Source organism: Pinus tabuliformis, chromosome 4_1, assembly GCF_031772625.1.
Source record: "Pinus tabuliformis cultivar Carrire ecotype Pingquan chromosome 4_1, CPIR1, whole genome shotgun sequence".
Classification (NCBI taxonomy): Eukaryota; Viridiplantae; Streptophyta; class Pinopsida; order Pinales; family Pinaceae; genus Pinus; species Pinus tabuliformis.
The window spans coordinates 886,506,359-886,650,537 of record NC_142303.1 but is presented as its reverse complement, the minus strand read 5'-3'; the positions used below and the strand labels follow the sequence as shown (position 1 = coordinate 886,650,537).

Sequence of the window (144,179 nt, the reverse complement as noted above, 5' to 3'; positions counted from 1 at the left end):
TTCCAAAACTTTAGATGCATTTCCTTCTTTCAAGTGATTAGCAATTAGGAAGCATTTTTATCCTGAGAAACGTTCTTTTCATTATAAAGAGCCTGAAGAACCTCAGGCAACGGTGGAGCTGACATCATTGCCTTGATATCTTCAATCTTATCTGAAATATCTGACATAGACCTTTAAGCACATCAACCTCATCCACAGCAGTTGTAGCCAGTATACAATAGGCATGCTATAATTTCGGCGTCCACTGAAAACTCGAACAAATCCCCAATTCCGTAGCACGCTACGAAACCACTTAAACAGGTAGCGTTGCGAAACTGCTAAAAACGAATTCAGGCGCTGCGAAAACACCCAGTCTTTAAGCTAGGCTAAAAAAAAATTTGACAACAGCATTTTAGTGATAACAGTGGCTCCACTTGGGATAGTGTGCCCTTGTGGTGCACTAAGAACCTACAGCTCCAGTGCCTTATAACATTTATTTGACAAACAGAAATTTTCCTGACCAGCATGACTGTAGAAAAAAGAAAACTACATCTACTGAAAAATAAATGCTCAGCCAACCTTGAGCTTATTTGCATTTACCTACCTACCTACCCTAACAATTTCAGTTTCCTTCTGCTCAATCAATATGAAATTTCCAATGCAGCCAATCATTTGTTTTATTTGACATTTGACTTCTTTGACCGCATTGGAGTTCAGAGCCAATCTGACAGTGTGATGACCGCTGCCACTGAAACTGCCTCTGATCTTCTTCGAAAAACTGAAATACTGGAGAGTAAAACTCTTCCATGTAATCAGCTACAGGATCCCAGAATACATGATCAGCTTGGTTTTCGTTGTAACTTTCTAGCTGTGCAAACTGATCTTCAACCACAGTGTTCAGTTCCTCCATCGTGAAAGAGAAAGGAACCAGCATAGTCTCCTTGTGTTTTGTCATAGAAAGCTGCTGAAAATAATGATCATGATAACACTCTTCATTTTCAGGCCACTGATTCTCAACCACACAAGACCCCTCTAATGTGCTATCCACTTTTCTATTTGACAAGCTATCCAGCTGCTTTTCTGAATCATCCCAACAAACAATGGAATTTTCCTCACTATTATGATTATTATTTGGAGTAAGCTGCTGCAAGGAATTACAAAATTGAGCAAGCTTTTCCTCTGCCTGAGGGTCATAGAAAATTTCCTCCAATATTTCTTCTTGCTGAATGCAATCAATTTCATCTCCATCATGATCTGAAACCTGACAAATCTGCTGCATCTCTACATCAATATCTAAGGATAAAACATGGTTTTCACAAGTAAACTCTTGCTGCTCTTCATGCTGTGCTTCATGGAATGTTATACCTTCTCCTTGGTGTTGAAAAACATTGTTATGAAGAGCCTCTAAAATTTCTTCATCTGTAAATTCATCATCACCATAACAATCCTCCAAGTACTGAATAAGATTTAAAGAATGCCTACAGCAATCTTTGAGCAGCAACAAAGAAGGATAATATTCTTTATACATTTCACAGAACACATCATGGAAATCAGCAAGAGAAGATAATGAACCATTTTCCAAACTTTTATACCAAGACCATGCTTCTCCTTCTAAAGTAGCCATAAACATCCTCATGAGACAATCCTCAGGGAAATGAACCTTAAGACTGCGTACATGTATGTGAAACTTAACCAAATGGAGAGCAGCATCATCCTTCTTTTCATCTTTGAATATTGGAAGATCATCTAACCAATCAACCTTTGGCATAGGATTTGGAAAACCAGGGATATGAGACCGATTCATAGGAGCATACCTGGCATTCATTCTTGCAGTGGAACACATCTTGTAACTTCATCAAGCTACTGGTCTTCTAGCAGTGGAGTCACCTTCTAATTTATTCTTTGATGTGTGGAGTCGCCAAGGTAGTTTTGCAGCCTCAAAGATGTCTGAGCTCCTGCTACCTTCAGAAGTTCAACCATTGATTTCGGGAATGAATAGACTTTAGGCTCCCGGCAGACGCACCAAAATGTTATCACAAAATCACTACTGAGGGCTGCAACCAAGCAAGATTTCATGTAACTCTTTCAACCTAACTTTAGATCAAAGCTTAGCCTCTTTGATCAGAGAGGGCTCTCTCACAAACTCTTGATAAAAATCATTCACTACAACAGATGGCTAACTCTTTACTCGGTCATGAAAGCAAAAGCTGGTTGGAAACATATCAAACTGGTTCTCATTGGGCTATGGAGTCTCATATACTAAGTAAACAAGAAAAACATAGTCATTTCATGGAAGTCAAGGCTCTTTGCATTACATGTCAAACATACTCCATCAAAACCACAGCTTGCCAAACACACAGGAAGTCAGAGCATAAGATTATGAATTCTGAGTGATTGTGTTACAACAAGGCTGTAAAAGAACATAAAATATAAAACACCATCATTATATTTGAACACAATAATCCATCGAGAATCTTGAGAAGAGATCAACACTGTTTTACTATTACTGTCGAAAGTCTTACAATGGCCCAAAACAACTCTGTTTTTGTATAAAATGTCCAACCCTTTCTACATCCTCATCTAATCCCTTTATAGGCAAGCAAACTTAACACCTCGAGCTTCCTCCTCCAGCATGAGGGGAGCCTCGAAGGTGGCTATTGACTATCCCTATCTAGTGCATAACTAACTTATTAATTACATAATGGCTAAACTGAAATTACAAATGGTTTTCATTTAATCAAAATCCACAATCTTTGCTCCTCGTAGCATGATGCTTTTCTGGCTCCTGACACATGTCCTTTTGCTGATTGAATTGAGAAGGCTGAGCTACAGATACAATGAATACTGACTTTGGATGCTTGAAAGCACCGATGGCTCATTAATTGACCAAAAGATGTGCTCCTATTTTAACGGTCTCTGTCTCCCAACATTCTCCGAAAGTTCAGCAACATGTCTCAGCTCTTTTAATAACCCCAGGTATGGAATGCTGACATGTTTCTGATGTGCTGGCCACCCCTTTCCATATACCTGTGTGATAACCGAACTTTCAAAAAGATTTGCAGTCACATGTACATAATTAGCTGGCTTAACTGAAGCATGCAGCTACAGCAGTTTCGTAGCGCGCTACGAAACTGCTGTGTAATCATAAAAACACAGTCTTCTAATAACCACCTGATTAGATAAACCTATCTCTGTTGTCTTCAAGATATTTTCTCTGCTTTCTTTCTGTTGGTTATGACATTCTTTGAGGTGAGGAATACCAGAACAGCTGGAGCCATCCTTTAAAACTTCATCTAGAAACCTTAATCATACAGAAAGTTCACAGACTTCATTTTCGCTCCTCTTCACTTTCAGCAATAATCTCCCGGATACTAAACTTAACAGCATCAGTCTTTAGCAATCCCCTATTTGAATGCTTAAATCTTTTTGCTTGAGAAGGTTAATGATTGTTTTTCTTTAGCAGCCATAACTAGTTCCAGGCCTTTGGAGCATATCTTCAACGGCTTCCTCTATTGCACATAATTGTAACCAGTCTTCATTTCCGGAATGTAGTGATAAGCATTTGTAAATGACTCATTTAGCAACCGGAATGATATTTGTTCAATCTCCTTGGGCTTTGGATTCCCCTTCCTGAATGTTCTTTTAAAGGTCTATAAGATGCATTCATCTCTGCAATTATATGTCCAATATGATGGTAACAGCCTCTTGATAATAATACATCTGCATAACAATGCTGTGAGTATCAACAAAATCCTTTGAATACCTACCATCCACAATGCAACTTAGAAAACTGGACTTCCCCTGCTTCTGGTCTTTGGCACACTTTCAATGGGCGAATATAACGCTGGGTAGTATTACAGAAGACAAAATTTACCAAGAAATCATTTTGCATCTCTGTAAAAATCTGCAAGGCAAGGCGACCAGAAAAAGAGACAAGGGAGATGTTCTCTGACATCTCATTTAGCATAACATTGTATGGGTCCATTGATAAACGTTCTGCTAAGAGCTGATAAGTGAGTCTCAAAACGTCTAACAGTTGTTGCAACTCCACAACGGCACAGAGATCATGAGATTCAAAGCGTTCAAACAAGAAGTCAATATTTTCTCTGAACATTTTATTCATCCTCTGGCCAATCAAAAATCCCAGGTCAATTGTTCTACCCAGGAGCTTTACACGTCGTGTTTTAAACAGCGCATCATACCTTCTAGGTGAGACGACATACCTGTCTGCATTATCAGATGCAAACAGGAATGCCGGATCAAGTAACTTGCTGGCAGCACGACTTTTATAGTATGCAAAGATATTCTCACTAAGCTTGAAAACTAATTGGACACGCAATGGCTGCATCCACATCTCCACGGTTCTTATACATCACACCCATAAGAGTCAAAACTAACCCATTGTACTTCTTAGGTAAACGTTGAAGCTTAATATTGCCAAGCTCTGCAAGTGAATCGTGGAGAGCGCCGAGCAGAGATATAAATTCACCACCAACATTTTCCAGATTGCAATAGTGGCGTCAAAACTTGCTGGTGTCGTTTTCTGGGTATGGTTCCAACGAATGTGGCCCCTGCCTTATTTTTTATTATTTTTGCAATGAAATGCTGCACATTTTTGCCAATCCCGTTTTCCCCATGCATATCTTCTGTCAACAATATCAATCTCCTCTGATTCTGAAATGAATTTAGCAATTTCTCATATTGCCATGCACTGTGTTATGCAAGCCAGGGTGATCGATCAGAAGTCGGCAAAATTAGCCACACGAATGACATCTTGTCTCATAACAATATACAGCAGCTTCATTAATTGTATGAACATGGGGTCTTGGTTCACATCATACTCGAAAGATCCTCTGCACCCTTGGAATTTCCTTGTTTGGCGAACTAACTCCGGCAAAACAGTCCCAACAACGCAAATCAAAGGCGAAAAAGAAAGAGTTGAGATATCTTGTGTCAATGGCTCAATTTGTCTTTCTCCATTTGCGCATGAACGGAATGATCTATAACACCCAGCAATTCCACAAACATAATCCCAAAATCCAGCGCGCTGTTGTAGAGGCCATGTGTCATACAGTTAACACGTATGTTGTCACTTGTCCATAATCGGTTTCACCCACAACAGAAGAAATCTCCACCGACCCATTTATATAGTCCTCGGCCATAATATGGAAGCGGTGCTCCCATATAGACCCGTGTGTTGACACATATCATTTGGGAAAAACTCCTTCATTAACATTGCATTTGTTGAGAGATTTGTATCTTCCCACTTGTTTGAACTCTTTCGGTTGAGGAATATTTTTTAATGAAGTTTGACTGATTATGTCTTGATCTTTTAGGCCGAGACTAATACTTTCAACTCAAGAACTTGAAGTTGAATGACAATAGGATTTACCAGCCTTTACCTATTAACCATAGCCAACCAGCAGCAGATACTCCAAATAGTGCTAATATCAAAATAGTACTAATAGATTTCCCAGTGCGCTCTGTTCAGGTCCCTTTTATCCTTTCGGTGCAGCAGTGACTATACAAACTATAAGGTATTCACTGGAAACACCGAGCTCAATACATAGGAAAAACATTCAACCTTGGGTACCATATTTTGCAATAAAATAGAAACAAGGAATTCAAGAGTTCCAAAACTTTAGATGCATTTCCTTCTTTCAAGTGATTAGCAATTAGGAAGCATTTTTATCCTGAGAAACGTTCTTTTCATTATAAAGAGCCTGAAGAACCTCAGGCAACGGTGGAGCTGACATCATTGCCTTGATATCTTCAATCTTATCTGAAATATCTGACATAGACCTTTAAGCACATCAACCTCATCCACAGCAGTTGTAGCCAGTATACAATAGGCATGCTATAATTTTGGCATCCACTGAAAACTCGAACAAATCCCCAATTCCGTAGCACGCTACGAAACCACTTAAACAGGTAGCGCTGCGAAACTGCTAAAAACGAATTCAGGCGCTGCGAAAACACCCAGTCTTTAAGCTAGGCTAAAAAAAATTTTGACAACGGCATTTTAGTGATAACACATTCCTAGGGGAAAGCCTGTCCCTTATTTTTTGCCATACATCACTTTCCACCTAGCAGGGTTCATCTTTATTGGCTTCCTCATTTTCACTTCCTTTCCATTGAACATATGTTTATCACACACTCGATAGTGATGATTTTGTGATAAGAATTGTCGATACTCATCATAGACAGTTTTATTGAGATCCCTTGACTGCCTATGCAACAATTTGGCCCACATGATGGACAACCATGTTTCCCCTTTGTTTGTAGTCCTAAAATAATATTGGAACCCATATTTAGTAAATGCTAAAATGAACATAATAATTATAAATGTAATTTATATTATATTACCACAACAAATAGAGAGCCCTGGGGCATCATGAATTGTCCAGATAAGAATCGCATGAAATAGGAAGTTTCTATCATTGATAGGTCTTGATACATCAAACATATCTACACCATCCCATAATTCACGAAGCTCATCAATGAGGGGCTCCATGTATACATCCATATCCTTTACCTAATATTTCCCTAAGTGAAGAAAGAGTTATTTATTAAGATTAACTGAATTGAAATATTTTTATATAATCTTCAAGAAAACATTTCATTCACATGTTTTAGTACTTGGTATGATAAGAGTTAACATTGCATGTTCCTTTTTCATTGCTATCCAAGGGGGGAGATTGTTGTTTATAGTTAACACTGGCCAAATAGAATACGTTGTTCTAAGATCTCCAAAAGGATTTATGCCATCCATTGCTAGAGAAATTCTTGCATTCCTTGGCTCATTTCTGAAATGTGGCCATTTTACCTCAATATCTTTCCAATATTTACTATCCGCAACCATACGCATGACACCATCTTAGCTCCTCCCTTGTGCATGATGATCCATATATTTTTCCAACTCCTTGCATTTGAACATTCTCTCAAACCTTGGCTTTAGTGGATTGTGTCGTAATACTTTATAAGGAATCTTCTTGGATAATTGATCTTGACGATACCTATTTGTGTGACACTTTGGGAATTGTTGTAGATTTTCATTATTTACATAGTACAATATATGGTCATTTGGACATGCATCATATGTCTTGTACTCCATTCCAATGTCTTTCATTATTGAAGATACTTCTCTATGAGAATGAGGCAACTTATTATCCTTTGGAAGTATTTTGTTTGCCAAAAGTCTGCATAGTGCAACAAATGATTTTTATAAGTATACACAATATTCAAAACTTTTAAGACATCTAGAGAATTAATTTATAGGAATATCAATCCAACCTTAATATATCAGTAAAGCATGTGTTTGTCAGTCCATGTGTAACCTTCAAGTTCAACAACAACATAAGTGTTGCCAATATAGAAGATTCATCATTTGCATAAAGAGGCGTCCTAGCCAAATGAGCTAGGGGTGAATCAACAACTTCTTCAAAAGATGTGTAAAAGTCTTGGATAAATTCATTGACACCAGCCTCATTTATCTGCAAAGTGGCTTCTTCCATAAATGTGTCTTGTCCATCATCTTGAGAGTCACTGTTATCAATATCATCCATTGGTTCTTCACGAATATTGGGAACTGGAAGCGGCTTTTCATAAATAAAAGAATCAAATGAAATGATCAATAATAATGTATTAAATAATCTGCATATTTATTTATTATAAGAATAAAAATTTGTTAATTATAATGTACCTCTTCTATATAAACTCCATGTTCCAATCTATGGATACCAACAAGCCTTCACTTCTTTAGTTTCCTATTTTGGCACATTTTGCAATTGTAATATATCATTTCATTGAAGTATTCATCTGTACCTGGAGTAGGTCATGTTTCTCGTTCATCTGAATATTCAGATGACGATGTGCTATTTCCCTGAATGCACCATGTTTTTTAAACAATAAGACTGCAATTTTTAACTTGGGTATTACTTATTTTTCAAGAGAACATGACCAATGAATAAACCTATGGAGTGAATCTATGAATATCTAGTTTTTCAATGTATTTTTTGGCTCTTTGATCACTTGATTGTTTGTACTTTTGTTTTTTTGTTGTTTCAAGGTAGTGTTTAGTGCTTCTGTAGGAATTAGATATCAAAAAAATTGGGAACTAGGTTCAAAACCCTGAACAAAACTCTACCAATGTGTTGAGTGAGCATTGAAAATCTGTCCAACACTTTGAGGCAAGCTTATCAGAGTGTTCCAACAAGCATTTAACTAGTCACAAATAAACTTTTGAAGTATCATTTTAAAGTTAATTCTAAAAACAAATCCAACCTCTAACTAAATCAACAACATAAATAATACAAATACCAAAAGCAACATAAATACCTGGTCTGCCATTTTGTATAGAATAATGTAATAGAAATCTGCGAAGAAAAGTTTGTGGACACTAGTTAGGATCATTACATAAATAAATGTTGAAATATATGACAAGTAGGAACTTTACCAATTGGATAATCCTTTGAAGACCCCTGAGGTTACAGAGGGATATAATATAGCTGTGGAAAAGAATAAAGTTGAATATGGAGCATGCCAGGAAAGCATTTTTATTGTTGATGGCATAACTGATGCAAGTCCAATTAGAGAACAATTGTTTGATATGGACAACAACGAAAAACATGAGTGATTCATTGACCCTGCCAAAATTGAGGGAAACAATTGCCAGAAGCTAGAGAGACCCAAAATTTCAAAGTTGGAGAAAATATACAGATTGTGGTGAGAAAGCAGGAACCTTCCCAGTTTGATACTCCATTGAGGATCCCTAAGGTTACGGAGGGATATAATATATCTCCTTGTTTAAGCACCTGATTTGGCCTGGACTCCAGTATTCCATCCAAAAGTTCAGGAACTTAGAAAAAGTTACAATATATCCCCTTGTTTAAGTATGAATGAATCTCTTCTAGAAGACAAGGATGTGTACAATCAACAACTTTCCTTGGATAATCCATTGAAGAGGCTTGAACATGCCGAGGGACTAGAATATGATACCCTAGTGAAAAATCTTGAGCTTATAGAAATTGATGTGACATCAGAGACTAAATATTTTTCACTGCATGTCCCACTTGGAGACCATGTATGTGTCATGGAGAAGGATGCTATGGTTTTGGATGGGACAGATCATTCTGAAAGTATTCTCCTCACATAAAATCCTGTAGAATCTGGAGAAGTAGCTGATGGTTATACTATTTTGGATGATATTAATGTTCCTAGTAAAAGGGATTTAAGAAGAACCAAACTTGCAGATAGAATACTGACTTTGAGCAATAGATTACAAAATTTTCAATTGGACTTACAAGGACCATTCCCTATATTGTTGATAAAGAAAATTTCCATATTATATGTGATTTTATCTTGCTGGTATAAAAATCAAGTTGTGTGTGATATGGACCTATTTCATGCTAAAGAATTAGAGTCTAGTGCCAAACACATGATCACATATCCAAGCAAAAGATCATCCCAGTGCATCTCCTAGAATGGTAGATATCAAGTGACACAATGTGGCCATTTATTGCACATAAGTTGAATTATATAGCAATGAGCCAATGGGGAGTGCATTTTCATAAAAGGATGACCTCATTTCTCAAAACACACCCAAAGGAACTAGGATTGTTACAATGTTGTATGTTGGGTTAGGGTGCAACACTATCATGTTATAAGACACAATTGCATATAAAAGGTTATACTCCATTATTAATTTAAATTGTGATGCTAATTTACAACTAATTATTGAATTTTTTGCATTACAACACTAAAAAGAAAATATAATTGGGTGAAAAAAGTGGAACCAACATCACAAGAAAAACCCAATATGGTATGATGTCCTCTTGAAGAAACCAACCATGTCAAATGTGAGGAATATCAAGAGAGGATGAATGTAGAAAAACCCCTAAATCTTGCAGAAATGGTTAGGATCCTAAAGTAGAAACACTCCTAAATCTTGCAGAAATAGTGAGGATCCTAAAAGAAATACTCTAAAGCTACATGATAGATAATGAAAGGATAATCCAAGAGAGAAAGACCATTAGAATTGAATGCATTGTTGCTAGAAAATCTATTTGAAATTTAGAAGCAATTGCAACAAAGACCTAATGATACCAATGATTAATTTCAAAGATAAAGATTCGTTGAGAGGTTAAAAAACACATATTATCTACAAATAAAATGAGGAAAATCACCTCCATAAAAATACACCATGCTAAAAGGATAGATACATCTAGTAACAAATCATTATTTGATTAGTCTAAGGTTGGGATAGTCAATTCATATGAGCTTCTTGGAAATGGTTCCAAGAGGGAATTACATAAGAAAAATAAAAATAAGCATTCTTGAACAAAACTTCCTTGAAGGAGAATAGATTCAAATCACAATAATGCAAGACTTTAGGAAATGGTACCAAGATGAGTTTCTTAGCCAAGATAAAACTATAATAGAAAGATATAAGTGTGAAAAAATACTAGATAGTTACTTGCAAAACAAGAAACAAGAGAGAATAAAACCACTAAGAAATTAACAAATGAACGAGAGATACAATTCAAATTTCTAATAAAATCTAATAATATGTAATTGATGAACATGAATGCAATATATAGACTCTGCTAGAGACCAATTAATTCGAATTAGTTTGGGGTTCCATGTTCATGCACTAGTATAATTCAAAAGTACTTTCCCTAGTTGGAAAACACGTTAAATTATACTCACAAACCCAAATATAGCTTAAAAATAATCCCAATGCCTACATCTATACCATGAAAATAATCCCAATTCCTACAACTATACCAATGAATACAGCTACACAAGGAAAATAATACCAATGCCAACATCTTTGTAAGGGAAATACATCAAATTGAAAGGAAAATACCTGTGGAAAATAAACCCTTTGTTGTCTTCCTTGAAACTGCTAGCTCAGCTTCGAGTTCCTTTGCAAAATAAAAGTGAAAGCCCCAGCATATAAAAACTAAAACAATTTGGCGCCAAAAAGATTTTCAACCTCTACACCAAAGAAGTTTCAGTAGTTTCAGCTATCTTGTTTCCATTTTAAGCCGGCCTATTTCCATTTTAAGATGGCCTAGCCGTTGTTTCCTGTTGTTTCCCACTCAGTCAGCACCCATGTCTCCCACTTTTCCTAAGAATGAGGGTCTTAATATTTATCTCCTGCCACCCACGAGTAAATGAGTATGTGCTCTGCTGCCGTTGGTCCTCATGCCCTTAATGCCCATCACAGAAACCCTAGTCTCGTGGCTCTCAAACATTGGTGTTTGTCTCTCCATTTCCTCGACAAACCCTCCATTACAATGGGGAAAATGAGGAGGAAGGTTTGGTTGTAGAAGCAAAGGTGTTGGTTCATTGCAGTGTGGAGGAAGGTTTGGTTTGGTTGTTAGATGTGCTGCTATTCTCCTATAATTCTTAACAAACTTGCGATAATACCTTGTCAACATGAGAAATCCTCACCGATGCTTTATGGATGTGGGGATTTTCCATTCCTTAATGGCTTTAATTTTGCTACGGTCTACCTTAACTCCTTCATGAGATACAATATGACCCACATACTCCACCTCTTGTACTCCAAAGAAACATTTGGATCTTTTTGCATATAATTGTTTCTCCTCCAATAGTTGTAGCACCCTGTCAACATGTTCAACATGATCCTTCCAAGACTTTCTGTAGATTAGTATATCATAAAAAAATACTAACATAAATTTTCTAAGGAAGGGTTTGAAAATGGAATTCATCAAACCTTGAAATGTAGAAGGTGCATTGGTAAGTCAAAAAGGCATGACCAAAAATTCATAATGACCCTCATGAGTTCTAAATGTTGTTTTCAGAATGTCTTCAGTCTTCATTCTGATTTGATGATATCCTAAACAAAGATCCAACTTGGTGAAGTAAATTGATCCATGCAATTCATCCAGTAATTCATCAATGACAGGAATGGGAAACTTATCTTTAATAGTGAGCTTGTTGAGCTCCCTATAATCCGGACACATGCGCCATGATCCATCCTTCTTGTGCGCCAATACTACTGGAGCAGAGAAAGAACTTTGTCTAGGTTGAATTATACCAACCTCTAGCATTTCTGCAACCATACATTCAATTTCACTCTTTTGGGCATAGGGATATCTGTATGACCTAATGTTTGGAGGAACATTTCCTGGAATCAGATTAATAGCATGATCATGATCACGAATAGGTGGGAGACCTCTGGGAATCTCAAATACCTTGGAATGATTTTCCAAGACTTCTTGGAGATCTGGAGAAATAGATGATTCTGATGTGGAAACATCTAGCGAAAATAATTGAGCAATTACACCTATTTGTTCCTTTTTTAGAAGCTTTTTCATACCGTTAGAGCTGATTATCTTTCCCGGTTTCCTTGCAATACCCCTTAATTCAACTTCCTTTCCTTCCACAAAAAATTTCATGAAAAGCTCTTGAAAATTAAAAGCTATTGTACCCAAGGATTGTAGCCATTGGACTCCTAGTACAACATCAGCACCTCCCATTGGAATGGAAAGCATTGGGCTAGTCAATACATATTCTCACATGGATAGCTTGATATTATGACACTTTCCAGAGAAATTTATCATTCCTCCATTTTCAACCATCACTTGACACTCTGGTACTGGATATAGGAAGCAATTCAATTCTTTTGCTGCCTTACAATGAATAAAATTGTGGGTACTTCCTGAATCAATCAACACTATTACCTTTTTCTTCTTGTTTTGTCCTTCTATCTTGATGGTTTGAGGAGTGGTAATTCCAGCCAATGCATTACAAGATATGGTCATATTCATTTCTTCTTTATCTAGGCTTTTTTCTTGGAGTATTTCCTCTTCCTTTGACCTTTCTTGCTCCTTTTCTTCCTCCTCTTCACAATCTATGTAGAATAATTTCTTCTCAGCACACTTATGACCTTTAGTGTATTTTCTATCACAATTGTAACAAAGCCCTTTTTCTCTTTTTTCTTCCAATTTTTGTGGTGTCAACCTTATAGGTTGTGGAAGACTAGGGGTAACAACACTTCCATCTTTATAGTTGTGACTGGTATGCTTCCTGGTTGCCATAATTTTGCTTTCCATTTTTCTTGCTAACCTAAATGCCTTCTCTAATGAATCAGGTTCCCAAAGGCGAACATCATGTTGGATATTATCCTTTAAACTCCCTATGAACACATCAATCCTATGCTCCTCTGGAATATTTTTTACCCTTTTGTTCAATTTTTGGAATTACTCAATGTGCTCCATTATTGAACCCTTTTGTTTGAGACTTATCAATTGGCTAAAAAAAGTGTTTCTTTTTGTATCCTCATAATGTGCTATCAATTCTTCCGTAAAAATTGCCCAAGTGATAATTTGTTTATGAGAGCAAAGCCATTGATACCATACAGACTGATTTGGTTCCAAATATAAAGTTGCAATATGTACCTTTTGTGTGTTTTGCACATTATTGAGATCGAAAAATTGCTCCATCTGTAATATCCATGTTGCGGGATCCTTTCCATCAAACTTCCTCATATCGATTTTTGGAATATGGTGGGTCTTCAATCCAACATTAGAGTCTATGGAATCATAATTAACATTTCTTTTCTTCTCATCATGAGTTTCCTTTACTACCCTTTCACCATTAGTGACCATTTCTTGTAGCAACTTATTCATATTTATCTTCAATTCTTCCTTCTTATCATCCATGCCATCCATTTTAGTGTCCATGCCATTCATCTTAGCTTCCATGCCATCCATCTTAGCTTCTACGCATTTCTTTGAACAATCCATCTTAGCTTCTACACCTTTCTTTAAACCATCCATCTTAGCTTCTACATCATTCATCTTAGATTCTATTACTTTTTATGAAAGTGACACTTGTTGCACTTGGTCTCGTAATTTTGATATATCATGTTGCATTTCTTCCTCTTCTTCATGAGTCATGCTAGAGCTTTAACGTTGCTTACTAGGTGTTTGCATTGTTTTCCTCGGGGCATCAATTACCGATAATAATGTTTTACTATGCCCTTTGAATTCCTTCAAACTAATTTTTCAAATCAAGCTTATGCAAAACTTTAAAAAAAGCTACACACCTTTTTTCACTTTGTAGGAGCTCGATATTGAATCTGATGTATCTCTGTAATTTTGAATCATCCAGTTCTAAAATTGTGAGTTGTAGTAGCCCTCTACATCCTCTTTCCAATGCCACTGGTTTGACCCAAATTGGATTCTCTAAGAAAGTGTTATGCACAATATCCCAAGATGACCTGATTATAGACTTTTTAAGAAGAGTGAATTTGTATGAAGTGCCACGTGTCACTGTTTCAACCTTTGGAACTGAAAAAAATATACAAGAAACTAAAACATGTCCTCTTTCTATAACTTCTTACAAAGTTTCAATCCGATGCTTAGAGAGAAAGTTATGACGATTTTCCCCAGGTCACCTGTTCGGAATGTAATTTAGGAGTCTGCAAAAAGACCAACTTCCTCAGATCATATCTCTACAAATATAGCGCAAAAGGTTCTAAAATTCAGACTTGAGGTTCAGTGTGATTTCATCTCAAATGGGTTTTTTTTTAAGCTTCTGAAACATTGCATAAAAAAATTTATAGTGAAAATGCCACGATGACCTATTTGGAGCAGCGAAACCCTAGAATCCAAAGCTCTGATACCAAACGTTATGAAACCAGCTCACAAAAAGATAGAAAAGAGAGATCAATGCCTTAGAATTCAGCCCCTTTGAGGGGGCAACCTCCTTTAAATTACACAAATGAAAAATTCTTGGATGATTCAAATGACAAAACCTCTTTTCTATATATAGGAGTCTAAGGAGTCACAATATAACCCAGCTGACCTAACAATAATAATATAAAGCCACAAAAATAACAATAGAGGGATTCTATGGGGCACAGTAATACAAATATGGGGACAATAGGGGCACAAAAATATTAATAAGGGATACAACTACAATAGTAATGGGGTAATCACTAATATTATAGGGACCTAACATCATACTCTGACGAAGAAATAGAACGCTGATAAAATCGATTACATGAAGTAACTATGTTGAATTGCAACATGATGACCCGGTTGCTACGCTATATGTCGTAAGAGGTAAGAAATATTCCTACTTATGATGGTCTGAATGAGGTAGATATCTTTTTGGATGCATTTGAAAGGGAGGTACCAGAAAAGTAGCGCTTCCAGGCCTTGGACTAGGCACTGCACGCTACGCCCGCAAGATGGTGGGGTACGCACAAGGGAAGCTTTGATGATTGGCATGAATGTAGGAGGATGATGAGAACATGATTTGGGAAGCCTAAGATGCAATTGATAGACAAGTATGGTGGGTCGAGTGATCCACATGCACATTTGGCCAAATGGATCCAGGCTTATGGAGAAAAGCCCCAACTTGAGTGGGTGCACTTGTTTTGTCATACCCTGAATGTTATCCCAATGAATTGGTATATATAAATAGAGCTCCACCATGGGACAAGAGAATGGGATATCCTGCATGAAGTATTCATGATAACATTTAGTTTTGTTGACGGGTTTGACAGTATTGATGAAGCGCTACAAGAGGTGAAAGCAGCAATATTAGGATACTGCAAGATCCTTTAGACCTAATTTAGCCTAAATGGGCTACTCAGCTGAGTCACGCGCTAGAATGTTATAATGTAACTGCTGAAGAAGAGGATGAAGATCCATAGAAGATTAACATTCGAGAAACAAAAGTTCACCGTGAAGTTCAAGGACCGCAGATTGATAACCCTAATATAACCACGCTGTTGAAAACGAAACAAGTGAACATTGGTTTGGAGGAAAAACCAAAATTCGCAAAGATTGGAGACTACTGGGACGACACAACAGTGCATAAGGTCGTTGAATTGCTCCACGAATACCAGGACTTATTCCCTACCAAGTTTACAGATCTGAAAGGAATAATCGGGGACCTAGGAATGATGAAGATCACGTTAAAGCCACATGTGAAGCCAGTTAAGAAAAGGCCTTACCGTCTCAATCTGAAATATAAGGAGAAGGTCCACTTAGAGCTAGAAAAGATGATTGTGGTAGGCATCATTGAGCCTGTGGAAGAATCTGATTGGGTAAGTGTTATCGGGAAATCTAGTGTCTATGTAGAGCTGCTAGTCCCACTAACGCTGGTAGCTACCTTAGAAACAAACAAACTAAAACCACTTTCGTTTTCCTTTATGAGAAGTAGATAAGAGGGGAATAAAGGAGACCAACCTCTGTCTTGTGCTTGGTTCCGTGCTTGATTCCTCTCCCTTCTGATAGATCTTTGCCACTCGCTTCCTCGTCTACCCAGCGTCAAAGATCACCTGTAGAATCAAAGCAGCATAACACTATCCAAGAACATAGATTTACTATCATAAACAATATAGGACCAGATATATATTGACCACACAAATGCATATATCATCAATCATACAAAAATGTGGAGGAAAACTTGAATAGCTTTATTAATAATAAAGAATAGCAAAGAGGATTACAACCAATTGTTCTGACCCAACATCATCCTCTCAGCAAAAAAGCCCTTCTTCACCTCATGAAAAGCTTAGATCACCCAACACTATGATGTTACACCAAGAAACCAGCAGCACTTCCTTACAAGATACAAAATTCCAGCCTCCCACCTCCAGATCTCTGGGATGAGAGATCTATATATAGATATTTGTAGAGGTGTGAGTCAGCTCTGGGTTTTTTATTAGTGTCTTCTCTCTGATAGTTCTTGTTTCCACTTGGAGATCTCATTGATCTCTTACTCATCCTTGGGCGATTCTAAGAGGCAAGTGTCAGAGGAGAAGTTTCTGGAAGATTTCATGATCATCCACCTCGCAAACTGTCTCTGTCACTTATCTATTCTCGTCCATCGCACCTTATAGAAGGGTTTTTCAGTATGCATCGCATCTCCCGTGTGCATTTAGGGGGGATTCATTGCACCCTCAGCACTGAGCAATCAGTATGGTCCAGTTTTGACCATTTCTGAGTAGTTTTTCGTGGAGAACTTCTGGGAGATGATGTAATCAGTTGACCTTGTTCTTTTAGGGGTTGGAACAACACTTTTAGGGACTTAGGAGCCCTTGGTTTATGGACATATTTGATTGGGGTTGCAGTTCCCAAAAATGTCTATAACAGTTGCCCCCTAAAGCATGAGGTTGTTAATCTTTTGATGTCGGGTGAAATGCTTTATCATGAGGATCCAAAGTTTTTTCGAGCTTGAAGGTGACCTGTAATAAGATGCAATACAATTGTTATAAAACAAGCTCAAGAAAAGATAGAAAATATAGATCAACGCCTTAGAATTCAGCCTCTTCGAGGGGGCAACCTCCTTTACATTACATAAATGAACAATTCTTCGATGATTCAAATGAAAAAACCTCCTTTCTATATATAGGAGTCTAAGGAGTCACAATATAATCCAGCCGACCTAACAATAATAATATAAAGCCACAAAAATAACAATAGAGGGATTCTATGGGCACATTAATAACAATATGGGGGCAATGGGGCACAACAATATAAATAAGGGGTATAACTATAATAGTAATGGGGTAATCACTAGTATTATAGGGACCCAACATGCCCCTCTCCTTCAAAAAAGTGTTGTCCTCAACGCTTGAGTAGTTCTGGATACTTCTGCATAAAATTCTCATCCTCCCATGTGGAATCTTCAGCGGATAAGTTCTTCCACTTGATAAGATACTCTGAAATTGATCGATTTCGTAGTTGTCGAGTTCTTGTTTCTATGACTGCTTCCGGTTCCAATATAATTTTTCCTTCCTCTTCAATTTCTGGCAATATTGTTTGAACTGGGAGCTTGTCTCCTATAACCTTCTTTAAACATGAAACATGGAAAACTGGGTGCAATCGAGAAGCTGCAGGAAGCTCCAATTTGTATGCCATAGTACCAATCTTTTGCAACACCTTGTACGGACCATAATACTTTGGTGATAATTTATTATCCTTCTTAGCTTGCTTGAGGGACATTTGCTTATATGGTTGTAGCCGTAGGAATACCCAATCACCTACATCAAAACTTCTTTCACTGCGATGTTGATCTGCCTGTTGTTTCATTCTATTTTGTGCCAACACGAGGTTATCCTTTAAGAGTTGGAGGACTTGTTGTTGATGTTCGATGTGATGTTCCACTGCCTGAACCTTAGAATTTTCTCTTAAATATGATGTGATGGATGGTGGTTGATACCCATAAAGTGCCATAAATGGGGTCATTTTTGTTGTTGTATGAAAGGAAGTGTTATACCACCATTCAGCCAGAGGCAACCATTTGACCCATTGTGTCTGTTTATCAGATACAAAGCAACGAAGATATCCTTCCAAACATTTGTTTACTATCTCAGTTTTCCCATCAGATTGAGGATGATAAGATGAGCTATGAGCTAACTGAGTACCAAGACAAGAAAATAATTCTGTCCAAAAATTTCCAGTGAAAATGGGATCTCTGTCACTTACAATAATCTTTGGGTTTCCATGTAGCTTTTGAATTGTTTCCATAAATGCAGTAGAAACTGTACTGGCTTTAAATGGATGTGATAATGCACAAAAGTGTGCATACTTGGTAAGTCTGTCAACTACCACCATGATGACACTCTTTCCCTCAGACTTGGGTAAACCTGTGATAAAATCCATTGAAACCTCCTCCCAATGTTGGCTTGGAATGGATAAAGGTTGTAATAGACCTGGTGTCTTAATTGTTTCAACTTTATTTTGTTGGCAAACCAAACATTCTGCCACAAACTTTTGAATATCTGATTTAAGGCCATCCCAAAAAAATTCCTTCTAAGGGAGAAGTGTGCAATTCCATAAGAATCTTTTGTTTTAGCTGGGAATTCTTACAGAGGTATAAGCGATCTTTGTACCATAACGAATCATTTTTCCAGCTAAATGTATCAGACATACTGGAATCTTGTTGTAGCTTTCGAATAAGTGCCCACACTTCTTCGTCATTCTTCCATTCCTCCCTTGCTTCATTTATCCAATCTGGTTGGATAATAGAAATGGCGCACAACAATGCTTCCACATCCTCATCCTTTCTTGAGAGTGCATCTGCCACCACATTTTGCTTCCCTTTTTTGTAGATGATTTCAAAGTCATAACCCAACATCTTTGTGACCCACTTTTGTTGCTCTTCAGAGGATAATCTTTGTTCTAAAAAGTATTTAAGGCTATCATGATCTGTTTTTACCTTGAAGTGTCTTCCCATTAGGTAGGGTCGCCATTTCTTAAGTGCATGGAGTATTGCCAACATTTCCTTCTCATAAATAGCTTTGCTTAAAAACTTTCCCTTGATTGGACGACTTTCAAAAGCAATGGGTCTTTCATCTTGCATTAGAAAAGCACCAATTCCATTTCCTGAAGCATCACATTCCACAATAAAGGTTTTTGTGAAGTCCGGTGTAGCTAAGACCGGTGCTTGGCACATTGCCTCTTTAAGATGTTCAAAGGCCTTTGTTGCTTCCGGAGTCCATGAAAATGAATCTTTCTTCAATAATGTTGTTAGAGGTGCTGCTATTCTCCCATAATTCTTAACAAACTTGCGATAATACCCTGTCAACCCAAGAAATCCTCGCAGATGCTTTATGGATGTGGGGATTTTCCATTCCTTAATGGCTTTAATTTTGCTAGGGTCTACCTTAACTCCTTCATGAGATACAATATGACCCAAATATTCCACCTCCTGGACTCCAAAGAAACATTTGGATCTTTTTGCATATAATTGTTTCTCCTCCAATAGTTGTAGCACCCTGTCAACATGTTCAACATGATCCTTCCAAGACTTGCTGTAGATTAGTATATCATCAAAAAATACTAACACAAATTTTCTAAGGAATGGTTTGAAAATTGAATTCATCAAACCTTGAAATGTTGAAGGTGCATTGGTAAGGCCAAAAGGCATGACCAAAAATTCATAATGACCCTCATGAGTTCTAAATGCCATTTTCGGAATGTCTTCAATCTTCATTCTGATTTGATGATATCCTGAACGAAGATCCAACTTGGTGAAGTAAATTGATCCATGCAATTCATCCAGTAATTCATCAATGACAGGAATGGGGAACTTATCTTTAATAGTGAGCTTGTTGAGCTCCCTATAATCCGGACACATGCGCCATGATCCATCCTTCTTGTGCACCAATACTACTGGAGCAGAGAAAGAACTTTGACTCGGTTGAATTATACCAGCCTCTAGCATTTCTGCAACCATACGTTCAATTTCACTTTTTTGGACATAGGGATATCTGTACGGCCTGATGTTTGGAGGAACACTTCCTGGAATCAGATGAATAGCATGATCATGATCACGCATAGGTGGGAGACCTTTGGGAGTCTCAAATACCTTGGAATGATTGTCCAAGACTTTTTGGAGATCTGGAGAAATAGATGATTCCAATGTGGAAACATCTAGCGAACATAATTGTGCAATTACACCCCTTTGCTCCTTTTTTAGAAGCTTTGTCATACCATTAGAGCTGATTATCTTTCCTGGTTTCCCTGCAATACCCCTTAATTCAACTTCCTTTCCTTCCGTAGAAAATTTGATGAAAAGTTCTTGAAAATTAAAAGCTATTGTACCCAAGGATTGTAGCCATTGGACTCCTAGTACAACATCAGCACCTCCCATTGGAATGGAAAGCATTGGGCTAGTCAATACATATTCTCCCATGGATAGCTTGATATTATGGCACTTTCCAGAGCAATTTATTGTTCCTCCATTTGCAATCATCACTTGACACTCTGGTGCTGGATATAGGAAGCAATTCAATTCTTTTGCTACCCTACAATGAATAAAATTGTGGGTGCTTCCTGAATCAATCAACACTATTACCTTTTTCTTCTTGATTTGTCCTTCTATCTTGATGGTTTGAGGAGTGGTAATTCCCACCAATGCATTACAAGATATGGTCGGATTTATTTGTTCTTCATCTAGGCTTTGTTCCTGGAGCATATCCTCTTCTTTTGACCTTTCTTGCTCCTTTTCTTCTTCCTCTTCACAATCTATGTAGAATAATTTCTTCTCAGCACACTTATGACCTTTAGTGTATTTGCTATCACAACTGTAACAAAGCCCTTTTGCTCTTTTTTCTTCCAATTGTTGTGGTGTCAACCTTATAGGTTGTGGAAGACTAGGGGCAACAACACTTCCGTCTTTATAGTTGTGAGTGGTATGCTTCCTGGTTGCCATAATTTTGCTTTCCATTTTTCTTGCTAACCTGAATGCCTTCTCTAATGAATCAGGTTCCCAAAGGCGAACATCATGTTGGATATTATCCTTTAAAGACCCTATGAACACATCAATCCTATGCTCCTCTGGAATATCTTTTACCCTTATGTTCAATTTTTGGAACTCCTCAATGTGCTCCATTATTGAACCCTTTTGTTTGAGACTTATCAATTGGCTAAAAAAAGTGTTGCTTTTTGTATCCTCATAATGTGCTATCAATTCTTCCGTAAAAATTGCCCAAGTGATAAATTGTTTATGAGAGCAAAGCCATTGATACCATACAAACTGATTTGGTTCCAAATATAAAGTTGCCATACGTACCTTTTGTGTGTTTTGCACATTATTGAGATCAAAGAATTGCTCCATCTGTAATATCCATGTGGCGGGATCCTTGCCATCAAACTTCCTCATATCGATTTTTGGAATATGGTGGGTCTTCGATCCAACATTAGAGTCTATGGAATCATGATTAACATTTCTTTTGTTCACATCATGAGTTTCCTTTACAACCTTTTCACCATTAGTAAGTATTTCTTGTAGAAAATTTGTTAAATCTGTCTTCAAATCTGCCATGTCTATCTTCTAATCTGTCCTCAAATATGTCTTCAAATCATCCATCTTACCTTCCATGCCCTTTATCTTAGATTCCACGCCATTTATCTTAGCTTCTGTTAGCTTTTGTGAGCGTGAAATTTGTTGCACTTGTTCTTGTAATTTTGATATATCATGTAGCATTTCTTCCTCTTCTTCATGAGTCATGCTAGAGCTTTCAGGTTCCTTACTAGGTGTTTGCATTTTCTTTCCTCGGGGCATCAGTTACCGATAATAATGCTTTACTATGCCCTTTGAATTCCTTCAAACCAAGCTTATGCAAAAATTTAAAAAAAAACTACACACCTTTTTTCACTTTGTAGAAGCCCGATATTGAATCGATGTATCTCTATAATTTCAGATCATCCAGTTCTGAAATTGTGTCTTGTAGTAGCCTTTTGAGTCCTCTTTCCAATGCCACAAGTCTGACACAAATTGGTTTCTCCAACAAGAGTTATATGAAATCTCCCACAGTGACTTTCTTATAGACTAGTTGAGTAGAGCAAACTTGTACGACGTGCCACGAGTCATTGTTTCGACCTATGGATCTGAAAAATGCATAGAAGAAACTAAAATCCGTCCTATTTCTATACCTTCTTACGAAATTTCAATCCGATCCTCAGAGAGAAAGTTATGACGATTTTCCCCAGGTCACCTGTTTTGAATGTAATTCAGGAGTCTACAAAAAGACCAACTTCCTCAGATCATATCTCCGAAAATATCATGCAAAAAGCTCTGAAATTCGGACCCAAGGTTTAGCGCGATTTCTTCTCAAATGGGTTTTTTTGTGACTTCTGAAATGTCACAGATTAAAAAATTTATAGCGAAAACTCCACGATGACCTGTTTGGAGCAGCGAAACCCTAGAATCCAAAGATCTGATACCAAATGTTATAAAACCAGCTCAAGAAAAGATAGATCAACGCCTTAGAATTCAGCCTCTTCGAGGGGGAAACCTCATTTACATTACATAAATGAACAATTCTTCGATGATTCAAATGAAAAACCTCCTTTCTATATATAGGAGTCTAAGGAGTCACAATATAATCCAGCCGACCTAACAATAATAATATAAAGCCAAAAAAATAACAATAGAGGGATTCTATGGGCACATTAATAAAAATATGGGGGCAATGGGGGCACAACAATATAAATAAGGGGTATAAATATAATAGTAATGGGGTGATAACTAGTATTATAGCGACCCAACAACAATACATTATATTCATAATATTTTCATGATCTAGCTAAGGCGGGCATTCCCATGCTCAGCTTTATAAATTCATTTTCATGTACATAAGACAGACAATCGTCTGAGTGCAGACTGATGATTCTGGTAGAGCCATCATCCCTTAGATTGGATGATTATCTGTGCAGCAGTGATGTACATTTGATGTCTTTATTTTCCTGAAAATATATCGCAACCCGGATAGATGAAACTAGATCTGGGGTCTTCAATCTCGTTCGATCTTCACTCAAAGTACAAGTCGATCCATGTAGAGATGTTCTGGAGACGAACATGGAAAGACATCGCTTGATTACCAGCCAGTGATGTAAGCTGTTAACAGGCGCGAGAGGAATCACCGATAATGATGATGACCCTCAAGGTACGACAGTACAATTCACGTGGTGTGAAAAAGGGACTTGGTGTCGAACACCACGCAAAATCTTTTGGTCGAAGGCCATTGATGTAAACCTGTCGCCGGAAGTGAGAAACTTGCCATTGAGGCATGCAAGCTTAAAAGTACTGAAAGGTTTGTTCCTAGATCGACTTCCTGGATAATGAGCTGATGTCGACAAGAAGCGATCTGTCATAGGAGGGTCTTAGTGAATCCCACATCAATGACACAAAACAGAGCAAATGATTTTAATGGAGGTGAAAACGATCTGATGATATAAGGTTTAGGGTGGCGGTCATGAAAGAATGGAGCGTAAATGTATTGCAGTGGATGAGACACAGGTGAATTCTCTGAGCGACTTCTCTTGAACATACCAACGACACTGACATGATGGATTGGTAGCGTTAACCCCAAATATGGATGGTGTGATGGACCAATGGTGATATGACCAGTGAACAGAACAACCCAACCCAACTCGGATGTGAAGTGAAAGTGTCATGTTCAAGAGCGACTTGCTACCAATAAAGTTTCTTCAAGTTTTCTTCCCAATTTTCCCCAGTCATTTCTTAATAGGCCTCTTTATTTTTGTCAAGCTTGAGGAGGATAACATATGCGTGTTCTATAATTTTCACTTTGGGCAAACCCATCGCTATGTTTTAACGAGCCTAGCAATAGTGAAACTCGTTCTTGTCTGTATGGACAAGTTTGTTGCTATTCAGTTTTAACGCGTTTAATGACAAAGATAACTCGGTCCTTTTCAATTTTAGAGAGTCTGAAAAGGGACGTAAAGAAAACTCCAACAATCCTTTTTCGTCATATAATCCCTTAAGTCTGAAAAAGTATAAAATAATACAAAAGGGATGAATTTTCGGTAATTTTAACGAGCCGAACAAAACAAGCGCTCGATCTTTTTGTGTAATAATCCCTTAGGTCCAAAAAGGTTAAAATTTAAAGGAGGGATAGCACTTCTGGTCACTTTAACGAGCTGGAGAGGCCAATTTCTCGGCAATCTTTTCATATTTTATGAGTCAGATGAAAAGAGCTTAAAGGAGACTCGTTTTTCGAGGAACGAGTGATACATTCGAGTAGCAACTAATTCTAGGTAAGGTTTGGAATTTTCCAATCATGGCAGTGTCACAAGGATGGCTAATAGGATCACTCTTCGCAGCTGTTCCTCAAAAAGGGTAAACAATCAAATGGAGGTGAATGATCAGCCAATACAGAGTGGAGGTGATGATGAGAACACGACCAAGGTTTCAAAGGCTGATGATAATGCATTCACGATGGTTATTTACTGGAAATTGGTTCATTTTTTAATGAGTGAGCTTAAACTCTGGGGAAAACAGTTTCTAATTTTTAGGTTTATTTTTTAACGAGCTTGAACTTCACATAAAAACTTCTCATGGCGAGTTTATTTTTTAATGAGCTTTAACCCTGCGGTAACACTGCTCGTGGCAGGTTTATTTTTTAATGAGCTTGAACTTTGCGGTAACACTGCTCATGATAAGTTTGCATGCCCCCAGCATAATAACACAAATCAAGGCACATGCCCCCCAAGCTTCATTGCATTCATCTCAGTGGTTGGAATGAAGGTTGCCTTCGAGATCTTCGAGAGACTCGACTTTGATTTTATGAGATCATAATCAAAGACTCGATTTGGAAAGGGAGTCATTTCATTTTTTAATGAGGTTGACACAGTAAAAGAACTATCCTCATGACTCCTTGTTTCATTTTTTAACGAGGTCGACACGAGATAAGAACCATCCTCGATAGCCACCGTATTTACAGTGTTTGATAGAAAATCAAACACTGAAGGATGATTAAGGCTGTTGGAATAATCTTCGTGGTAATCCGGAAGATGGGAGCGATGGTGGTAATCTTCCCATGGTGCCTCTCCTTTCATCATTGATTGAATGATTCCTTCGTCTGTAGAATGTACATGCGACAAAGGATCTGAAAAGGTGCCATATTCCTTAGACCTATCTATCCAAACACTCGATGAGCATTGATTTGGGTTTGCTCCCCAGGCCAAGAAAATTGATTGCTACAATATTTCTAAAATGGCGACGATCCATGTTGACAAAATGTTCAGGAATATTCCAAATCCATTAGATATAGAAGATTTCATATTGCAGGTTTCCACTGTGGCCACTTCTGCCAGATTAATCGGAGGCGGTAGGGAAAAAGTACCCATTAAGGCAGGGTCTTTTAGGAGGCCTACTCTGACATTTTGAAGCGATTGAGAGCTTCCATGGATCATTGGAATGCTTCCCGTAACTTGTGAACTGTTGGGGAGAAATGTTTGTTGGTCGATGATTGTAATTCCTCCTTGGAAGGGAAATGCAATCTTTCTGAAATAGGTCGACATAATGGCGGCCATGGCATATATCTAGGGCCTTCCTAGTAGGATGTTATAATCGAGGTTTCCGTCGATAACTTCAAAATCAATTTCTACTGTTTTGCCCCCCAATTCGACTTGCAAGTTACTTTATATCCCATATGGGGTGTATGATCATCCATCAAATGCTTTTAACATCGTTGACGATCACGATAAGGGTGGTGAGCCTAAATTTTTCCAGCAACTCATCGACATAATACATGTAGATGCCCCCTCATCAATAATTGTTCGATGAACAGTTTTGTTGAGGGATTTCACTTGAATGAGGAAAGTTAGTTGAGTTGGTAACTGAGGATCATATCCTTTGTGATTAAAGGACACAATATTAGAATCCTTTGGGTCAATCCCACCTATTGCTGATAATAAAGCCTGCTTTTGGGAGGGACAATTTTGTAGTACCTCAAGTGTCGACATAGCGGATGGCGATTGGGCCAGATCTTCCACTATATTATAATGTTGTGCTTCTCTAGCACGAGGATTAAATGTCGACTTGTGTACTACTCCTTTTGGCGGTTTTATTGTTAGCTCTGGAATGATGGGCGGCGAAACTTCTGTCGAAGTTGTTGTCGAACTACTTGGTTGATCTTTATCCTTGTTGTTCGACAGCTGTGGATTCCCGTAATCTTTATTCATTGTCATTATCAAAGCATCATTTTGTTGTTTCGAAACCGACAACATCAGCACTTGGGACGGGGAAGCATTGTCACTAGCAACCAGATTTGTTCCTGGATTTGGAAACGGATCAGTCAATACCGCCGAGGTTTTTGAATTCCTGAAGAATTTTCTAAGCTCAACTTTATATGGACAATCTCTTGTCCAATGATCCTCATCACATATAAGACATGGAAGATTTGGTTTCTTATCTCCAGAAGGGTTTGCAGAAGATTTTTTAGGTGATGATTCCTCCTGTTTCTTCTTCTTCCCTTTGTTTTTCTTCTTGCCTCCTGGTTGCTTGGTTTCTCTGCCTTTATCAGTTGAGACAGCATTTACTTATGAGGCGATAAGTTCTTCTTTTGCATTTTGACTAGAAATCTTACGAGCCTTTTTAGATGTAGCCTTTGTTGATTTTGTGTCTGTCGTACCAATCACACCATCACCGGCATGAGAGTCATTGTTCGATTTAGGAGGAGGAGGAACGGAAAATTCCGGTCTGGGAGCATCAGGGATTTTATCGTAGAGCGTGCCAGACTGAGTATAAATCAAGTCTAAATATTGCGCACGAGCAATAACTTGCTCTTTAGTGATGACTCCTCCTTTTTCCACATCTTCTGTAATGGAAGGTAATAATGACTTAATAAACCATTCAGCTAAAAGCTGATCAGGAACATACGTTCTTACCATTCTACGACGACGTCGCCACTCATGAATATGATCAGATATGTGAGTGGCTATTGTTTACTTGAAATTGGTAAGAAGTTCTGTTCCCATTTCGTACCTTATGGGTAACTGAAAATGGGTTAAAAAGGTTGTGGCTAGGGCATTGAGGTTGTCAAACGAAGCTCTAGGTAATTCGATATACCATTTGGCTGCCGGACCAGTTAACGTTCTCTAAAAAAGGCAAAGCCTAATCGAATCATCGTTTAGGGTGTTTGAAGAACACCACAGATGAAAGGTCATCACATGATTCGATGGGTCCTCACCCGGATTTCCATTAAATTTAGGAATATCTAATGGAAGTTTATGTGGAATCGCTTGCCACGAAGGGGCGTAAGCAATTGGATCGTTCGTTAGCTGATTTAGATCCAGTAACTCTAAAGTTGCCACAAAGGGTAACTTTTGATTCAGGTTTGGTGAAGCATACCGAGGATAAGATGGGATTGCCTGAGTAGTTGGTCTTTGCATACCAACATAATGCATTTGATGCTGGTAACTTTGGTAAGGTTGATGGGCATAACCATTATAGAATGGTTGATTTTGACCGTTTTGAATATACGGCTGCCCATTATTTGCAGAGATTTGTTGCTCAGATCCTTGGTATACTTGTTGGAATTGTGGTTGTTGATATTGCACTAGCCATGGTTGTGAAGCCATGTGCTATTGTTCAGTACTAGCTGTTTGACCAAGATGAGGGGTGATTGTACCCGTTTGGGCCTGTGTCATCCCACTAGTTGGCGATTGTGGTTGAGTCGTAGGGATAAGAGGCTGTTGCATTACAACCTGAGAAACCTAAGGTTGGCATATAACAGGCAACGCTTGTACTTGTGACACTGTCACAATAGCCGGCGTAGTTGGTATATTTGACATAGGTAAACATTGTTGCATCGAATATACAACTCTTGGTTGTTGAGGTAGTATTGGCACCCAACCGCTAGATGTAATTCCAGCATAACCTGAATTTTTTTGTGAACTCTCGCATGGGTGTCATTCCGGAGGAGACAATGAAAGGGTATATTCCCCCCATACGACGGTAATCCGGTACTTAAAGGAATGGTTTGTCCTTGAGGACCAGACTACCCAAATTGACACTATGAAGGATCAATTTGCTGAGACTCAACATAAGAGTTCCCAGATATTATTGCAGATGAACAAACAAGAATGGACCATACTGTCAAAATAGCCCCTAAGTGGGCCCCATCTAGTGATTGAGAGCTAGTTGGGACAGATGGTATGTCGGTGAACATTGTTGGAGTGACAGCAGGAAGTTTTGTCGTTGCTGCGTCAGATGACACAGTCCTAGATGTCGATGGTTGTTCAGAAATTTCTAGTCCATCCAAAAGATTTCCTAGCGATTCTACACGAGCTTCTGATAACGGTAGACTAATTTCTGATGAAGAAGCATATAGGGTGATCCCAACTCCAAATTGCGATGGAGTACTAGATGGAGGATCCTCCACAATCTCTTCTATAGCAATCAGAACAGGTGGAAGAGGTAGACCATCAAGTCCATAAAATATTTCTGGTGTCAAAGAAGGTATAGAATCTGCAGCGACAGATGTTTTGGGAATAACGCCTTCTGAATCAGCTATAGATGGAGCTGCTTCAGTAATACAAGTGTTTACCTTCACACTAGAATCAACCCTGTTGTCCCTTGGTGGCTGCGGAACTTCTTCTGTAAAGGCAGGGATACCAGAAATGTTTGGAGTAACCAGAGTCTCCGATGGTGTTGGAACACTCGTTCTAACTTTACCAGGGGATTTGGAACTGGTTAAACGAGTTCGCTTTGTCCGTAATAGTTTTGATTCTGGAGACAAAGACGCTTGACTCATAAGTCTCCACGAACGCCGGGGTTTCAATTGACTTTCTTCCACGATTTTGGATTACTCAATCAACTAAAAATCAAGGGGAAGTATGTTTCCGAACTAAATGAATTTTAGACGCTTTGACACAACTTGTTTTTTCAATTTTTAAGAGTCGAGAAAAAACAAAAGATGACTCTAGTCGCCTTCGATTTTTAATGAGCTTGAAGTAACAAGTGCTCAGATGGACCTTTTCCTTTAAGGAGTCTGAAAAGGAATGAAAGAGACTACTCTGGAAATCTATACAGAGGTATTACCAAACCAATCGCAAAATTGTAGAATACTTTTTATGGTACGACAGTCAATCTTCCCGAATGTTGTGTTCAGTGCATTGCGATCGATAGGGCAACAGACATGGCTTCCTATGGATAAAGGATAAAGCCTATTGTGGTCTCCCAATATATACTCGATGGTATGTGGGAGCACAAGTCCGTACTGGCACTTATTGTCTCAAAGTGGAGTTATCACCCAACCAGCAATGAAAACAACAGTTACCAGGCTTTACGACGCCGGAATAGTCTCTAGCCTAGACTTCTAAATGTTGTGCATTAGGTTCCAAAGCGTTTTTAGATTCATTAAATTTATTTTACAGTTGATCTTGCTTAAGAAATTTTCCTTTCAAGTTCACTGCGTGATGTATATATACAATTCCTAAAATGCAATCTAAGATGATAAACAATCATTTAATCTTCTTTTTGCAATGAAAATCCTAGCTACTAAGGAAAGAGAGACGAAATTCTTTCAACATAGAGCAGAGAGCACACACTATATGCACTGTCCTAAATCAAACCAACAAACAGTCTAAATGCAAATGCACATGCATGTATTTGTTTTCAGCCTTCTTAATGTGTGAATGATAAAAAAGAAAGCTAAGTGCAAATCTGAATTATTTTTCAAAGCGACATTACTAACAAGTTTCTTTTCAAGACAAAATGAAGACAGTGACGACACTTTGCGATTTGGAATTGAAAACTTGCTTTTGACACTTGAAAGACTACTAATTCAAATCAAATACAAGAGTAACAGTGTAATCGACTATCAAGAACAATCAGATTCTCTTCTATGACTGAAAACGACACTTCTAACACTTTCAAATCAAGAAACGAAAGTTCAATTACGCTACTTCTTTGTAAAAGAGAACTGAAAATGGATCACAATACATAAAAAAAATTACAGTTCTTTTCACAATGGAGGTGGAATAATGGCAAGGAAGGAGGTTTCAACAGAGGTATACTGACTATAGATAGCAAAACTCCCAAATAGAGCTGAAAAGAGTGAACACAGAAACCAAAATCTAAGAGCAGAAGAGGTCTTGTCTGATCAGCGCACCTGTAACACAGGGAAAGTGAGATGCAGCGCACCTACTACACTCGGGAAGTGCGATGCATCTAGATTCCAAAGAAGAGATAGTGCGATGGTCCAGCGATGAGACTTCAACTAGGTTCCGAGTCACAATTTGCAGCTCAGTTCAGGGATTTAGGCCGAGCAAGTGGTAATCAGTAAATAAATCATAGGGGTAGATCTAAAGAGGTTACTAGAGCCACCACAAGGGCAATCAGATAGCTTGTAAATCGATTGTTCAGTTCATAAACAAAACTCGGAGATAGACTGAAGCAGCATTGATCTACTTTGCACTTGCATAGCAAATGCAGTTCGAAGGCTAGCTGGCATGACTTTAGGCTCCGTCTATAAGTTTATAAAGCAAACAAATATAGACAAACAAACAATCTATTCGCTCCCCACCGGAGTCGCCATTTTGTTATCGGGAAATCTATTGTCTATGCATAACTGCTAGTCCCACAAAGGCTGGTAGCTACCTTAGAAACAAACAAACTAGAACCACTTTCGTTTTCCTTAATGAGAAGTAGATAAGAGGGGAATAAAGGAGACCAACCTCTATCTTGTGCTTGGTTCCTTGCTTGATTCCTCTCCCTTCTGATAGATCTTTGCCACTCGCTTCCTCGTCTACCCAGCTTCAAAGAGCACCTGTAGAATCAAAGTAGCATAACACTATACAAGAACATAGATCTACTATCGTAAACAATATAGGACCAGATATATATTGACCACACAAATGCATATATCATCAATCATACAAAAATGTGGAGGAAAACTTGAATAGATTTATTAATAATCAAGAATAGCAAAGAGGATTACAACTAATTGTTCTGACCCAGCATCATCCTCTCAGCAAGAAAGCCCTTCTTCACCTCATGAAAAGCTTAGATCACCCAACACTATGATGTTACACCAAGAAACCAGCAGCACTTCCTTACAAGATACAAAATTCCAGCCTCCCACCTATAGATCTCTGGGATGAGAGATCTATATATAGATATTTGCAGAGGTGTGAGTCAGCTCTGGGTTTTTGATTAGTGTCTTCTCTCTGATAGTTCTTGTTTCCACTTGGAGATCTCATTGATCTCTTACTCATCCTTGGGCGATTCTGAGAGGCAAGTGTCACAGGAGGAGTTTTTGGAAGATTTCATGATCATCCACCTCGCAAACTGTCTCCGCCACTTGTCTATTTTCATCCATCGCACCTCCCGCGTGCATTTAGGTGGGATGCATCGCACCCTCAGCACTGAGCAATCAGTATGGTCCAGTTTTGACCATTACTGAGTAGTTTTTCGTGGATAACTTCTGGGAGATGATGTAATCAGTTGACCTTGTTCTTTTAGGGGTTGGAACAACACTTTTAGGGACTTAGGAGCCCTTGGTTTATGGACATATTTGATTGGGGTTGCAGTGCCCAAAAATGCCTATAACAGTAAGCCCAATGGAGGTGCAAGAGAAGAAGTAGAAGGATGAGATAAGGATATGTCCTGAGATCCACCAAACCAAAATTGTACGGAGGATAGGAGTAAGACAACCTTTGCAAATGAGTGGGGTTGTTTTCAGTACACTGTAATGCTGTTTGGATTGAAGAATGTGCTTGCAATCTTTTCACGCATGGTTGTTGCGTCATTCAAGGAATTTATTCATAAGTTCCTGGAGGTATATTTTGATGTCTGGATTGTGTTTAGGCTGGTTAAGTTCCATGTAGCAAGCTTGTGCCTGATGCTAGATACATATCAAAGATACCAGATCACACTCAATCTCAAGAAGTGTCTATTTTGTGTTCCTCTTGGAAACCTGCTGGGGCATGTGGTTTGCAAACAAGTACTAATGGTAGACCCCACAAAGATCGGGTTGATACTGAACTTGGAAGCGCCGAGGAGTGTGAAACAGATGCGTGCTACTCTGGGATATATGAGATATTACAAAAAGTTTATCAAAAGCTATGCCCAGATCACCATGCCTATGGAGAAATTGTTGAAGAAGGATGTCGTGTTCTTCTGGAATGATGACTGTAAGAAGAGCTTGGATATATTGAAAGAAAAGATGGTCACCGCATCGATTATAGTGTTCCCAGACTGGAAGAAAGAGTTTCATGTACGTGTCAATGTGTCATGTATAGCGCTATGAGAAGTACTAACATAGGTTGGCGGAGAAGGCTTGGACCATCCTATCACATTCGCAAGCCGCAGATTATCCAAAGCAGAGAAGAACTATTCCACCACTGGGCGTGAGGGGCTAGCTATGGTGTATGCACTCCAAAAGTATCAGCACTACTTGCTAGGAGGCCATTTTAAGATGTATATGGATCACTCTGCACTGAAGTACCTAGTCAATAAGCTTGTATTAGGGGGAGAATTTGCGGATGGATCTTATTGTTCCAGGAGTACGATTTTGAAGTTGTCGTGAAGCCTGGACGATTAAACGTGGGACCAAGGGAGGAACCTACTAACTTGGAAGAAGGATTGCTTGACATGCAGCTATTTGTAGTGTGTGTCATGGATGGTCACTTTGAGGATATAATACACTTCCTAACAATAGGAACTGCACCAGAAGGATACACTGTCAAGCAAAAGAAGGAATTGGTGGTGCGCGCGACAGATTTCTCTGTCATTGCTGGGCATATGTACAAAATGGGGATTAATGAGATATTGCAACGGTATGTACCTGAGTTTGAAAGAATCAACGTCCTCGCGGATGCTCATGGGGGTGCCACGGGAGGAAATTATGTAGGGAGAGCAACCACACAAAAGATTCTACGCTTAGGGTTGTGGTGGCCAACTCTTCATCAGGATTCAGAAAAATATTGCAAGGCGTGTGATGTATGTCAAAGAATGGGCAGACCATTGCGGAGGGATGAAATGCCTTTGAATCCACAAATGACATTGCAACCCTTCGAGAAGTGGGCAATAGATTTTGTAGGACCCATTCAACAACAAGGGAAGATAAGACCAAGGTACATTATCACTGTGACGAAGTATTTCACTCATTGGGCAAAAGCACAACCAGTGAAGGATTGCACGGGCACAACTCCTGTGAAGTTCCTACTTGAGCATGTACTAACACGATTTGGATGTGCGAAGATCTTGATGAGTGATCATGGTACGCACTTCCTAAATGAGACGATCAACACACTGACAATGGAATTTCAGGTATACCACCAAAAGAGCACACCTTATCACCCATAGGCTAACGAGATAGTGGAGGCATTCAACAAAGTACTCGAAAACACGTTGACCAAGGTTTGAAATGCTCAACAAAGTGATTGGGACCTATGCATACTTGCAGTACTATGGGCTTATCAAACAACATGCAAGAAGTTGACTGGACAAACCCCTTTTAGGCTTGTCTATGGTGTGGAAGCAGTAATGCCTATGGAATACATCATACCTAGTCTGCACATAGTAGCGCTCACAGGTATGATGAATCGCAGAGCCTTGGAGGAGAGGTTCGCGCAGCTAGATGAGCTCGAAGAAGAAATATTTTTTGCTAGATTTCACCAGCAGGTCCAAAAGGAGCACAAAAAGGCATGGCATGGTTGACACATCAAGATGTGCACATTTAAGGTAAATGACCTAGTTTTGTTATATAATAGTAAGTTTGATAAATTTCCAGGGAAATTCAGGATGCACTGGTTAGGGCCTTATGTTATTAAGGAGATTACCGATGGAGGAGTGGTACAGCTGGTCAAATTAAATGGAGAACCCTTCCCAGGAAAGGTGAATGGCAGTCGCTTGAAGCCATACACTGGCGGTCCAACCATGTGACTAAATGAAAGTAGCACAGTCTTAGTGCTCCAGGAATATGAAAGGAGGCATGGGACTATAAGCTACACTGCCCAAGTTGGCACCTGTCGTCGTGCTCGTACATTAGTGTGCGGAAGGAGTCCAATTTAACTGGTCGGACTACCTTCGCAGAGAGTTCCTGGCAAACTGTTGTGAAGTACAAGAGTAATGAAAGACCTTCCACTATGTGTGGCTCTTTCTATCCATCGTGCTGGTAGCATGGGAGCTACCAAAGGAGATCCAATTCCCCTCGATCGCACCAGAACTTCCTGAAGCAGCGAAGTATGCTTTGCTCTGGGAAACCAAGGACATGGAGCGAGTTCGAGACAACAAGATCTTCTATATCTTGATGGAAATGAATATCAGGATGGCCATCAATCGCAAGCCATGATTTTCCCCACGGTATACACTAACCTGTAGAGCTATGCCACGTTTAAAGCTAACTTCCATCAGATCTCAATCAGGGCATGGAAGGACCCTGCGAAGAAGTGGTACAATTTGTCGTACCTAGCCACAGATGATGCCATTAATGCGGTGCTTGATAAATGGCCGGTGGTGTGGCACACTAACATGGACTTGGCGGTGGGTGGAAGCAAGTCCACCACATATAAGAAGAAGGAAGAGGCCAATATGAAGATGGCACAGCTGGTTGAAAGGAGGAAAAAGGAGGCCGCTGAGAAGGCCCAAGCAGAACAAGCAGGAAAGGAGGCAGGAAAACAGACAGTTGGCATAGAGCAGAGCTCTGACTGTGGCTGTGGACTCCCTACAACAATTTGAAAAGTAGCAGCAGATCATCCTAGGGGCCATCCAAACTGAGCTACAGGAGTTGCAAAATCGCGCGTCGCAAGCTGGTATGTTGTCCACCAACTTGGCCATCGACACGTCAGAGGCTATTGATATGCTGCACACAAAGGCTTCCAGTGTGATAGTGGTTCCATATGGAGCATTGACCATGGAAAATGAGGCTGACAGGCCCACTGTTAGTGCCTTGAAGGGATTTAGACTGATCCTAGTAGTGCTTGCACGCAAATCACTCCACCTCTTGCAGGATGGAGTAATTGTAGAGCTAAGGGCCTGTGAGCACTGCGCCCTCTAGGTGATCAATGAACATAAGATAAACAATGAGCGGATGGCCCTACAGGTGAATGTTTCCATTGTTGTTGAGGCTGAGGCGACCAACCAAAGCAAGAAGATCATATAGGTCATGGAGGAGGCATGCAAAATGGTCCCAGAGTTGGCCATTCCACGGGAGGAGCCAGTCGAGGTCCGCATCCGCAAATTGGCCACAGGGGTGTGTGACACTCAGACAGAGATGGCGCGGGTTCATTTGAATCTAAACCTACAAATTATAGAACTCCAATTGAGGGCCCAGCCTTCAACATCACCAGAGGTAAAGGAACAGCGGGGAACCACTATCATAGAAGCAGTCGCAGTGGTGGAGAGTGCAGTAGCAAACTACACACAGTTGTTCGAACAATCGTTTGAGGTCCTGACTAGCTTGCAGGAGGACCCAAACATCCAAAGGCTAGAGATGGAAGCGCATGAACTCCAACAACGCTATGACAAAGTTAAGGGCACAGTGCGAACTGTGACGCTGACACAAAGGTTAGCCAAGCTACAGGTAGCCTAGCAGCTACAGGAACACGTGGACACAATGCTGCACAAGGAAGCAGTGTTGAAGGCACCACTAAAGCCCTGGTTGGAGGAAGCTTACACAGTCATAGGAAACATTGAAGGCAATCTTGTGACTCTGTAAGCAACGCAACAACAGCTTCAAGCTTCCAGCGCAAGGGTAGTAACCGAGAAAACAGTTGAAGATGTGAAACAGGAAACAACTCAGTGCACAACCGAAGTTGCGGTCATCAGGGTCGAGCTGGATAGGCTTCGCGCAAAGATCTTCACACCTAGCAAGTGAATCGAGGGTGAGTCACAATGTTTGTGTTGGGGGCGTGTTGGGAGCAGAATCCCCCAAGGGCAGTGTTGGGGCTAAAAGCCCATGTTTAAGTCAATTTTTGTAATATAATTGTAAAGACTCCAAATTTGTGATCACAGAGCACGAAGGTGTTATGTGTCAAAAACGGTAGTCCACCCTTAGTTTTTTAAAGTAAAGTCGACTGTAAGAGACCTACCTGTGGTCCGTAGACCATGGGATTGTATAAAAAGAGCTAAGCTCTAAGTAGTTTAAGCATCGATCAATAGAATGGCAGATCATGTAATAGAGTGATAGCTCTGAAGAAGAAGTCTAAGTCTTGGGTCATAGTGTAGATAGAGGCTCTGCAGCTGAGTGCGCAGAGGCCTAGGGTAGAAGTCTGCAACTGAGTGCGTGGACCCCTGCAACTGTGTGCGCAGGGTGGACAAAGTCTGTAAAACTTGGGAGATATTAATAAAAGGAGTTATTCTACAATTTCTGTGTCTTTGTTCTATTGATGGGTTTGGATATATTATGTATGAATTTCCTTTATTATGCTTATATGATGCGTGAATGAATGCAATTACAATGAATAATTAAACGTAATTATGAATATCTGATTATGCGGTGATAATTTTAAGTATTTGACAAGATAAGAAAATCACTTAGGATAATAGAGGAATCTACACGACACACTGCCATAGTAATGTGAAAGTACCTGAGCCACAGGTTAGGGCTGCGTGAAGGTCGATCGTATACTTTTGCGAAGGTATTGAAGGCCGGAAGAGATGGTTTGTCTTACAAGCCCTAGAGTGAGACCCCTTGTGCGAAGGCAGGGATAGAAGAAATCAAATGGCGTCCCAACCATCTCAGGGTGTAGAAACTTGGTTCTAGCATCCCCCCATACTGCTTCGGGTGAGACTTCGATCTGTGCTCTACGGGTTGGTGCCAAAAGGGCTAGTAGCGTAGGGATTTGTTTGGCTAATTAACGTTGAACCTGGGTCAGGTGCCCTCAAGCCAACACTTGTAATAGCTTGGGTCCCTGGAAGCTATGGGTGGAGACAGAGTCCATGGAGCCCTGTAATAGTTTGGGTCCTTGGAGGTTATGGGATGGGATGTAATATATGGATCCCTATAACAACTTAGGTCCCCTAGAATTTGTGGGTTGAGATAACATACTCTAGAGCCCCAGATAGATTGGGAATAGGATAATCCTATAGTAACATCAAAAGAAGACTTGATTAAATGCCTTGGTTACTGCATTATTGTTATAGTGGATCTTAGACTCCCTAGAAGGGAGTGAATCATTGCATATGAACTTGGGGTGAGGTAAGAACCTTTTTACTTGCTATGTTGATAAGATGAGAGCATCAGCGAGTGGGATTGAGGAAGAGGCCTTCTAGATTCCCTTTTTTTTGTTGGTAGGTGGTGTTCTAATCCCTTAAGAAAAAAACCCCCCTCAGAATATCGAATCTGGCTCGACGTGACAATTACAAGTAAGTGTGGCTTCAACTATCTATGGTTGGGTGGAGAGTCCTTATCCCAAACTTAGTTGCCATGCAACTTTGAAGATAAGTATTTGTTTGTGTTTCTTAAATATTAATGAACTTATGATGAATTTCTGGTTGAAATGGATTAGATTATTTTTGGACTATAACAACGTTGTTAATGTGATGAGCATGTGGATGCTTCTGTATGCAGAGATAACTTTACAGTTATGATAAATAAATGCATACATCAACACATATGTCACACCTATGAAATGAATAGAGTTGATAAACAAGTTGAACTAGTATATGCATCTACAATTGAATGAAGTGTTGTGTTAGATGCTCATTACTGTAGTTCATAACATATACTCTGCAGCAAAATGTGTAATGTTGTATACAATAAACTAACTTGAGCCATGTTACTGAAACAAGATCTTGTCTTGGGGTAACTACTCATTCATACTGATTAACAACACATATGGTAGTAATACAAAGATTTCATGAAACACAACAGGAAATGAAAGGATCCATAAGGACCTGGAATAAAAACTTGGAACATTGGGCACAAAGAACCTTTCTATTAACATAAAATAAGTACATAGGAGACTTCCCACTTGGAAAGATTTGTACATATACATGTATTTCCTTCACCAGGATATAAGCCCTTGCACCTGTGCAAAAAGATTTGAGTCAACACTGGAAAGGTTATCCTCCCTTTAAGTGTAGGAATACTCAAAACCCATGAAGGCAGGCTTCGTCAACCTTACATTATAAGTAGTCTAGATATATTATGCTTGCATCAAGGTGTAGCTAGCTCACCCCCAAAAATATTTCATATCGCCATGGAGCTACCTACAGGTCTGCTTTGAATCTTGAAACCTTTGGCATGTGGTAGGCGAGGTGGAGACCTTTCAGGATTTCAAACACAGTCTGTGGTATGTAAGAGCTGGAGGAAAAATTATGTCAAAATGCATGGGATTCCCTATCCCAGAACAAGGAATGTGGAAGGTCCAGGAACTCCTTAGAGTTGGATTGGCTCAAGCTGAGGAGGGGTAGCACCATATGGCACCTTAATAATCCATTGACATTGGAACTGAGAACTCGTGTTGATTCGAAGGTTTGTAGGACCTTTAAGACAAAGCCATGGTCAAAATAACTAGCTCACAGAAATTATGGTAGAGTTGAGAATGACTCTTACAATGGTCATAAAGATCCCCATCTGATGCATTTATTAAGGCAAAGTCAAGATCCCTTAGTCTAGCCATGGAAGAGATTGAAGGTAAGCTCTATGCGATGTAGGAGATCAAGCCTTAAACATATAAAAAAAATCAAGAAAAACCTTGTCCTTTCACCAATCCAAACCCTAGTCATGGAGACTCTTCATTGGTGCGATTTGATTTTTACTTTAATGGAATTAAATGAGGAAGTGATGACATTGTCGGGAGGCACAAACCTAGAAGATTAGCTTGGAGGATTGTGTGGCGCAGTTATGGGATCGCTCGGGATGCTGTTAGTCGCGATGAGTTGGCTAACACACTAGCCTAGAAGTCCTATGATTTGTCAACGGTGGACCCTCTTGATAGGTCGGTGATGGGATTATACAAGGAGAGAGCCCCTCCCTCACCAATCACCATATCCTTTTCACCATTTTCAATGAGGCCAAATATTTCTTTTAACGTTGAAACAACTAGAGTATCCATATTGACTTTAGAGTTCTCCACCTTGTAATAAATATTTTCTATCTTGGATATGATTACCTCCACCATCGCTTGCAAAATTTCAACATATTTTTTTTATATCTTCCAACTAACCTGTTACCAGGGTGAAATGGGAGTGAGCCTCAGAAATTATTTCCCCACCTATCCTGGAGATCATCTCCTTTATTTCTTCCTTGAACACCCATTCAATCTCATCTGAGGAACCACTAGTGCCATTTATTGATAAGGAAGCCATCTCTTTGGCTTGGAAAGAATGTATGGAGAGCCATTATGTGTGAATTCTACACAACCATCCTCTTATAGCCAAACATAACTCCAAAAGGATGGCGAGGGGATTCCCTTCAATTTTAATGTTGTTCTCATTCATTGCACATCTTGAAAGCAATTGTGAATTCATTGCTTCTTGGTCTGGACCATAAACACACACAGTCAAACTGAAACGTTCTTCGTCGACCGTATAAATATCAAATCCTTCACTGCTAACCTGCCTTAATTCTTTTCCAATCACATCTGACCTGTCCAAAATCTTATCATTAATGCTCACGTTTAACCATCTATTTGATGAATGGCCTATCATTCTCTTGGAGTGATCATCGACGAGCTTTTGTATCATCAAATTACTACCAAATTTATGAAACATATTAGTCATATTATCCTCCTTAATTACCCTTAAGCATCTCGAGATCCTCGAGTTATAAGAGATCATGGTATGTGACATATATTTTTTCTTCTTCCCTCTTCCATCAAATCGCCTTGAACCAAATTGATGCCTTTGTTGGCTTGATCATCCACCAAAGTGTTGTTGTCTCTCTTGATATGATAGAACTCCAAAATTTCAAATTTATCCATGATCAATTGGATTCTTTTTAGAGTTGGTCATGTATTTGGTCATTGCAATGGTTCAATTTGATATATTTTTGAATTGTAATGAGAACGTCTTCAAAGACACTTAATTGGAAGATTCCTTTAACTGCTACTAGCTTGAGCTCTTTTCATATACCTAATTTTTCACCTAATTTTTTGAGGCGAATCCCAGACCCCACGCAAACATTTTTTCAACTTTTCCATCAGGGAAAAAGTTAACCCCTCCCGCTTATGCCTCCCCCCATAGATAATTTTCACATGTTATTTATTTACTAGTATATGTGAATTTCACTTGTTTTAGTTATATACGATCATGATCTTATCAATATTGACTCGTCAATTTTATATGTTGAAAGTGGTCGATGATTTGGATGCACATTTATTACATATGATGATTTTGATTTACTGCTTATGATGGATGTTGTCAAATTCACTTAAATTATGTATATTTGACTCGTTTTAATTATAGATGATGATAATGTTACAATAATTACCTTGGTATTTTATATATACTCGATGTTGTAGATTCTATTTTGATGGAGATTTAATAAGTATAGTGATGTTGTTAATTTGTATGGATGTTTGTTTACCTAAAAATTATTTATAAATGTTATCCTATAAAATATTTCAAATGCATTCATATGATGTATAATCATATAAATTATTTAAGAGATGTGATATATTTAACTAATTAAATTAAGATAAAACATATTAATTTGATTGTATGCAAAACAATAATAATTTTTTTGAAGAAAAAAAAGAAGAAACAATGGAAGAAAAATTGGAAGCCACACTCGAAGCTAAAATGGAAGAAAAATTGGAAGGCACACTAAAAGAAAAATTGGACATAAAATTGGAAGCCACACTAGAAGAAAAAACGGAAGCAAAATTGGATGCCACAATAAAAGTAAAATTGGAAGCCACGCTAGAAGAAAAATTGGAAACCACATTAGAAGAAAAACTGGAAGCACGCTTAAGTGATGATTGACGCTATGCGATTCATTTCACTAGTTTCAATCCCACTTCTTCACCCCTGTGAGCATCACCATATGCAATTAGTGTTAAGTGGACTATTCAAAAATCATGAGAAATTAGTCAGTTACGACTACCTCTCATGGAAATGGTCATAGATGAATGACTTACTTAACGCAGTTGAATCCAAAAAAATGATATCTAATCACTTATGTTATCAAACACGAGAGGTGTTCAGGGGTTTTTCTTTTTTTCCTTTTCTCCTATGGGCATCTACCCATCCTACATATTTTTCAGTTAAAACTGAGGATACTTTCATATCCTCGTTTTTCAAAGAAACTTCCATGGCTACCACCTCCTCAAAGTGTGGGACATCCCTATCACTGTCTGAATGCTCAGACTCATGAGGAAATTTATGCCCAGTGGTTGTAGCCACAATTAATGTGGATGAAGTTTCTTTCTCCATAGTCAAAGGATACTTTTCCATTGATAGCATAGGTGTATCGACCATGCGCTACATAGGATATTGTGAGGTTGAAGAACCAAGAGATGAATTTTCCTGTTGAGTATGCTCCTTCTTATTACTTGTCTCATTCTTGACATTTGACGTTGCCTTCTAATCACACCATCAACGATTCGCAGCTCTAGGGATCCTGAAATCCCTTTAGGGAATGCACTTTGAAGATGCCTAGACTACTGACAATATTTGCATCTAAACTTTGTCTTTGCATAGTCTAGAGGCTGATGAATTTCCTTATCATCCCATTAGGATGATTTTATCTAAGATGCATCACTTAAATCAAATTCAACACAGATGCAGACAAAAGAGATGAACAAACTAACTAGCCTCTCATTGTATATATTGACAAAGCATCCAATAGAATTTCCAATACCTTCAAGAAAATCTTACCAAATCCAATGGAGGGGTAAGTTTGGAAGTCCTACCCAAAGTAGAGTGGTCAGAGTCTTCATGGAGAGCAAGTTGAACTATGGATACCATGGCTAAATGGAGAGTCTCGCATGAATTTAAAACCAAGTTCGTTGTTCAAAAACTCGCTTACGATCCAAAGATCCTTGAAGACAACTATCAAATAACATTTGGAACAAAATCACAAATCTAAGTTTTGGGTCCAATTATGAAAACCCATTCCTTGAGGGAAGAGGTCGAGGGCAAAAATCCATTAAAAAGACAAATAACCATAGGCACAGTATAATAATGAATCTTTATTGTAGTGAAGAATGCATTCATCTAGAGGGTTGCAGCTTCCAATGAATGTTCAGCCATGAAGGCTTGGCCTGCAAGAGATTTTGAGTGTTGGGAGCTAGAGCCTGAATTGAGAGGTTTTTTAAATGAGAGGGGTTCTGAGGTAGAGGTTGCCCCATTTCCTTTAGCACCTCCTCGCAGGTCGACAATGAAAGAAATAAAGGCATCCTTCTTGATGCCATAATCCCTCAAGAGTATTTTCCATATTTAATTTCCTTCCCTCATAAAGGATTCTTGTACTCCCCTTTAGAGTACCTATCAACTTATAAATTATGTTTACGAGTGAAGAAATGATCCCCGTACCCCGTGAAGCACAGAGATTTTCTAGATAAGGTTTTTAAAAATATTGGGAATTTATGGACCCTAAAATCCCCAATACCATCCAATGGCTGGATGGTTGAATCCGTAGCTAAAAAAACCTTCTTGGGCACCAAGCCTAATAGGAAGTTTATGTCAAATAATTCTCCTTTGATCCTGCACCAGTACTGCAACGGCCTCCAAAGACTGTGAGCGCTTTGTCGCTGGACTTGAGGAAAGATATCATTGATTATAGAAATGTGTTGAGGAGTGGAAGTGGTTTTGAGGGCTTCTCTGATGTCATCAGCCACTGCATTGACCATCTCTTCATGGGCATTGTCTATGATGTCAAGTTCATGCTCATCTGTGATGGTTGGGAAAACATCCTCCTCTTCCTCCTTTTTTTGCCCTAATAATCTGATAAACCCTTGGTAACCTAATGCAAGCCTTTTTTCAATGCATCCATAAACATGGGGAAGAGAGATGTCCCCTAATCTCCAATGAGAACCTTGTGGAAGCTTGACGACGATGACGATGGGAACATTGTAGAAGGTGGTGGTAACCCTAACGCTCATCTCGTCTTGACATTTTTTCTCCTAGAACATATTCTTAAGAAGTTGAATAATGATTTCCTTCAAATAAATGGAAAACGATCTAATTCATGAACTAAAAGTATGTTCATATTTGTAAGTTTTAGGACTATGTCTTCTCAAGTATATTCTTAGGAAGTGGATGTTTTTTATCTATAAATGAGAAAAAATTCAATACAAATCAAATAATGCTAAAGTTTTTTTTTATTAATTTTTTAAAATCATTTTACTAGAAATGGATGTTTACTACTTATAATGCTAAAAAATTCAATAGAAATGATATACTATGTTAAGGGATTTTTTAATGTCAAATTTTCTTATTCAAATAACATAGTAAGAATTTCTAAAGGACTGTTTTTTTCCTAATTCAATAGATAGAGATTTATGATCTAGAAATGGAAGAACTAAGTAAAACCTAAGCATGGATATTTTTACCATATTTTTTTCTTTTCAGAAAGAAAAAAAACATTAATATTTCTAAAAAATAGGTAGTTCAATACAAATTCAATATCCAGTAAAAGATAGTGTCCATCATAACCATATGTCTTTAAATCTGAAGCAACAAACTACCAGAGACCAATCAAAAGAAATATACCAAGTACCTCTATCATTCGAGTACACTAATAGATTAAAAGATGATGGAACTATTTCATTACAAGGTAGTGATAGTTTTAGCCACAATTACATTTCAAAAGATACTTTCTTCTTAACATCTCCAAAATTTTGTATGATTAATTGTGATATGGTAATGTACATCTCACTATGGTAGTGTACATCTCACTAGTGTAATCATTTTGAGTCAATCAAATCACATAAAAATAAAATAAAATAAATAATAATTATTAATAAAACATTTTGACTTGACCAAATTACATAAAAATAAAAATACAAGTCCAATAGAACTCATTACTCTTTAAAAACAACTCCCCAAGTTACCATTGGAGTCTACATTGTAAGATGGAATGTTAGACGATTGGAAGTTCTTCCACCATTAGATCCCTTTAAATGTTAACTGAATCTTGATTTGTGCAACCGTTCAATTTCTTGATTTTTAAAATAATTATAACTCATAAAAATATTGTAAGTACCCTTACTTTATTTTACACCTTTTCCTATTCCTAAAATTATATTGCTACTAGTTTGCAGAAAAACTTTCTTCAACCAGCCTCTAGACTTTACCATTTTCGAAGTTCTGAATTTGTTTTCCAAGTTCTGAATTTGTTTTACAGAAGAGAGTTTGCATGGACTACATAACCGCCTTCGTCCTGTTCTTATTTTGTTTTATAATATGTAAAACAATATTTTAAGGCTAAGACCATTGATTTTATTGTAACAGTGATCATTATGAATGTAATAATATTACATCTATTGTTGACTTTCTTTCAAATTGCACCCTATATATGGTATTAATTACTACATTGTATTATGTTTTTCTCCATGTGTTTGACACCCTATATTGGTTCTTCGTTTTTCTTGTGTCTGACACCTTAGTTTACTTATGTACAAATGTTACCAAGCAGGTTTTGCCTCCCTTGGAAAGGTTTTGCTTCCCTGGGAAAGCCCAGACAATGTGAAGGTTGCTATGAAAAAAGCAATACTAGTGTACCATGTGATAACTGGAAATTTTTGTGGGAGGAGATTACCAAGATTTTGAATAACTAATATAATTTTTACAGCTGATTCCAAGTGTATCTCAATAATTGCAGATAGTGAGAGAACCAGTGGTTTTAGATTTAGTGTCTTGACATTTTTCATTTTTCGTCCCATGAAGTATCATTTTGGAGTTGAAAACAAAAATAGTTTTCGATAATTATTTGATGTATATGGGAATATATGGCTTTTGATAACTCTGTGATGTAACTTGTAACTCGAACAACTGTGTTAGTTAATGATATATAGTTCACAATAATTTTATTAATTTGTCTGATCAAGTTCTCAGCCGTTGTCTTAGCTCGCAAGATGTTTTGTTTGATAGTAAGTTACATTTAGGAATTTGTTAAGTTTTCAAGGAATTTAGACTTCTGTGATCCATAACGTTTGTTTAGAAAAATTTTTGGCGAAATCACATAATTGATCATTTGTCGACGCGTTTCGAACCAACTAGTGTGGTTCATCGTCAGGACAAGTTGAAGATACAGATCCAGTATAGCGAGTTAAATAGTCCAAGCAGAGACTCCAACGGCTAAAAAGACTAACGGCTATTTCTCAACTTAAGGACCTAGTCAAACTCCCTTTAACTAAATTAATATTAATATTCTTTATAATTATTATTATACTTCTAGAGCTAAGTAAACTGGGCAAAAATTAACCAGATCAGAGGATATTAAACTATTTAGATATTTAATGTATAATTATATATAATAATATTTTTCAATACCTAATATAATACTATATTTAATATTTAGTTTTTAAATTATTTATATAAATTATTAGAAAACTATAATTTTTACTAAAAATTGAATTAGATCAATGGTTAGTTATCAAAACTAAACCATTTATTTATTTAAAATATTAATTAATTATATATATATATATATATATATATATAAACATATAGGTATATATATAAATTAATATATTACCATACCTAACATTCTAATAATATTATATTTAATGTTTAAATATATATATATATATATATATGTTTTTAGTTATATATATATAAATATATCAATTTAAAATTCTTTAATAACTAATCATTCTAATAAATTTTTATTTAAGGTTTAGATATTAAAATATTATATCAATTATCAGCCAAACCTATATAATTATAAATTTTTTTTATCTTACACTATCTCTTAAGGTTAGTTCAATTAACTTAGAACTAACAAAAAATCAAAATTAATCAAATGAATAAATGAAAAGTAATATTGATTAGTTAAGAAAAATGCATATTTTAAATATACACGTATTTATAGCATAAGGATGTTAAAAATATAAGGCTAATAAAAACTTAAGTAATTACCTTACAATCTAAGGATAGTTCAATTATTCTTAATCATATAATATGCTAAATATTCCCAGGTTGCCAAATTTAATAATCTTTGAATATAAAGGGAAAAAGAGGGGACTAAATCAAGACCATAAGGGCGATAATTAAAAGAAGAACAAATCAAATCAAGAGAAAAGCAAGCAAAAAAAAAAAAAAAAACCACAAACACAGAGGAAACAATTCTTAAGGAAAGGAAACAAGAAACACTGAGACCATACCAAGAAGGGACCGCGGAGGCTAGGAAGATAGGGCTGGGACCCAGCAGCTGCTGATCTTCCAGCCATCATCCCTATTAAGATTATTTGGCCTTTTTTCAATCTCCAGGGCCTCCCTAAACTTGCGATGGTGAAACTGAGCAACTCTAGCAATGACTTGAGCCTCTTCGATACATACATGATGCATCGTCTTCTCGGCATGCTCTGCCAAGGCTGAGGATTTGGTCCTACCATGCCTCAAGTCGGCTGAATGCTCGCTAATCCTTTGATTGATAGAGCGTCTTGTCTCACCAATATATGGAATCCCACAAGAACAAGGGATGACATAGACGCCCTTCATGTCTTTAGGGTCAATAGGATCTTTTACAGACCTGAGGGAGCTATGGATAGTATTAAGAGGTCTAAAAGTTGCGGGCACATCAAATTTTTTCAGAATCCTCGCAATCCTATCCGTGGTCCCTTGGATATAAGGAAAAGGAAGGTTAACTCCCATGACACGATCATTAGGATCCCTACGGATTGACGGCTCCTTTTTAGCCTTGAGGAAGGCCTTTTGACCCAGGTGCCTATCATAACCATTTTTCACAAAGACATCTAGGAGATGAGCCTTCTCCTTTTCCAAGCTCTCTTCATCCGAGATTCTAACAGCACGGGTGGCAAGAGTGCTTAGAACACCTAACTTTTGAGCTGGGAAATGATGGGAAGAAGCATGCAAGTATTGCTCAGTATGCGTCTTCTTCCTAAAAAAACATCATTGGAAATACATCAAAGAGGCACTCTGAGATAAAATTCAACTTGGGAACTAGGTTTAAAATATATGTGTACTTGTATTTTTACGGCTCCTTTGTTGTAACTTTGTGGAAACCAAAAAAAACCATGCGGAAAAGAACAAGAACCAAAAATGGTTTTTTGTATTTTTATGGAGTCTTTTTTTTTTCAAATGTGTTTCGTTCTCTCATTCTATTTTGGGAAAAAATAACAGTTCCCAATACACGTTCAAAGAGGTATTCTGAGATAAAATTCATCTTGGGAACTGGGTTTAAAATATATGTACTTCTATTTTTATCGTTCGGTTGTTGTAACTTTGTAGAAACAAAAACAAAAAAGAGACACGCAGAAGAGAACAAGAACCTGTGGAAAATAATCATAAATGGTTTTTTGTATTTTTATGTCGTCTTTTTATTTTTCAAAGTGTGTTTAGTTCTCTCATTCTATTTTGGGAAAAAATAACAGTTCCCATTTTGTGGAAAAGCATTAAGAGGCAGATAGATTGTATGCCAGTATTATATGATTTTGTAAAGTTTAGAAAAATTTAATTTGATTGTTAATAATATGAAGTGGATAGTAGACATGTAATTTTTATTTAGTAGTTTAGAATATTTTTAGTAATCACATATTAAAAGTTGAGATTTATTTCAGAACTAATTTTGATTTTTTTGTTATTTAAATTGATTAACTACAAAAATGTCATACTAATTATGGAATTTTTGGTATGTGATATTAACGAGTATAGACTTATCTTAACCACGATAATTTTGATCCATTTGGAAGCTTAATAGATTAATAACTAGCAATTGCACCACATGTTGCAAAGGAAATGCTCTAAGGCGGTAGCAGCATAGAAGAAAGAAATAAAAGTTTTATGAAACTAAGTTGGTTTTCATTAATTTTAACTCAAATTTTATATCTAAAACCAAAAAAAAATCATAATATTAAATAATAAATTTATTAAATTATCTTTTAACAAGACAAAATTAAATAAAATTAAATAAATGTTCAATTGTTAATCTAAAATACTCGTTTTAAAAGAGAAAGCCATAAGTAAAGAATGCAGAATGTCATAGTCACTAAAATGTATGGATATTGAGTGCACAATAAGTTTAATGACTTTAAATTTTACATTAGAAAATAAATAAATATGCCTAATATTTTACATTAGCAAATAAATAAATATTTACAATCAAAGTCAATGATACAACAATTGCTTATGATACACAATCAATGACGAATCAAATACTATAATCCTTTCCTTTGAAAAGAACTGACAAGTAACCATTACACAACAAGCATATCACTAATTTAAAATGCTCAACAGTAATTTAAAATAATAGCAATATTGCTCATGCAGAAATACAGAACAAATAATCCTACAATATTGTGGGTTAATTGAGGAATAAGGAAAAATAAATGGATATTGTGGGTACACCATATTCATATTTACAACAAACATCAATGTCTAAATAATGATGATTATATGTAGTTATCTCTATCTTTGGGATGTATTTTACCAGGTCTATCACCTTCTTATGGAATCTTTCTCTATGGTTGGGAAAAAAATTCTTGTAAATCAACGTGTTGTGGAATGAGACACTGTAAGCATCCAAGCCTTTATCTTGGAACCAATCCAACATGGCTTGCACTGTTGTATTTTCATGTATGACCCTTCGGTCCCATTGAGACCAGGTCAGATTCCCATGTTTAGTTTAGTTACATGTGGGGGAAAGTTCAACCATAAAAAATAGAGGGAGTGTCATGTTTGCAAAACTGTTATGATACTTTTCAACCTTGTGGCCTAATATAACCTCATAAAGTTCTAAACACACTAGACCACTGGCTATGTCAGTAGTAGTTGTAATAGTACTAATTATTCTACCAGTTATGAACTTGGACTTGATCTTATCCACCTCAGGTATGTTATAGTTCCTTGCTCTCATATTAGCAAGTCCAACGATAAGATCCATGTGATAATTTGTATCATCATCCTGCATTGCAAGGAAGAAACAAAACCAAAATTTTAGACTGAGTTTTCCTCCAATGATAATGTTGAATTGAAAGATTTTATCCAAGGGAGGAGAAGTTGTGTAATAAGTAGAGGATAATAGGGATCATTAATGAGGAAAGTTAGAGAATATCTTTTCAAACTTAAGGCATATTTTGAATACCACGTTACAGTATGGTGATTAATTTGTCAATCAATTCAACATCATCATACAATGTAGAAGAAGGGTTCACATTTGTAGCTTTCTCATATGTGACAATCTTCACCCCTTATTTTGGCTTGAAATCTGGAAGATGCACTTTATCAACCACCTGCGCCAATCTCCTTGAATTTGGATTTGAAGTCCAGTCAACAATGGGAATGCCATATGTATTAGCTTTTAAAATGGAGGCTACAAGAATCAGGGACATGTGACTGGGATCATGGGAAGAAAAGTGGAGGGGCTTGGGGAAATGCTTGGGAGCATACCAAAATGGTGCACCTTGTCTTTTAGTTGCATCCTCAGGAAGGTTGAAATTAAGTTGCTTCACATGATTTGCAAATAAATCCTCAAACCTGAATCCTTAAATGAGTGAGTGATTTCCAAATCTAATTTAGTGAAATTTGATCTTTTTGTAAATAGTAAAGTGTGCTAAGATTTGCTAGAATGCAAAATGGAAATGAAAAGTATATAATCATAGAAAGGGAAAAGAAGGGGAAAAGGAAGGGGATTTAGTTACTTACTTGATTCTAGCCCAAGAGATGCAATCTTTGAATGTTAGACATTATGTGAAATGAAACAATCGATAATATACTCTAGAAGTTTTCGGGCCTTAGCATCCCCTACAAACTTGATTGTTGTAATGTATTCTTCTAATTTTGAAAGAAAAGAATTTGTTTTAGCTAGACTTTTGTCTAAGATACCTTCAAATTCAGACCTTTCCCATGTGAGACAGTGGTGAATATTATGTGGAAATGAATGAACCATGCACATGGGTGCCTGGTTTTGAGGGGGATTTCATGATGCTCCATAGTTCTTAGTCAAGTGAGGGATAATCATTTGGGTGTTCCACTTGGTTCCTAGTGTTCTAGACTCTATCAATGGCTTCTTGAAGTAAACACAACTTGAATCTACATATAGTTTGTCATTAACATTGTCGAGAGCACTTAAAACAACATCAACCTCACCATTCTAGAATGAATCACCAAAGGCATTTTTGATATTTTGGCTCACACGTTTCTCCATTGCTTGGACCTACAAATGTGGGTGGATTGCATTGGCTGCTAATGTTGCCACTCTTAACTTATTAGATAACGTTATCTAACACCTAAGATCTAATGTTTGTTTTCTTCAAGAACTAAGGTTACTAACATAATAGTTTTTTACTTATTATAAAAATTTTAACAGATAACATAGCCATACAAAGAACTTTACTCAACACCTTTTGGAAGATACTTAAACAATTATTGGGTTGTCAGCTTCATTTTTCTATTGCCTTTCATTTTCATTTGCAAACGAATAAATGGGTAGACCTAATTAATAAATTACAGTTTGGTACAAGTCCTATGTGTTTCTACACCAAAATAAATAATGGGATCCTTCTTTCCATGTCCCATAGCACAATTATAATCAAGTTGTTATGGTTACTAGTGGTTGGACCTTAAAAGCTACCCATCTCTCTTCATCCAACTATCTCTCATAGCCAACACAAGCAATAGCACAATGTATCCTTCTTTGTTTAGAAATTTGCTTGCATCCATTCCAAAGTATCTGATGATATTCACACCCCTAGGCTTGCTATAAATTACTCTACGATAAAAACTAAATGTTCAGACCCAAGTAATAAACTGTAGCCTATTACAAGCCCTTTGTTTCCACTATACCAAAAATAAACAATGTGATTCTTATTTGCATGTCCTACAACACAATTATAATAAGGTTGTTATGGTTACCATTGGTTGGCCCCATACAAGCTTCCCAACTCTATTCATGTGCTACTTCTTGCACTAGTGATGGGAGACAGTTGGAGGAATAAACATCTTCACACTCCCTCGCCTTTCTATAAATAACTACAAAATAAACATCAAGTGTATGTCTAGTTATACATAGGTGATTGAGTCTAATTTTATCTAGATAAATTGTGTTTTAAGTGGAAGTGACATCATAAACTCAAGCTCATACACTATGGTCCCTGTACTATTTTGTAGTAGGTTGGTGTGAATGCATGTCATTTAGATTTTCCTTTCCAGATCCTCCTCCATAATGTGGTTAATGATAATCATCTCAAGCTCTATGAACTTCCTATTCTGGAAGAGGAAGTTCACATTTCCCACTCACCTGATAAAACTCTGAATTTTCAACAATTGTTGGAAGAAGACACACTACTGGACCTATTCACCTACTCTACTTGTTAGCAGTAGACTATGACATATCTTATTGGGCACCAAAGCTAGCATCCTTCTCAGGACATAGGTTGATATCAACTCCAGAGATCCCAAAATCTGCAGTGATCCAGGTTGTCAAATACAAGAGGACAAATCAATACTAGAGTATGCACTTGCATAATGGATTTTTATATGTCACAATTCTTCTCGAATATATGCCTTACATTGTTTCTTTTGCAAAATCTGATGCAATTGCTAGTAATAATTATATTTATAATTATAATTATAACTAATATTTAAACTAGTTGAGATCCATTTCAATTCCTGATAGAGCAAGCTTTGCAAGGGATCAAATCTCTTGAAGTGAAAATCTCTTTTAGAGTGAAAAGAGAGATGATTCCTCTCTGCAGTTGAGACCTAGAGTTTAGATGCAACATGCTCAACATGTGATAAAAAATAATTTTAGTTATAATAAAAATAAGAAACAAATATAAATATTTGGTTAGTTTTACTTAAAAGTATTAAAAAACATAATCTCACTCTAACTATGCTTGCTTTATTGGTTGTTAATATTACACCCCATACAAAAGAGACATGTAAAAATATTTCATTCTCACTCTCAATTATAAATAGGATATTTCCATGTCCTTATGAAATATGATAATTTTATATGAACTTCAAAATTATTTTAAAGTAATAAAAATAGAAATAAATAAGATTGATATTATTTATATTCTCATATTTCAATGAGATGCGTCAATAAACTATTTTAATATCCATGTTAGCTAATTTATTTTAATATCAACTTTAACATATATATTTATATACAAGCGCCAAGAGGATTCAAATCTCCTTTCGCTCAGCCCATGGGGCTTTGGATTGACGGTGAATGGGTGCACTATTAAGGCACTCCTTGCGATAGGTCACTAGTTCAAATCCCCCATGGGTGCTTACCTACAAAAAAAAAAAAATCTCCTTTCGCTCTAAAATAGGTTTGTATCTCAAGAAATTTGATCCCTTTCGATACTTGGTAGATCCATAGTTAAAATAGATCTAGGATGATTTTATTATTAATTATAACTATAATTATATATTTTATATTTTATATTTTGTTTTATGTAATTTAACCAAATCATATTGTTTTATTGATAATTTGTAACATCCACTATCTCAATTTTTTTTTGTTACAAGTAACTCTTAATTTTACCACGCTACAAGTCAATGGATGACTAGTATTAATATTAAAACTGAGACTATTAATATGTTTGCATTGAAATGTACTTTACTATGCTACATCATTGTATTGAGTACAACAATATGTATAACATATGGGGGTTGCATAGCTAGGATTGTGAGAGTTATCTAACAATGTACATTCACATAACAATTTAACTATAATTCTATTGTTTGTTCCTAGTTTCTATATAGTTTTCCAATTGTAACTTTATATTACAATGTGGTGTATTATGATCTCTCTAAAATTCCTTTAAGTTATAACTCATAAGATATGAATGGGTCATTGTTTCGACAACACATCTATTAAAACTTCAACATATCCACAATTATCTTTTAACATATCAATGGCTATTTTTGGCCATACGCTTTTCACAAGCCATCGCTTCTAGATTAATCTGTAATGTATGTGGCCAGTGCAAACACCATTGAGGTGTCAACAAATATTCCCTCGAATCACTAGACCTTGGATCTGATGAATAAGAGGAGTTAGGGTTCATTTTGGGTGTAACTACCCCATTCCCTATCATGTTCGCTCCTCCATGTGCCCCTTCTGTGTAGTCAGAAGAGCTCTTCTCCTCATTGCAAACACTGGAAATTCTATTATCTTTTGGCTCTATGGGTAATCCAAAATACTGTTTTCTTATTTTGCTTGCAAATACTTAACTGTTCAAAAACAAGAAAGGGAAATTACTGACTGTGCATTGTTTTTCTCCTTCCCTCCCCTGAAACTGTCAGTTCTAAGTGGGATTTCTCGCTCACAAAAAGAGGCCTCTATAACAATAGTCTGTCGCTTTCATGGAATTACTTTGGTCAAGGATGCTCCACATTCAGCCAGTATCCCAGTGGGATTTATTTCTCCCATTCCATTTTTGGGTGAGGAGTTTTCTTATGTTTAATTTAATCTTTATTGATGTTTTTGGTGAATCTCCTTCAAATTTTTTGACTTATAACAAGTCTGAGCAACATAGGTCATTCAAAGGATTTCCCTGACTATGTGTCACTTGGGGAAAAGGTCCCAAGACTTCTTCACCATGCCACCCTGATTTTACTCTCTCTCTCTCTCTCTCTCTCTCTCTCTCTCTCTCTCTCTATATATATATATATATATATATATTATATTATATATATATATATATATATATATATTTATATATATATATATATATATATATATATATATATCTGTGTGTGTGTATAGATACAAAGGATTTCATTTTGGTATAGGTTTTTTTTCTATTGCAAAGGCACTCTTGAAGTTAATTTTTTGTACCTGGTCAAAACATTATTGTTTTCTGCGATGTTCACCCTACAGGTGAGTATGTACACTTCCTTTTCTAAATATTTGGTTTGACCCCTATGGCGTATAACCTAGACTCCTAATTGTGAGTCATTTGTATGATTTGAAGATTAAACTTCTTTTCTAAAGGGATTGATAATGCTGGAGACAACAATTGTTCTTTAATACCAGGTTTAATCGAGCTTTCCTTCCCTTAAGTGTGACGTCAGGTTCTAAGGGAGGGGAGGGGGTTTTAAGTTATCTATAACAACTTTAGTTTTTTTTTTTTTTTTATATGCTTTATATGGATTTCTGTAATCGGCCGTGCGGCCCAAAATGTCTGTTCCTAAGGGTATACATTATTCATTTCTTGATTATCCAATGTGTACACATATTAAAAATGGATTGTGTTTTGAGGGTTTGTACTAAGGAGTATTTAAACATAAACTTGGATTATTCAATTCCTCTCCACAAGGAAAATTAATTAAATTTCCTTTCTGACCCTTTAACTTTTATGCATAGAGATTAGGAGAAATCGTATGCAGATCTTTGGTTATTTGTTCATGTTTTATGTTTGGCTTGTCCATTCTATCCTTTATTCCATATATTCTTTAAAGTCTAAAGAAAATTCATGTCTCAATATCAGTAAAAGAAAATGGGTAAACTTTGTCATTTCTTTCTACTGCAGTTAAATGGATTCCTTGTCAATATTTACGACATTCAACAAAATTTTGGTTTATATAAATACTATACGCATATACCTCCTAAATAAATATTTTGTAAAGTTATACATACAATTTTTTTTCATAGCTTGGCAGTTGGTGGGATCTATCTCTGGAACTTGCCATATGTCATCCAACTCGAAAATATTTTAGGAGTGTTCCAGAATGTTTATAGCACTTGGAGAAATTTATTTTTTATTTTGTGTAAGCTTGGCAATAACTTTCTATTAATCATATGTAAGGCAGGTTACCAAAATTATGTCTGGTGGCCTCAACCTACCCAAAGGAAACTAGGTCTGTTGGCCACCGATCAGCGTCATAAGCCATCCAAAACATAAACAGTTTGAGAATGCCCATTTAATATTTATAGGCTTCAATATATGTCACCCATCTATATGTACTATTTAAAATGTAAATGATATCTGACCACATCATTAAAAACAACAAAAATATATAAAAAAAAAAAATTAGAAATTTCATGACTTCTCGATCAATCATCAAACGATTACCGGGGTTGGGTCGACTCGACCCTGGCATTTCATTTTGTTGTAGACTTTGTAGTTGTTTTTCCATGCGGCCAAGGTGAACATTCTCACGGTATTGTTGCACCTATACAGCTTGTAACTCCCGTTTAATGTCCTTGAGGCTCGGTTCAGATTGTTGTGTTTGTTGGGGTCAATCCATGTTCTGGTTTTCTAACATAACTCTTACCAATAAGCTCTTTATTACCCAATAAAGATGGAATGACTTTTTGAATAGATTCAGCCTTCCGCAGGTATGTCCAAGGTCCATTACCAAAGGTTTCTAGTCCTCTACTGGAATCGGTTCTGCAGCCGCTTTGGCATTCAATTCCACCTCCCAGGATGAGATGACAAACTTCACTTGTGTTGGGGATCCAACACTGTACACATGCATGATATTTTGCATGCTCTCCTCCCTTGTTTTCCTTCCTCTTTTACATTGCTATTTGTTGGACAAAGCCATTGGCATTTTCCCTTTCTTGTTATTCTGGATGCTGCCGCGAAAACGACCTCGCTTCCTCGTACCAACCTTTGCCTTCACCATTATGTTGTATACAGGGTCACCCAACGACTGCAGTACCACTTGAATCCTCATTGAAGCGAGAACTAGTTGTGATGGAATCAGAGGAATATGTAGTTTAGGGTGACCTGAAATGGTAGTGTACACAGAGGGTTCATTAAACGCTTTGCCTTCCAAATTCCATATACATGTTTTACCTTCCATCCCTTTCCTATGGGAGACCATTATGGTTCCCCATTTCCTGTTTAGGAGAATGAGAACAGAAAGAACCTTGACACCCTTAGACTATTCCTTTAGGCAGATAGAAGACCCGACCATCTCCATTTCTTTCAAATGGCACGGATGCCTTACTCCTCTCAGATTTTCTAACCGACTCTAGGCCTGACCATTCCTATGAATCCATGAATTAAACGAGGCCTTCTCAAAACTTATAGACTAGACACTCAGTGATGACCCCAATTAACTCCATGAATTAAACAAGGGCTTCTTAGAACTTACAGACTAGACGCTCAGTGATGACCCCAATTCCCCATACATGCCCCTTCGGCCCGGGAGACTTTCAAAAAATATATGGCTCCCTAACAATCCCCAGGCCCATCTGGGCCTCAGACGCCTAAAATACAGAACTCCTTGACATAATTAACAGACAATTTCCTATATGCAGGCCTCGACTCCCCATACGTGCCCATCTGGGCCAATAAATTTCCATAAAAAAATGAAATCGACATTCCAGACGTTAATAAAGACAGACTTAACCCAATCCCAATTAGTCCATACACAATCCTCACCAGAACCCTGTCATTTCGACTTTGAGCCTTGCTGCAATATTGCCATTTCATGAACTAGGAAGGCTAGAGAGACATACTAGTTACCCAGTCATATCGTGCACTTATTATATCGCACTAGGTCCTCTGTCGTTGGCATAGGTCTCTAATCTCTTGAGTTGCGTTCACCACCTTACCACATTTTCTGAGGTGAAACCACAATGTTTGCATGCAGAATTCCAAGTTAACCACCATACTTACCACTTGTAAATCCCAATTTAATGTGACCGAGGTCCTCCATGCCACTTGGTTACAGGTCGTCAGACCCTTAATTGCTTGGATCGTGTGGTCGTGTTGGGTGGGTCACCCACTTGCCTTGTCCACACTTTCTTAAGCATTACGATGAGCCACGCGGGGGTATCAACTCCCTTCACACCCCAATTGAGGGGAGAAATTTGTTTTTATTTAATAAGACCTCAACTAAATTTGCTAACAAAATTCCACCTTTCTTTCTATAAAAAATAATACCATTATTAATTCAAAAATTAGCACAATATAGCAGAAATTAAATAAATACATAGAACAGTTCCAAGTTACATTTCACTTATTATTTCCAATAGTTGTGTCTGCCACAAAAATTACAGTAGGAAAAAGAACGCTCCACCCGAGCGTCGAGTACCAGTAACCACTACTGGGACTCCCCCTAACCCAGTTTCATTTCCAGAATAGTTTCAGATCAGGAACTTTCCCAGGTTCACCCAAGACCATCTCGTCCCAACTAGCTACAGCCTAGGGCCTTTAGCCTGAGCACTCAGGCTTCAAATAGAGTTCCACTGGAAAACCAACTCAAGGACTTTGTGTACTGGCAGTGCCCTACCTCCCTCTACAACGTCCTACCAGAGGGTTTAATCCTATTGTCTCTTCTCCTCTAGGTTGCCTTAGGTTTTTCCACCACTCTCCCTCTTGGCTACCTTTCCCCTAACTGAGATAATTTATCTCTAGGAAGAGGAATCTGGGCAGGAAACTGCCTCAACCCATAACTATCTTTTAACTATCTGGAAGTGAAACTAAATTTTAGCATTCTTTCCCACCGTAATTTTCTTAGCTGGCCATAAACCATATTTATTAATGAAAAATAAGCATTTATGTTTATCACTTATTCATATAAGGCCTTCAGCATGGCCCACAGTTTTCCAAGTAACTTTAATAAAGGTAAATTAAAATATTTACACTTCATGGAGGGGTCTTACACCTTACCCCTCTTCAGCGAAACATCGTCCTTGGCGTTTTCTTGGACTTTAAAATGGGCTGGAATATGCCTTGAGAATATATTTCTCATTTTCCCAAGTAGCTCTTTTTGGGCTAAATTTCATCCATGCATTTTAATCTGGGTGATCACCTATGTAGCATAATTTTCTCCAAACTGAGAACATGCAAAGGCTCAACCAAACATACTGCACCCGGTTTAACCTACATCCACAATTATTATGGCTATCATTAATTTTCATCCACCATTAGATATATATATATATATATATATATATATATAGATATATATATTCATTTTATTAAATGAATCATTAGTTGTTAGCTATGTACCCCACAAGGGTCATCAGCATGCATCACCACCCAACCAGGGTTATCAATCTGCGCTCAATAAGTGTTAACAACATCATTGTAAACTCCCCTGTAGCATCAATCATTTTTTTTTAATTACCCACTGGATATACCAAACAACAAGGACCACACTGTGTGGTTCTACTGTAAATTCTAGATCGTGGTAGTACCAATTCCATTTGCACTATTTTCAGCATATTACTACTATTTTACAATCCATTTATTGTTCTTGCTTGCTATGATAAATTGCAATAGAATCTTGTTGTCCTAATAGCATTAATATATTTTTCTCGTAATTGAAAATGTTCCATATTCATTAATAATGCATGAGTTAAGTATAGGATAACTTCATTTTTCTTCCATGTTCACGACAACTATATTGTTATGTATTTTATTCAAGTAAACTTAGTTATTCTCATCTTGGGCTACTTTGTCATTTTCTTTTAGCATGAACTGAGATTCCTTCAGTTTTAACCCTTTCTCATCTTGCATTGTAGTTTGTTAATGAACATTATATGTAGTTTTCTTATATGTATAACCAAGGGGTCTCTTCCTTTGTCACTCATTTACACCTTGACTCAACCCATTTATAAATGCACTACCCGGTAATAATCTTTGCTTTTCCACTAGGTTGCTTTACATAATAAATTCTTTCAATTCCATTGGGTTATTTGAGAGAACCAAATCAAGGTTTACTTGGTTATACTAACACATTAATTCCATTAATCCTTAGTTAATTTGTCAATGACCTTTGCTTTCTCTTTTTTTTTGTTTGTTTTGTTTTTTTTTTTTAAATAGTTTACCAATTCACAATGCCACGTACACATAACACCTTACTCAATACATGTATACACATGCACATAAATACAATTCTCAACACCTTATGCCTTACCATATATATATATATATATACGTAATCATTTTAAACTTTATTAAATGAATCATTAGCAAGGGTCATCAGCATGCATCACCACCCAAACAAGGTTATCAATCTGCGCTCAATAAGAGTTAACACCATCATTGTAAACTCCCCTGTAACATCAATCATTTTTGTTTAATTACCACTGGATATACCAAACAACAAGGACCACACTGTGTGGTTCTACCCTAAATTGAAGATCACGGTAGTAACAATTCCATTTGTACTATTTTTAGCGTAGTACTATTATTTCAAAATCCATTTAATGTTCTTGCTTGCTATGATCAATTGCAACTAGAGTCTTTTTGTCCTGATAGCATTACTATATTGTTCTTGTAATTGCAAATGTTGCACATGCATTAATCATGCATGAGTTAAGTATAGGATAACTTCATTTTTCTTCCATATTCGTGACAACTATATTGTTGTGTATTTTATTCAAGTAAACTTAGTTATGCTCATCTTGGGCTACTTTGTCATTTTATTTTAGCGTGAACCGAGATTCCTTTAGTTTTGGCCCTTTCTCATTTTTCATTGTAGTTTGTTAATGAACGTTATATGTAGTTTTATTATATGTAAAACCATGGGGTCTCTTCCTTTTTCACTCATTTACACCTTGACTCAACCTCCGCAAACTAGGTTTAAAGATTTCGCTTCATATTTATAAATACACTACTCGGTAATAATATTTTCTTTTCCACTAGGTTGTTTTAGCTAATAAATTCTTGCAATTCCACTGGGTTATTCAAGAGAATCGAATCAAGGTTTACTTGGCTATACTACAACATTAATTCCATTAATCCTTAGTTAATTTGTCAATGAACTTTTCTTTTTCTCCTTTTTCTGTTTGGTTTTTGTTTTTTTTTAAATAGTTTACCTATTCACAATGCCACGTACACATAACACCTTACTTAATACATGTATACACACGTACAACATATGCACATAAATACAATTCTCAACACCTTATGCCTTACAACATATTTATATATACGTAATCATTTTAAACTTTATTATATGAATTGTTAGTTGTTAGTTATGTAGCCGGCAAGGGTTATTAGCTTGCATCACCACCTAACCAGGGTTATCAATCTACGATCAATAAGAGTTAACAACATCATTGTAAACTCCCCTATAACATCAATTATTTTTGTTTAATTACCCACTGGATATACCAAATAACAAGGACCACACTGTGTGGTTCTACCATTAATTCCAGATCGCGGTAGTACCAATTCCATTTTCACTATTTTCACAGTAGTACTACTATTTCCGAATTCATTTACTGTTCTTTCTTGCTATGATAAATTGCAACTAGAGTCTTGTTGTCCTGTTAGCATTACTATATTGTTCTCGTAATTGAAAATGTTCCATATTCATTAATCATGCATGAGTTAAGTATAAGATAACTTCATTTTTCTTCCATGTTCGCGACAACTATATTGTTGTGTATTTTATTCAAGTAAACTTAGTTATGCTCATCTAGGGCTACTTTGTCATTTTCTTTTAGCACGAACCGAGATTCTTTCAGTTTTGGCCCTTTCTCATCTTGCATTGTAGTTTGTTAATGAACGTTATATGTAGTTTTATTCTATGTACAACCATGGGGTCTCTTCCTTTTTCACTCATTTACACCTTGACTCGACCCACACAAACTAGGTTTAAAGATTTCACTTCATATCTATAAATGCACTACCAGGTAATAATATTTGCTTTTCCACTAGGTTGTTTTACATAATAAATTCTTGCAATTCTGCTGGGTTATTCGAGAGAAACGAATCAAGGTTTACTTGGTTATACTACAACATTAATTCCATTAATCCTTAGTTAACTTGTCAATGACCTTTTCTTTTTCTCTTTTTTTTTTTTTGTTTTTTTGTAATTTTTTTTAAATAGTTTACCTATTCACAATGGCACATACAAATAACACTTTACTCAATACATGTATACACATGTACAACATATGCACATAAATACAATTCTCAACACCTTATGCCTTACCACATATATATATATATATATATACACGTAATCATTTTAAACTTTATTATATGAATAATTAGTTGTTAGCACATGTGAACATAAATACAATTCTCAGCACCTTATGCCTTAATATATATATATATATATATATATATATATATATATATATATATATATATATATATATATAAACTTTATTATATGAATAATTAGTTGTTAGCTATGTACTGAGCAAGGGTCACCAACATGCATCACCACCCAACCACGTTTATCAATCTGTGCTCAATAAGGGTTAACAACATCATTGTAAACTCCCTTGTAACATCAATCATTTTTGTTTAATTACCCACTGGATATACCAAACAACAAGGACCACACTGTGTGGTTCTACTTTAAATTCCATATCGTGGTAGTACCAATTCCATTTGCACTATTTTTAGCGTAGTGCTACTATTTCAGAATCCATTTATTGTTCTTGCTTGCTATGATAAGTTACAACTAGAGTCTTGTTGTCCTTATAACATTACTATATTGTTCTCGTAATTGCAAATGTTGCATATGCATTAATGATGCATGAGTTAAGTATAGGATAACTTCATTTTTATTCCATGTTCACGACAACTAATTTTTTGTGTATTTTATTCAAGTAAACTTAGTTATGCTCATCTTGGGCTACTTTATCATTTTCTTTTAGCACAAACCAAGATTCCTTCAATTTTTTCCCTTTCTCATCTTGCATTGTAGTTTGTTAATGAATGTTATATGTAGTTTTCTTCTATGTACAACCATGGGGTCTCTTCTTTTTTCACTCATTTACACCTTGAATCAACCCACATAAACTAGGTTTAAAGATTTCACTTCATATTTATAAATGCACTACCCAGTAATAATCTTTTCTTTCCCACTAGGTTGTTTTACATAATAATTTTTTGCAATTCTTCTTGGTAATAATCTTTGCTTTTCCACTAGGTTGTTTTATGTAATAAATTTTTGCAATTCTGATGGGTTATTCGAGAGAACCGAATCAAGGTTTACTTGGTTATACTATAACATTAATTCCATCAATCCTTAGTTAATTTGTTAATTACCTTTGCTTTTTCTCTTTTTTGTTGGTTTTTTTGTTTTTTTTTAAATAGTTTACCAATTCACAATGCCACTTACACATAATACCTTACTGAATACATGTATACACATGTACAACATATGCACATAAATATAATTCTCAACACTTTATGCCCCACACACACACACACATATATATACATAATCATTTTAAACTTTATTATATGAATCATTAGTTGTTAGATGTACCTGGCAAGGGTCATCTGCATGCATCACCACCCAATGAGGGTTATCAATCCCCGCTCAATAAGAGTTAACAACATCATTGTAAACTCCCCTGTAACATCAATCATTTTTGTTTAACTACCCGCTAGATATACCAAACAACAAGGACCACACTGTGTGGTTCTACCATAAATTCCAGATCGTGGTAGTACCAATTCCATTTGCACTATTTTCAGTGTAGTACTACACTATTTCAGAATCCATTTATTGTTGTTGCTTGCTATGATAAATTGCAACTACAGTCTTGTTGTCTCGGTAACATTACTATATTGTTCTCGTAATTACAAATGTTGCATATACATTAATCATGCATGAGTTGAGTATATGATAACTTCATTTTTATTCCACGTTTGCAAAAACTATGTTGTTGTGTATTTTATTCAAGTAAACTTAGTTATGCTCATCTTGGGCTACTTTATCATTTTCTTTTAGCACGAACTGATATTCATTTATTTTTGGCCCTTTCTCATCTTGCATTGCAGTTTGTCAACGAATGTTATACGCAGTTTTCTTCTATGTACAACCATGGAGTCTCTTCCTTTTTCACTCATTTACACCTTGACTCAACCTGCACAAACTAGGTTTAAAGATTTTACTTCATATTTATAAATGCACTACCCTGTAATAATATTTGCTTTTCCACTAGGTTGCTTTACGTAATAAATTCTTACAATTCTGTTGGGTTATTCGAGAGAATCGAATCAAGGTTTACTTGGTTATACTACAACATTAATTCCATTAATCCTTAGTTAATTTGTCAATGACCTTTGCTTTTTCTCTTTTTTGTTTTTTTTTTTTAAATAGTTTACCAATTCACAATGCCACATATACATAACACCTTATGCACATAAATACAATTCTCAACACCTTATGCCTTACCCCATATATATATATATATATAATCATTTTGAACTTTATTATATGAATCATTAGTTTTTAACTATGTACCTGTCATGGGTATTTGCATGCATCACCACCCAACAAGGGTTATCAATCTGCACTCAATAAGAGTTAACAACATCATTGTAAACTCCCCTCTAACATCAATAATTTTTGTTTATTTACTCACTGGATATACCAAACAACAAGGACCACACTGTGTGGTTCTACCATAAATTCCAGATCACAGTAGTACCAATTCCATTTGCACTATTTTCGGCGTAATACAACTATTTCAGAATCAATTTATTGTTCTTACTTACTATGATAAATTGCAACTCGAGTCTTGTTGTCCTAATAGCATTACTATATTGTTTTCGTAATTGCAAATGTTGCATATGCATTAATCATGCATGAGTTAAGTATAAGATAACTTCATTTTTCTTCCATGTTTGCTACAACTATATTGTTGTGTATTTTAGTCAAGTAAGCTTAGTTATGTTCATCTTGGGCTACCTTGTCAATTTATTTTAGCACGAACTGAGATTCCTCCAGTTTTGGCCCTTTCTCATCTTGCATTTTATTTTGTTAATGAACGTTATATGTATTTTTCTTCTATGTACAACCATGGGGTCTCTTCCTTTTTTACTTATTTACACCTTGACTCAACCCGCACAAACTAGGTTTAAAGATTTCACTTCATATTTGATGCAGGAGCATCCTGCTTCAGAAAATCATTGTATATTTGGTTGACTTAGGGGGTGTGATGTTTTTAATTTATTTGTATATTTTTAATAAATTGAGTAAAAAAATATGTGTGAGAGGTTTTAATTGTAAATATTCTCAATTATGAGAGAATATGAGTGATGATAGACTTGTAAAGATCTCATAGAGATCTTAGGGATTAGGGGATCCTAGAATAGAGGATTAGTTGAGTTAAAAGTGGAATTAGAGGATTTTTAGGATTTGGATGAGATATTTTAGGGATCAAGAGAGATATTGTTGGAGTTTGTTAAGGGATCTAGAACCTACTTGGGTTCTAATCCATTTGTATAAATTAAGAGGAGCCCATGAGGCATGAGGAGGTAGAAGTGTGAGAGTGAGGAATGAGAATAATTCTTATGTAAATATTTTATTAATGAATTATTTCTGAGTTTTAATGTAGATACATATTGTGTAGGCTTCAATGTTATGTGTTGATTTTTAATTTTGATGCCCCTTAGATTTGCTATGTAATGGATTAAACCACAAGCCCGAGGATTGTGGAAGGTTGCAACTTTGTTGCACCTTTTGTGGTATCAGAGCCTGAGTGTCTCAAAGTTGTGAGAAAAATATGTATTAAAATCTGCGGTCTGAAAAATATGTATTAAAATCTGCGGTCGATCTTCCGATTGGAGAACCAGGAATTAGTGAGAGAAAAAAAAGTCTATTGTAGGGTCATTGATTGAAGATTATTGTTCTTAAAATTGGTCGATATTCGATGTTTCTAACCTTAAAATCGGTGGAAGATCGGTCTTCCTATAAGCCATGTTTAGGACGTCCTGCAACAATGTTAATTTGTTGTGGACACCAGCAATTGTTCATGGAGCTATGAGAAGGTTGTGGAAAATTGTGTTGAAGATCTGGTTGTGGAGAAATACGGTAAATCCTGAACTAAATTGAAGATATGGCTGTGGAGAAACGCATTAAAACCTAAACTGCATTGAAGATCTAATTGATGGGGTTGCGTTAAGGAAGCAGGTGAGGCTATAAATATGCAAAGACATTGAAGCATGTGCTAGAAACTGTTAGTGGGATTCTTGTTCGTGTTTGTTGTAGAGTAGATATTTTCTGTTGGATTTTCCACCTTGTGACAACCTGCAGAAGTTGGATCGATCTATTGAAAAAAATGGTCACTGTGTTTTTGTTGTGGGAGATCATTTTCATAGAAAACTTCCATCGAGAAAGATCAGGTTGTGAATCTATTGTCATTCGGTCAGAACAATCAGTGGACGCCCACTATTGCAATGTTGTTTTGACATCTACATGGACCACTTCGACCTTGAGTTGGTAACATCTGATATGAAAAGGGATGTTGGTTGCATTCTAGACAAATTGAAAATGAAAACTCAAAAAATAAAACAATGTTGTCATTGTTTTTTTTTCACTATAATACCTAGAGAGAATCAAACTTGGCGTGACGATGAACCACACTGGTTGGTTCGAAACGCGTTGACAAATGTAAGATCATGTGATTTACGCCGAAGAATTTTCTCATAAACTTGATATGGATCACAGAAGCCTCAACTCAACAATAGAATCAAACTTGCGCAATAAAACAAGAGTATTTGTTTTAGTTCGAATCCATACACCTGCTATTAACGTTGTCTGGAAATGGATTGCATACATCCAAGTCAAAGACAACCATTTATGATTGAAGAAGCTACGGAATGGTTTTAATGGTTTTACATGCTACTTAATGGTTTTTAAGAAGCTACGTGCATATCTCACTTTAATTATAAGCTTTAAAAGAGAAACATATAAATCACTTTTTATAAAGTGACTTTATTAAAGATTAAATTATTTTAAGCATGTGAAAGTATTGTATGGAGTGATAGGGAGGTAATTAATATTAGATGAGAGAAAGGATTTATATGAGAATCTTTAAAGTGTGGAAAGGAGTTTATGTTGTTTTTGGGGCTTTTGTAAAGGGTGTATTTAGTCATGAAATATGATTTTCTAGGGAATAGAGTTGAAGTGAGAGAGCCTTTCAATGTAAAATTCAAGTTTAGATCTATTAGTGTAAAAGTTAAGGTTAAATTAAGAGTCTTTGTCAAAAATCAATTCAAGTCAAGTAAAAAATTTGAGTCCTTGAATGCAATGGGTGCATCATCGGCAGAGCCCGACACCCAAAAAGTCTGGTCATTGAAGAGATACTACAATTGTTGTTTGCAGCAAAGAGGACCAAGGATTGCTCAGGTGTAGGTTCAAGTGAGGTGAACCATTGGCCAAGTTCAGAGAAAACAAATTGGTAAAGTGTTAGTTGTTGCAGGTGACAGTGACGAGGATAAAGTTTACCATAGAAGATGAAGAAAGAGATCAAGGAATTGAAAGTGCTACTTGACATACTAATGGAATGGCTATAAGGAAATGATAATGAAGACCAATGACATGGATGGAGAATAAGGAAACGGGTTAGATGTAACCTATTGCAAAAGAAATGGAATGCCAAGTTGATAAAAAAATTCAGAGAACTTGAACAAATACATATTTCTTTCTTGAAAAAGGAGAGACTCAAAGGAATTGAGTCACAACAAAGAGGATTTGTTGAAACCTAGAAAGTCCATTGTGAAAGATTGGTGCTTGAAGCATCAAATGAGGCTGAAAGGTCTTGTATTTTAAAATTTGATAGCTTGTTTGTGGATGTAGGACATGTTAAAGATGCTGAAGGTGAACAAATAATTGAAGTTGTTGATAATCATCAAATAATTTCTGATGTGGACATGAGTAATGTTGCAGAAAAAATAAAATTTCTAGAAGATTGGTTGGATAATCCAAAGTTAGAATGTGATAATATGCCTTCAAATCAACAAATTTGGCACAGCGAAAGAATAGAGAATGATAATAAAGTTGAAATTGGAGAAATGAAAATGTTGTTGGAACATGAACATATTGCACATATGGAAGAAAAATGTTCAAATGTGGAACCTAAATGTAATCATGATGAATTTTTATTCCAATCTTGTAACAATAAACTTCAATCAGAAACTAGATTGGATATTGAAATCAAATATTTAAGGAAACAACATGAGGAAGACCAGCAACAAAATAGAGTTTGGAATCTTGGAGGTAGCAAGTCATTGAGACATGTAGCTATCACATTACTACAGAAAAGTGACAGACCTCATAGACAGGAGTCTATGAATTTTTCTTTTCTACATCAAGAGTCTGATGCAGGAGCATCCTGCTTCAGAAAATCATTGTATATTTGGTTGACTTAGGGGGTGTGATGTTTTTAATTTATTTGTATATTTTTAATAAATTGAGTAAAAAAATATGTGTGTGAGGTTTTAATTGTAAATATTCTCAATTATGAGAGAATATGAGTGATGATAGACTTGTAAAGATCTCATAGAGATCTTAGGGATTAGGGGATCCTAGAATAGAGGATTAGTTGAGTTAAAAGTGGAATTAGAGGATTTTTAGGATTTGGATGAGAGATTTTAGGGATCAAGAGAGATATTGTTGGAGTTTGTTAAGGGATCTAGAACCTACTTGGGTTCTAATCCATTTGTATAAATTAAGAGGAGCCCATGAGGCATGAGGAGGTAGAAGTGTGAGAGTGAGGAATGAGAATAATTCTTATGTAAATATTTTATTAATGAATTATTTCTGAGTTTTAATGTAGATACATATTGTGTAGGCTTCAATGTTATGTGTTGATTTTTAATTTTGAGGCCTCTTAGATTTTCTACGTAATGGATTAAACCACAAGCCTGAGGATCGTGGAAGGTTGTAGCTTTGCTGCACCAATATTAATAAATGCACTGCCCGGTAATAATCTTTTCTTTTCCACTAGGTTTCTTTACGTAATAAATTCTTGCAATTCAGCTAGGTTATTCAAGAGAACTGAATCAAGGTTTACTTGGTTATACTACAACATTAATTCCATTAATCCTTAGTTAATTTGTCAATGACCTTTGCTTTCTCTTTTTTTGTTTCTTTTGTTTGTTTTTTTTTTTAAATAGTTTACCAATTCACAATGCCACGTACACATAACAGCTTACTCAATGCATGTATACACATCTACAACATATGCACATAAATACAATTCTCAACACCTTATGCCTTGCCACATATAATTCTAGAGACCATATCGTTCCAATTCAAGCGAACGAGGATATCTTGCATCTTCTGCTTGTTGATGATCCCAATATAAGAGTCCTTCTTAATATGATCCTTTTTTATTAGTTTTTCTTTTTAACGTAGAACTTTCTTTTTCATATTATCCGTAAGTAATCACCCTTTTACTCCAATTACATCTTGCAACCATATCAAATATAATGGAACTTCCATACATACATATATATTTATATACAGGTAGCTTATTATGTTTACAATATGTAAATACATGTGAACTTACATACCAGGGTTAATAGAATTTTCCTTTTTCCAATTTATTATCCATCATTCCCATGGACTCAACCAACCGACTTCACTATCAAATCACTAATTCTACTCTCATTTTAGACTTAATCAATGACACCTTGCCCATGTTTGGGTAAAATTATCGTTTGATAAATCTCTACAATACTACTTCCATGTGCTTTCAACTTTTCTGTTTTTGAGAGCAACCGAAACATTATTATCACTATCCCTTCAAAATTAATGGGCTCCAATGTTTCATTCATTTTTTTATTTCAATAGTTTATTGTAATTATTCCATAATGACTTACTAACCTTCTTAGGGTTACTGTAGAGGTTTTAAGCTAAAAATTTTTCTAACACTTAATTACCTATTTCCACACGCCTTTTCCTTGAGAGTGTCATTGGCCATGTTTGTGCCATTATTCTTTAAGTTATTTGATATATGGAACTGAAGTATTTTTTTTTATTGGACTATAAATAAGTCAATTGTTAACAATCCACCATCAAGGAGTTGACAAAAGATTCCTTTTGACTTCTTTTTTTCAATATATATCTCTTTTCTAGAGAGGTGTATCATTAATCACTTCCGACAGCCAGACATTATTTCTAATACCATGGGATTTTAGTCATAGTCATAAGTTACAACATTTAGCAGACTTATATGCACGCCATGCTACTATTATATGTTCTTACCTTGATGCAGATATTCTTATACTCCGGGTTCAGTTGTAACACAAGTTAAAATTGGGTACCTTTTGCATCGAGCCATACTTCATTCGACCTAATATAAAGTTTCCCATCCTCTTCTCAACACATTTTACATGTACTTACATCAATATTAGGTATCTATACTCTAAACCAAAGTACCCGAAGTGAAGGACAAGGTTCCCAAACCTTCTTAGTTATCATGATGCACCAATAATTTCCATCGGACTCCTGAACATACAAAGAAGAATTCTTATGATTCGTAGTTAACTTACATACTCTGCATCTACCATTGTTTACCTCAGGACCCCAACACCTCCCTAACTAGCATTACAATACTTTTTGGTTCTTCTAAAATCATAAAAATGAAACCACTAATTGTTATAATTTTATGATAAGTTCAACCTCTAACCTTTATATGCCTAGTTTTCTGCCGAGAATAAACTTTGACATAAGCTCGTCATTTAGATTATAGATGACATATTTTCTTCATGTTTTTTTTTATGGTTCTATCCACCCTCTACCATTTCTCACGACTTGTTAAATCTTGTTAAGTTCCACATGCATGGACTAAAACAACATTGCTTGTTATTTACTAGATCTGTTGACTGCTCATCTACGTAGTCCACTTCGACAATTGCTATAAAAAAAAAGTAATCATAGATTAATTTTGTATTTCCATTTTTTGTCCTTGCTTCACAGATGATCATCATTTACATGCACAATATTGCAAATCCCTAAGGGACCACCTCCCTCTTGTACGATTTCTTTGTAGATCTTTTGCTCTCCTGTTTCTACTGATCCTAATGTAATGAACCAGGGTGCTTTCCTTCTGGTTAACTTTGTTTCCATAGGGCATTATTAATTTTCGATATTCTTACCATAATATTGACTCGCAGTAGGGTTTACTTTGTACCCATACAGTTAGCTATTTCTCTCGCCCAACTTACATAGATACTATGATATAAAAACCAACTACAACCATGTTTCTTTCCTTCATAGACTCAACAAAACATTGTGTATTTTGCAGAGTGGTGCCTAGGTCTTAAATAAGTGTTAAAATTGTGTGGGTCTTCAACTTGGATTCTTCTAATTATGCATTTATCCACAAAGAAAAAAATTGATCTGTTATACTAATATTGTTGCCACTGCTACTTTCTAGGCACAATAGAGATTTCTATTGATCTATACACAAATCCATCAAAGGCATATTCTTATAATCATTAAAAAGTATACATTCTTTAATTCCAACACCCTTTTACTTTTCAGGTTATTATCCTCTGAAATGGGCTACTACAGCTCTGGTAAACCTGATCTCCTTCAGAGATCTTCACCAAAGGCACTTAATTTGAATTGGTTCCCTGTGTGGACAAAATAACCAATACTCAAATTATTTTATTTTATTATTATTCATTTTTAATAAATTTCATTTGAATCCAAAAGGACTTGATTATTTGCAATTCCTTTCTAATACAAGCATCTAAGCTTCAATCCTTATTTGGTCGCTTCTTCCCATTGTTTAATGTATGAGTTCTGTCTTCTTTCTTTAGGCTTGTACATCTCATCTTGTTAAGGTATAATAATACAATCCTTTCTTCTTAGCTATAAGTATAATAGTTAGCCAGATTACTTGTTTCATGGTTTTATTATCTATCAACCTTGTTAGGAAATTACTTTTTGCTGGTTGCTTCCAACAGTTGTGTTCTAGGAGATGCTGCTAGCCTTACTATCCCCTTTGTTTCTTGATTCTATGTAATGTAAATAGTGATTTATTAAAATTTTCAATTCTAGGTTGGTTGTTAGGCCCTAGAGTTCAACCTACGGCTCTCATACCACTTGTAACGTCCACTATCTCATATTTTTTTTTACAACTCTTAATTTTACCACGCTGCAAGTCAATGGATGACTAGTATTAGCATTGAAATTAAGATTATTAATATGTTTACGTTGAACTGTACTTTACTATGCCACATCACTATATTGAGTACAACTATATATATAACATATAGGGGTTGCATAATTGGGATTGTGAGAGTTATCTAACAATGTGAATTCACGTAATAATTCAACTATAATTCTATTGTCTCTCGCCAATTTCTATATAGTTTTCCAATTGTCACTTTATATTACAATATGGCGTATTATGATCACTCTAAAATTTCTTTAGGTTATAACTTATAACATATGAATGGGTCATTGTCTCGACAACACATATATCAAAACTTCAACATATCGACAATTATATTTTAGCATATCAATGGTTATTTTTGGTTGTACGCTTTTCACGAGCCATCGCTTATGGATTAATCTATGACTGGTTGATCCAGGTGGAAATTGGTGGCCACCTGCCAAGTCCACCTGGACCCCCACCATTGTCTTTCTTAGCATTTTCAGTTTCCTTAATTGTAGCACAACTTACTATTTTTAGCAGTTTTTCGGGTCTTGAACTTCCGGAGCCGTTTTGAGGCCCTAAACGACGTTTTTTGGGGAATCCGAGGGCAACATGGGTCCATGGAATGGACCGATGTTGGCTGTTCCAACAATGATAGTGCTCGGATAGATCTTTCTAATGAGCTATTGTACGCGTCAAACGGAGATCATGTGCCAAAGTTACGACCCCGGGAAGTTGATGTACCAACTTACCCCCAAACGGGGCCCATAGTTTGGCGTTTCATCTCCTAGGGTTAGGTTTTGGAATGTTAAGGGTTTTCCATTGTTTCTCAACAATAAATAGGCCTTCGAGCCTCATTGTAACACAGTTCAGAGGCATGTAGCCATCACATCTCTTCTCAGAGATAAGCTACCATCGCCCTAGCTGGTTTATTTCCATTTCTGATTGTAAGCATATTTCAGTATTTTCCATTAATGAAATGAAGTATTATTTCCGCTGCATCTTTGTGTATATGGTTATCTTTGTAATTTGTTGCGTTCCTGCTTAAATCCGGATCAGTGGTATCAGAGCGGTCTGCTTTTTCTCTGTTTTTCTTTGCATGTCCCCAACAAGGTCGGGATATAAGGAGTTAGGGCTTGAACTGGTTGAACCTTTGCAAGACCAGCCTCGCAAATCCCGACGGCCTCCCATGGTGGACGAGAAGAAAGACGAGGGGGCAGGAGATCCCATCAAAATCTTGCTCGAAGAAGCCCTCGAGCGACAACGGAACGCGATGATGGACAACTTTGCTCAGATCCTTCAGCGGCTACCCAGAAGCAACGCATCGGCTTTCAGCAGCTACTCTGGAAACGCCACACCCTTTAAGGTACAAGTTAATTTTGAAATCCCCATATTCGAGGGTCAGATAGATGCAGATGCCGTAGATAAATGGTTAAATCTGCTAGAGGGTTATTTTTCTGTTCATGAATTTTCGAGTCGGGAAAAGATTGTTTTTTCTCTCCTCAAAGCAGCCCCCCACGTCAAGGACTGGTGGGAAACCTACTGCGAGCAGAAGGATGAAAGTACTGGCTCACTATTTTCAGCCGCACCCACCTGGGATTCGTTCCGGGATGCCATCAAGGAGCAGTACTACCCTGTCGGGAGCTATGAGGATGAATACATAAAGTGGACCATGCTGCGGCAGGGAAGGGACCAAGACGTGCCGGAGTTCACCAATCTTTTCCATACCCTTCGCACAAAGTTGGGTATCAAGGATTCAGAGCAACATTTGATACTCAAATACCGTGGCTACCTGCACAAGTACATCCAGGAAGAAATACAATTCCTAAACATCCCCTCGCTCGGCGCAGCATACCAGTATGCCGTCAAGGTCGAGCAGAAGTTTAAACAAAAGAAGCGAGACTTTGGATCTGCGAATCCGAAGCAGGGGAAAGGTGCCCCTAAACCACAGAACAAAGGACAAAGCCAAGGCGGGACAGCCCAAGACAACCAGCCGAAGCTGCAAGCAAAGAACAGCGCCGCGAAGCCGAGAAAGGACACTGGAAAATGGTGCGAGTTCCATAAGAGCTCCACTCACAACACAAGTGAGTGCCGGGCCAAGCAGTCACTGATGGCTGAGCTAAAGGTTTCAGAATCAGATGCATGTTACGACTCTGAGTCAGAACCCGATAAGGGGTATGAAAAATGGAAGCAGGTCATTGATGCGGACCCCAGCGCCACTGTTGCTACCGCAAAGATCTAGAAAAATGAACCCGAAGATCCAGAGGAGGAGGAGCATCTCTTCCACTCCCAGATGTGGGTAAAGGGCTCCCCGATACAGTTCATTGTTGATAGCGGGAGTCAAAAGAACCTCATTTCGGCAGAGGTCGTGAGGCGGTTGGGCTTACCGACCATAGCACATCCACAACCATACACCGTTGGGTGGCTTCACCAAGGACGAGATCTTCGCGTGAGCCAGCAGTGTCACCTTCCATACAACATCAAGCCCTTCACGGATGAGGTATTGTGTGACATTGCTCCCCTTGAAGTTTGTGATGTATTACTAGGACAACCATACTTGTGGAAGCGACATGCTGTGTATGAATCAAGGTCCCGTGCTGTTATTATTACATTGGGAAATAAGTTGTTCAGGATACCAGAGGTAGCACCACCTGCCGCCCTCTCTTTCATTACTGCAAAACAATGCAGTAAGATCATTTCCAAAACCAGGAAATTTGTTTTCCTGATGATACGCCCTCAAGGAAAGAAGAAGACAGTGGCCGCGGCCTCCAAACGGGCCGCTTTGCACGACAACTACAGATGGACAAGATTGTGGAGGAGTACGAGGACATCTTCACCTCCTCAGCAGGGGTTCCTCTGCATTGTCAAGTCAAGCACTCCATCGATCTGACCCCAGGTGTGCCGCTACCCAATGGACCAATTTATCGGCGCTCCGTTCTGGAGAACGATGAAATCAAGAGGCAGATTCAGGAGCTCCTGCAGAAAGGTCACATCCGTCCGAGTTCATCGCCCTGTGGGAGCCTGATCGTGTTGGTACAGAAGAAGGATGGGACGTGGAGACCCTGTATTGACTATCGGGCGCTGAACAAGATCACTGTCCGTAATAGGTACCCGACCCCGCGAATTGATGACCTCCTAGACCAACTAAAGGGGGCGAAATATTTCAGCAAGATCGACCTGAAGTCGGGATATCACCAGGTACCAATCGAACCCTCCGATGTGTGGAAGACTGCCTTCAAATCCAAGGAGGGCCTCTTCGAATGGTTGGTCATGCCTTTCGGATTAACGAATGCTCCTGCAACCTTTATGAGGCTAATGGATGACATCTTGCGGCCATTCACCAACTCCTTTGTAGTAGTATATTTGGATGACATTCTGATCTTCAGCCAGAGTTGGGAAGAGCACCTCCACCACATCCGACAGGTTCTCCAAACACTGCGGCAACACAAGCTATGTGCCAATTTGGAGAAATGCACTTTTGGCATGACCCAGGTTCAGTATCTGGGATACATCATTGATGAACAGGGGGTGCATGTCGATCCAGCCAAGATCCAAGCCATTCAGGATTGACCCTCTCCAACCACTCTAACAGAGCTCCGCAGCTTTCTAGGTCTTGCCAACTTCTGCCGTAGGTTTGTGTTGGGGTTTTCTCATATTTCTTGGCCCTTGAGTCAAGTCACCAAGGGCGGGGCGAAAGCAAAATTCTTTTGGTTTGAATCTCAACAGAAGGCATTCAGGGAGTTGAAGGATCGCCTCTGCACGGCACCAGTGCTCGCGTTACCAGATTTACAACAACCATTTGAGGTCGAGACAGATGCCTCTGACTATGCTATTGGGGCAGTCCTTACTCAACATGGACATCCAGTGGCATATCACAGTGAAACACTTTCAGACACAGTCCGGAAGTACCCCACTTATGATAAAGAGATGTATTCCATTGTACAGGCCTGCCGACAATGGAAGCATTACATATTGGGGAAGGAAACGGTCATCCACACAGACCACCGACCTCTGCAGTTCATACAGACCCAAGGGAAATTGTAGAATGATCGCCATCAGAAGTGGTCTACATACCTGCAACAGTTTCACTTGAATATCAAGTATAAAAAGGGCAGCACCAATAATGTTGCAGATTGCCTCAGTCGACCACCGATCATGGCGCTAACCACCGTGCTCAACTCTTGTGGGCACAAGACTTCTGATTGGCCACTTCTCTACAAAAGCGACCCAGAATTCGGCCACACATACCAGACACTCTTGGAGGGTCGGCAGGTTGCAGATTTTCACCTCCAGGATGCCCTATTATGCCACCTTGGTCACCTTTGTGTTCCTTCAAGCGAGCGTGCCAAGATGATTTGGGAAGCACACTACAGTCGGGCTGCTGGGCATTTCGGGGTCGAGAAAATAGTGGCAGTACTGCAAAATTATTTCTATTGGCCGAATCTTCGACAGGATGTTGGGAAGTACATCCGATCATGTACTGCCTGTGCCATTGCCAAACCGGCCATTAAGAAGCACGACCTCTATACCCTGTTGCCTACCCCTAGTCGACCTTGGGAATCCATCTCCATGGATTACATGTCAGGCCTTCCTTCCACCAAGCATGGAAATGACTGTGTTTTTGTGGTCGTCGACAGGTTCTCGAAGATTGCCATTACGGTGGCCTGCAAGAAGAATATCACAGCAGAAGCCACTGCTAAACTCTTCTTTGAACGAGTGTGGGTGCACTTTGGGATCCCACAGTCTATCATCTCAGATTGGGACAGTCGGTTTCTCATCACATTTTGGTCCAGTCTCTGGTCAATGTTGGACACCAAACTCACGAAGTCCACAGCCTTCCATCCTCAAACTAATGGCCAGACAGAGGTTGTCAATAGGATGATTGTGCACATTCTGCGCATGTATAACTCAAAGCATCCACGCACATGGGACGAGAGCCTTCCCTATGTTCAGCACAGCTACAACTGAGCTCTTCACAGCTCCACTGGCCATAGCCCTTTTCAGGTGGGTTTGGGATTCCAGCCACTATGCCCCATTGATGTGGCCATGCCACTTGCAGCTACTCACATGAATTCAGCTCATGTCCAGTCCGAAATAGATAAGGCCACTAGCTTCATTGAGCGCATCCAACATATTCGCCAGCAGGTCCATGACATTCTTGAGAAATCAAATGCCAAGTACAAGCAGCGACATGATCAACATCAGGTGCCACACAAGTTTCAGGTGGGAGACAAAGTCTGGTTGCATTTGCAAAAGGAACGCCTTACTGGAGCCTATCGGAAATTGAGACCACTCCGATATGGTCCTTACACCATTACTAAGGCTATGGGAGACAATGCATTTGAGCTCAGCATTCCCCCATTCCTTAGCCTGCACCCAGTGTTCAATGTGGACCGCCTTCGGCCATACTTTCCACCATTGCTAGACACATCCGACATTGCAGAACAGCTCAAACCCACAGAATTAAATCCAGATTGCATGGAACAAGTTGCAACTGATCGGATCATGGACACACAGATCAAGAACACTCGCCAACAGAATATCCAACTGTATCGAGTTGTCAAAGCAGGCCAACTCCTTCAGCAGGGCAAGTGGCTCACCAGGGAACAAGTTCAGCAGAAGTTTCCTCATCTCATGGAGGAACTCAACGCAATGGGGACCATTGCTTCCTAAGGGGGGAGGAATGATCCAGGTGGAAATTGGTGGCCACCTGCCAAGTCCACCTGGACCCCCACCATTGTCTTTCTCAGCATTTTCAGTTTCCTTAATTGTAGCACAACTTACTATTTTTAGCAGTTTTTCGGTTCCTGAACTTCTGGAGCCGTTTTGAGGCCCTAAACGACATTTTTTGGGGAATCCGAGGGCAACATGGGTCCATTCCCCGATGTTGCCCGTTCCAACAACGATAGTGCTCGGATAGATCTTTCTAATGAGCTATTGTACGCGTCAAACGGAGATCATGTGCCAAAGTTACGACCCCGGGAAGTTGATGTACCAACTTACCCCCAAACGGGGCCCATAGTTTGGCGTTTCATCTCCTAGGGTTAGGTTTTGGAATGTTAAGGGTTTTCCATTGTTTCTCAACAATAAGTAGGCCTTCGAGCCTCATTGTAACACAGTTCAGAGGCATGTAGCCATCACATCTCTTCTCAGAGATAAGCTACCATCGCCCTAGCTGGTTTATTTCCATTTCTGATTGTAAGCATATTTCAGTATTTTCCATTAATGAAATGAAGTATTATTTCTGCTACATCTTTGTGTATATGGTTATCTCTATAATTTGTTGCGTTCTTGCTTAAATCCGGATCACTGGTGTACGTGGCCAGTACTAACACCATTAACGTGTCATCAAATTCTCCCTCGAATAACTGGGGCTTGGATCTGATGGCTAAGAGGACTTAGGGTTCAATTTGGGTGTGACTGCCCCATTCCCTGCCACGTTCGCTCCTCCATTTTCCCCCTCTATGTAGTCAGAAGAGCTTTGCTCCTCATTGCAGACACTAGAACTTCTATTATCTTTTGGCTCTGTAGGTGATCGAAAATGTTGTTTTCTTATTTTGCTTGCAAATACTTGACTGTTCAAAAATGAGAAAGGGAAATTACTGAGTGTGCATTTTTTTTCTCCTTCCCTCCCCTGACACTACGAGTTCTAAGTGGGCTTTCTCACTCAAAAAAATAGGCCTCTACAACAATAGTTTGTTTCTTTCATCGAATTACTTTGGTCAAAGATGCTCCACCTTCAGCCAATATCCCCCTGGGATTTATTTCTCCTAGTCCATTTTTGGGTAAGGAGTTTCCTTATGTTTAATTTATTGTTTATTGATGTCTTTGGTGAATCTTCTTCTAATTTATTGACTTATAATAGGTCTAAGCAAAATAGGTCATTCAAAGGATTTCCCCGACTATGTGTCAATTGGGGAAAAGGTCTGAAAAATTCTTCATTGTGCCAGTCTGATTTTATTAGGTTATATATATATATATATATATATATATATATATATATATATATATATATATATATATAAAGGATTTATTTTTGGTATAGGTTGTTTTTAGTTTCAAAGGAACTCTTGAAGTCGATTACTTGTACCAAGTCAAAACATTATTGTTTTCTTCACCCTACATGTTAGTATTTACATTTCCTTTTATAAATCTTTGGTTTGGCCCTTCTGGCGTATAACCTAGACTCCTAATTGTGAGTCATTTGTATGATTTGGAGGTTAAACTTCTTTTCTGAAGGGATCAATAATGTTGCAGACAAAAATGTTGCTTAGTACCAAGTTTAATTGAGCTTTCCTTCCCTTGAGTGTGACACCACATTCTAAAGGAGCGGAGGGGGTTTTAAGTTATCTATAGCAACTTTTTTTTTTCCTTTTTTAATGCTTTATATGGATTTCTGTAATCGGTCGTCCGACCCAAAATTTCTGATCCTAAGGGTATACATTATTCATTTATTGATTTTCCAATGTGTACACATATTAAAAATGGATTGTGTTCTAAGGGTTTGTACTAAGGAGTATTTAAACATAAACTTGGGTTATTTAATTCCTCTCCACAAGAAAAATTAATTAAATTCCCTTTGCAACTCTTTACCTTTTATGCATAGAGATTAAGAGAAATCATATGTAGATCTCTAGTTCTTTGTTTATGTTTTATGTTTGGCTTGTCCATTCTATCCTTTATTCCATATCTTCGTTAGAGCCTAGAAAAATTCATGTCTCAATATTAGTAAGAGAAAACAGGTAAAATTTGTCATTTTTTTCTACTACAATTAAATGGATTCCTTGCTAATATTTATGACATTCAACATAATTTTGGTTTATATAAATACTATACAAATATACCCCCTAAATGCATCTTTTGTAAATTTATACATACAATCTTTTTTCATAGCCTGGAAGCCGGTGGCATCTATCTCCCGAACCCGCCATATGTCATCTAACCCCCAAATATTTTAGGAGTGTTTAGGACTATTTCTAGCACTTGGAGAACTTTGTTTTCGATTAATAAGACCTCAACTGAATTTACTAAAAAAATCCCACCTTTCTTTCTATAAGAAATAATACCATTATTAATCTAAACATTGGCACAACATAATAGAAATTAAATAAATACAAAGAATAGTTCCAAGTTACATTTCACTTATCTGTTTCCAATAGTTGTGCCCACCACTAAAATTACACTGGAAAAAAAATGCTCCACCCAACCATCGAGTGCTAGTAATCTCCACTGGGACTCCCCCTGAGTCAATTCCATTCCCGGAACAGTTTCAGATTAGGAACCTTTTGAGGTTCACCCAACAAAATCCCACCTTTCTTTCTATAAAAAATAATAACATTATTAATTCAAACATTGGCACAATATAATATAAATTAAATAAATACAGAGAATAGTTCCAAGTTACATTTCACTTATCTGTTTCTAATAGTTGTGCCTACTACAAAAATTACACCGATAAAAATAATGCTCCACCCAACCATCAAGTACCAATAACCTCTATTGGGACTCCCCCTGAGCCAGTTTCATTTCTAGAACAATTTTAAATCAGGAACCTTCCCAGGTTCACCCAAGACCACCTGGTCCCAACCAGCTACAATCTAGGGCCCTTAGTCTGAGCACTTAGGCTTCAAACAGAGTTCCACTGGCAAACTAACTCAATAACTCTATGTACTAGCAGCTTCCTACCTCCCTATACAACATCCTGTCAGAGGGTTTAATGTTACAATTTCTTCTCCTCCAGCTTGCCTCAGGTTTTTCCACCACTCTCCCTCTTGGCTACCTTTTCGCTAACTGAGATGATTTATCTCTACGGAGATAAATCTGGGGAGGCAACTGCCTCAACCCATAACTGTCTTTTAACTATCTGGAAGTGAAACTAACTTTCAACATCCTTTCCCACCGTAAACATTTATGTTTATCACTTATTCATATAAGGCCTTCAGCATGGCCCGTAGTTTTCCAAGTAACTTTAACAAAGGTAAATTAAAATATTTACACTTCGTTGAGGGGTGTTACATAATTATCATTATGAATTTTTTAATTTTATTATGAATAAGTCAAAATGTTTACAAGACATACTTGGCTGGAGAGCCTTTATACGCAATTACTTTGAACCTTTTTTCTTCTTTTTTTAGTTGAGCCCACATGTAAATGTTTACATGACTATGACATCTCCCCATAGATTTTTGCTTTTAGATTTAATTTTAAAAATGTAAAATAAATTAAAATAAAATATTGATAAAGTCTTTTGGATTAATCACATCATAATTTTTTGGTCAATGTTTTGAACCATCTAATGTGGTTCATTTAAAAATATTTTTAATTTTTAAATGAGTTATGGTTTTTTGGAAAGTGGCATTGATAATTCATGGTATGACCCATGGTATTGTAACAAAGCCTATTTACAAGTTAATAATATCTATGATAAATTGGTGGTGAATATTCATGATTAAGAATCTTGTTATATTATATGTTTATTGTAAGTATTAAGTTTTAATTCAAAAATTGTTTTTGAGAATGTCTTTTAGATTAATCACATCATTAGTTGTTGGTCAACATTTCAAACCATCTTTGTATTTAGGATTAACCACATTAGACCTCATCAACAACTAATCATGTAATTAATCCCAAAGACATTCTCAAAAACAATATGGATCCCAAAACATTGAAATCAAAGGTTCAAAAAATGTTGTCAAATTAAATTAAAATAAAATATTTATGAATTTCTTTTATTTTAAAATGAGTTATGGTTTTTGGGTATGTGGTATTGATAAACCATGGTATTTTCCAACTACAAAGTGCACACAACGAAAGTGAGAATGCGGAAATAAACAAGATCCGTGACTGATACTTTAATCACAAAGAGGGAAGAGACTCCTCTACTGCGCAATCTAGCATCACGAATCTGTTTTTGAATATATTTGAATACGAATGCCAACAAGAGTATTAGTTCATAATAAATACCAAGTCTGCTTAATCGCTCCAATATCTTACAATTCTTCTGAACAATATCCTCGTGTTGAAACACGAACTCTGGCCCAACGGTCTACTTCTGCGTCTTTGCGACTTCTTCAACCTTAACAAGGCTCATACAAGTTCAAGAATAGAATCCAAAACAATCTATAAAGGAGACATAGATTTACAGAAATTGAGGAATATTTATTGATGAACTTGAAAACTCAAGTATTACAAAATTGCTTCTCAAGCAATACCAAGTTACTTCTCCAGTAGAAAGGCTCTCTAAATTTCTCAAAACCCGAATGCCTCTCTTCCCTAGTCTTCATCTATCTATAGTTTCTCCCAGTTTTGAGTTTGCTGATACCTCCATATCGAGTATGAGAGAATCTTACTTTACATCAAAATCAAATCCTTACATCAGATAAGAGAGAATCCTGCTTTCGAGTAACCCAGAGGACATCCGCATAGTATCTTACTTTACATCAAAATCAAATCCTTGCATCAGATATGAGAGAATCCTGCTTTTGGGTAACTCGGAGGACATCTGCACAGTAATTCAATCATAAAATATTTTATATTTATTCTTATCCCTTTATTTAATTATATATGTCGGATTGATTACACTATAAGAGATTATTTTTCAGGGAACCTTATGAAAAACCTGTCTGCCACTAAAGTCGAACAGAAAGACATTACAAAATGACAAAATGTTCTAGTTTTTCACGAGAATAATGATGCTCTCTGAACCTAGTCAAGGAGTCATGATTAAAATACTATGAGTAAATTTCTTCCTCACATTCCCAAATTGGTACTTCAACATATTCTGGTACTTTGTCTTGAAAAAGTAGTGGGCCAAAAGGATTTAAATATGGATCTTTCATGGCATGAAATGACTCATAGTCATGTGAAGAGCCATTCATATTTCCCCCAAATATTCTGAAGAAAAGATTTTGTGTAATAAACCAATGAAAGGATCCATTGGCGCGGAGTGCTGCAAGCATGTGATAATTGGTGATATTGCTGGTATCCAAAATCCTTTTGTATAGAATTCCTGATTGATGTGTCAGTGGTTCTATAAATCCAGGAAGTTGTAATAACTGAAGAGGGAATTGGTAAAAAAATAGAGGACTGATACCATAAATGTTCCACCACTCTTTAAACCATTCAAGTGTGGGGTCTTGTTCTTCGATTTGTGTAACTTGCATCCCATGATATCTAAAAGAAAACTGCACATTATAGAAAAACGAGTTAGTTTTATTTTCAAAACACATACCTGTATACCAGGCTTTCTCTTGGCGTTCATGATCTTCAGAGTTCTAAAAGTTGGGTGGCAATAGGAAGCGATCAATGTAGATTTCATAGCAGATTAGATTTTCATTTGCATCTCTGTGTAATGTGAAATCAAGATTTCTCAAATCTTGAAGAACGCTTAAAGCTTCAAAAGCTTCATCATTTCTTTGCATTTGATCATCCCATGAGAAATAATGTTGTCCAGTTCCATGCTGATATTTGATTTCATTTATTGGAAACCAATCTTCTTGATAATCAAGTAGAGGTTTTTGCAAATTCAAAGTGTGAGAACCATCAACACATTCAATGTGAATCTAATTTTCTAATATTCTTATGAAGTTACATCTAAGATTATTTACATAATTTCTCTGTAAAAATTCCCGGCTGAGAAGATCTGCGAAGGAATTCTTAACTCCAGTAATGAACTCTACATCAAAACAATATTGGGCCAATGTCATTATCCATCTAACCATTGCTGCATCTTCAAAGTCACATTTATGGATAGCAAACTTAAGGACTTGGCAATCTATTTTGACTGTAAAATGTTTATAGATCACAAAATCTTTGAATTTGGCAATGCCAGGGCAGACAACTCTAAGTTCTTTCTTTAGTTTGGACCAATTTTTTATGTAGTTGACCAGATTCCAGAGGCATACTGGCAAATTTCATATTCTAATTTTGTTTTATTAGGATCATGTTGGCAGAAAATTGCACCCCATTCGATAGCACTGGCATCTGTAATGATGGTTTTAGGCCATTCTTCATTGATTGTGCTTAAAGGAGAAATATTCCTAATTTTTCCTTTAATTCCTCTAACTGCCTCTGTTAAATCCTCTATCCATGGAGTTGGATCTTTTTGCAATATTTTATTCAATAAGACTCTATCTTGGGCACAATGTATGACAAATTTGGAGATGTAATTCAAACTACCCAAGAATCTTTGTAGTTGAGTTTTATCAGTGATTTTGTCTGGAAATTTATCTATGAAATCAAGAGTATGTTGCACAATGTAATATGATCCATATTGAATCACATATCCCAAGAAATCTATCATAGTCTGAAATTACTTCATTTTTGAATCTGATAAAACTATACCTTTTTCTTTGACTCTCTTGTAGAATATATTAAGATGCTTTATATGAGACGGAATATCGGTAGAATGAATTAGAACATCATCAATATATTTCTTCAAGAAATCATCCATGCCTTCAAAAGTTTCATCCATAATCCTCTAGAAGGCGGATGGAGCATTTACTAGTCCAAAGGGCATAATATTCCATTGAAAATTTCCTTATGGTACTGAAAAAGTTGTTTTCCACTTATCTTCTTCTTTTATCCCTACTTGCCAAAAACCAAACTTTAAATCAAACTTGGAAAAGATTTTTGATTGTGATATCTGAGAGAAAAGCACTGAGGGATTTGGCAAGAGATAATCATAATAATCAAGAATATTATTCAGAGGCTTGTAGTTTACTACCAATCTTGGTTTTCCTCTGATAATCTTTGAATGTTTGTTGACGTAAATCCAAAACAAGCAATAGAGCTATGAGATTTTCTGATCAAACCTTTTTGCAGTAAGGATTTTATTTCTGTTGGACACAGATTGTCATTGATGTCAATATGGAAATATTCAAGGAGTAGACAGAGCCAAGAGGAGCGCACAGAGTTATTGGAGGCAAGAGGAGGAGACAGAGCCACCAAAGGAGCAAACAACGCAAATAGCAGACAAAGACAATGGAGGCATGCAGGTAACATCTATAAACAACCATCAGAGCAACAAAGGAACAAGCAAAGAGCCATCAGAGCAACAGAGGACGCAAATAGTCATCGAAGGAAGTAGACAGAGCCATCAGAGAAAACCTTATATATATGCGTTTAACGCAAAAAGAGGCGGAAGGCTTATACATATATGCATTTACCCATCGGTGGAAAAAACATAATTATATGGTGTTTAACACTATCGGAGGGAAAACAGAGGCCAAAACACATATATATGGCAAACACACTAACAACGGAGAAGTTTATATATATATATATATATATATATATATATATATATATATATATATCAGCATATATATGTATATCGATGACAGTGCTAATCAGTGGTTCAGCTGATTGTGATAATGTATGCGGACCCGATGCGGCATTGTGTTATGGTTGAATGCAATATCGCATCCACCCTATCGGGATTCTCACATCGCAATATCCAAAGGGCTGTCCTCTTGCTATGCTTCGATTGCGATGACATATGCGGACCCGATGCGGCATTGTGTTATGGTTGAATACTATATCGCATCTGCCCATCGCAAAAATACATAAAGGAATTACACTCTCGCGAACGCCGATTGTGATGTAAGTCACGGACCTGATGGCCTGATTGCAACATGGTTCAATGTAATATCGCATCTGTTGTGTCGCTAGTCTCGAAGGGATGTTAAACCCGTCGATTGCGATAGAGGTATGGACCCAATGGACTCATCAAAAACAATTTATATAATATCGCGTCCGCAAGGGAATCGGCCATCATCAATCGACTATGTTATGTGCAAACCTCCGGAAGCGGCGATTACGATAAAAGGATGACGTGGGATGTGGGACCTCTATATGGCTATAGCCTCGTTTATATGGTTCCCGTGAAGTAATAAGTCTGTGAATAAAATATTCTCCAACATATATATTTTTCATAAACAAGTCGGTATCTCCTCCCTATGAACATGTCCCTTGGTGATAGGAAGAAGTCATATATATATATATATATATATATATATATATATATATATATATATATATATATATATATATATATATATATATATATGTTGAAACGCTTCATTTCTGGAATTGATCTCGGGCATCTATATTACGAACAAATAACAGTTCACGACTCGTGAACTTGAAAAGAAAAAAAGGGACCTCTCTGATATTTTTTAATAAGCATCATTTCTATTGTAATTCGGCCCCTCTTCCTCTTGAACGTGTCCCGTGAAGCATTGGTTAATTCGAGCGCAGAGGAAGCTAAAGCAAATGTAGGAGGGAAGCTAGAAGGTCGAGCGAGTGTTGAGGAAGTTGAAGCTCAAGCAAGCGAGAAGGAAGCCAAAGAGCCAACGAGTAAGCGGAAATGAATGGACAAAGGCATGAGAATGTATAAAATAGTAAAAACAGAGAACTGTTGGTGTTGTTGTGATGGTGAAGAACCAGAGTGTGAGGTAGCAGAAGCAACAGAGGAAGAAGAGGCAGCAGAAGCAATAGAGGCTATAGAAGAAGTAGAGGCAGGAGAGTCAAAGTGAGAGAACCTCAACTGAATAGAGTGTAGCAGCATACCAGTTGTTATAGCTCCAAATCTCACTCTTATGGTTTGTGATGTTGCACTCATGGCCTAGGGCAACCCCTCCTTCCAGACCTGGTCCTAAAATTTAAAAAACAGTGTTTTATCCCTTATACGTGACATTGCCCTGAGTAAACGCGTGCATACGCGGGTCTGTGTATACCCAACCCGTGTATATGTATTAAAACACTTAAAAAAATATAAAAATCCTTATTTTTGGGCGGAGATCGCGGGTTTTACCTGCTGATCACCTGTTAGTGCCCGTGGCCCAACTGTTCCCAACCAACTCCCAACTAAAAAACTACTTTGGGAGAGGTATAAAAAGACCTCAAAGGGAAGGCCTAAGGGAGGAGAGAAGAGAGAGAAAGGTTATTATGCTGATATTTTTCCCCTGACCAGGTCTGAAGTCCCTTGTGCCTTCTGCACTTCCCCCATTTGTACAGGAAACCCTTGTTTCCTTGTGTGTTGATGTTCATCTCCCATTTATGACATCATGGAGTGAGTCAAGGAAGGAGTTTGTTAAAGGCTCGAGGCTAGAACGGATCTGGAAGGAAGCTTTGCTTGGAGCCTGCTGAAGGTGACTCAGGTGAAATTATTCTTTTTTATGTACTTTATTTGTCTATAATAAAAGAAACACATGTCTTGGTTCCCGATATAAATCTTCTTTATGTTTATGATATTCATGTTTAGAATTCATATGTAAATAGTTGTTTGGATTTCATAACTAACTACCTTTATTTATAACATGAAGATGGTTTCTTTATAAGGTTTTGTCCATATACTGCTGTGTTATTTGGAATTGGTTGTTTTGTAGGACAAAAGAGAAGAAGGGAATTCCAAGAAGGGTTTGGACCCTAAGGGCCTTCTCAAACGTAGGACCTAAGGTACATACCCTTTACAATAGAATTTGCTTATAATAGCATAATGGCAGTGTGAATGTGTGTTTCTTTGAATAGATAACTTTCAGTCTGCTAGGGTTTCAACCCAAAAAGCCCTAGGGGAACATTTCCCTCCAACAACAGTTTATACCAAGGTTGGGTTGGAGCCCAAGAGGTTGGAGCCTCAGAACTGAAAAAGACTAAAGTCATTAGGGGTAGGTGCTCCTAAGTGTAGAACCACTGCAAAACAGAGTTGGTGCTCTGGAGGTTGGAGCCTCACTGAAGTCCAAGTTGGAGCTTGGAAACTATTCACAGTTAGATATATACTTATATTGTATTTATTTCATTGCACTCTCTTGAGTTTCAATAAAACCATTTATTCCAGCTATTGATTTCCGTGTTCTATGTATACATATACATATCTATATATGCTTTTGGAAATCACTAGAACAATTAAAAAAAAAGTAAGAAATACTAATTCACCCCCACCCTCTCAGTATTTACAACAATTGGTATCAGAGCAGGCTTCTTCATACTAGCCTAACAACTTGAAGAAGGATCCGCAGCCATGATGAGAAATCACGAAGCATCAGGAATACCTCCTTTGTTTGATGGCACTAACTTTGGTTTCTGGAAGAAAATAATGACCTACTACTTAATGTCCCTTGGACCTGAAGTTTTGAATTTTGTTCAAAATGAATACCGAACAACTTCCACTCTTCCAACAGACCTAGACGAGAGGAAAGCCTACATCGCAAATGCAAAGGCCATGAACTCCATCACGAGTGGAATCACTGATTCCAAGTTTACAAAAATCATGCATTGTACCTCTGCCAAAGAAATGTGGGAGAAGCTAGTTGGCTTGTACGATGGAGACTCAAAAGTAGAAAAGGCAAAGCTTCAAACTCATAGAAGACAATTTGAAAGTTTGAGGATGGAAGATGAAGAAGATATTGCAGCATACCTTCTCCGAGTAGCTGAAGTGGTAAATTCCCTGAAAGGATTGGATGAAAAAGTTGAAGAAAGTACCAATGTTCAAAAGGGTCTCTCCCAAACAGATTTGACTCCAAAATAAGTGCTATAGAAGAAGCAAAGGATCTAGATACCCTCAAAATGGATGAACTCCATGGAATTCTCACTAGTTATGAAATGAGGAAAGGTGGCCCAAGCTCCAAAGATGCATCATTCAAGGCCTCAAATTCAAAGAAGGGGAAAGAAAGGAATGACTATAGTGATGAGTCAGATGTGGAATCTGAATTGGCTCAATTTGTACGAAAGCTGAAGAGAGGATCTAAGATTAAAAGCAAGTATCCTCTTATTTGTTTTAAATGTGGTAAAATAGGTCATTATGCAATAAAATGTCCTCATAAACATGACAGTGATGATGAAGGAAATTCTAAAAGAATGGCACACAAAAAGAAAGGGTTCAATAAGAAAAACTTCTTCTCCAAGCAAGATGAGTCTGATGAGGATGAGTTTATGGTCATCAAAAAGAAATCAGATGAGGAAAGTGATCATGATGAAAGCCAAGAAACATTATTCATGGCACTCGCAGATGATGATGACTCAAGGCTGGAAGGAAATGTAGATGAACTGTTAATTAGCACCATTGAAGAAAATGAAAAACTACGGAACAAACTCATTTCTCTCAAAGTGGAAAATGAGGAAATAAGAAGGAGAGAAGATTTCTTGGAAGCAAAGCTTAAAGAAAAAGAAGAGACTTGTGAAGAACGTGAGGCCGAAATAGTGTCTTTGAGAAAGGAGTTGGAGCAAATTAAAAAGGGCTGTAAAAGCTCTCAAATACTTGAGACTATTCTGAAAAATCAAAAACCTCAACATGACAAGTCTAGAATAGGTTTCAAAGGAGAATCCTCAAGCACTAAGAATAGTGCGAAAAGCTATGCCAATGCACTTTCTTGCAATCCAAAAGATGAAAAGTTATGTTATCAAAAGTGCATCCCAGATCCCAAGAATGAAGAGAGAATTACTCCAAAGAAGAATGTGGAGTCGAATCATGGACACTACAGCAAATACAAACCTGTACTCCACCAAGGGCCCATCGCAAATCCAAAGAACGAGGGAGGAGTAATTCCCAGGAAGGAAATCGACTCAAACTGTGGTTGCTTCAACAAGTACAAAACCATCTTTCTTGGACACTGATTTCACTGTAAAAACTTCGATCATCAAGCCAGACATTGTATGGCTCGCAGAAGTGAAAAGACAAAGCTAAAGGACCGAATAATCAACTCATATGCCCCCAAAAGGTAGGGACAAATCAAAACCTTCAATTCATTTGATCCCTTGACAAAATTTGATCTGATTTTCTCTTTCTGCTACAATAATGGACACTATGAACAAGACTGCACACTCAAAGGAAGAAAGACGAGTAGCAAGAACTCCAGCATGGACAAATTTGGCATGTCTCTATATGCTCAAAATAATGGAAACTAGTGGTTTGTAGATAGTGGGTGCTCCAAACACATGACAGGAGATAGAAGGAAGTTTGTCTCACTGAGCAAAAAGGAAGGGAATGTGTCCTTTGGAAGTGGATTTGGCAGAATTGCAGGAAAAGGAACAGTTACTCTGATCAATGGAAAAGGAAAAGCTCAAGATGCTCTGCTAGTTGACGGACTCAAACACAACCTCCTGAGTGTCAGCCAAATCTATGATCAAGGACATAAGGTTTTTTTCAGCACCAAAGACTGTGAAATAAGGAACTCTGCCTCAGGGAAACTTGTGGCAAAAGGGGTGAGAACACCAGACAACATTTACATTCTGAACAAGATTCAAGAAAATAAATGCTACTTGAGTCAGACAGATGAGATTTGGTTGTGGCACAAGCGACTTGGACATACAAGCTTCGAAAATCTGATCAATATCAGCAAGATCAAAGTTGTACGAGGCATCCCAAGGCTATTCAAACAAAATCAAGCAGTATGTGGTCCATGTCAACATGGAAAGTAGACCAAAATCAACCACAAGACAAAGGAGCTCTCTACACCGAAGCCCTTGGAGATCATCCATGCTGATGTGGGTGGGCCAACTAAAAATCAAGCACTCCAAGGAGAAAGGTACTTTGTGCTATTTGTTGATGATTATACTAGAATGATGTGGATATATTTCATAAAGTATAAATCTGAAACTTTTGAGTGTTTTAAGAATCTAAAAGCCCTTGTAGAAAATGAAAAATATTCAAAAATTAAGTGCCTCAGAACAGACAGAGGAGGAGAATTCACATCAAATGAGTTTAGTGAGTTCTGTAATATTCATGGAATTAAAAGGCAATTCTCGGCTGCCAAAACACCTCAACAAAATGGAGTAGTTGAAAGAAGAAACCAAACAGTCCAAGAAATGGCAAGAACTATGCTATTAGTAGCAGACTTACAACCTAAATTCTTGAGAGAAGTAGTAGGGACAGCTATCTATACATTGAATCGAACTCAATTAAGACCAAATTGTGAAAAAACTCCTTATGAGCTATGGAAAGGAAGACCTGCTTCGGTGAAGTACTTCAAGATCTTTGGAAGCAAGTGCTTCATAAAAATAAATGATGGCTCACCCGAAAAGTTTGATTGTTGGGTTGAAGAAGGGATATTTCTTGGATACTCTACACGGAGCAAGGCTTACAAGTGCTACAATTATCGACTGAAAAAAATAGTGGAAAGAATTGATGTAAAGGTTGATGAAGATCTTCCAGAAAAGGAAATTGAAGAACATGAAGATGACTCTCTCATTGAAGAAGAAGAACCTAAAGAGTAAGAAATAGAAGAGGAAGAAGAAGAAGAATAAGAGGAAAGAGAACCACCTAATACCTCTTCAAAGATGACATAAGTCCAAAGAAATCATCCAGAAGATCAGATCATTGGTGATAGATATGAAGGTGTGCAGACTCGAAGAAGGATAACAATCACACCCAAGAGAAAAGTCATTGCCCTCCTATCTATGATAGAACCAGAAACATTTGCAAAAGCAAGTAAGGATCCTCATTGGGTAAAAGTGATGGAAGAAGAAATGTCCCAAATTGAGAAGAACAAGACATGGGAGTTGGTACCTTGTCCAAAGGACAAAAACATAAGAGGAACCAAATGGGTGTTCAAAAATAAAATGAATGAGGAAGGACAGGTTATCAGAAACAAGGCAAGACTTGTTTGCAAAGGCTATTCACAAATTGAAGGAGTTGACTTTGAAGAGACATTTGCACCAGTGACCTGTATGGAAGCTATCAAGATGTTCTTGGCATTTTCTTGCTCAAGAGGATTCAAAATCTATCAAATGGATGTGAAATCAACATTTCTAAGTGGGGAACTCAAGGAGGAAGTCTACATGGAGCAGCCAGAAGGTTTTGATCTCGTAACAGGAAGGGACTTAGTTTGTAAGTTGAAAAAGGCTTTATATGGGTTGAAACAAGCTCCTAGAGCTTGGTATGCAAGACTGTATCACTATTTACAACAACAAGGCTTCAAAAAGGGAGTGGCTGGAAGTAATCTATACATAAAGATAGATGAAGGTAAGTTACTAGTTGCTCTTGTTTATGCCGATGATCTGATTTTTGCTAGTAATAATGATGAAATGAGCCATGAATTTTCTCAAAGTATGTCAAAAGAGTTTGAGATGTCAATGATAGGAGAGCTGTCCCACCTCCTTGGACTTCAAGTATCCCAACCAGAGTAGGATTATGTATATCTCAAACCAAATATCTAAAAGACATGCTCAAAAAATATGGAATGGAGGACTGTGCACCCATGAGCACACCTATGACCACAAACTGCAAACTGAGCAAAGATGATGACTCCCCTCTAGTGGATGCAACTCATTACAGGTCAATGATCAGAACCCTTCTATACTTAACAGCTACACGACCATACATAATGCAAGCAATAGGAATGGTGGGAAGATTTCAATCTACTCCCAAACAATCCCATTTATCATCCATAAAAAGAATTCTCATATACCTGAAGGGAACTTCTGATTTCAGTCTTTGGTACCCAAAGAACTCAACACTGACTATAATTGCATACACTGATGCTGATTGGGCTGGAAGTATAAATGATAAGAAAAGTACTAGTGGAAATGCATTCTTCCTAGGAGACTGTTTGGTATCCTAGCTCAGCAAAAAACTGTCATCCATATCGTTATCCACAGTCGAAGCCGAGTATATTGCTACAATAGACTGTTGTACTCAGATACTATGGATAAAGGAAGCTCTAAAAGATGTCGACATATGTACAGATCAACCGATTACCATCAATTGTGACAACACAAGTGCTATCCGTCTCAGCAAAAATCTAGTGATGCACTCAAGAACCAAGCACATACCAATCAAGTATCATTTCCTCTATGAACAAGTAGTTGAACAAAACATCATCCTGGAATATATCAGTACTAAGGAGCAAATAGCTGATATTTTCACAAAACATCTTCCTCGAGAAGCATTCAAACATCTGCGTCAAAAGATGGGGGTTATTTCTTTTCATTACTCAAGTTCATTCATAAAGATGTAGCAGGACAAGGGAAGCAGGTTGACAGGGGGAGTCCGTATGCATTCCTTTACCATTCATGTCAAAGGGGGAGAGAGCAGAAGAATATTGCCATCAATAACAAAGGGGGAGATTGATGGACATATATTGTCATTGATGTCAATATGGCAATATTCAAGGTGTAGATAGAGCCAAGAGGAGGAGACAGAGCCAGCAGAGGAGCAAACAACACAAAGAGTAGATAGAGCCAATGGAGGCATGTAGGTAACAACTATAAACAACCTTTGAAGCAATAAAGGAACAAGCAGAGAGCCATCAGAGCAATAGAGGATGCAAATAATAATCGGAGGAAGCAGACAAAGCCATCAGAGAAAACCTTATATATACGCATTTAATGCAAACGGAGGTGGAAGGCTTATACATATACGCATTTACCCATCGGCGGCAAAAACATAGTTATATGGCGTTTAACACTATCAAAGGGCAAACGGAGGCCAAAACACATATATATGGCAAACACACTAACGACAGAGAAGTTTATATATATATATATATGTATGTATGTATGTATGTATGTATGTATGTATGTATGTATGTATGTATGTATGTATGTATGTATGTATGTATATCGGCGACAGTGCTAATCGGCGGTTCGGCTGATTGGGATAATGCACGCGAACCCGATGCGGCATTGTGTTATGGTTGAATTCAATATCGCATCCACCTTATCGGGACTCTCACATCGCAATATCCAAAGGGCTGTCCTCCTGCTAAACGCCGATTGTGATGATGCATGCAGACCTGATGTGACATTGTGTTATGGTCGAATGCTATATCGCATCTTCCCATCGCAACAATACACAAAGGAATTACACTCTCGCGAACGCTGATTGTGATGTAAGTCATGGACCCGATGGTCCGCTTGCAACATGGTTCAATGTCATATCGCATCTGATGTGTCACTAGTCTCGAAGGGATGTTAAACCCACCGATTGCGATAGAGGTATGGACCTGATGGACTCATCAAAAACAGTTTATATAATATTGCGTCCAGCAGGGAAATTGGCCATCGGCAATCGACTATGTTATGTGCGAACCTCCGGAAGCGGTGATTGCAATAAAAGGATGACGTGGCATGTGGGACCTCTATGTGGCTATAGCCTCATTTATATGGTTCCTGTGAAGTAATAAGTCAGTGAGTAAAAGATTCTCCGACATATATATTTTTCATATACAAGTCGGTCTCTCCTCCCTAGGAACATGTCCCTTGGTGATAGGAAGAAGTCATATATATATATATATATATATATATATATATATATATATATATATATATATATATATATATATATATATATATATGTTGAAACGCTTGATTTTTGGAATTGATCTCGAGCATCTATATTACGAACAAATAACAGTTCATGACTCATGAACTTGAAAAGAAAAAAAGGGACCTCTCTAATATTTTTTAATAAGCATCATTTCTATTATAATTCAGCCCCTCTTCCTCTTGAATGTGTCCCATGAAGCATTGGTTAATTCGAGCGTAGAGGAAGATAAAGCGAATGGAGGAGGGAAGCCATAAGGTCGAGCGAGTGTTGAGGAAGCCGAAGCTCAAGCGAGCAAGAAGGAAGCCAAAGAGCCAGCGAGTAAGCGGAAACGAATGGACAAAGGCATGAGAATGTATAAAACAGTAAAAACAAAGAACTATTGGTGTTGTTGTGATGGTGAAGAACTAGAGTGTGAGGTAGTAGAAGCAACAGAGGCAGAAGAGGAAGCATAAGAAGCGGAGGCTGTAGAAGAAGCAGAGGCAGGAGAGTAGGAGTGAGAGAGCCTCAGCTAAATAGAGTGTAGCAGCATACCAGTTTATACCAAGGTTGGGTTGGAGCCTCAGAACTTAACAAGACTAAAGTCATTAGGGGTAGGTGCTCCTAAGTGTAGAACCATGGAAAACAGAGTTGGTGCTCTGGAGGTTGGAGCCTCACTGAAGTCCAAGTTAGAGCTTGGCAAAAATTCATAGTCAGATATATACTTATATTGTATTTATTTCATTGCACTGTCTTGAGTTTTAATAAAACCATTTATTCCAGCTGTTGATTTTTGTGTTCTGTGTATACATATACATATCTATATATGCTTTTGGCAATCACTAGAACAAATAAAAAAAAAGTAAGAAATATTGATTCACCCCCCCTCTTAGTATTTCCAACAATTTCTTCTTTACAATACCTCAGTTATTCAGAATTCATCGGTATTGCTTTTGATCTTCTGAGTTTTCCATGAAATTCCTTTTTCAAAGGCAATTCTACTTCATGTTTATGAATATGCCAAAAGGCATTTGGATCTTTAGAACAACAAGATTTTAGTTTCTGAGAGATCTCACTTATTTCTTTTTCAAATTTGTCTTTCAGAAGATTTTCATCAATCTTGAGCATTTCTTCCTTCTTCTCCATCTTTGCCAGGGTATTTTGTAACTTGTCAATTTTGCTCAATATATTAGGAGAATTGGAATGAATAAAAGGATAGAAATAATCTATACCTTTGAAGAGAAGAAAATATCCCCATTTCTATGATTTTTCATCATAAGTGCTTCCATGTCTTCTGAAATTGCTCAGGAAAGGAGTTCCTAACTACACAGCACAATCAAGCCCTATGACTAATGGAGCATGAACTTGAATTCCTTCATATTGAGAAACAAAGACATTTATTATAGCTTCTTCCGTTGTCTTGATTTCTCCACTTGCAGTAACAACTCCTGGACACTTTGTCTTTTTTCTTTTAGGATAGGGAATTACTATGCCGCTTACTATGTTCAATCTTGAACCTATATCAATTAGAACCTTCCACCATTCTATGGAAGAACCAATTCTAATTATCATTTTTACACAGTACATTACATCTGCGTTCATTGCATTCATTCCTAATCCAGATCTAGGATCTTCAAACTCTTCATCTGGAATTTCAAAGTCTTCAGATTTGAAAATCCCTTTCATTGGATCATGATATGGATCAGGTTGTCTTTCTGGTTCTTTCTGTTCTGTCTGTGAAGATTCTCCTTTTGTGGGTTGTGCATGTAAAGAATGTATATTGTGCCCCTGATGTGCTTCAATGCATAGCCTTCTATTCTCTCTGACTTATTTTATGAGATCTTTGATAGCTTGACTAATTGCAGGAAGTGTTTGAGGAAGATCATCTTCAATTGTTTGTTGTCTGAATTGTCTTGTTAGACCATCAACTGAAAATAAGGCTACAGAAGGAATATAGCTATGTTGATGATTTATCTGTGACTTTTGTTGTTCTTGATATTGCTATGACTTGGACTGTTGAAGATGGGTCATCAGCAATCCTCTATACATTTCTTTGAGTTTTGGATCATCAACATTAACCATTTGTGTAAAATAATTTCTAGAAAGCTGTTGGGTGAAAATATTATCGTTTAACTTTGTTTTAGTATTTGCCCAACTATTTAATTTGTCAATCCGAGCTTCGTAGACTTACGAGACACATGCACTATATATGCAGGACTAAAGTGGAACTAATCTAATCTAATCTAAATTACTGAAATCAAATTAATCTAGGAAGGCATTGAAACATTAACTATGAAAGCAGGAAATTGCATAAAGGAAAAGCAATACAACATGTGAAGAATTGAATGAGAAACAACATATGTGAGCTCTCAACAATAAAACTATCTCAAATTATATTACAAGAATCAAGTTACAATTCATGGAAGCATAACAATAAAAGATGAAAAACTAAGAATTCCTTTCCATTATTCATTATTATCAAAATGAAGAGAGCTCTCTCTTATATACATGAGGAAGATAACCATCTCATAATTACATATCCAATATTCTCTCAAGCACTCTTAACTAATTTCCCATTATTACAAGATATGATCCCTTTGAATCCTCCACAAATCTCTCAAGCATTTTCAACTACTTTCTCATTATTACAAAATATGATCCCTTTGAATCCTCCACAAATCTCTCACATATCTTGGATAATATATGCTAACCAAATCCTCCATGATTTTCTCCTTAGGAATATGCTTGCATAATTATTTCATTAATATGGTGGAGGAGATATTAATTCTTCACATATTTCCTACACATCGCAAAACTCACATATTCTTGAGATAAATATAAAAATATGTATATTTTCTAATATTTAATCATAAATTCACTTGTAATACAAAAATGAATAAAATGGAAAATAAGAAGGTGAAACCCAAATGTATTTATGAAAATGATATGATAAAAGGTTAATGGGATGATGAAATGTAAGGAATAGTGAAGAAAAAGGTGGATGAAAATATGACATTTCTGAGTTCCAACATCCTCCCCAACTGAACTTGTTGCATGTCCTCATGCAACCATGCATGGGTCTCTTTAAGAAAATTTGGCATCTTGACCTTTGGCTTTACATGATGATGTCTTTTAATAATGAATGTTTCCAGGATATATGAAAGACATGAGTAACAAGTTACATTTTCTTATGGTTGGTTCTTGTGTGATAACCATGAATACAAAGAATGTTGGTTCTTGTGTTAACAACATTCATTTCGTTTTCTATTCTCTTTAGTTCAATAATAATGTAAACACTCATTGGAAATCATAATGTGCATAAGAAAGCCCTTTTGTAATATTAATGAAGCATGCCAATATTGCATATGAAGAAAAGTGCAACAAAGTATCATTGGAAAATAAATGTTGGTGAATGGTGAATGAGAAAAATGGAGTGATAGTGGTGAAGAAATGGAATCATGGTAGTGAATATGTAGTGAATATAGTTCTCTCCCCCCCCGCCCCCAACTGAATTGGTTGCATGTCCTCATGCAACTTGACATGGCTCATGAAAGGAAATGTAGCATGGTGAGGGAATTTTCCAAAATATTCAAGTTAGCATATAAGGAATTGCATGATTAAAGATTAGAAAACAACATATCTCTACTTACCCAAGAATGATGAACTGTGAAGTAGGAATGTAGCTGTTGTTGCTGCTGGATTAGGAAAATGTGACTGATGGTGTTGTAATTGGATCCTGGGAAATGAAGGAATCTGAACTGTTGATGCTGAATCATGGATAAGATAAACACTGAAAGTGGAATCGTGGCACTCTCATAGATCATAATTCATGCTACTATAACTGCTGAGAGAGTCGTGAAAAAGTGTATAGTCTTCACTTGCTACTAAACTTCTTGGTACAATTCTAATCATGCGAAAGAATGTGTTGATGTTGAGCATGAAAAGAAATCATTGGATTACTGGCCATTGATGCATGCCATTAACCAATGCGAGGCAACTCACCATTGATGTCAATGAGTACCAAGGTACCCAGGTACATCTTGAGAAATGAGAATAAAGGGGTTGACGTCGAGCCATTTGCAAGATCTGATGATCAAGGGACATTGATGTATTCCCATGATTGTCAGCGAGATAACTTGTCATTGAGGCATGCAAGTCTCAAGGTACCCAAAATGAACTCTAATATATTTCCCAGATAAGGTGCTGATGTCGATGGGGCAAGACTTGTTGAAAGGTGGGGCTTAAGGAATCCCACATCAGTCAACGCGAGTTTGTACAAAAAGATTTGGTAGGACTATAAATGGAAAGAAATCACGAACAAGCAGTGTGGATCAGCATGGCGATGAAAACAAGGCAATGTAATCATGGAAGGGAATGAGTTTTATTCAAAAGGAAAACTAGAAGGCAAAAAAATAAACTGAAAAGGATAAAGGAATGTATGCGATTCAGAAAAATAGGCGTGCATGAAGTCGTGAAAGATAAGGTAATGGAAGATGGCTGCAACATAAGGATGGTCTAGGCATGAGTAGTCATGACACAAAAGGATTTTTGTGTAGTGGAAAATGTCATGATATGTGCAGTGAAGAATTAGTTCCTTCAAGCGTCCAATGATGCATGTTTCATTGTGATTTCAAAAAATCACTTTTGCATTAGATTGTCTTCCGTCTGAAAAACTTAGCTCCATTCCTACATAAAAATTGTCACCTTTGTGTGCCATCTCCATCGATCATTCCTGTATGAAGTGACTCAAAAACAAATTAGCTCATTTTCAAGAATTTATGAAATGTCCATTTTTTAAATTATTTTTCGAAGTTACACTAATTGTGGATGAAAAGGGTGTTGCATTGTAATGTTGAGCTTTCTACATAAGCTTCTTGTTGACCTACACATAACACCAATCTCATTTCACTTGTTAATATATGCATCCTAACTCTTGCCCACAAAAATAAATGATAAATTCCAACATACTTTGATTTCTCCCCAACTAGAAATATTGTATGTCCCCATGCAATGTACCCATTGATTGTGAAATACTTTTTCAAAATGTTTTTATTGGTTTGCAGGAAAATTGATTTAAAACATTTGAAAAGGCTTTTGTATTTGTTAGGGAACAAGTAGTTAGTTTATGAATGAATGAGGGCAATTTTATTTTATTTTATTTTTTTAGATATATATATATATATATATATATATATATATATATATATATATATATATATATATATATATATATATATATATATATATATATAGATATATATAGATATAATAACAAACACCAAAATTTCAAATGTCCAGAAAAACAAAATTTGCAAAGACTCTGTTACAGATTGACACTATAAAGCGTTATGGTCTATATATCATCTAAAATTTCAACAAGAGTACTTTATTTGCTTGGTAAATTACCTCTGCCCAAAGATAAAACTTCCCCTTCCACAAAATTGGATTGGCATTATCTCTTCCTTACTTTGTGGACAAAAAGCTTGATTTTCTTAGAAAGCTCGATTTCCCTATGGATTTTTGCAGATTTTGTGAGCTTTCTAAAGGAGCTGCGATTGTGGAGAGAGAGGAGGTGACCATGACATAAGAGAAGGTGCATGAAACTACTTAATACCAGTGTGTGATGGTCACAATCGCGTCTGCTGTAAAATTTGTTGATAACAAGTGCCAGATACGCAAAGTCGTCTTCAAGCAGGCGTTAGGTGTATCACCCAGGGGAATCTTCAAAATACACATTGGTATCAGGTAAAGAAATATAAATTCGTTTGTCAAAACGACCATGCATTCTCTAGGTGTAGAATTTCTGCAGGCTATCTTCCATTTTAACTGTTGTGCAGTGAAAGCCTCAGCCTCGTGTGAATATCTCGCCTTGGTATTTACCTCAAGACACAAGATCCGGTAGTTCCGTTTAGAAAGACAGTCGTGCCCAATCTTTTGTGTGCCATAGAAATCAATGTGTCTGTGTCTTTTGTGTTCCTGGACTATTACGCTCCTTTGACAGCAACACATGTACAATAATTTTGGACAGCGATTACCCTGGCTTCTTCTCACAATCATGCTTGAATACAAGTCGACTAGTGGTTTTTAAACAATATGCGGGTATGGCCCTTGGCATTCATGGAGCTCAGGAAAATTCCATTTTTGGCACTCAGTCACACCATTACCATAGCTTTAAGTGCTCAAGGTTGAAGGTGGAAAGGGGAGGCAATAGGCAAAAGCGCCAGGCCATGGTAAATTTGCATTTAAATAATACGACTCCAACAGACAATCACGAATGCAAAAGGTGCTCAACCCAGGTCCTATGGATAATGAACGTGACCAATTTGTAATGTTTAAAGGGCTCGGTGGGAAGGACAGGGAGTTAGCCCAACCCTTGGACACATGGCACTCACAAGATCATGACCTCAAGTTTGCGTTGGTAGTAGGTTTAACACTCGGCCTTATGCATTTGTCTTTGTGTTTTTTTCGATTGTTTTATTGTTATTTGTTTTTATTTTGTTGTTAAAAATTTTTATATGATTTGTTTTATTGATGGTAGTGAAATTTATTTTTTTATTTTTATTTTTTTTTAAATTCTAAAAAAATGAAATTAACCATATCTTTACAAAAACAATTCTTTTTTTTTTTATTGTTTTTTTATTTAGAAAGAAACTAAACTTTCTCTAGACTTAATTTTTTTTAACAAATGGACACAATGATTTGCATATTGAAAGATGTTTTTGATGAAGCATATTGCAAAACATTTATTTATTCTTGAAATTAGTCTAAATCATCCCTATTTTCTGATCCTCGCGATCGCACTAAGCGCAGAGGAGAGCATACTTATTCTAAGCAAAACTGAAAATGAAAGCAAAAACTAAAAATGAAAGCCTACCTACTCTATACTAATTAGAAAAAAAATTAGTTACGTGTAATTAAACTTCCAATGAAGCCATTCACGTAGCAGTAACAACAATATATCCAGAAGCAATTTTTTAAATGATGGATGAAAATATTCAAGAGTGAATGAGTCTAGTTGCTGTAACTGCAAATCAACTAAAAAATAAAAATATGAATTTAATCTAGTACTTACCTGGAACCATTGTTTGATAAATCTTTGATAGGCACAGTTTCTCTCACCTAGATCATGTTGTAACTCCTGTTCTTCTTCTCCAATATGTTGTTCTTCTTCCTCGATCTCCTGTTCGAATGATTGTTCGCCATCAGATATGCAGGATTCTTCAAATGTTGAATCTTCATTTGTTTCTTGGGGAGTAGTTGAACCTTTAATTCTTGTCAAGGTCTCCTCTTCCAAGGAAGAAGATATCCTGACTTCTGCTAGGATCTGAGTGAGTAGTTCCAAGCTGAAACTCATTGTTAAACTATGTTGAAAAAGGAATTCTTACATACTAAAAACAGAGTGCTAATAATTGTTTGAGCTTTTAATCCTTTTACAAGGTTTGAGTTCATAAAAACTCTTCCAAATCAGCACAGTAAAAAAAAAAATTGAATTAAAAACAAAAGGACCACAGAAATAATCTTGAATTCAATACTCAATTAAACCCTCTTACAAGGACTACTCATTAATTGAGTAATCTAATTCTTCAACTACAACCATGAACCATGAATTCATCAAACACTCTTCACAGTTGCGAAAATTAAACACACTTGCAAAATTTGAAATTCACACTTGCATGAAAAATCAAACTAAACTTCAATCCATCATGCCTTCCCCGGCAATGGCACCAAAGTGTTGGGTGAAAATATTATCGTTTAATTCTGTTGTAGTATTTTCACAACTATCTAATTTGTCAATCCAAGGTTCGTAGACTTACGAGACACATGCACTATATATGCAGGACTGAAGTGGAACTAATCTAATCTAATCTAAATTACTGAAATCAAATTAATCTAGGAAGGCATTGAAACATTAACTATGAAAGAAGGAAATTGCATAAAGGAAAAGAAATACAACATGTGAAGAATTGAATGACAAACAACATATGTGAGCTCACAACAATAAAACTATCTCAAATTATATTACAAGAATAAAGTTACAAATCATGGAAGCATAACAACAAAAGATGAAAAACTAAGAATTCCTTTCCATTATTCATTATTATCAAAATGAAGAGAGAGCACTCTCTTATATACATGAGGAAGATAACCATCTCATAATTACATATCCAATATTCTCTGAAGCACTCTCAACTAATTTCCCATCATTACAAGATATGATCCCTTTGAATCCTCCACAAATCTCTCAATCATTTTCAACTACTTTCCCATTATTACAAAATATGATCCCTTTGAATCCTCCACAAATCTCTCACATATCTTGGAGAAGATATGCTAACCAAATCCTCTATGATTTTCTCCTTAGGAATAGGCTTGCATAATTATCTCCTTAATATGGTGGAGGAGATATTAATTCTTCACATATTTCCTACACATCACAAAACTCACATATTCTTGAGATAAATATAAAAATATGTATATTTTCTAATATTTAACCATAAATTCACTTGTAATACAAAAATGAATAAAATGGAAAATAAGAAGGTGAAACCCAAATGTATTTATGAAAATGATATGATAAAAGGTTAATGGGATGATGAAATGTAAGGAATAGTGAAGAAAAAGGTGGATGGAAATACGACATTTCTGAGTCCAAACAAAAGCTCATCATGATCTAAGCTTTCATTTGATGGTGATCTGAACATCCTGACTGCATTACATTTGCAAATGTCAGGATCACTGCATTCAAAGAGTTCTTGAAAACATTCATTACAGTGTGGATCTTTGCAATATTCAACTTCAGAATCTTCTTCTTTATAAACAACATGTATTTGGTCACTTAGATCATAATAATTTTCTGAATCTATTAATTCTTCACAGCTAGAAGGGAGATCAATAATATTTACCTTGCCAGATTTATTTTTATAGCTAAATTGTTTCTTCATCCCAGATTGTTGTTTGTCTTTTTTCAGTTTTGGACAATTTGGAGCAATATGTCCTTTTTCATTGCAATGGAAGCAAAATATTTTCTTCTATTTTGGCCTTTGATGAAATTGGCATGTTTTTTTGTATTCTCTAGGAGGCCTTCTATGAATGATTTTTTTGTTTTCTACCGATCTAAAAGTTTTCTTAGAGTAAGCTTTCTTTTTAGAGTGACGACGATCCAAAGCGAGGTTGAAAGTATTTCCGCTTTCTTCCTATTGTTAGAAATTATTGGTTATGGATAATTTTTCTCCAGCACGAAGTTCTCTTCATGAGTTTAGTGATAAAAGTTTTGATGAAATTCTTAGAGAAGAAGAAGAAAGAGAATTTAATGAAAAAATACAATATGGTTTTCACACTGTCGTCCATGATAAATCTATTACATTATTAAATGATAGAGTAATTCTGGTTCTTGGTCCTTACCAAAAATAGACCCCAAAGATGTCTATACAAATCTAGGATTATTAGACACTATAAAATACTAGAGATATAAGGTTAAAGAAGAAATTCTACAAACCTCCAGTAATAGTCGTCTGCTTCAAACAATGAACATTTTGAAGCAATATGAGTTTACAGCTGCACTAAAATCTGGTCTCAATTTTGCTCATTTTGGCCATATCCAAATTGGAATTCAACCACTACATAGAAAAGGTCAAGACGTTGATGTCTTCTCTTGTGTTTTTTATCGTCGATGGAAAACTTTTCACAAAGCTTTAATTGGAGGATGTCAAGGAACATTAGCCTACGGTCCAATTTCTTGGTCCTGTGTTCCGGATTTTTCTATTTCCTTAGATGATCCTAATGCCATGAATGCTCTAATTCTTGGCATCCAAACACATGGATATGATGATTTTGAAGATAATAGCAATAATGTTGCTATTCATTGGCAATGTGTCGTCAAATTTTATAAGAAGAACACTCCTTCTGTTGTCCAACAAGTTTCTAAAACCTCTGAGTTCACTACTCTAATCACTCATGACTATGGCTTAAATCTTGTTGCTCCTCAAATGATATCTCGTCGAGATCTTAAACCACCAACAGAATGGGTCACAAATTGGGCTTCTATTCGTACTTCTCCCTATCCACAGCCTATCACTACTCAAACTTCTATTTGAGAAGATAATGGCCTTGTTCGAACTCGTTTCTTTCCCCAATCAGAGTATGCATAGTCTAAGCATGGTGGACCTCCTCCTCCTCCTCTTGTTATACAAAACCCTGTAAAAACTGAAGTCACAGTAAAACCACAAATGTCCTCTATTGCATCTATTCCTGAAGGATCACCAAGTCCTTCATATGATCTTACTTCTGATCCAAACTTCATGCATATGTTATCAAATATGATTGCACAAACTCTTCAGTCTCATCATTCCAAATTCCACAATTTCCACAACCATCTGTATGTAATCATCCTCATTGTTCTCCTAGCTTTTGTTAGTAAACTCCTAGTCTTCCAAAACCCCATGAAAAAGAAGAACAGGATAAAGACAGAAGAAGAATAAACATGATTTGTTTTGTTCCAAGTTCTGGAAATCAAACATAGGAATATATAAAGTGTACTACTTTTTCAGCTTATGAAGAAATTTTGCTTCAATCAGTAGGAAAATCTGCTACAAAAGGCTTAGGATATCCAGAAGAAATCCCCATCTATAGATTGGATCCTAGGAATAAGATTCCTAGTAAAATACAGCTTCCTTCTGATGAAGAAATCATTCAATTTCTTAAGATATACAAAGGAATAAGTCCTTATGATCCCTCAAATGAATGGTATAAGAAAATGTTTATCTGGGATCTGTATACTCATCAACAAGAGTATAGATACTGTGAAGAAATGAAAACCTATTCAAGGAAAGATAGGTCAACAATCAACAAAGTCAATAATAAAAATTGGAAAGCTTGGATGGAACAGAATAACCAATGGATTCCTTTTTATGAATTTTATTATCCAAGTACAAATGAAGTAGAAATGGCTTTGTTCAAAAAGTTCAAGAATCTATCTTGTGAAGATATAAAAACAAAGATTAAGGAAAATCCAGTTGAAATTCTTGGACCTCTTATCATCCCTCACATAGATGATTAATATCAAAATATGTTGGAAAAATCAAATGTTCCAAAACATTTACAGTCTGTTAAGATGAAAGGTTAGTTTTTGTTAGAACACATCTGTCAAACCCTTAGAGTGAATATGATGCAAGGGTCATCCTTACAGACAGAAGTGCCACAACACAAATGGGAATTAATAGATGGCACTATTCTTAGCGCTGAGACAACAATTCCTCCTTGGAAAAAGCTTGGTATCAAACAAGATGATAAGATTTTTAAGTTACTTCCACTTCAATCAAACCAGTCTCATCTTTCAGATAGGGAATCGGTTGTAGCAACAAACTGGACAAATCTTGCTCTAGATAGTTTGATTAAACATCTAAAATGAAATCATCAATATGTAGCCAGAGAAAATAAAATGCTCCAAGAAATAATTGATAAAATTCTTCAAAAGGTAGATTTTACCAAAGATCAATTCCTAGATGGAATAAAAACTCTTGGATCAAATGATTTGCATATTGCTAAAACTATTGATGTTTTAGAAAAAGGGATTAATGATAATTCCAAATGGATTGGAAAAGTACATTCACTAGTAGATAATAATCAGGATATGATGAAAAGCTTAAAAACGTCACTTGAAGTAGTAAAGAAACAAGTTTGGGTTGTCTCTACTTCTGTTGAAAGTCTGAAAAATAAAAACACTCCTGATCCTACTTTTAAAGATACTACTTATTTCTCAGATCCTCAAGCTCAATTGCCTTTCCATGTTGTTCCTACTACTCTTCAATGAAAAATGAAGAATCCTAGTGATATCATTTTTCCTAAACTAGAAACTACCTTTGTCTGTGCTCCTATGGCTAGTCCTGGCATGTTTTCTAGTTTAAACTCTTCAAGACTTGGGCATAAAATGACAGTTTCTGAGTGGTTGAAATCAGGAGATGATCATGATAAGCCTTCTAGTTCTGATACAGTACTCAACAAATTTGAAGCAGCGCCCTCTGCTCCTCCTACTCTAGAAGATTTAGAGTTTCTTGTGAATAATTTTTGTCCTCCTGATAAAGAAAAATTTTAGATAGAAAATGACATTCCTGATCTGATTTCATTTTCTGATGAAGAAGAACCCAGAGATACAACTATACATAAAGTTTTTGATAGAAGTTCTTGGAATTCTTCTTGGTCACCTGCTCCTGATAAAAGAGATGTCATGAAATCAGAATATCATAAAGATTGTTCTGCTTCTTCGACATATTAATGAGATATTGAGAATTGTTCTGAAGTAGAAATACTATCTACATTAGGTTCCATGTTGGTTTGCTACCGCACATATTTAGCAGATGACATTTCTCCAATAAATGCAACCAAGAAAATCATCAGTGGATTCAAAGGACTCCTTGATTCTTGGCTTAAAGCAGAAATTCATTATGATCCTGTCCTCATTCCTTCTTGGGAAACATCTGTGGTAATGAACCCAAATAATACTACATATATGGATCCACAGACTTCATTACCTGTGAATAACATGATTGGTTGCTTAATGCATGGCATTCTTCTCAATTTTTTTGGTTATCCTTAGATCAATAATGAACTTGCTGCAGTCACACTTACATCCATGAAGCTTACTAATATGCAGCATTTTGATGAATATTTTATGGAATATCTCCATCGTCGGCATACTCTTTCTTCTGACATGATTCTAGATCCCAAATGGAAAGAAATCTGCATTGCTTCTTTACCAAATTGGGTAACTACTGCCATTGTGAATAAGCTTCCTGGAAAGATTGGTGCCTATAAATTTGGTGTTATAAGACAAGCTATTAAGGCTTTCATTGTTGAACTCTGCTCTCAGATGAAAGTTGCTCGAGCTGTCACCAACTCCACTAAACCACATGGCTATCAACAACTACGTAAACAATGGAATTTACATGGCTCTAAAAGTTTAGGGGGGATATGATCGTCGTTGCTCTAAAAAGAAATCTTACTCTAAGCAAACTTTTAGATCTGCAGAAAACGAAAAAATCATTCATAGAGGGCCTCCCAGAGAATACAAAAGAACATGCCAGTTTCATCAAAGGCCAAAACAGAAGCAAATATTTTTCTTCCATTGCAATGAAAAAGGACATATTGCTCCAAATTGTCCAAAACTGAAAAAATTCAAACAACAATCTGGGAAGAAGAAACAATTTAGCTATAAAAATAAATCCGTCAAGGTAAATACTATTGATCTCCCTTCTAGCTGTGAAGAATTAACAGATTCAAAAAATTATTATGATCTAAATGACTAGATACATGTTGTTTATGAAGAAGAATATTCTGAAGTTTAATATTGCAAAGATCCACACTGTAATGAATGTTTTCAAGAACTCTGTGAATGTAGTGATCTTGACATTTACAAATGTAATGCAGTCAAAATGTTCAAACCACCATTAAATGAAAGCTTAGATCATGATGAGCTTTCTAGAAATTATTTTACACAAATGGTTAATGCTGATGATCCAAAACTCAAAGAAATGTATAAAGGATTGCTGATGACCCATCTTCAACAGTCCAAGTCACAGCAGTATCAAGAACAGCAAAAGTCACAGATAAATCATCAACATAGCTATATTCCTTCTGCGGCCTTATTTTTAGTTGATGGTCTAACAAGACAATTCAGACAAAAAACAATTGAAGATGATCTTCCTCAAACACTTCCTGCAATTAGTCAAGTAATAAAAGATCTCAGGAAAGAAGTCAGAGAGAATATAAGGCTATGCTTTGAAGCACATCAGGGGTACAATATACATTCTTTACATGCACAACCCACAAAAGGAGAATCTTCACAGACAGAAGAGAAAGACCCAGAAAGACAGCCTAATCCATATCATGATCCAATAAAAGGGATTTTCAAATCTGAAGACATTGAAATTCCAGATGAAGAGTTTGAAGATCCTAGATCTGGATTAGGAATGAATGCAATGAACGTAGATGTAATGTACTGTGTAAAAATGAAAATCAGAATTAGTTCTTCCATAGAATGGTGGAAGGTTCTAATTGATACAGGTTCAAGATTGAACATAGTAAGTGGCACTGTAATTCCCTATCCTCAAAGAAAAAAGACAAAGTTTCCAGGAGTTGTTATTGCAAGTGGAGAAATCAAGACAACGGAAGAATCTATAATAGATGTCTTTGTTTCTCAATCTGAAGGAATTCAAGTTCATGCTCCATTAGTCACAGGGCTTGATTGTGCTATGTACTTAGGAACTCATTTCCTGAGAAATTTCGGAAGACATGGAAGCACTTATGATGAAAAATCACATAAATGGGGATATTTTCTTCTCTTCAATGGTATAGATTATTTCTATCCTTTTATTCATTCCAATTCTCCTAATAGATTGAGCAGAATTGACAGGTTACAAAATACCTTGGCAAAGATGGAGAAGAAGAAATAAATGCTCAAGATTGATGAAAATCTTCTGAAAGGAAAATTTGAAAAAGAAATAAGTGAGATCTCTCAGAAACTAAAATCTTGTTGTTCTGAAGATCCAAACGCCTTTTGGCATATTCATAAACATGAAGTAGAATTGCCTTTGAAAAAAGGAATTTCATGGAAAACTCAGAAGATCAAAAGCAATACCGATGAATTCTGAACAACTCAGGTATTATAACGAAGAAATAAAATCCTTACTGCAAAAAGGTTTGATAAAAAAATCTCATAGCCCAATTTCTTGTTTTGGATTTTATGTCAACAAACATTCAGAGATTATCAGAGGAAAACCAAGATTGGTAGTAAACTACAAGCCTCTGAATAATATTCTTAATTATGATGCTTATCCCTTGCCAAAGCCCTCAGTGCTTTTGTCTCAGATATCACAGTAAAAAATCTTTTCCAAGTTTGATTTAAAGTCTGGTCTCTGGCAAGTAGGGATAAAAGAAGAAGATAAGTGGAAAACAATTTTTTGAGTACCAGAAGGACATTTTCAATGGAATATTATGCCCTTTGGACTAGTAAATGCTCCATCCGCCTTCCAGAGGATTACGGATGAAACTTTTGAAGGTATGGATGATTTCTTGAAGAAATATATTGATGATGTTCTAATTCATTCTGCAGATATTTCCTCTCATATAAAGCATCTTAATATATTCTACAAGAGAGTCAAAGAAAAAGGTGTAGTTTTATCAAATTCAAAAATGAAGTTATTTCAGACTATGATAAATTTCTTGGGATATGTGATTCAATATGGATCATATTACATTATGCAACATAGTCTTGATTTCATAGATAAATTTCCAGACATAATCACTGATAAAACTCAACTACAAAGATTCTTGGGTAGTTTGAATTACATCTCCAAATCTGTGAGACATTGTGCCCAAGATAGAGTCTTATTGAATAAAAGATTGCAAAAGGATCCAATTCCATGGACAGAGGATTTAACAGATGCAGTCAGAAGAATTAGAGGAAAAATTAGGAATATTTCTCCTTTAAGCACAATCAATGAAGAATGGCCTAAAACCATCGTTACAGACACCAGTGATATCAGATGGGGTGCAATTTTCTGCCAACATGATCCTAATAAAAAGAAAATGGAATATGAAATTTGCCAGTATGCCTCTGGAATCTGGTCAACTACACAAAAAATTGGTCCAGCCTAAATAAAGAACTTAGAGTTGTCTACCTTGGCATTGTCAAATTCAAAGATTTTGTGATCTATAAACATTTTACAGTCAAAACAAATTGCCAAGCCCTTAAGTTTGCTATCCATAAATGTGACTTTGAAGATGCAGCGATGGTTAGATGGATAATGACATTGGCCCAGTATGTTTTGATGTAGAGTTCATTTCTGGAGTTAAGAATTCCTTCGTAGATCTTCTCAGCCAGGAATTTTTACAGAGAAATGATGTAAATAATCTCATATGTAACGTGATAAGAAGATTAGAAAATGAGATTCACATTGAATGTGTTGACGGTTCTCACACTTTGAATCTGCAGAAACCTTTACTCGATTATCAAGCAGATTGGTTTCCAATAAATGAAATCGAATATCGGCATGGAACTGGACAACATTATTTCTCATGGGATGATCAAATGCAAAGAAATGATGAAGCTTTTGAAGCTTTAAGCTTTCTTCAAGATTTGAGAAATCTTGATTTCACATTACACAGAGATGCAGATGAAAATCTATTATGCTGTGAAATCTACATTGATCGCTTCCTATTTCCACCCAAATTTCAGAACTTTGAAGATCATGAACGCCAAGAGAAAGCCTGGCATAAAAGTATGTGTTTTGAAAATAAAACTAACTCGTTTTTCTATAATGTGCAGTTTTTTTTTAGATATCATGGGATGCAAGTTACACAAATCGAAGAACAAGACCCCACACCTAAATGTTTTAAAGAATGGTGGAACATTTATGGTATCATTCCTCTATGTTTTTACCCATTCTCTCTCCGATTATTACAACTTCCTGGATTTACAGAACCACGGGCACATCAATCAGGAATTTTATACAAAAGGATTTTGGATATCAGCAATATCACCAATTATCACATGCTTGCAGCACTCCGCGCCAATGGATCCTTTCATTGGTTTATTACACGAAATATTTTCTTCAGAAGATTTGGGGGAAATATGAATGGCTCTTCACATGACTATGAGTCATTTCATGCCATGATAGATCCAGATTTAAATCCTTTTGGCCCACTACTTTTTCAGGACGAAGTACCAGAATATGCTGAAGTACCAATTTGGGAATGTGAGGAAGAAATTTACTCACAGTATTTTAATAATGACTCCTTAACTAGGTTCAGAGAACATCATTACTCTCGTGAACAACTAGAACATTTTGTCATTTTGTAATGTCTTTTTGTCCGACTATGGTGGCAGACAGGGTTTTCGTAAGGTTCCCTAAAAAATAATCTCGTACAGTGTAATCAATTCAACATATATAATTAAATAAAGGGATAAGAATAAATATAAAATATTTTATGATTGAATTACTGTGCGGATGTCCTACAGGTTACCCGAAAGCAAGATTCTCTCATATTTGATGCAAGGATTTGATTTTGATGTAAAGTAAGATACTGTGTGTATGTCCTCTGGGTTATTTGAATGTAGGATTCTCTCTTATTTGATGTAAGGATTTGATTTTGATGTAAAGTAAGATTCTCTCATACTCGATATGGAGGTATCACCAAACCCAGAACTGCGAGGATCTATAAATAGATGAAGACTAGGGAAGAGAGGCATTTGGGTTTTGAGAAATTTAGAGAGCCTTTCTGTTGGAGAAGTAACTTGTTATTGCTTGAGAAGTAATTTTGTAATACTTGAGTTTTGAAGTTCATCAATAAAGATTCCTCAATTTCTGTAAATATATGTCTCCTTTGTAGATTGTTTTGGATTCTATTCTTGAACTTGTATGAGCCTTGTTAAGGTTGAAGAAGTCACAAAGACACAGAAGTAGACCATTGGGCCAGAGTTTGTGTTTCGGCATGAGGATATTGTTCAAAAGGATTGTCAAATATTGGAGCGATTAAGCAGACCTGTTATTTATTATGAACTAATACTCTTGTTGGCATTCGTATTCAAATATATTCAAAAACAGATTCGTGATGCTAGATTGTGCAGTAGAGGAGTCTCTTCCCTCTTTGTGATTAAAGTATCAGTTAGGGATCTTGTTTATTTCCGCATTTCCGCATTCTCGCTTTCGCTGTGTGTGCTTTACCAAGTTACTTTTCCAGCGGAAAGGCTCTCTAAATTTCTCAAAACCCAAATGCCTCTCTTCCCTGTTGTAAGAAAACCTATTTAGAAGCTAATAATATCTATGGTAAAATGGGGTTGAATATTTATGGTTAAGAATCTTGTTATATTGTAAATATTAAATTTTTATGTGCTTATTAATTAAATTTAAATATGGTAATGGAATCATTATTTTAATTTATATGGTAAAATGGATGTTAATTTATAACTACTATTTATATGTTATATATTTTAATGTGATATGTATATTATGATTTCCTATTATATATTTTAATGTAATATGTATATTATGATTTTTTTATCTAAAAAAATATTTGTAATTTTATTAATAAAACCAAAATTACAATATAAAAAAGGATTGAATAAAAAAAAACATTTACATTTAACCTCCAACATTTAACATCCAAAAGCTACACAACTACCTTATACTAGATTATAGAGGGTCTCTCGGCCAAAAAAATCGAAATTAATATTGAAATGTATAAAATTCAAAAAAGTCTTTTGGTAGAAATCACATGAGAGAATTTTTTTGGCCAACGTGTTCCAAACCAACAATGTGGTTCATCATCAAGACCAGATGAAGAGGCAGACCATGGAAAAGGCTTAAATAGAGAACAATGTAGAGACATAATTTCAAGTAACAACTATATTTGACAAGGGAAGAGTCTCTACATTGTTTTAGAAAAGCCAAATCTGTCTTCAACCTAAAAACCCTTACGCAGGCCTTTCAAAGTAATAAACTTTAATAGCAATGGCCCTTCCTTTTAAGGTAGTAATTTATGTATTCAAGCTTTTGTAATCCATAATAAATTAAAGTAATATTGAAATGTACGAAATTATCGAAAATCAAAAAAATTAATATATATATATATATATATATTTAAAAAATTTGGTACTTCGACATTTTCATAAACACTTTGGAAATTTAAAAAAAAAATGGTGCTTTGACATTTTCATAAACACTTTGGAAAATTCATCACCAAAAGATCAAAATTTTACCACATAAAGTATTCATGGAAGCCCAATAGAGCCATCGAGAGTGCTTAAAATGTATCGTCTAAGATCATCTCGAGTCTAGATTAGTGAGATTGTATTTCTCGGTATGGGTCGCATCTGAGTCAATAACATTATATGCATAATACACGAAAAAGTTGAAGTGACTTGCATGCAATTGGATCGCCTGTGGAGGGAAACGTGGCAGAGATGTTCAACTTTCATTGGATTTTCAACGACGCTGACTATATCTTCCTTTACTCCGTAGCATTACCCCTCTTTTTAAGGGAATAAATTGCATTGGGAGTAGCTCCGCACCCTTACCCTTATTCTAACCATAGAGTTATTGGTTGATCCCTAACCTTTCATAGTATGCAATACAAGATAAATGTTAAATGACTGTTTATACAGGGATGCATGCCTGAACTATTGATATTTATAGTTGTAAGTGCATGGATCATTAGAGGTGGAAGCCATAGCGTCAGGGGAATGAATGCAACCGGTGAAATGCAATATCTGTGGTTCCTCTTCCTCCTCTTGTAGGCGGTTAGTCAAAGAATATTAATGAATAACAATTTGTAAATGATTAAATAAGGATGATGGGATGTAGGTTTTGATTTTGGATAAGATGGGTGTATTTTTTTTGGGGGATATATAGTAAAATAGATGTTAATTGATATATAGTAAAATAGATGTTAATTTATAATGTGTTATATATTTTAATGTCATATTTATATTATAATTTTATGTTATATATTTTAATGTAATATGTATTAATAAAAACAAAATTACAATAAAAAAAATATTTACACTACACATTTACCTTATAGTATGTTGTAGAGAACCACAGTGAAATATTTAAATGTGCAAAGAGAAAATGTAATTGAAAGCAAAAATATGGAAAATAATATTAAAACGTATATATTTAATAATATATTAATAGGAAAAATATCTTTAATGTGGACAATAAAATAGTAAATAAAATATCTCAATGCTCATGTTAACTAAATTATTTCAATCTCAACAATTATTTAAAATAATAATGATAATAAAATGTCCATAATGGTTACATTTTGAACCTTTCATTAAGGGTTAATTTTGAATGGTGCAAATATTTGTTGGAATTGCATGTTTAAGCTATTTTATTCCATCTATTCACTAGATTTTCAAATGTAATTTAAAAAATGATATATATAGAAAGAGAGATTCATCTTCAACTTAACCATCATCTATCAAGTAGGTAGAGGGATGCAATCTTTGGAAGTGTAATTTTTTTAGTTTTACATTATAAAAAAGATTTGCACCTCAAGAGATTTGATCCCTCTAGTGTTATAGATATTTTTGGGCATTGCAACCCTAATCATACATGTCCATATACCAAGCGCTTTTAAGTCCCTAAAAGTGTTGCTTCACAACCTAAAGGAGCAAGGTCAGCTGATTACATCATATCCCAGAAGTTCTCCATGAAAAACTACTCAGAACTGGTCAAAACTGGATCATCTCACTTGCTCCATGGTCAAGGTGTGATGCATCGCACCTACTACACATGGGAGGTGCAATGCATACTGAAAAGTCCTTCTACAGGGTGCGATGAGCGAGAATAGATAAGTGGCAGAGACAGTTTGCTAAGTGGATGATCAAGGAATCTTCTAGAAACTTCTCATATGACACTTGCCTCTCAGAATTCGCCCAGGGATGAGTAAGAGATCAATGAAATCTCCAAGTGGAACCAAGAACTATCAGAAAGAGGACACTAATCAAAAACCCAGAGCTGACTCACACCTCTGCAAATATCTATATATGGATCCCTCATCCCAGAGATCCAGAGGTTAGAGGCTGGAATTTTGTATCTTGTAAGGAAGTGTTGTTGGTTTCTTGGTGGAATATCATAGTGTTGGGTGATCTAAGCTTTTCATGAGGTGAAGAAGGGCTTTCATGCTGGGAGGATGACGCTGGGTTAGATCAATGGGTTGTAATCCTCTCTTATAATATTTATATCAATAAAGCTATTCAAGTTTTCCTCCACATTCTTGTATGTCTGATAATATATGCATTTGTGTGGTCAATATATATCTAGTCCTATATTGCTTATTATTTTAGATCTCATCACTTTGAAGGTATTATGTTGCTTTGACTTTACATGTACTCTTTGAAGTGGAGTGGTCAAGGAAGAAGCGACAAAGACCTGTCGGTGAGGAGAAGGAACAAGCAAAGAACTGAGCGAAAGATCGAGGTTGGTATTCTTTGATCCTCTCCTATCTACTTCTCATAAAGGAAAACAAAAGTAACTTTAATCTGTTTGTTTCTAAGATAGCTACCCGTCTTAGTGGGACTAGCAGCTCTGCATAGACACTAGATTTCCCGATAACAAAATGGCAACTCCACTGGGGAGCGAATAGCTTGTTTGCTTGTTTATACTTGTTTGCTTTATAAACTTATAGACGAAGCCTGAAGTTAAGCCAGCTAGCCTTCGAACTGCATTTGCTATGCAAGTGCAAAGTAGATCAACGCTGCTTTAGTCTCTCTCCGGGTTTTGTTTATAAACTAAACAATTGATTTACAAACATCCTAATTGCCCTAGTGGTGGCTCTAGTAACCTCATTAGATCAGCCCCTATGATTTCTATTTACTGACTATCATTAGCTCGGCCTAAATCCCTGAACTAAGCTGCAAACTGTGACCAAGAACCAAGTTGAAGTCTCGTCCCTGGACCATCACACTTTCTCCTCTTGGGAATCTGGATGCATCGCACCTCCCGTGTGTAGTAGGTGCGCTGCATCGCACTTTCCCTGTGTTGCAGGTGCGCTGATCAGATAAGACCTCTTCTGCTTCCAGATTTTGGTTTCTTTGTTCACTCTCTTCAGTTTTATTCAGGATTTTTGCTGTCTGTGATCAGTATACCACTGTGGAAACTCCCTTCCTTTGCATGATTCCGCCTCCATAGTACAAAGAATTGTGAATGTTTTTATGTATTATGCGCCATTTACAGTTCTCTTTTACAAAAAGTAGCATAATCAAACTGTCGTCTTTTGATTTGGAAGTGTTGCAAGTGTCATTTTTAGTGAGAGAAAAGAATCCTATCGTTCTTGATGGTCGATTATACAGTTACTTTTGTATTTGATTTGAGTTAGTAGTTTTTCAAGTGTCGAAAGCAGTTTTCAATTCAAAGTCGCAAAGTGTCATCATTATCTTCCTTTCGTTTTTGAAGAGAAATTTGTTAGTACCATCGCTTTGAAAAGATAATTCAGATTTGTACTCAGCATTCTTTATGTCATTCACACATTAAGAAAGCAGAAAACAAATAGATGCATGTGCATTTGCATTTAGACTACTTGTTGGTTTGATTTAGGACAGTGCATCTAGTGTGTGCTCTCTGCTCTATGTTGAAAGAATCTCATTTCTCTTTCCTTAGTAGCTAGGACTTTCATTGCAGGAAGAAGATCAAACGATTGTTTATCATCTTGGATTGCATTTTAGGAATTGTATATCTACATCACGCGATGAACCTGAAAGGAAAATTTCTTAAGAAAGATCAACTGTAAAATAAATTTAATGAACATAAAAACGCTTTGGAACCTAATGCACAACATTTAGAAGTCTAGGCTAGAGACGTATTCCGGCGTCGTAAAGCCTGGTAACTATCGCTTTCATTGTTGGTTGGGTGATTCCTCCTCTTTGAGACGACAAGTGCTAGTACGGACTTGTGCTCCCACGTACCATCGAGTATATATTGGGAGACCACAATACGCTATATCCTTTATCCATAGGAAGCTGTGTCTACCGCCCTATCGATCGCAATGCACTGAACACAACATTCAGGAAGGTTGACTGCTGTACCGTAAAAAGTATTCTGCAGTTTTGCAATTGTTTTGGTAATCCCTCTGTCTAGATTTCTAGAGTAGTCTCTTTCGTTCCTTTTCAGACTCTTTAAAGGAAAAGGTCCATCTGAGCACTTGTCACTTCAGGCTCATTAAAAATCGAAGGTGAATAGAGTCATCTTTTGTTTTTTCTCGACTCTTAAAAATTGAAAAATCAAGTTGTGTCAAAGCATCTAAAATTCATTTAATTCGGAATAATTTTCCCTTTTATTTTTAGTTGATCAAGTAATCTGCAATCGTGGAGGAAAGTCAATCGAAACCCCGTCATTCATGGAGACTTACAAGTTAACCATCTTTGTCTCCGGAAACAAAACTATTTTGGACAAAGTGAACTCGTTTAACTGGATCAAAGTCCCCTAGTTTGGTTGGAACAAGTGTTCCGACACCCTGAGAGACTCCGGTTACTCCAAACATTTCTAGTATCCCTGCCTCTACAGAAGAAGTTCCGCAGCCACAAGAGGACAGTAGAACTAATCCTAGTGTGACGATAAACACTTCTATTACTGAACTAGCTCCATCTATAGCTGATTCGAAAGGTGTTATTCCCCAAACATCTGTCGTTGTAGAATCTATACCTTCTTCGGTACCGGAAATATTTTACGGACCTGACGGTCTACCTCTTCCACCTGGATTGGTTGCTATAGAAGAGATTGTGGAGGATCCTCCATCTAGTACTCCATCACATTTTGGAGTTGGGATCACCCTATATCCTTCTTCGTTAGAAATTAGTCTCCCATCATCGGAAGTTCGTGTAGAATTGCTAGGAAATCTTTCGGATAGACTAGATATGCCTGAACAACTGTCGACATCTAGGAATGTTTCATCTAACACAACAGCGACAGAACTTCCTACTGTTACTCCAGCAATGTTCACCGACGTACCGTCTATCCCAACTAGCTCTCAATCGCTGGATGGAATCCATCCAGGGGCTATTTCAACAGTATGGTCTATTCCCGTTTGTTCGTCTGGAATAATATCTGGAATCTCTTATGTTGAGTCTCAGAAAATTGATCCTTCACAGTTTCAATTTGGGCAGTCCGATCCTCAAAGGAAAATAATTCCTTTGAGCACTGGATGACCGCCGTATGGGGGGCAATATACCCTTTCATTGTCTCCTCCGAGAGAACAAACATACGAGAGTTCACAACAGAATTCAGATTATGCTGGAATTACATCTAGCGGTTGGGTGTCGATACTTCCTCAACAACCAAGAGTTGTATACTTAATGCATCAAAGTCTACCTGTGTCAAATATCCCCACTACGTCGGCTATTTTGACTATGTCGTAAGTACAAGCGTCGCCTGTTGTATCCCAACCTCAAGTTTCTCAGGTCGTAATACAATAGCCTCTTGTTTCTACGACGCCACCACAATCGTCGATTAGTGGCTCCTTAACTGGAGTGACCCAAGCTCAAATGGGTACCATCACCTCTCATCTTGGTCAAACAGTTAGTATTGGACAACAGCAAATGGTTTCACAACCATGACTGGTTCAATATCAACAACCGCAATTCCAACAAATTTACCAAGGATCTGAGCACCAAATCTTTGCAAGTAATGGGCAGCTGTATATTCAAAACGGTCAACATCAACCATTTCATATTGGTTATGCCCATCAGCCTTACCAAAGTTATCAGCGTCAAATGCACTATGTTGGTATGTAAAGACCCACTGCTCAGGCGATCCCATCTTATCCTGGGTATGCTTCACAGAACCTGAATCAACGGTTGCCCTTCGTGGAAACTTTAGAGTTACCAAATCTAAATCGGCTGAAAAACGATCCAATTGCTTATGCCCCTTTGTGGTCAACAATTCCACATAAACTTCCGTTGGATATTCCTAAATTTAATGGAAATCCAGGTGAAGACCCATCGAATCATGTGATGACCTTTCATATGTGGTGTTCATCTAACACTCTAAATGATGATTCGATTAGGCTTCGCCTTTTTCAGCAAACGTTAACTGGTCTGGCAGCAAAATGGTATATCGAATTGCCTAGAGCTTCATTCGATAACTTCATCACCCTAGCCACAACTTTTTTAACCCATTTTCAGTTACCCATAAGGTACGAAACGGGAACAGAGCTTCTTACCAATTTCAAACAAACGATGGCCACTCACATATCTGATCATATTCATGAGTGGCAACGTCGTCGTAGAATGGTAAAAACATATGTTCTTGATCAGCTATTAGCTGAATGGTTTATTAAGTCATTATTACCTTCTATCACAGAAGATGTGGCAAAGGGAGGAGTCATCACTGAAGAGCAAGTCATTGCTCGTGCACAATATCTAGACCTGATCTATACTCAGTATGGCACGCTCTATGACAAAATTCCCGATGCTCCTAGACCGGAGTTTTCCGTTCCTCCCCCTCCTAAATCAAGCAAGGACTCTCATGCCGGCGATGGCGTGATAGGTACAACAAGCGCGAAATTGACAAAGGCTACATCTAAGAAAGCCCGTAAGATTTTTGATCAAAATGCAAATGAAGAACTTCTCGCCTCGGAGGTAAATGTCGTGTCGACCGACAAGGGCAAACAACTGAAGCAACCAGGGGGCAAGAAGAAAAAAAAGGGAGAAAGAAGAAGCAGGATGAGTCATCTCCTAAAAGAAATTCCGCAAAGCCTTCTGGGCAAAGGAAACCCCCTGCGGGGTGTCAGATATGCGATGAGGATCATCGGACGAGAGATTATCCACATAAAGTTGAAGTTAAGAAACTCTTTAAGAGTTCAAAAACCTCAGCGGTATTGACAGATCCATTTGCAAACCCGGGAACCAATCTGGTTGCTAATCAAAATGCTTCCCGATCCCAAGTGCTTATGTTGTCCATTTCAAAACAAAAAAATGATGCTTTGATATCGACAAGGAATAAAGATTACAAGAATCCACAGTTGTCGAACAACAAGGCTACTGATCAACCGAGTAGTTTGACAACAACTTCAACTGAAGTTGTGCCACCCATCATTCTTGAGCTAACGGTAAATCCGCCAAAGGGAGTAGGACACAACTCGACATTTAATCCTCATGCCAAAGTAGCATAGGTTTATAATATAGTAGAGGACCTGGCTCAATCGCCATCCGCTATGTCGACACTTGAGGTACTGCATAATTGCCCCTCCCAAAAGAAAGCTTATTATCAGCGATAGGTGGGATTGACCCAACGGATTCCAATCTTGTGTCCTTTAATCACAAAGGATATGACCCTCAGTTACCAGCTCAACTAGCTTTCCTTAGTCAAGTGAAAGCCCTCAACAAAACAGTTCATCGAACAATTATTGATGAGGGGGCATCTACATGTATTATGTCGATGAGTTGCTGGAAAACTTTAGGATCTCCACCCTTGTTGTGATCTTCGACGACATTAAAAGAATTTGATGGATGAACATACACCCCATACGGACGGGATTTTAAGAAACTTGCAAGTCGAACTGGGGGGAAAAACAGTAGAAATTGATGTTGAGGTTATCGATGGAAACCTCGATTACAACATCCTACTGGGAAGGTCCTGGATTTATGCTATGGCTGTAGTTGTGTCAACATACTTTAGAAAGATTGCATTTCCTTTTCAAGGAGGAATTACAATAGTCAATCAACAAACATTTCTCCCCAACAATTCACAAGTTACGGGAAGCATTCCAATGATCCACGGAAGCCCTCATTCGCTTCAAAATATCGGAGTAGGCCTACTAAAAGACCCTACATTGATGGGGAATTTTTCCCTAATGCCTCCAAACAATCTGGCAGAAGTGGCCATGGTGGGAACCTACAACATGATATCTTCTAGATTCAGAAGATTCCTGAACATTTTGTCAGCATGGATCATCGCCCTAATAGAAATATTGTAGCAAGCAATTTTCTTGAACTGGGGGGCAAACCCAAATCAACGCTCATCGAGTGTTTGGATAGATAGGTCTAAGGAATATGGCACCTCTTCAGATCCTTGGTCACATATACATTCTACAGACGAAGGAATAATTCAATCAAAGATGATAGGAGAGGCACAATGGGAATATTACCACCATTGTTCCCATCTTCTGAATTACCATGAAGATTATTCCAACAACCTTAATCATCCTTCAGTTTTTCAATTTCTATCAAATACTATAAATACAGTGGATTCCGAGGACAGTTCCTATCTTGTGTCAACCTAATTAAAAAATGAAACAACTCCCTTTCCAAGTCAAGTCTTTCAAAGATCTCGAAGGTAAACCTTCATTCTAGCCACTGTGTTGAATGCAATGAAGCTTGGGGGGCATGCACCTCGATTTGCGTTATTATGCTGGGGGCATGAAAATTTAGCACGAGCAGTGTTACCGCAGGGTTCAAGCTCGTTAAAACATAAACCCGCCACGAGTAGTGTTACCAGAGGGTTCAAGCTTTTTAAAAAATAAACCCACCACGAGCAGTTTTTATGTGAAGTTCAAGCTCGTTAAAAATTAAACCTAGCAATGAGAAAATGTTCCACCAGAGTTTAAGCTCATTAAAAAATGAACCAATATCTGGTAAATAACCATTGTGAATGCATTATCATCAGCTCTTGAGCCTTGGTCGTGTTCTCATCATCACCTCCACTTTGTTTTAGCCGATCATTCACCTCCATTTGATCGTTTACCCCTTTTGAGGAACAGTTGCGACAAGTGATTCTGTTAGCCATCCTTGTGACACTACCGTGATTGGAAAATTCCAAACCTTACCTGGAATCAGTTGCTACCCAAAATTATCACTCGTTCCTCAAAAAACAAGTCTCCTTTAAGCTCTTTTCATCTGACTCGTACAATATGAAAAGATTGCCAATCGATTGGCCTCTCCAACTCGTTAAAGCTACTGGAAGCGCTATCCCTCCTCTATATTTTAATCTTTTTGGACCTGAGGGATTATTACACAAAAAGATCGAGCACTTGTCTTGTTCGGCTCGTTAAAACTATCGAAAATTCATCCCTTTCGTATTATTTTATACTTTTTCGGACTTAAGGGATTATATGACGAAAAAGGATTATTGGAGTTTCCTTTCCGTCCCTTTTCAGACTCTCTAAAATTAAAAAAGGACCGAGTTATCATTGTCGTTAAACTCATTAAAATTAATAGCAACAAACTTGTTCATATAGACAAGAACGAGTTTCACTGTCGCTAGGCTCGTGAAAACATAGTGACGGGTTCGCCCAAAGGGCGAATTATAGAACAAGCATATGTTATCCTCCTCAAGCTTGATAAAAATAAAGAGGTATTGGTCAGCAATGACTGGGGAAAAATTGGGAAGAAAACTTGAAGAAACTTTATTGGTAGCAAGTTACTCTTGAACATGACACTTTCACTCCATTTCTGAGTCAGGTTGGGTTATTCCGTTCACCGGTCATATTACCATTGGTCCATCACACCATCCATCTTTGGGGTTAATGCTACCAATCCATTTCAGTGTCGCCGATATGTTCAAGAGAAGTCGCTCAGAGAATTCACCTGTGTCTCATCCACTACAATACATTCACACTCCATTGTTTCATGACTGCCACCCTAAACCTTGTATCATCAGATCGTTTTCACCTCCACAAAATCATTTGCTCTGTTCCCTATCGTATATGTGGGATTCATTAAGGCCCTCCTACGACGGGTCACTTCTTGTCGACATCAGCTCATTATCCAAGAAGTCGACCTAGGAACAACCCTTTCAGTACTTTGAAGCTTGCATGCCTCAATGGCAAGTTTCTCACTTCCGGCGATAGGTTAACATCAATGGCCTTCGACCGAAAGATTTTACGTGGTGTTCGATGCCAAGTCCCATTTTCACACCATGTAAATTGTACTGTTGTACCTTGAGGGTCATCATCATTATCGGTGATTCCTTTCGCGCCTATTAACAGCTTACATCATTGGCTGGTAATCAGGCAATGTCTTTCCATGTTCAACTCCAAAACATCTTTCACATGGATCGACTTGTACTTTGGTCGAAGATTGAAGGAGTTTGAAGACCTCGGATCTAGTTTCATCCATCCAGGCTGCGATATATTCAAGAAAATAAAGACATCAAATGTACATCATTGCCAAACAGATGATCATCCGAATCAAAGGATGATGACTCTATTAGGATCATCAGTCTACTATATAGATGGTCGTCTGTCCTATGTACATGAAAATGAATTTATAAAGATGAGCATGGGAATGCCTGCCTCAGCTAGATCATGAAAATATTATGAAGATAATGTATTGTATTGTATCTTATTACAAGTCGCCTTCTAGTTTGAAAAACCTCAGATCCTCATGATAAAGCATTTCACCCGACATCAAAAGATTAACGACCTCATGCTTTAGGGGGCAACTGTTATAGACATTTTTGGGCACTGCAACCCCAATCATACATGTCCATAAACCAAGGGCTTCTAAGTCCCTAAAAGTGTTGCTTCACACCCTAAAGGAGCAAGGTCAGCTGATTACATCATCTCCCAGAAGTTCTCCATGAAAAACTACTCAGAACTGGTCAAAACTGGATCATCTCACTTGCTCCATGGTCAGGGTGCAATGCATCGCACCTACTACACACGGGAGGTGCGATGCATACTGAAAATTCCTTCTACAGGGTGCGATGAGCGAGAATAGACAAGTGGCAGAGACAATTTGCTAAGTGGATGATCAAGGAATCTTCTAGAAACTTCTCATATGACACTTGCCTCTCAGAATTTTCCCAGAGATGAGTAAGAGATCAATGAAATCTCCAAGTGGAACCAAGAACTATCAGAAAGAGGAAACTAATCAAAAACCCAGAGCTGACTCACACCTTTGCAAATATCTATATATGGATCCCTCATCCCAGTGACGCTGGGTCAGATCAATGGGTTGTAATCCTCTCTTCTAATCTTTATATCAATAAAGCTATTCAAGTTTTCCTCCACATTCTTGAATGTTTGATAATATATGCATTTGTGTGGTCAATATATATCTGGTCCTATATTGCTTATGATTGTAGATCTTTGCACTTTGAAGGTATTATGCTGCTTTGACTTTACAGGTACTCTTTGAAGTGGAGTGGTCAAGGGAGAAGCGACAAAGACCTGTCGGTGAGGAGAAGGAACAAGCAAAGAACCAAGCGAAAGATCGAGGTTTGTATTCTTTGATCCTCTCCTATATACTTCTCATAAAGGAAAACGAAAGTAACTTTAATCTGTTTGTTTCTAAGATAGCTACCCATCTTAGTGGGACTAGCAGCTCTGCATAGACACTAGATTTCCCGATAACATCTAGGGTCTTGCGAGATCTTGGTTAAAATGGATCTATACCTATTACATGTAAATTTTATATTTTGGAAAAACCCAATAAAATTACTGACAATTAAGAAAATTCAAAAAAAAAAAATAAAAAAAAATTGGTTCTTTGACTTTTCCATAAACACTTTGCAAATTTTATCCACTATTAACAAAAAGATCAAAGTTTTAACACATAAAATATTCATGTAAGCCTAATAGAGCCATCAAGAGTAGCTAAAATGTATCATGTAAGATCATCTCGAATCTAGATTAGTGACATTCTATTTCTTGGTATGGGTCACATATGAATTAGTAACATTGTATGCATAGTAGAGGAGAAAGTTGAACTGACTTGTACACAATTGGATCACCTATGGAGGGAAGCATGGCGGAGATGCTCAACTCTCACTAGCTTCTCGAGGGATGAGGTTAAGATGTAGATCCACATGTCGGCAGAATCATCATTGCATATTTGAACACCAACTGTTTCTTAGTAATATATCCATTCAACAACACCAACTTCTATATTCTCCTCTACTCCACCACCTTACCTTTTTTTTTCAACTGAAGAAATCGCATCGGGAGTAGCTCCGCACCCTTAGCCTTATTCTAACCATAGAGTTATTTGTTGATTGATAACCTTTCATAGTATGCAATACAATATAAAAGTTAAATGATTTTTTATACAAGGATGCATGTCTAAATTATTGTTCTTTATAACTGTAAGTGCATGTATCATTAGAGGCAGGAACCATAGTGTCGGGGGAATGATTGCAACTAGTGAAATGTAATATCTTCGATTCCTCTTCCTCCTCCTATAGGCATTCAGTCAAAGAATATTAATGAATAACAACATGTAATTGATTAACTAAGGATGATGGGACACAGGTTCTGATTTTGTATAAGAGGGTTGTGTTTTTCAGGATCACATTTAGTCCAATCTATTTAGTGGGGTTATTGGTAAGGGTGTCAATACCAAGGTTGAAGATTGGAAATTAATGGTGTTTAAGGTCTCCACTAGTGATGAAATCAAGAAAGAGTATGTGTGGTTGATGTCATTGGATGTTGTTGATGATACATGGAGTAATATCTTTTGTTATTGATTGTGACGGGGTGGAGGCTGTAGAAAGGAAAGCTCCATAGAAGTAGCTCGATTAAATAGAGCTTAATCATTTTAAGAAGAGACCCACAAGTTAGCTATTGAAGCAGGAATGACATGGAATAACATGAAGAGGGTTGCATTGCAGATGATAATTTAAATAAAGAAGAGGGTAAATATGCTAAGAAGAGCATGATAGAGCCTAGTGATGCCATACAATGAATATTTTCAGGTTTCTGGTTTCCTGGGAAGCATTGTAGTTAAGGTTTCCACGGTCATAGGGTTAACTAAAGATGAAAACAATCCCTAGTAGTTTCCATCACATAAATGAGAAGTAAAGACAAGAATACAATATCGACTCCCTAGATGAGGTGGATTATCGTAGGGATAGTGACTAGATTTCCTTGACAACATTTTGATCAAATAAGGAGTTCTTTGAAATACCTGTTTGTGCCAGAGACTATGCGACGAGTTTAAGGACTCTTGAAGTTATAAAAGAAGCACATGCTTATGGAGGGAATCAATTGGAGAGTTTTCATACAATCTCTCATCTTGATTTTATTAAGAGACTAGATTTCAATTCAACAACGACAACAGATGATGAGGCTCTAGAAACAAAATACATACTGTTGAAGTCCTCCACTAGATCTAGGTAGGAACATGTGGAAGAGATGTCTCTAAAAAAACCCTTGACATATCTCTAGGCAGTGTAGAGTGATATTTCAAGGAAGTATCATTATAGACAAAAACACTGAGTCGGGTATGTAAAATGGAGGGAAGGGGAATTTAGAGTGGTGTTGGGGTATGATATTTATTTGGAGAATATTTTGATGTTTTGTGTGAGGTGTCTAGTAGGAAATTTTATGAGGAAGAAGGTAACAAAAAGAGGCTTGGAGAAGTGGGTAGCAAATCATTGGGGGAAAAACCTGAGCTATATTCTACAAGTTTGCATTTTATTGAAGGGTTGGATTAGTGTGGTTTTTAATACTAAATCGTATGCAGACTTTGTGAAGAACAAGGTGTGGTTCTGGGATTCGTTAAGTTGCATGGTTAAAATAGGGCACCTAACTTGTAACCTGAAGGTCAAACCTTTTATATTCAATATACTTGGGATCTTTCACCTAGTTTTCTTGTGCTATTATGGACCAAGGATTTCATGGAAAGGGCGGGAAAAATGCTTGGGAAAATCCTTTCATTTGATGAGAAGGTGTTAGAATTCAATGGAGTTACTGATATGAGGATGGTGAAGGTTCCCATTGAAACAAACCTTAGTGAAGGCGTGATTGTCTAATTTGAGGTAGCCTAAGGTGACTGGTTCTTCAAACAACCCGTTGACTACCTGGGTGTCCCCTTCAGATGTTCTTGGTGTCATGAGGTAGGATATTTAATACACACTTTTTTGTTCTTTATTTCAGCAGTTTCAAGAAATAAGAAGGTGAGTTCAATGTCAAGTCGTGGATACTTTTTAGTCAATCAAGACTTAGAATCAATATTACCTCAAGAGAAGACTACTTCAGCATCAAGGGGATTAGAGAATAAAATTTCGACATAAAAAGTTACCCAAGAAGAAGGTGGTTCGCACCTAGAAAACAAGGAGAAGTTTGAGAAAGGATGTATGCTCTTCATTTCCTCTGAATCCTCGGATGTAGTGGAAGAGTTTCTCCCCAAAGGCAAGTCGATTTAATGTTCATCTCTTTCAATAAGATTTTCTTAAGAAGGGAGGGAGGAACTTATTTGTCTTAAGACAAATCTCTCCTTGGGGTAAAAACCTCTCCCGACTTTACCAAGCCTCTTGGTAAGACCCCCTTTGTCATTAACCCCTCTCCCTATTCCATCGTTGTAGTTGGCTCACCAGTTAGCAAGTGATGTTGGAGTAGGAGGTGGGGGTGGTAGGACTAACATGATGGCCACCTTTCACCCGCCTAGGAGGAAAGGACCCACACAAACTAGGGAAAATGACTTCTCTTCAAAAAGGGAGTTGTTCAATTTTCTCCATGAGTCAGGAATTTTAAATAGTTTCTCCCCACAGGTTGCTCTATCTTTCTCGTTGTCATCATAATCAATGGGTAAAAAACTTGGGGGGAAACCAATGTACAAACATCCTCCAAATAAGTTACAATAACCTTCACTGGAGTTGGCTACCTCTCTAGGGTTATGTTTGTAGTGATCAATAATATATACAGACCTCTATCTGGAGGGGCTACAGGACAAGTGATTTTAGGTAATGTAGGACGAGTGGAATCCCAACTAAATAAAAGCCCACTTGAGTAAGTGGATTCGTGCTATAATTTTGATCAGCTTATGATGCCCACCCCACCCGCCCCCAAGCAAGAGACACGAGTAAGGGAAGAGAAGCTTGTCAAGGAAACTTGACCTAATGAAGGGTATTTTATTTTAGCAGATGATGTGTCTTGGAGGGAGGAATAGAAGGATAAGACCTCATGACGGTCTAGAGTTATTTCATTTCTTTTGGATGCTCAGAGACACCAATCATATTAGCAAGGTAGCTTAATATTAGCCCTCTTAGTAAATATTTTAGGGATGGGATGTTGAGCTAAACAATGTTCCTTCAAGAAATTGTTAAAATCGCATCATCTTGATGTCCTTTTGTTGCAAGAAAAAACTGTACAAGGGAAAAATTTGTCGATTTTCTTTCTACGTTTTAGTTAGTTGGAGTTTCAGTACAGTGGACTCTAGAGGTATCTCGAGAGGCCTTCTTATGGCATGTAGTCTATGGATATGTGATATCCCCACTTCTTGTTAGTCATTAATAATTGTGTTAGAAGGATTTTAGAGATTGAATTAAATTCATTTCAAGATGCTAAATTTTTATGGTCCTTACTAGAATCATCAAGTTTTTCGGGAGTAGGCCAAAGGATCAATTTTTTTGTTAGATCCTTTATGTACTATGGGAGGGAACCTAATTTTTTTCATCTTAGGCTAAGAACATTAGGCAGTTCATTCCATACAAGATCCATTGGCCCAATATCTTATTACATTACTAGAAGTACAAGGGCTGGCCAACATTGAAATAATGATGATACACCCAATGTGGTACAATAAGAGAGCAGCATCTGAAGGAATCATAAAAAAAAAAATTCTTTTTTTGGTGGTCAATTACTTAATAGAAACAATGAAGCACTACAAAATCTAGATAGGTGAATTCTCCGAAGGAATGTCATATCATGCCCCCATTTTCTTGCAATTGGAGAAGAAGGGAGAAGAGAAAAAGGCATCATTCAAATTCAACTCTCACTAGATCAAACAAAACTTCTTTCTCCATTCTGATTAGATCTAATTAGGTGTCATCTGATTCTTCGAGTACAAAATTCATGATTAAACACTTCATTTGTAATCTAAAGAAGTTGAAATAAGAGGTCATTATCTAGTATTAGGCTCGTTAGAAGAGAGAAATAAAGGACATCATGGAGTTGGAGATTTGAATCGCATAATTGTACAGATCTCGAGCATCTAGAATACTTTTAAAGGAGGAAAAAAAATGATTTCAAACTATGGAAGGTAAGAAAAAAACATTGATGGATAAGGAGGAAGCGACTTGGAAACTATGCAGCCAAGCTCTTTTGATTGAATAGGGGGACAAAAATTCCAAGTTTTCCCATAAATTCACAGAGAATTGGAGGGTAATCAACACCATATGGGAGATGACTGGGGAAGATGGCTCTCTTATTTCTTCACAAGTAGGTTTGAGTAATTTAGCTCTCAATTTCTTCCAAAATTTATTTTAAGAGCTAGAGGTTCCTAGGATTGAAGCACAGTTGAAGGTCATTAAACCTTTTCCCAGAATGTTTGATAATGACTCCATTGAGTTTCTAAAGTATTTGGTTACTTAGAAGGAATTTCTACTACTTATTTAAAAAACCAAGAAGGAAAAGAGCCTGGGACCTAATGGGTAGATAGTTGAATTTATTTAGATTTATTGAACATCCTAGATTGGGATCTAATCAATTTCATTGAAGAAATTAGAGTGGGAGGAAGAATCTCAGGGGAATTCAATGCCATTTTCATAGAATTAATCCTGAAGAATGCTAATCCATAATATTTCATAGAGTTTCACCCTATATCTTATGTAATTCCCCATATAAGTTGAATTCAAAAATCTCGGTTGATCGTTTGAAGGAAAAAATATCAACAGGTATATCTAAAGAAAAAAATATATTTTTGACAAATACAGAGATCCTTGATGCTTCTGGAATATCATAATGACTACATAGTATGAAATTAGATTTGGTTAAAGCTTATGATAGAGTAAATTGGGTCTTCCTAATACTAGTTTTACTATAAAGTGGTCACCCTTTTCATATTGCTAATTGGATAATGGGATGTGTCACTTCAAAAAAAATTGGGCTATTGGCCAATGACATACCAACTTATTTTTTAAAGCTTCTAGATAAATTCAACAAGGATGTCCACTTTCACCCTTTCTATTCCTATTGGTGGTGGAAGGCTTAAGTATGCTTCTCAACTAGGTAGCAAGGGAAGGGAGAATAAAAGGTATACAGGTATCTTCACTAGTCAAACCCATTCATCAGTTATTTTTTGATGGCATTCTATTATTTGGACATGACTCAATTGAAGAATGGAGAAGTATTTGGAACATAATTATGTTGTATTGTGAATCTACAGGAAAGGAATTTAGTCCTTCCAAGTCAATTATGTTAACTAATGGAGTTCCTAGAATTAACGTTAAATTGTCAAAAAATTATACATTTCCAGCTTTCTCCTTTAGATGAGAGTGTAAAATATCTTAATTATCATTTAAAAGATAATGGCCACCGATTTTCTAATTGGTTCTGGATGGTAAATAAATAGGCATGCCAGATCAATCACTATTGAAACTGATGGCTCTCTTTGGGAGGTCGATTGATCCTAGTAAAATTAGTTTTGGAAGCAATCCAAGTTTATTGTTTGGCTCTAGCTAGTGTACCATGGACAATTTTGAACATAATTAAAATTTTATGTGGGGAAAAATATAGAAAGCAATGCATTTAACAAGCTAGAAACGACACAAAGAAATTGGGAGGATAAGGAATCAAAAACATTTTCATTTTTTTAAAAGTGTTAGTTGCTAAAAGTATTTCGAGGAGTATGTTTGATGTAGGCATGTGGGAACTTTGATGCAATAAAAGTACTATAATAATCAACATGTTGAAGAATGGGTTCAATCTGTTATCACTCAGGTTGTCCTTAAGCTCCGGAAAGGATACGGCCGAGGTAACCACAAACCAACTTTGGACTGCAGGTTCTAGCCCACCTGCAATCAGAGAGGGCTCTCTCTTTCAGATTTAGCTTTGTTTAACCTGATTTTAGGCTAGTTATTGTGTTCAGGGGTTTTTGTTTTGTTTTTGGTGGGAAGGATGGTGCTTTCAAGTAGAGAGGCAAAACATCATCTGGTCAATTTCAAACCATTGGGCATGGAGTCAAAGAACAGGACTGTTGATGTGTATTCTTAGTCACAAGACAAACATGGAGAAAGGTAGCTGCATATGAAACAATCTTTCAAGCTAAAAGAATGGAGTGAAAGCTAAGGCATGAGAGGCAATTAATAATCTCTCAAAAATATTTAGCAGAGGGAAGTTGAATGAGGTTTGCCCAGGAGCAATTAAGAATTCCTAGCTAACAGTCATTCATATGTGAAAAAGGTTAAACATGAGCCATAAAGGAATTCATATTCATCCCCAAATCAAGAGGAAAACATTAAGAAACCACAGAAACTGAGCATATAGTGCAAGCATGAAAATTCTAAACCAATATTTCTTTTGGTGATTTGAGTGTATATGAGATGAAAATAACAGAGATGAGAAACACTTATTGATTCATACAGCAGCGCAAGAATTCCACCTTCACTTCTTCAATCATTTAAACACAACGCAGACAGTCATTCTCCAAACTTTTGAGCATTCTTTGATTATAGAAAAAGTATCAGACATATAGTGCGAGTCTCTCGTGAGTTACATCAGCCGACCAACCCTTCTAATAGTGCAGAGGGTCGTATTTATACAAAATTTGAACACAAAAATATCTAGGTGAGAAGTTAATAGTTCATAACTTTTCTACCAACTCCTAAGGAGCGGTTTATTAGAAGTAAATGCTGAAATAAATACAAATGCCACAACTGTTCTCACTGTCAGTGAGTGTTTGACTTTTGAGTCACTTTGAGTCGGCTGGGCTGCGTTCCTAGAAATCTGCGCCCTAAGGTTCGCCACCTCAGCACTTTTGCTTGGTAACCGTTCCCACCTGTCCTGCACCTTCCTTCATTACTCTGCTACTGTACTCTGTGCCTTAACCTGTTCTCATTGATGACCTGCAGCTGTCTGCACTTTTGAAATAAACAAAAAGGAGGGAAAGACTGAAATCATTTGGGAAATACGGCTAGCATTTCTTGCCACCAATTTTCAGAAGGCCACTGATGTCTTTGTATTTTGACAAGTGTTTCATCGGCCTCTGTGTACTTGTAATAACTAGGCGGCATATCAAACAGGTGACTGACCTCGTGCTCTAGGTAAAATAAGCATTCCAGTTTGTCATAGAGCGTCTGTCCTGTAGGTGGCCCTGTCTCTGTTGCGGAACTTGATGCAGCAGTAAGCTGATTATTGAAAAAATTATTGAGCCTGGTAGAATACTGGTCACATGTCAATAGTTTTCCAGCACTGGTCAGCAGGCTGGGCAATCCCCTGGTCTGTAATGGTGCATGCCTTACATCAAAATTGTCTACATCTCTTTGTATATCCCGACATCTTGCCTCCAGAGTTTGCACCAGGCTCCTCAATGTGAGCACGCTTTTTGCTGTGAGTATGGCATCTGTTCTGCTCATGATATGGAGTGTTGCCAGCTCTTCCCTGGTCTGATGATTCAGAAAATTGATCATTCTGTTGGCCTAGTCAGGCATATTTCCTAACGCCGCCTTGGCTCTCTGGCTTTCAGTCTTAGCATGACCAAGCAGTTCCACTTGTTCATATATTCCCTGAATTGACGTCCATTGGCCAGTGATTGACTGATTTATTTTGGCTCACAGGATCCTCTTTATTTCAGCCAAAGTCTTATCCAGTGACAACTCTTTCTCCAAGGTTTTGACTCTTTCCTTCAGGGTCTTGATTTCTCTTGATTGCTCACCCACTGTCATTTTAGATTTGTCATATTTTGTTTCTAACTCAGCCAATTTTTCTCTGGCTTGTTTAATCTCTGTTGCCTGAAGCTCTACTTCTTTGATAGCCCTTTTTAATTCGTCCATACTCATGCTAGAATCAGGAATTGCTGCTGTAGCTACTGTAGTTGCTTTGGTTGTTGGAATAATTGGAGGGGTGGCTGTTGCTTGTGCTGGAGGAACAACAACACCAGTTGGAAGTGTTTGAGGTGGCTGGGAGGTTGACCCTCCCTGTTTTGCTTGCAGTGCCTTCTCCAATTCCCCTTCCAAATCAATTACATGTTGCTTTAATTTCATGATCAAATCGAGTTGATCCTCAACTTCTTTTTCTTTCTGCAGTTCCCCTGTTTGAGGATGCTCAGTAGGAAGCAACCTCAATCTCTTCTTTAATGCAGCCATGTCATCATCTTTCTTTTTCATAAGGGCCCTCACACCCTTAGGATCTTTAGGATTGTGTCCTAAGTCCACAATAATCTCCTCCAGTGTTTTAATTCTATTATCTTTAGTCGTGGATGACATTCTTTCAAAATCCAACTGAGTGTTGGTATTCTTCAATGTTTCATTCAACTCATGAGCCAATGTGGCCTTCTCTGCAAGGGTGGCATAAAGCATTTCGGTTGTCTGCTTGTGTAGCTCTATTTGGTCCATGGGGTTAATATCTTTGGACAGGACCTCTAGCCTTGTCTTAACAAAATCTGCAGCTGACTGTGGCTGCTGAACCTTGGGCTTGAAGAGGGTCAAAAACATCTTTTCTTGCTTTATATCAAACGCTGCCATCAGTCTTTCTTGTTTGGCAGGTGTTGCTTTCAAGAATTGTTTGTACACTTGCATTCTAAGTTGCTCGTTTTGAGCTTTGATTTCTTTGAAGTTGGCCTTGGTGCTGGATGGTTTCTTGCCTCTCTGTGTGGAGGACGATACCTCCAATCCACATTGTACATCTTGCTTTTGCTGTCTTTGTTGCTCTTGCTGAACAGAGCTTGTTGGTGTATGCAGACTTGGTTCCCTTCTTGGGCTTTCTATAATTTCTTCACTGAACTTCTCCTCAATTGGAGAGTCCCCTCTTTGCCTTTTTGACTCAGGCTGCTGTGTAGACCCACTGGCAGGTGTCGAGTCTTCCCGGTCTCTTTTCCCGCCTCTCTCTTCATGGGCAGGAGTCTACAAAATTGGTATTTGGGCTGCCACTGTTTATTGTGGAAGGGCTTGCCCTTGAGCTTGCTCCGTTGAGGTGACCGGCTTTTCCCTAACCGCTGGCTCTGTTTCCATCGGTTCCTTCCCTTTGGCTATACCTGCTGTTGATGTAGAACCTCCTTGGGTAATCTGTGAAGATGCAGCTGTAGACGAGCCCTCTTCCACTTGGTATGGCAGCCTGAAATATACCTGGTCATCAGAATCCAAGTCAAGAGTCTTTTCAAGATCCTTAGTAGTTTGTTCCAAAATTTCCTCTTGAGTTAATTCTTCCACTAAAGCTCCATGTACCCAAGCATCTTGATTAGCATATGGTTCGACTTGGGGGTTTTTGCAGTGGTCATATGGTGTCAATCTATCCTTGACCCTTCTGGCATTAATAAAACCAAGTGGGTCATAAGGGACCCACTAGAAACTACTCTTTAATTTAAACTGATCTTTGAGTATTAGGTTAGCTTCTTGCCAACCATCCTTCTTGTTCATGATGAAGGGTCCTAGGCGGTCTCTGAATTTCAGTTGTGCCCTTTTCTTAGTACTGTGGAAGTGAGTCAAATCTGAGTTCATAAGTTCCATGTAGTATTCTAATGCAAACAGCCTCATCGGCACATATCTTGGGAGCTTGTAAGGGCACAGTTCGCAGCCATAAATTCTGATGACAGTATGGTTTTCATATAGGTACCAATCACCTAATTTGAAATTCTTAGACAGTTGTAAGATCTTTTGCATTTCATAGGTTATTCGGGGAGGAGGAACCTTCATTAAGAGGCAGGACACAGGATATACAAACTGGTCAATGAACTCAGAGTATGAATAAGGAGAGTCTTGGACTTGGTGAAATACAGCTGACCAGAAGACAACAGACCTCCTTTCTCCCTTTGAATCCAGTTTCTTGATGGGGCATTGAAAGACTTCAGACTGATAAAACATGAACAAATGATAGATATAGGAGGAATATTTGAAAATCCCCTGCCTATCTAGTCTGGTGAGCTGGTCATGGATTTTATCTGATATGAACCTGGCATAATTGTACTTGACAGCAGGAGGCTGTCCTTGGCTGAAAGAGGACAATATAACTAGTACTGTTTCGTCTACAAGTTCAGTTGATGTGAAGCCCAACACATATGATATCATATCTACCAGTAGTTTGCCCACCTCATTGAAATGGTCATAAGGATATGGAGGTGATTCCTTTGGTTGGCAATCTGCCCTCATGAATGTCTCTGTGATCATTTCCATCTTGGTACCAAGTAACCAAGAGGTCTCTTGCAGCAAACTGTTTATGGAAAAGGGAAATAGTGTGTGGTTCGTTCTGAAGTTCAGCATCTGGTTGATGGAGTCAGGAGTAGTATAGAAAAGTATGCTTCCAGATGAAGACTTAACGGCCCTTTGACTCGGTTCATAATTTGCAGCACAGAGATGAATAATCTCAGGAAAGATATTCACAGAAGGGAGGAAATAATAAGGCAGATTGGACTCCCATATGCAATACTTGTCAGTTTTATCCAAGAAGCTGTTTCTCAGCTGGCAGTAGGTGCGTAGATGATTCCTTTTGGCAACAAAGTCTTGGATGAGGTAATCTGTATCGGCCAAGGGCATGGACTCGAGCTCTTTACTTGGTGGGTTGACAGGAGTAATATTCAGAGCAGAAAGAGTGGCCATGATGCAACTTTGAGTGCTTGAGCTGAAAGGAGGTCAATTTTGCAGAATTTCGAGTCGATTTCCCCTTTTCTTGGTGAATTCTCCGGAGCTAGAGACTATGAGGGACAATGCAGGGGAACAGAGGGCAATTGTAGCTTCAGTGGTTGGATTAAAACAACGGAATAGGGTAACATAGGGCAATGCTGAACAACTGAGAAATGTTTACTGGGGGCAGGGGCGTTAAACTGAATTCTGCTAGTAAACTTGCAAATGGGCAGAAGGTTCGTGAGACCTTTCTGAAGTAAAAGGGTTTCCAATAGGTTTAATGGGGTTTCAAGTGCAGCAGAACTATAAATTGGGGAATTTTCGCAGGTTCACAACAGATAAAATGCAAGCAGAGAGGTGAAGAGAGGAAGATATGATGAATACTTGGTTCGAATGGTGCCGAAGGTGGACGAACTGGTGCACAAGAAGGCTCCGAACTCGAAATGTAGGCCGAGGCAGCTTGCTTGGTTGATTTCCAGCTTTGAGAGTGTGAAAACGAATGAAACAGGGGACCAAAGCGTTCAAATGAACTAGTAAAAATGAAATATAATGGTCGTTCGTGCTCTTTTTAAGCAAAAATTGACAATTGGCGCTTTTCGGGATGACGTCAGCGTGACGTCATCGGCGGGTCTCGGGTATGGACGGACAACGTGGCGGGATGACGTCAGCAGATGAAGTCATCATGTACAGATGGGTGACGACAGCATGGTGGCAGGGACACGGTGGCAGAGCAAAGGTACAGAAGGGACGACGTGGTAGGGAAGTGGCACGGCAACGGAACGCGGAGGGTGACGTCATAGGGGAGGAGGTGGCGCTGACGTCAGGCAGGCAAGGTGGTAAGTGGTATTGGGCGCACCGCTTTAGCGCCTGAGTGGTTTTTGGGGGAGGGGCTCCGTCACACCCCAGAGCTTGACGCGTGGTGGGAGTACGACGGCAAAACTGCCGAACTCCCGGATGCTAAAGCTCAGGCTGTTAGCGCACGGAAAGGCCCACCCACCGTAGATCCGGGGTGGGCCAGATCTAACGGCTGGCGGGGCAACCAAAATGGCAGAGGGTTATAACGGGCCCCGCGCGGTATTATATTGGATTATTGATACGGCCCGGGGGGAAAAGGAATGGTTATCAGCTCAACGGGGGTTGACCGATTCCAAGGGGAAATGAGGGAAGGGTTAAATATAAGTCCCGGATGGACTTAATATTTCCCCAGATTAGGAACATATGGCTATAGTGCCTAGGGAGGCTATTTAATATTTTTGGGGATTTTTATATAGCTTAGTAATGAATAGGGATAAGGGAGAAATTAGGGAGCTACATAGTAGAATTAGGAATTAATATGGATTGTGAGGTGAAAGAAGAGCAGAAGGCTAAGTTTCAACAAATAAACTTAGATATAGGGGCAAATGAAAGTGAGAAAGAGATTTTAGACAAGAAATGTGGCTTCTTTTCAATTAAGAAAACCAACTTTACCTTGATGTTTCACAAAAATGAAATGGAATGAGGACTTGTTGGGCAGATCCCAAGGTCCTTTAGGGGGATGTTAGTAAGAGAGTTTGAGAGGGAGGAGAAGGGAAGTTAGACATGCTTCCAAAATTCTGCCAATTAGAGCCCGCTTTGCCACCTCTGCCACTGATATGCTAAGTTTCCTTTGTGAGGCCAGAACTGGAGATGACCTTATTTCTGCAACCCCAAGCTACCTACCCTTTTTACAACACCTAGCATTTTTTCTTTCTTCAGGGAGGGTGCACTTAGACTTGCAAACCCTGATTTCCTTTTCTTTTCAACTGCCTTCCTATCTAAAAACTACCCTTATTTCTGCCAGGGGCTCAGGTTAAACTGTTGAGCTCCCAAGATTCTCTACTTGTCTGCACATCTGCCAAGCTTAAACTGTTTGGCCAGATACATTCTCTATATTCTAAAGCAAGCAAATTTAAACCTAGGGAAACCAAGCTTAAGCTGTTTGGCTCTCCCTTAACTGAGAAATCATTCAAAAATGGAACTTTTGCAACTTGAAAAAGATGAACATTTTTGGTACTTCCACTGTCAATCATGAAATATGAAACCTGTTGCAATAGGAGGCTAATAGTGGCTCCACTTGGGGATGGCCTTCCCTTGTGGAAGGCCAAGAACAGCAAGTCAGATTGCCTTGTTTCTCAACTGCTTCTGTACTCTAATCTTGTCCTCTTACTGGCTGCTTTATTTATATACATGGTAGCATACTTGAGGAGCCTTAGGGCCTTCACTTCGGGCATCAACTGCATCAAGCTGCTATCAAACAGAAAACTGAAATCCTACCTACCTACCCTAATCAGCACTTGTTTGCTGGTTAGGTAAAATGAAACAACCAGTGCAACCATTTTAGCATTTGTAGAAGAAAACAAACTGCTTGACTGATAGTTGGTGAAATCAGAAACATTGTCAGGTCATGTGCTCTCAGAATCCAGATTGTAACGTATGAAGGTATTTGCTGAATGTCTTGGCCTTCATAGAGAAAATATGTTAAAGATTTTGAGTTGAAAAGATCCTCCATGTACTCTGCTACAGGATCAATGAAAGCATGATGTGTGAGAGTCTCTTCTAGACTCTCTTTATTTGATGGAACAGTTGCCTCCTTAATAATCACCCCCGCAGCCAATACTTCATTCTTTCTCTTGAAAGGATGATCATCTTTAATCTGTAGGTCAGAAGGTAATACAATTTCCCTATGACTAGGAGAAGGAAGATTTTGGAAAAACTCTTTAGGATTAGGAAAGTCATATAGCTGAATTTGAGAATGCAAAAATTCAATCTCTTTCTCATGCTCTTCAACCACTAGGTTCAACAAAGATATTCTGATTTGAGGCTGCTCTATTATTTTGACCTTCAGCAGCACAGATCTAAAAAAATCTTCATCAAGCTCATATTGGGATAACAGCTTCCTGAAATCATCTAAAGCTTGCTCTACTGCAAGATCTTCCACACGTCTAGACATCCTATCTCACTATTAGCCCTTTGACATGGAATTACTTGGCCAAAGTGGTGTTCTGAAACTTTGAAGCTTTAGATCACTAAAGAAAAAAAATTAGGCATTCTCTTTTCAGGTTCGCTCCTCCAGCGGAGTCTTGTTTGAAAATAAGGTGGAGTCGCCAGGTGGATGACTCAACTCTGAAGTGCCTGATCTCTGTCCACCATCACAGATCAGAACTGAACTTGTAATAATACTCCTGAAGGTCTGGTTTTCTCAGTGGAGCTTTCCAACTTTCTTTGTGAAACTTTGTGAAATTATCTGAGGTTGTTCCCCAGTGGAGTCGTCGTTATGTTATCACTCAGGTTGTCCTTAAGCTCCGAAAAGGATACGGCAGAGGTAACCACAAACCAACTTTCGACTGCAGGTTCTAGCCCACCTGCAATCAGAGAGGGCTCTCTCTTTCAGATTTAGCTTTGTTTAACCTGATTTTAGGCTAGTTATCGCGTTCAGGGGTTTTTGTTTTGTTTTTGGTGGGAAGGATGGTGCTTTCAAGTAGAGAGGAAAAACATCATTTGGTCAATTTCAAACCATTGGGCATGGAGTCAAAGAATAGGACCGTTGATGTGTATTCTTAGTCACAAGACAAACATGGAGCAAGGTAGCTGCATATGAAACAATCTTTCAAGCTAAAAGAATGGAGTGAAAGCTAAGGCATGAGAGGCAATTAAGAATCTCTCAAACATATTTAGCAGAGGGAAGTTGAATGAGGTTTGCCCAGGAGCAATTAAGAATTCCTAGCTAACAGTCATTCATATGTGAAAAAGGTTAAACATGAGCCATAAAGGAATTCATATTCATCCCAAAATCAAGAGGAAAACATTAAGAAACCACAGAAACTGAGCATAGAGTGCAAGCATGCAAATTCTAAACCAATCTTTCTTTTTGTGATTTGAGCGTATATGAGATGAAAATAACAGAGATGAGAAACACTTATTGATTCATACAGCAGCGCAAGAATTCCACCTTCACTTCTTCAATCAATTAAACACAACGCAGAAAGTCGTTCTCCAAACTTTTGAGCATTCTTTGATTATAGAAAAAGTATCAGACATATAGTGCGAGTCTCTCGTGAGTTACATTAGCCGACCAACCCTTCTAATAGTGCAGAGGGTCGTATTTATACAAAATTTGAACACAAAAATATCTAGGTGAGAAGTTAATAGTTCATAACTTTTCTACCAACTCCTAAGGAGCGGTTGATTAGAAGTAAATGCTGAAATAAATACAAATGCCACAGCTGTTCTCACTGTCAGTGAGTGTTTGACTTTTGAGTCACTTCGAGTCGGTTGGGCTGCGTTCCTAGAAATCTGCACCCTAAGGTTCGCCACCTCAGTGCTTTTTCTTGGTAACCGTTCCCACCTGTCCTGCACCTTCCTTCATTGCTCTGCTACTGTACTCTGTGCCTTAACCTATGCTTGCTGATGACCTGTAGCTGTCTGCGCTTTTGAAATAAACAAAAAGGAGGGAAAGACTGAAATCATCTGGGCAATACGGCCAGCATTGCTTGCCACCAATTTCAGAAGGCCACTGATGTCTTTGTATTTTAACAAGTGTTTCATTGGCCTTTGTGTACTTGTAATAACTAGGCGGCATATCAAACAGGTGATTGACCTCGTGCTCGAGGTAAAATAAGCTTTCCAGTTTGTCGTAGAGCGTCTGTCCTGTAGGTGGCCCTATCTCTGTTGTGGAACTTGATGCAGCAGTAAGCTGATTATTGACAAAATTATTGAGCCTGGTAGAATACTGGTCACATGTCAATAGTTTTCCAGCACTGGTTAGCAGGCTGGGAAATCCCCTGGTCTGTAATGCTGCAAGCCTTACATCAAAATTGTCTACATCTCTTTGTATATCCCGACATATTGCCTCCAGAGTTTGCACTAGGCTCCTCAATGTGAGCATGCGTTTTGCTGTGAGTATGGCATCTGTTCTACTCATGATATGGAGTGCTGCCAGCTCTTCCCTGGTCTGATGATTCAGAAAATTGATCATTCTGTTGGCCTGGTCAGGCATATTTCCTAACGCCGCCTTGGCTCTCTGGCTTTCAGTCTTAGCACGACCAAGCAGTTCCACTTGTTCATATATTTCCTGAATTGACCTCCATTGGCCAGTGATTGACTGATTTATTTTGGCCCACAGGATCCTCTTTATTTCAGCCAAAGTCTTATCCAGTGACAGCTCTTTCTCCAAGGTTTTGACTCTGTCCTTCAGGGTCTTGATTTCTCTTGATTGCTCACCCACTGTCATTTTAGATTTGTCATATTTTGTTTCTAACTCAGCCAATTTTTCTCTAGCTTGTTTAATCTCTGTTGCCTGAAGCTCTACTTCTTTGATAGCTCTTTTTAATTCGTCCATACTCATGCTAGAATCAGGAATTGCTGCTGTAGCTGCTGTAGTTGTTGTGGTTGTTGGAATAATTGGAGGGGTGGCTGTTGCTTGTGCTGGAGGAACAACAACACCAGTTGGAAGTGTTTGAGGCGGCTGGGAGGTCGACCCTCCCTGTTTTGCTTGCAGTGCGTTCTCCAATTCCCCTTCCAAATCAATTACCTATTGGTTTAATTTCATGATCAAATCGAGTTGATCCTCAACTTCTTTTTCTTTCTGCAGTTCCCCTGTTTGAGGATGCTCAGTAGGAAGCAACCTCAATCTCTTCTTTAATGTAGCAATGGCATCGTCTTTCTTTTTCATAAGGGCCCTCACACCCTTAGGATCTTTAGGATTGTGTCCTAAGTCCACAATAATCTCCTCCAGTGTTTTAATTCTATTATCTTTAGCCGTGGACGACAATCTTTCAAAATCCAACTGAGTGTTGGTATTCTTCAATGTTTCATTCAACTCATGAGCCAATGTGGCCTTCTCTGCAAGGGTGGCATAAAACATTTTGGTTGTCTGCTTGTGTAGCTCTATTTGGTCCATGGGGTGAATATCTTTGGATAGGACCTCTAGCCTTGTCTTAACAAAATCTACAGCTGACTGTGGTTGCTGAACCTTGGGCTTGAAGTGGGTCAAAAACATCTTTTCTTGCTTTATATCAAACGCTGCCATTAGTCTTTCTTGTTTAGCAGGTGTTGCTTTCAAGAATTGCTTGTACAATTGCATTCTCAGTTGCTCGTTTTGAGCTTTGATTTCTTTGAAGCTGGCCTTGGTGCTGGCTGGTTTCTTGCCTCTCTGTGTGGAGGACGATACCTCCAATCCGCGTTGTACATCTTGCTCTTGCTGTCTTTGTTGCTCTTGCTGAACAGAGCTTGTTGGTGTATGCAGACTTGGTTCCCTTCTTGGGCTTTCTATAATTTCTTCACTGACCTCCTCCTCATTTGGGGAGTCCCCTCTTTGCCTTTTTGACTCAGGCTGTTGTGTAGACCCACTGGCAGTTGTGGAGTCTTCCCGGTCTCTTTTCCTGCCTCTCTCTTCATGGGCACGAGTATGCAAAATTGGTATTTGGGCTGCCACTGTTTGTTGTGGAAGGGCTTGCCCTTGAGCTTGCTCCGTTGAGGTGACCGGCTTTTCCCTGACCACTGGCTCTGTTTCCATCGGTTCCTTCCCTTTGGCTATACCTGCTGTTGATGTAGAACATCCTTGGGCAATCTGTGAAGATGTAGCTGTAGACGGGCCCTCTTCCACTTGGTATGGCAGCCTGAAATATACCTGGTCATCAGAATCCAAGTCAAGAGTCTTTTCAAGATCCTTAGTAGTTTGTTCCAAAATTTCCTCTTGAGTTAATTCTTCCACTAAAGTTCCATGTACCCAAGCATCTTGATTAGCATATGGTTCGACTTGGGGGTTTTTGCAGTGGTCATATGGTGTCAATCTATACTTGACCCTTCTGGCATTAATGAAACCAAGTGGGTCATAAGGGACCCACCAGAAACTCCTCTTCAATTTAAATTGATCTTTGAGTATTAGGTCAGCTTCTTGCCAACCATCCTTCTTGTTCATGATGAAGGGGCCTAGGCGGTCTCTGAATTTCAGTTGTGCCCTTTTCTTAGTGCTGTGGAAGTGAGTCAAATCTGAGTTCATAAGTTGCCTGTAGTATTCTAATGCAAACAGCCTCATTGGCACATACCTTGGGAGCCTGTAAGGGCCCAGTTCGCAGCCATAAATTCTGATGACAGTATGGTTTTCATATAGGTACCAATCACCTAATTTGAAATTCTTAGACAGCTGTAAGATCTTTTGCATTTCATAGGTTATTCGGGGAGGAGGAACCTTCATTAAGAGGCAGGACATAGGATATACAAACTGGTCAATGAACTCAGAGTATGAATAAGGAGAGTCTTGGACTTGGTGAAATATAGCTGACCAGAAGACAACAGACCTCCTTTCTCCCTTTGAATCCAGTTTCTTGATGGGGCATTGAAAGACTTTAGACTGATAAAACATGAACAAATGATAGATATAGGAGGAATATTTGAAAATCCCTTGCCTATCTAATCTGGTGAGCTAGTCATGGATTTTGTCTGATATGAACCTGGCATAATTGTACTTGACAGCAGGAGGCTGTCCTTGGCTGAAAGAGGACAATATAACCAGTACCGTTTCGTCTACAAGTTCAGTTGATGTGAAGCCCAACACATATGATATCATGTCCACCAGTAGTTTTCCCACCTCATTGAAATGGTCATACGGATATGGAGGTGATTCCTTTGGTTGGCAATCTACCCTCATGAATGTCTCTGTGATCATTTCCATCTTGGTACCAAGTAACCAAGAGGTCTCTTGCAGCAAACTGTTTATGGAAAAGGGCAATAGCGTGTGGTTCATTCTGAAGTTCAGCATCTGGTTGATGGAGTCAGGAGTAGTATAGAAAAGTATGCTTCCAGATGAAGACTTAACGGCCCTTTGACTCGGTTCATAATTTGTAGCACAGAGATGAATAATCTCAGGAAAGATATTCACAGAAAGGAGGAAATAATAAGGCAGATTGGACTCCCATATGCGATACTTGTCAGTTTTATCCAAGAAGTTGTTTCTCAGCTGGCAGTAGGTGCGTAGATGATTCCTTTTTGCAACAAAGTCTTGGATGAGGTAATCTGTATCGGCCAAGGGCATGGACTCGAGCTCTTTACTTGGTGGGTTGACGGGAGTAATATTCAGAGCAGAAAGAGTGGCCATGATGCAACTTTGAGTGCTTGACCTGAAAGGAGGTCAATTTTGCAGAATTTCGGGTCGATTTCCCCTTTTCTTGGTGAATTCTCCGGAGCTAGAGACTATGAGGGACAATGCATGGGAATAGAGGGCAATTTTAGCTTCAGTGGTCGGATTAAAACAACGGAACAGGGTAACATAGGGCAATGCTGAATAGCTGAGAAATCTTATTGGGGCAGGGGCGTTAAACTGAATTCTGCTAGTAAACTTGCAAATGGGCAGAAGGTTCGTGAGACCTTTCTGAAGTAAAAGGGTTTCCAATAGGTTTAATGGGGTTTCAAGTGCAGCAGAACTATAAATTGGGGAATTTTCGCAGGTTCACAACAGATAAAATTCAAGCAGAGGTGCGAAGAGAGGAAAATATGATGAATACTTGGTTCGAACGGCGCCGAAGGTGGACGAACTGGTGCGTAGGAAGGCTGCGAACTCGAAATGCAGGCCGCAGCAGCTTGCTTGGTTGATTTCCAGCCTTGGGAGTGCGAAAACGAATGAAACAGGGGACCAAAGCGTTCAAATGAACCAGTAAAAATGAAATACAACGGTCGTCCGCGCTCTTTTTAAGCAAAAATTGACAATTGGCACTTTTCGGGATGACGTCAGCGTGACGTCATCGGCGGGTCCCGGGTACGGACGGACGACGTGGCGGGATGACGTCAGCAGATGACGTCATCATGTACGGATGGGTGACGTGGCAGCATGGTGGCAGGGACACGGTGGCAGAGCAAAGGTACAGAAGGGACGACGTGGCGGGGAAGTGGCACAGCAACGGAACGCGGAGGGTGACGTCATAGGGGAGGAGGTGGCGCTGACGTCAGGGAGGCAAGGTGGTAAGTGGTATTGGGCGCACCGCTTTAGCGCCTGAGTGGTTTAGGGGGGAGGAGCTCCGCCACACCCCAGAGCTTGACGCATGGCGGGAGTACGACAACAAAACTGCCGAACTCCCGGACGCTAAAGCTCGGGCTGTTGGCGCACGGAAAGGCCCGCCCACCATAGATCCGGGGTGGGCTAGATCTAACGGCTAGCGGGGCAACCAAAATGGCAGAGTGTTATAACGGGCCCCGCGCAGTATTATATTGGATTATTGATACGGCCCGGGGGGAAAAGGAATGGTTATCAGCTCAATGGGGGTTGACCGATTCCAAGGGGAAATGAGGGAAGGGTTAAATATAAGTCCCGGATAGACTTAATATTTCCCCAGATTAGGACCATATGGCTATAGTGCCTAGGGAGGCTATTTAATATTTTTAGGGATTTTTATATAGCTTAGTAATGAATAGGGATAAGGGAGAACATAGGGAGCTACATAGTAGAATTAGGAATTAATATGGATTGTGAGGTGAAAGAAGAGCAGAAGGCTAAGTTTCAACAAATAAACTTAGATATAGGGGCAGATGAAAGTGAGAAAGAGATTTTAGACAAGAAATGTGGCTTCTTTTCAATTAAGAAAACCAACTTTACCTTGATGTCTCACAAAAATGAAATGGGATGAGGACTTGTTGGGCAGATCCCACGGTCCTTTTGGGGGATGTTAGTAAGAGAGTTTGAGAGGGAGGAGAAGGGAAGTTAGACATCCTTCCAAAATTCTGCCAATTAGAGCCCACTTTGCCACCTCTGCCACTGATATGCTAAGTTTCCATTGTGAGGCCAGAA

At 37.5% G+C, this 144,179-nt stretch overlaps 1 pseudogene; it reads right to left on the bottom strand.

The window, feature by feature from the left end:
* Positions 1-48,667: 48,667 nt before the first annotated feature.
* On the bottom strand, positions 48,668-133,936 carry LOC149179026 (ubiquitin-activating enzyme E1 2-like; annotated as a pseudogene).
* Between the last annotated feature and the right edge of the window lie 10,243 nt (positions 133,937-144,179).